General features: G+C 36.9%; 1 protein-coding gene across 3 annotated transcripts; it reads left to right on the top strand.

Annotated features, from left to right (window-relative positions):
- The first annotated feature begins 67,318 nt into the window (after positions 1-67,318).
- RNF145 (ring finger protein 145) lies at positions 67,319-143,505 on the top strand. 3 transcript variants are annotated; one of them, XM_077137558.1, is made up of 11 exons: positions 67,319-67,447; positions 81,110-81,325; positions 87,496-87,604; positions 116,820-116,911; positions 121,011-121,246; positions 124,057-124,232; positions 126,325-126,465; positions 128,985-129,167; positions 133,368-133,515; positions 139,473-139,829; positions 141,889-143,505. In XM_077137558.1, exons 2-11 carry the CDS (start codon positions 81,142-81,144, stop codon positions 142,267-142,269), a joined length of 2,007 nt encoding a protein of 668 aa, XP_076993673.1. In that variant the 5' UTR covers positions 67,319-67,447; positions 81,110-81,141; the 3' UTR covers positions 142,270-143,505. The 3 variants fall into 3 exon arrangements, with proteins under 3 accessions (XP_076993673.1, XP_076993672.1, XP_076993671.1); XM_077137557.1 differs by lacking the exon at positions 67,319-67,447 and adding an exon at positions 67,482-67,656; XM_077137556.1 differs by lacking the exon at positions 67,319-67,447 and adding an exon at positions 68,779-68,991.
- Positions 143,506-144,179: the final 674 nt, after the last annotated feature.

Raw genomic sequence — 144,179 nt, 5'->3', positions numbered from 1 at the left:
CCAGTGGCGAGTCTCGGATCAGCGAGTTCCCCAAGCCGCGGCGGCCAGCGGCCGGCCCCCCTGCCCCACAGGTGGCTGCCCAGAGGGAGAGGAGGGAGTTTCCGAAAGTGGCAGGGACTTGGTCCAACCAAACACCAATAGTGGCATGAATAAAGGAGCCACAACATCTTTTGCTGGTGGGACCCGCAGACAGACAAGCGCCACATACTGGGCAGGATAAAAAAAAACAGAGCCCAGAGACTTCACAGGAAAATCTTTCAACCTGCTGGGTCTCACACTAGGGAAATCTGATTAAATATCCAGACGCCAGCAAAAAATAACAAATCACACCAGAAAAATTGAAGATATGCACCAGTCAAGGAACAAACCAATAGTTCAAATGAGATACAGGAGCTGAGACAACTAATTCTGAATATACGAACAGAAATGGAAAACCTCTTCAAAAACCAAATCAATAAATTGAGGGAGGACATGAAGAGGGCAAGGGATGAACAAAAAGAAGAAATGGAAAGTCTGAAAAAACAAATCACAGAACTTATGGGAATGAAAGATACAGTAGAAAACATGAAAAAAACAATGGTTACCTACAATGGTAGATTTAAAGAGACAGAGGCTAGAATTTGTTAACTGGAGGATGGAACATCTGAAATCCAAAAAGAAACAGAAACTATAGGGAAAAGAATGGAAAAATTTGAGCAGGGGCTCAGGGAATTGAATGATAATATGAAGCATACAAATATATGTGTTGTGGGTGTCCCAGAAGGAGAAGAGAAGGGAAAAGGAGGAGAAAAACTAATGGAAGAAATTATCACTGAAAATTTCCCAACTCTTAGGAAAGACCTAAAATTACAGATCCAAGAACTGCAGCGCATCCCAAAGAGATTAGACCCAAATAGGCGTTCTCCAAGACACTTACTAGTTAGAATGTCAGAGGTCAAAGAGAAAGAGAGGATCTTGAAAGCAGCAAGAGAAAAACAATCCATCACATACAAGGGAAACCCAATAAGACTATGTGTAGATTTCTCAGCAGAAACCATGGAAGCTAGAAGACAGTGGGATGATATATTTAAAATACTAAAAGAGAAAAACTGCCAACCAAGACTCCTATATCCAGCAAAATTATCCTACAAAAATGAGGGAGAAATTAAAACATTCTCAGACAAAAAGTCACTGAGAGAATTTGTGACAAAGAGACCAGCTCTGCAAGAAATACTAAAGGAAGCACTAGAGTCAGAGATGAAAAGACAGAAGAGAGAGGTGTGGAGAAGAGTGTAGAAAGAAGAAAAATCAGATGTGATATATATAATACAAAAGGCAAAATGGTAGAGGAAAGTATTACCCAAACAGTAATAACACTAAATGTTAATGGACTGAATTCCCCAATCAAAAGACATAGACTGGCAGAATGGATTAAAAAACAGGATCCTTCTATATGCTGTCTACAGGAAACACGTCTTAGACCCAAAGATAAATATAGGTTGAAAGTGAAAGGTTGGGAAAAGATATTTCATGCAAATAACAACCAGAAAAGAGCAGGAGTAGCTATACTAAAATCCAACAAATTAGACTTCAAATGTAAAACAGTTAAAAGAGACAAAGAAGGATACTATCTACTAATAAAAGGAACAATTAAACAAGAAGACATAACAATCATAAAAATTTACGCACCAAATCAGAATGCCCTAAAATACGTGAGGAATACACTACAAATACTGAAAAGGGAAATAGACACATCTGCCATAATAGTTGGAGACTTCAATTCCCCACTCTCATCAATGGACAGAACATCTAGACAGAGGATCAATAAAGAAGCAGAGAATTTGAATATTACAATAAATGAGCTAGACTTAACAGACATTTATAGGACATTACACCCCACAACAGCAGGATACACCTTTTTCTCAAGTGCTCATGGATCATTCTCAAAGATAGACCATATGCTGGGTCACAAAGCAAGTCTCAACAAATTCAAAAAGCTTGAAATTATACACAACACTTTCTTGGATCATAAAGGAATGAAGTTGGAAATCAATAATAGGCAGAGTGCCAGAAAATTCACAAATACGTGGAGGCTCAACAACACACTCTTAAACAACGAGTGGGTCAAGGAAGAAATTACAAGAAAAATTAGTAAATATCTCAAGGTGAATGAAAATTAAAACACAACATATCAAAACCTATGGGATGCAGCAAAGGCAGTGCTAAGAGGGAAATTTATTGCCCTAAATGCCTATATCAGAAAAAGAAGAAAGGGCAAAAATTCAGGAATTAACTGTCCACTTGGAAGAACTGGAGAAAGAACAGCAAATTAACCCCAAAGTAAGCAAAAGGAAAGAAATAACAAAGATTAGAGCAGAAATAAATGAAATTGAGAACATGAAAACAATAGAGAAAATCAATAAGACCAGAAGTTGGTTCTATGAGAAAATCAACAAGATTGATGGGCCCTTAGCAAGACTGACAAAAAGAAGAAGAGAGAGGACGCGAATAAATAGGATCAGAAATGGAAGAGGAGACATAACCGCTGACCTCACAGAAATAAAGGAGGTTTATAACAGGATACTATGAACAACTTTATGCTAATAAATACAACAAGGTAGATGAAATGGACAAGATCCTAGAAAGGCATGGACAACCAACTTTGACTCAAGAAGAAATAGATGACCTCAACAAACCAATCACAAGTAAAGAAATTGAATCAGTCATTCAAAAGCTTCCCAAAAAGAAAAGTCCAGGACCAGACGACTTCACATGTGAATTCTACCAAACATTTCAGAAAGAATTAGTACCAACCCTGCTCAAACTCTTCAAAAAAATTGAAGTGGAGGGAAAGCTACCTAATTCATTCTATGAGGCCAACATCACCCTCATACCAAAACCAGGCAATGATATTACAAAAAAAGAAAACTACAGACCAATCTCTCTAATGAATATAGATGCAAAAATCCTCAACAAAATTCTAGCAAATCGAATTCAGCAACACATTAAAAGAATTATACATCATGACCAAGTAGGATTCATCCCAGGTATGCAAGGATGGTTCAACATAAGAAAATCAATTAATGTAATACACCATATCAACAAATCAAAGCAGAAAAATCACATGATCATCTCAATTGATGCAGAGAAGGCATTTGACAAGATTCAACATCCTTTCCTGTTGAAAACACTGCAAAGGATAGGAATACAAGGGAACCTCCTTAAAATGATAAAGGGAATATATAAAAAACCCACAGCTAATCGCATCCTCAATGGGGAAAAATTGAAAACTTTCCCCCTAAGATCAGGAACAAGACAAGGATGTCCATTATAACCACTGTTATTCAACATCGTGTTGGAGGTTCTAGCCAGAGCAATTAGACAAGAAAAAGAAATACAAGGCATCAAAATTGGAAAGGAAGAAGTAAAACTATCACTGTTTGCAGATGATATGATACTATACGTTGAAAACCCGGAAAAATCCACAGCAAAACTACTAGAGCTAACAAATGAGTATAGCAAATAGCAGGTTACAAGATCAACATTCAAAAATCTGTAGCATTTCTATACACTAGCAATGAGCAAGCGGAGGGGGAAATCAAGAAATGAATTCCATTTACAATTGCAACTAAAAGAATAAAATATTAAGGAATAAATTTAACTAAAGAGACAAAAGACCTATACAAAGAAAACTACAAAAAACTGTTAAAAGAAATCACAGAAGACCTAAATAGATGGAAGGGCATACCGTGTTCATGGATTGGAAGACTAAATATAGTTAAGATGTCAATCCTACCTAAATTGATTTACAGATTCAATGCAATACCAATCAAAATCCCAACAACTTATTTTTCAGAAATAGAAAAACCAATAAGCAAATTTATCTGGAAGGGCAGGGTGCCCCGAATTGCTAAAAGTATCTTGAGGAAAAAAAATGAAGCTGAAGGTCTCATGTTGCCTGACTTTAAGGCATATTATGAAGCCACAGTGGTCAAAACAGCATGGTACTGGCATAAAGATAGATATATTGTCCAATGGAATCAAATAGAGTGCTCAGATATAGACCCTCTCATCTATGGACATCTGATCTTTGATAAGGCAGTCAAGCCAATTCACCTGGGACAGAACAGTCTCTTCAATAAATGGTGCCTAGAGAAATGGATATCCATATGCAAAAGAATGAAAGAGGACCCGTATCTCACACCCTATACAAAAGTTAACTCAAAATGGATCAAAGATCTAAACATTAGGTCTAAGACCATAAAACAGTTAGAGGAAAATGTAGAGAGATATCTTATGAATCTTACAATTGGAGGCGGTTTTATGGACCTTAAACCTAAAGCAAGAGCACTGAAGAAAGAAAGAAATAAATGGGAGCTCCTCAAAATTAAACACTTTTGTGCATCAAAGAACTTCATCAAGAAAGTAGAAAGACAGCCTACACAATGGGAGACAATATTTGGAAATGACATATCAGATAAAGTTCTAGTATCCAGAATTTATAAAGAGATTGTTCAACTCAACAACAAAAAGACAGCCAATCCAATTACAAAATGGGAAAAAGACTTGAACAGACACCTCTCAGAAGAGGAAATACAAATGGCCAAAAGGCACATGAAGAGATGCTCAATGTCCCTGGCCATTAGAGAAATGCAAATCAAAACCACAATGAGATATCATCTCACACCCACCAGAATGGCCATTATCAACAAAACAGAAAATGACAAGTGCTGGAGAGGATGTGGAGAAAGAGGCACACTTATCCACTGTTGGTGGGAATGTCAAATGGTGCAACCACTGTGGAAGGCAGTTTGGCGGTTCCTCGAAAAGCTGAATATAGAATTGTCATACGACCCAGCAATACCATTGATAGGTATCTACTCAGAGGACTTAAGGGCAAAGACACAAACGGACATTTGCACACCAATGTTTATAGCAACATTATTTACAATTGCAAAGAGATGGAAACAGCCAAAATGTCCATCAACAGACGAGTTGCTAAACAAACTGTGGTATATACATACGATGGAATATTATGCAACTTTAAGACAGACTAAACTTATGAAGCATGTAATAACATGGATGGACCTAGAAAACATTATGCTCAGTGAGAGTAGCCAAAAACTAAAGGACAAATACTGTATGGTCCCACTGATGTGAACCGACATTAGAGAATAAACTTGGAATATGTCATTGGTAACAGAGACCATCAGGAGATAGAAATAAGGTAAGATAATGGGTAATTCGAGCTGAAGGGATACAGACTGTGCAACAAAACTGGATACAAAAACTCAAAAATGGACAGCACAATACTACCTAATTGTAATGTAATTATGTTAAAACACTGAATGAAGCTGCATCTGAGGTATAGTTTTTTTTCTGTCTATTATCGTTTTATTTCTTTTTCTGTTGTCTTTCTATTTCTTTTTCTAAATCGATGCAAATGTACTAAGAAATGATGAATATACATCTATGTGATGATATTAAGAATTACTGATTGTATATGTAGAATGGAATGATTTCTAAATGCTGTGTTAGTTAATTTTTTAATTAATAAAAAAATAGATTGAAGGTGAAAGGATGGGAAAAAATGTTCTACGCCAGCTGTAACCAAAAGAAAGCAGTTGTAGCTATACTAATATCAATCAAAATAGACTTTAAATATGAAGACATCATAAGAGACAAAGAATGACATTATATATTAGTAAAAGGGAAAATTCACCAAGAAGAACATAAATGTTTATGTTCTCAATCAAGAAGCTTCCACGTATGTGAGACAAACATTAGTAAAACCGTAAGGAGTAATGGAAATTTCAACAATAATAGTAGGAGATTTCAATACACTGCTCTCCTTTATAGACAGAACAACCAGACAGAAGATCATAAAGGAAATATGGAACTTAAACAATTTGATAAATGAATTACATCTAACAGATATATATAGGTTATTACACACCAAAGCTCAAGGATATACATTCTCTAGTGCTCATGGAACATTCTCCAGGATAGATCATATCCTGGGACACAAAACAGATCTTTATATATTTAAAAACATTGAAATTATTCAAAGCACTTTCTCTAATCACAATAGAATGAAGCTAGAAACCAATAACCATCAAAGAACAAGAACTTTCACAAACACATGGAGATTAAATTACACAGTCTTAAACAACCAGTGGATCAAAGAAGAAATTGCTAGAAAAACTGGTAGCTATTTGGAGACAAATGAAAATTAGAACACAACATATCAGAACTTATGGGAAGTGGCAAAGGTTGTTCTGAGAAATGCCTACATTAAAAAAAAGAAAGAAGAGAAAAAATTAAGGATCTAACTGCTCACCTGGAGAAACTTGAGAAAGAATAGTAAACTAACCCCAAAGCAAATAGAAGAGAAATAACAAAGATTGTAGCAGAGTTAAATGATGGGAGACAAAAGAACAGTAGAAAGGATCAATCAAACCAAAAGTTGTTTCTTTGAGAAAATCTATAAATCAGTGCAACATTAGCAAGACTGAAAAGAGAGAGAGAGAGAGAGAGAGAGAGGATGCAAATAAAACAAGATCAGAAATAAGAGGGGGCCATTACCACAGACCCTGAAGAAATAAAAAAAAAAAAGAGGATACTATAAACAACTATATGCCAACAAACTAGACAACTTAGACAAAATGGACAAATTCCTGGAAATACGCAGACAAGCTACACTGACTCAGGAAGAAATAGAAGATCTCAAAAAAAAACAATTGCAAGTAAAGAGATTCAATCAACCATCAAAAATCTTCCTACAAAGAAAAGTCCAGGGCCAGATGGCTTCACAGGGGAATTTTATCAAACATTCCAAAAAGAACACCAATCCTGCTCAAACTTTTCCAAAAAATTGAAGAAAAAGGAATACTATCTAACTCATTTATTAAATTAACATCACTTTAATGCTAAAATGGGGTAAAGATGCTACAAGAAAGAAAAATACAGACCAAACTCCCTAATGAACATAGATACAAAAACTCTCAAAAAATATTGGCAAATTGAACCCAACAACACAGTAAAAGAATTATACACCATTACCAAGTGGGGTTTATACTAGGAATGCAAGGATGGTTCAACACAAGAAAATCAAGTAATGTAATATAGCACATTAGCAAAACAAAAGGGAAAATCACATGATCAACTCAATTGATGCTGAAAAAGCCTTTAACAAAATACAATATCCTTTTCTGATAAAAATACGTCAAAACGTAGGAATCAAAGGTAACTTCCTCAATATGATAAAGCGCATATATGAAAAACCCATAGCCAGCATCAATGGAGAAAGACTGAAAGCTTTCCCCCTAAGAATGGGAACAAGGCAAAGATGCCCTCTGTCACCACTGTTATTCACCATTGTGATAGATGTTCTAGCTAGAGCAATCAGACAGGAAAAAGAAATAAAAGGCATTTAAATTAGAAAGGAAAAAGTAAAACTTTCACTATTGCAGATGACATGATATTTTATTTGGAAAATCCAGAGAAATCTACAACAAAGTTACTTGGACTGATAAAAAATTCAGCAAGGTGGTGGGAGGTAAAATTGATATGCAATAATCAGTAATATTTCTATACACAAGGAATGACCAAATGAGGAGTCAATTAAGGAAAAAATTCATTCAAATAGCAACTAAATGAATCAACTATCTAGGAATAAACTTAACTAGGGATGTAAAGGACTTGTACACTGAAAACTACATAACATTGCTAAAAGAAGTCAAAGAAGATCTAAATGGGTGGAAAGACATTCCCTGCTCATGGATAGGAAGGTTAGATATGGTTAAGATGTCAATTCTACCCAAACTGATCTACAGATCAATGCAGTACCAATCAAAATTCCAACAATATACTTTGGAGACTTGTAAAAGCTAGTTACCAAATTCATCTGGAAGGGAAAGAGACCCTGAATAGCTAAAAGCATCCTTAAAAAAAAAAGTAGGAGGATTAACACTTCCTGATTTTAAAACTTGTTTTAAAGTCACAGTGGTCAAAACAATCTGGTACTGGCACAAAGATACAAGTATTGTTCAATGCAATTGAATCGAGAGTGCAGAAATAGACCACCAAATCCATGGTCAATTGATCTTCAACAAGGTCCCCAACTCCAGTGAACTGAGACAAAATAGTCCTTTCAATAAGTAAGCATGGGAGAACTGGGTATCAATAGCCAAAAGAATGAAAGAGGACCCTTACTTTATACCCTATACAAAAATTAACTGAAAATGGATCAAATACCTAAATAGAAGAACTAGTAGCATAAAGCTTCTAGAAGAAAATGTAGGGAAACATCTTCAAGACATAGTAATAGGAGGTAGCTTCCTAAACTTTCAAAGCACAAGCAACAAAATAAAAAATAGATAAATGGGAACTCCTCAAAATCAAATGCTTTGGTACCTCAAAAGACTTTGTCAAAAAAATGAGGGAGGAGCCAACTCAATGAGAGAACATGTTCGGAAATCACACAGCAGATAAAGGTTTGATATCCTGTATACATAAAGAAATCATACAACTCAACAACAAAAGAACAAGCAACCCAATTTTAAAGTGGGCTAAATATATACATAGGCAGATTTCTGAAGAACAAATTCAGATGGTTAAATAGCACATGAAGAGATGCTCATTCTCATTAGCTATAAGGGAAATGCAGATCAAGACTACAATGAGATACCACCTCACATCTATAAGAATGGTTGCTATTCAACAAACAGGAAACTACAAATGTTGGAGAGGATGTGGAGAAATTGAGACACTTATGCACTGCTGGTGGAAATGTATAATAGCATTGATGCTACGGAAGACAGTCTGGTGGTTCCTCAGAAAACCAAGTGTTGAGTTGCCTTATGACCTGGCAATACCACTGCTTGGTATATACCCAGAAGAGCTGAAAGCAGTAACACAAAGATTTGCACACTGATATTCATAGCAACACTATTCACAATCACCAAAAAAGTGAAAATGATACAAGTGTCCGTCAACAGCTTAACAAAATGCGGTACATACATATGATAGAATACGAACCACATGACAAGATGGATGAGCCTCGAGGACATAATGCTGAGCAAAATAAGCCAGACACAAAAGAGTAGATGCTGTATGATTCCACTTTTATTACCATGGTAGGGTAAAACCAGAGACTTGTGATACTGAATTTAGGGGACCTAGAGATACACAGAAGCTTGAGATGGGTGAACAGTTAGCTAATGAGATTGAACTTAACTGTAAGTGAACAGATAAGAAGTGAAGGCAGTTCACTAATGGGTCTGTAAGTAATATTACCTTACTGAAGGTGAACATGATTGAAAGGAGTTGTATAATATCATGTATCCCACTGATTAACACTACAAATATAAATAAGTTCTTGCATGAACTACTGCAAAGCTATGAATCTTGGACAAAGAATGTATAATTTGGGGGCATGGAGTGGAAATGTTATTGCTATGTTTAACAGGAAAACATCAACAGTACTGCATCAATACCAGGGGTACATAAAGGGGAGGGGGCAAGACTTAGGGGGAAGTTTGGATTTTCTATTTGGTGAGCATATGTTTATTGGCTATCTTCCTCTTCAGAACAATGAAATTATCTAAAATTGATGATCTGTTGACTTTGGTCACTATACATGAGGCTGAGCAGATGGAGGTGGCTGAAAGATGCACAGACTGAGAAGTAGGTTGGCAAATGATGGTGAATACACATGATCAAATATTGTGTTGCTACAAAGAAGAATGAAGTTTTGAGACATACAATGATGTGAACGAACATGTGAGGCATTTGGTGAGGCAAAATAAGCCAGAAGCAAAAGAGCAAATATTGTATGATCTCATTTAGAAAATACTTATAAGAAAACTGGGTCCTAGACTGTAAGTTCTTATAGTAGTCATATTTAGTCTAGTAATTGTTTTATTTCTGGATTTTGAAGTGTTGTTTTATATATGTTCAACCTGGTATTTAGGGATAAGAATGAAGCTGATCTGGTCAGGATTAAGGTAATTCAGAATACAGGAGGAAGGAAGACATTGCCTGTATTTCAGAAATCACATACTCTTGAAACCAAAGGAAGAAAGGTTTATTTACTCCAGAACTTAAATTTTCAGTAGCTCATAATCTAACTCAACCTGTTTGGAGAGATCATTTAAACAGTCCAAACACAAGGAGCCCAGAATAAGAATGAGAGCCTTTAATCCTGTATAGCTTAATGAAATGCCTAGATATATCCCAGAGTATATTAAGCAGATAGTCAAAAAGTATTGGCAGAGTCCCTTGAGGGATGGGAGAAACAATATGGAACTATTAAGCTTTACTATTGGGGAAACCCCTGATGCTGTGTCAAATCAATAAACCAAGCCTTGATCTTGAGGCTGGCTCTTGTGAAGCTTATGTATGTAGCAGAGAAGCTTAGCTTATGTTCTAGTTAGCTAGCTGCCAGAATGCAATGTACCAGAAATGGAATGACTTTTAAAAGGGGGAATATAATGAGTTGCTAGTTTACAGTTCTAAGGCTGAGAAAATGTCCCAATTAAAACAAGTCTATAGAAATGTCCAATCTAAGGCATCCAGGGAAAGATACCTTGGTTCAAGAAGGATGATGAAGTTCAGGGTTTCTCTCTCAAGTGGGAGGGCACATGGCGAACACAGTCAGGGCTTCTCTCTCAGCTGGAAAGACACATAGCAAACATGGCATCATCTGCTAGCTTTCTCTCCTGGCTTGTGGTTTCATGAAGCTCCCCGGGAGGCGTTTTCCTTTTTCATCTCCAATGGTTACTGGCTGGTGGACTCTCTGCTTCGTGGTGCTGCAGCATTCTCTGTTCTCTCTGAATCTCCCATTCTCCAAAATGCTTCCTCTTTTATAGGACTCCAGTAAACCAATTAGGACCCACCCAAGTGGGTGGAGACATGTTGTCACCTAATCCAGTTTAACAACTACTCTTGACTAAATCACATCATCCAGGGAGATTATCTGATTACAGTTTCAAACATACAGTATTGAATAAGGATTAATCTACCTTTATGAAATGGGATTTTGATTAAAACATGGCTTTTCTAGGGGGCATACATCCGTTCAAGCCAGCACAGCTTATCTATGGGTATGCCTAAGAGTCACCTCTGTAGACCTCTTTTGTCACTCAGATGTGGCCTCTCCCTCTCTAAGCCCAATTCTGCAAGTGAAATCATTGCCCTTCCTGCTATGTGGGACATGATATTCCAGGGATGAAAGTCTCCCTACTGGTGTAGTAGGTGACCGCCAGAGATGAGTGTGGCCCTTGCTCCAGGGGATCAACAATGCCATCCTAACCAAAAGGGAGAAAAGAAGTGTAACAATAAGGTGTCAGTGGCTGAGAGAGTTCAAATAGAGTTGAGAGGCTACTCTGGAGGTCACTCTTACACAAGCTTCAGTTAGACATTGCTATTATCATAACCATCATAACTTGCCAAACACAAAGCAAAACCATTCCAGCAATCCTAATGAATACCTAGGGCATTATATAAGATTCTACAAAGATCCCATGCACTAAGGCAACTTTACAGAAACCTTCAACCTCCAGATGTGTCCCTAGACCAGATAAATCCTGAAATGCAGAGAAGCCAGCCTTCACAAAACATCAACTAGTTCCATCCCCCTATCCGATATTATTGACAGTTCCTTCCAACATGAAAAAGTTAGAATGGGAATAGCCCAAATACCCTAAAGAATTGAGGGGTCAAAGGTCATGGTGGAGTTATACAGAGAATGTAGGGTTTAACAAATGAATGTGAGTCCTGAATCAGTATATTGACATTTCTTTTAGTCACCAGTACCTAGAGCAGCTAGAAATAAAAACCTAAAATTGTGAAGTTGTAATCCATGCCAAACTCTGAAATCACCAGCAGCCTGTCTTCAGAAAGAAGGTATCATCTTTTTGGGACTTGATTTTGACATTTCCATGCCCTCAAAACTGTAAAGTTGTAAGCTAATAAATCTCCATTGTTAAAAGCTAGCCCATTTCTGGTATATTGCATTTCATCAGCTTTAACAAACTAAAACACTTCCATTAATGCCTACATTCATATGTATTTGATTTTGTGTGTTGTACCTTATTGAGTTTCTTCTCATTTCTATCTGGATATTTTTTCCATCTATTTAAATGGGATTAAAATTTAACATCCTAAATATGTAATAATCATATTCATTTTGTTACAACTTAATAGCATGCAATATACTTTTCTTATATTCCTCAGTCCCTCCCCCACTTGCTTTTGTACTTGTTACCACTTATATCTTTGTACATTGTATTTCCAAATACATAGATTTATCATTACCTTTTATGCATTTTCACTGTAGCCCATGTAAGAAGTAAGAAGTGGAGTTAATACCAAACAATACACTATATTAATACTGGCATTTATAACTATCCCATACATCTTTATTTTCTTTATGTCAGTTTGAACCACTCTCTCTAGTATCCTTTCCTTTCAGTCTGATGAGCTATCTTTAGCATTGCTTTTAGGGCAGGTCTAGTGGTGATGAACTTCCTCAGCTTTTATCTGGGAATGTCTTACTCTGTCCCTCATTTTTTAAAGAAAGTCTTACTGGATATAAAATTCTTGATTGGCAGTTGTTTCCTTTCAGCACTTTCAGTACTTCAACCCACTGCCTTCTTGCCTCCGTGGTTTCTGATGAGAAATTGGCACTCAATCTAATTGGGACTCCCTTGTACCTAACCTATTGCTTTTCTCTTGCCACTTTCAGAACCCCCTCCTTGTCCTTTGCATTTGATAATGTGATCAATATATGGTGTATATTTTCTTCGTGTTTATCCTGTTTGGTGTTCTCTGGTCTTCTTGCTGATGCATATTCCCATCTCTTGCTATGTTTGGGGTTGTCATTATTTCTTTGATTATTCCTTCTGCCCCTTTAGCTCTTCTTCTGGGATCCCAAAATGTGTATATTGATATGCTAGATGGTGTCCCAGAAGTCTCTTAGGCTATTTCCACTTTTAATATTTCTTTTTTCTTTCCACCCCTCAGCTTGTCTCATTTCAGATGTCTTCTCTTCAAGTTCACTGATTCCTTCTTCTGCCAGACCTTCCGGGAATTTTAAATTTTGGTTATTGTAGTCTTCAATCCCAGTAGTTCTGGATGGTTCCTTTTTAAAAATTCTACCTCTTTACTAAGATTCTCATATTGCTCATTCATTGTTTTCCTGATATCCTTTAGTCCTTTTCTGTATTTTACTTCACCTTCTTGAGCATTTTTAAGATCATTTTTAAAGGCTTTTTCCATGAAGTACAATTTTATTGCATTTTGTACAATTGTTTCACTTCCAGGAAAAAGCTTCCTGTCCTCTGTTCCTTCTCTTGAAATATTAAATGTTCTGTTTGTTTTTGTGCAGAATTTTCTCCTCTACCTCTGATTTGTTTAAATTCTCTCCCTCTTTCAGTGCCTCCTTTTCCTTACACGTTTCATTACTGGGACCTGTCCGGTCTTACAGATGCTCACCCACCACCTGTTTTTCCCTGTGAGGATTTTTTTTTTTTGCCTCTCATTTCTTCCCTATTAAGGAATCCCTCCCTAGGGACACAAAGGGGTCAATCCAGAAAGTTGGGTCAATCCAGAAAGGTCCATTTTGTGTTTCAATGGCCCAGCAGGCAGAGACTAGATGTGTGTGTGCACCTCTTGCTCACAGTCCTGCCAAGTTCTTTCTTTTCGTTTTGTCTGGGGGTCCTTTCGTACCTCACAGTCCTCAGCAGCTTGTGCTCTACTCTGGGTCTCTGTGGATTGGATCCCTGTGCCTGGATATGTATGGGTTTCTGACCCACTGCTCTGAGTGCTCTATAGTCTGCATCCACAGCAGAAGGGACCCATGTTGGGCTTCTTCTGCAGACGCCCAAGCAGTGAGGAGTGGGCAGAAGGGGTCTGGACTGGTGGGTCAGGGAGGGGAATCTCCTACCTGTTCCTTAGAAATTATTTCTTTTTCCTTGATTCAGCATTTCTGAAGTCATTCTCCCATCTCTATTGTCCTCCAGAGTTCTAAGCTAATGGAATTTGTCCTTTTATTAGTTGATTATGAGTGGACACTTTTCCAGGGGATGTCTTACATCACCATGTCGATAATGTCACTCCTTCTGATTCACTTGCATTTATTCTTCTCTCATGTAAAACAAGTCCGGTGGTAGGCAATCCAGCAATTCCACTATATGCCCTAGATAGAGATCCTTGAACAGATGCACCAGGAAATATGTATGAATAAGTTCACAACAACATAACATAAAAAAAAACACCTTATTATGCATGTTGCTATGCATGACTGTCACCCATTATAAAAAAAAAAAAAAAAAACACCTTAAATGCTCATGAATTGGACAGTGGAAAAATAAATTGGTATGTGTGTCAATAATGGAATAAATACAACACTAAAATTTAAAAATCTAAAGCTACATCAAAATGTATAAATCCTCTTTAAAAAACCATAAAGTTGAGTGAAAAACCAGTTACAGAAGAACTCATATTGTATGGTTTCGTTTATATAACATTCAAAAATTGACAAAACTGAGCAATGTTCTATTTAGGGATGCAGATATATGTGATTAAAGCACAAAGAAAATCAAGAGAATGATTGATTAATAACAAATTCAGAGCAATGATTTCATCTGGGAAGGAGAAAGTTGTATGGTACCAGGAATGAGCACAGAGATTGCTCCAAAGCCATTGGTAATGTTCCCTTCTTTAGCTGGGAGGTGACACATGCCTCCTTTTTTCCCCCAAATTCCAATACTTATCATACTTCTCCCACTGCTCTCTTCTGGAACCCCATCTCTGGTATGTCACTTTCTTCCTCAAAAATCTTCAGCGACTTCAGATGACCTAAAAAGGAGTCCAAATGCTCTGGTATGGCATTCATTAGCTGTATTAATCAATGTCCAGTCAGGAAAAGAAAATGCCAGGTGGTTTAACAGAAGGAATTTAATATGGAGAACTAATTATAGAAGTGCTGACAGAGCTGAAAATGAAAACATGATGCATCCCAGGAATTGACAACTGCAGGAAGTCCCCACACTATTTGGAAACAAAGAATATGGTCTCATTGGAGTGCAAGAGCCCATGTACCTGGGAGGATATGTTTTCTGGTTTGCTAGCTGCTGGAATGCAATATACCAGAAACGGAATGGCTTTTAAAGGGGGAATTTGATAACTTGCAAGTTTACAGTTCTAAGGCCAAGATAATGTCCTAATTACAACAAGTCTATAGAAATGTCCAATCAAAGGTGTCCAGAGAAAGATACCTTGGTTCAAGAAGGCTGATGAAGTTCAGGGTCTCTATTTCTTCTGAGAAGGCACATGGTGAACACAGTCATGGTTTCTCTCTTGGCTGGAAGGGCACATGGCGAGCAAGGAATCATCTGCTAGCTTTCTCTCCTGGCTTCCTGTTCATGAAGCTCCCCGGGAGGCATTTTCCTTCTTCATCTCCAAAGGTCGCTGGCTTGTGGGCTCTCATGGCTATGTCGTTCTTCTCTGGCTCTCTCTGAATCGCTCTCATTCTCCAAATTGTTTCCTCTTTTATAGGACTCCATAAACTTCTCAAGACCCACCTAAATGGATGCAGACATGTTGTCATCTAATCCAGCTTAACAACCACTCTTGATTAAATCACATCTCCAGGGATATTATCTGATTACAGTTTCAAACATACAGTATTGAATAGGGATTATTCTGCCTTTACAAAATGGGATTTAGATTAAAACATGGCTTTTCTAGGGGACATACATCCTTTCAAGCCAGCACAAAATGGAACTTAGAAGAGGAACCACCTGAGGGCTGTGGTAGGCAGATTTGGCAGGCAGAGCTGGAGCCATGCTAGGGGCTGCCCAGTAGGAGGTGGGCCATGGAGAAGAGACAGCCATTATCAGATAGGCTGCCCAAAGCAGTGAAGGGGGGCGGAGGGAGAAATATTCTGCCTTCTCCCCTCCCCCTGCCTTCCAGTCTGCTATCTGTGGACCTGTTTGCCAAACCTAATCAGAAGCCAGAACTGGGCAAAGTAGACTGGAAAATGCAGTCCACCAGAGTCAGAACCCTGGGATACAGAGATGAGTAGAGACAGGCAGGAAATTAATGAGAGTGTGATGGTTTAGAGGCTTCATGGATCAAAGCTAATCTATTCCTGTGGGTGTAAAGCTGTTGTGGCTGGGACTTTTTGATTAGGTTATTTCAGTTGAGGCATGCCCCAGATGGGTCTTAATCCTCTTATTGGAGTCCTATATAAACAGGATGAAACAGAAAAAAGCCACAGAAGCTGAGAGAGAAACACAGAAGCCTAGAGAGAAAGCCACAGAAGCTCAGAAAGAAAGCCACCAAAGCAAGCTGAAAGCAATGACGCCCAGAAGAGAAGGGAGAGATCAACAGAGGCCACCATGTGCCTTGTCATCTGACAGAGGAGTTCAGGTATCGTCTTGATGATTCCTTGATTTGTTTATATGCACAACCTCTAAATTGTTTGTAAACTAATATATACTCATTGTTAAAATTATGGTATATGCATTTTGGCAGTTTTAGAAAACTAAAACAGAGAGCAAAAGGCCAATGCCAGGCACAAGCCGTATCCCACACCTGGCATTAATTTATCTTACCTTCTCCATCATCCACCTCTCCTTGCCCCTTGGTGTCTCCAGCCATGCCAGGTTATTGGACATTTCCAGCCACTCTCTTCACGTTCCCATTCTCTGGTCCTCTTTGTAAACCCTTCCCCTCAGTCTGGAACACTTCCTCGTCTCCCTTGACGTCTTACTCATCTTTCAAGGATTAATTCATGTCCTCTTATCCCTGAAGCCTTTATTCCCAGTCATATTTGTGAACTTACTTGCCAACAATTCTTTATATACTGTGATTCTTAGTTTCCTGTCCTTGAGCCTCTTTTTATTTCATGTTACTGGATGATTTTAGTGGATGACTTCAACAATTTCCATGACTTTCAACTTCTTCTTATGTGGTAATGACTCATAAATTTTTGTCTTACTAAAATTCCAGACCTATATATATAGCTACTGATTAGACATTGCCACTTGCATGTTCCATAAATGTCTCAGACTCAGTGTGTATAAACTGTAAGTTATCACCCTTTAAATTCCCCTCCTGGCATATATTTCTCCTATATTCCACTCAGTTGCCCATGGCCAATATTTAAAAATCGTCCGTAGGTACTTCACTCCCCTTATCCCTTCTTCAATTACATCACACTGAGCCCTGTCAGTGCCATGTTAGTTGTATATTTCAAAGATGTACCCTAAAAATTTAGCAACATATATTAAAATTCTTAACGATATACATAAGCCTGGACCAGGAATTCTTTACTTCTAGTAATTAATCCCACAGAAATAATTACACAAGTGAGCAGTAGAGTTTATACAAGTGTATTGACAACAGCCATGGCTATAATTGCACAACAGGTAAAACAACCTAAATGTCTTACACTGGGAGAAAAATTACTTATGGTATATTTAAACAGTGGAATGCCAGCCAGCTTTAAAAAATCATTATGTATAAAGCTTGAAAAAGAAAGAGCAAAATAGTCACAGTTTCATTAATTAGCTTACAGGGGGCTACAAAAGAGTATACATATATTATTGGGTCATCTTTTGCATCTTGCATTTATATATGCATAAGGAAAAAGTCTGAAGGATATCTATCAACATTTTTACAATGGTAACATTTCAGGTAGTTTACATTTTACTCCTTTTGCTTATCCTTATTCCCATATATGATGTTGTTTCAAAAGTAATCTGTATAAGTGTTCCTAATTTTCCATTTTCAACTTCATACAGAGGTTGCTGCCTTTGTCTGATTATATTCTCTATCCTTCCTTTCCTTGGGAGGGATGAAGGAAGAAGAGGAAGAATCCTTCCAAATGTGCCAATTTGGAAGGATTTATGTACCCTAGAAAAGCCATATTTTAATCCTAATCAATCTTGTGGGAGCCACCATTTCTCTTAATCCCTATTCAGCATTATAAATTGGAAATTTCATTAGGTTATCTCCATGGAGATGTGACTCAACCAATTGCGGGTATTAAATTTGACTAGATGGAGATGTGTCTTCACCCATTCTATGTGAGTCTGGATTAGTTTGCTGGAATACTATAAAAGAGGAGATTCTGAGAGAACAGAGAATAACAACAGAGCCATATATATGTGGCCACAGCAGAGCCAAGCAGAGCCACGAGGCCAAGAGAACCACAGGGTCCACCACCCAGTCACCTTTGGAGATGAAGAAGGAGAACATCCCCCCTGGGAGCTGCAGGAAGCAGGAAGCCAGGAGAGAAAGCTAGCAGGCTGTCGCCATTTTTGCCATGTGCCCTTCCAGCTGAGAGAGAAACCCTGAACCTCATCGGCCTTCCTAAACCAAGGAAGGTATCTTTCCCTGGATGCCTTTGATCAGACTTTTTTATAGACTTACTTAGTTTCGAGATTTTCACAGCCTTAAAGTTATAAACTAGCAACTTATTAAATTCCCCTTTTTAAAAGCTGTTCTGTTTCTGATACATTGCATTCTGGCAACTGGCAAACTAGAATAAGGAGGAAAAGAAAGAAGAGAAGGAAAGGGCAGCAAAATTGATTTATTAGAGAGCTAGATAGGAAGAATAGGGAATTTATAAAGCAAAATATCATCAGTGTCAACCGTAGGAGAAATTTTTGTGGAGTGGAATTGTTAATGAAAGGCTCTAGTGCTGTATAGGGTGTAAGAGAACTGTGGTAAAGAGAAAAGGGCATAGCAAGAGTGTTCCTGGGAGTTATAAATGGCATCCCTTCAAAGTTTTTCTACCAGTACAAGTTAAACCTTGAGCTTTCATTTTGTATTATTTTTAGCTATTTCACCTGTGCTTCTCTGGATTCAACTTCACACAGAGACAAGATCCAGTGAGTTCAGGATTTATAGAGTTTATGTTATGTTTTCTACAATAAACACATGAATTTCAGTTAATAAACCAAAAAATGTTCATTAACTGAAACGTTTAAAAAGTGCGTAGTTTAACTAAAAGTAACTAGAAATGTTACTTTACTTTTTTATAACTGAACTTTATTTGCATTTTTTGCTATTTTCCCACCCAGTGGCAGAAACTTAGCCCTAGGTAATGTGAATTTTGTGCTTGACATAACATATTTTTAAACATTTTTTACTGTGAAATATAACACATGTACGAACAAGCAATACATTTCAAAGTACACTGTGACAAGTAGTTATAGAACAGGTTTCAGAGTTTGGTATGGATTATAGTTCCACAATTTTAGGTTTTTCTTCTAGTTGCTCCACGAAACTGAAGACTAAAAGAAATATCAATAAAATGATTCAGTAGTCATACTCACTTGTTAAATCCTAACTTCTCTGTTATAACTCCTCCTTCACCTTCTCCCAATCTTTAGGGGTATTTGGGATATACCCATTCTTACTTTTTCAGTAAGAATGTCCCCCTGAGTTTCAGGACTTACCTGGCCTAGGAACCTATCTGGAGGTTGTAGGTTCTGGAAAGTAATCTTAGAGCGTGAAACTTTTGTAGAATTCTCAAGAAAGCATTTAAATGGAGGTAAGCGTGGGCAGAAACTTAGGTAATGTTCCAGAGATGTGTCCCTGGAACAATGTGGGACACATTTCAGCCTCAGCTCTTGGGACAATGGCATCTTCTAATAGGTGCTACATCTCATCTGGTCTTAGTCATCTGTCCACACTCAGCTTCCTACCTTTCCTGGTTTCATGAGCCTCTTTGCTGAGCCTGTGCAGTTCTTGAGAAAAGGGAAATGGTTATTAGTTGTCTGAAACACACTGGGCCATGTCCATTTTAGGGTCCTACCCCATTGGGTTATGGTTAAACTCTGGGGTCTAGTCATCCCCAGTGGAAACCGGGTAGCTTTCTGATAGGTAGCTATCAGATGAGATTTTGTTTTTCCCAAAATTTTCTAAGGTTTCTACCATTGCTTTGCGTCCGTTCACTTCTCTACACACATACCATGGATTTTGTCTTTTTTACTTCAGATATTTAATTTGTTTGCCTTACTTCCAATTCTCTCCCTCTCCTTGGTCCTGGGAAATTTTGTTCTCTCCAGATTCTTCCTAGGTGTCAGAGCATTCTTCACTGTCTCCTTCTTCTACTTACTCTATTATCTGCCCATGAAATATTCAGCTTCCTAGCATTCCTCCTTCTTAGCAATCCACCTTCGGCCCACTGATTTTCTTAGTTTTCCCAGGTTGCCTAATCTGCTTCAAAGGATTTAATAACCATTTCTGTGGTGACAATTCCTAAACATACATCTCCACTTCAAAATCCTATGTCCAGTTACTTTCTATCGCCTCTTGATCTTCCACGAGCTGATAAAAACTCACTGTGTTCCAAACTCTTCTGAAAACCTGTTCTTTCTCTTAGATTCTCTTTCTAAGTTGGCAAGTATATTTTCACACTGCTAAATTGATTAGGAAAAACTGCTTGTTGCTTGGAGATTATCTGATGGAGGCATTCAGTCTGTCTGGGGTGGAGAGCAGAGACGTAGGGAAAGATTTCTCTCACATAGATATTTCTGCAGCTGGTGTCACTATATCTCACATCTCGGGAATCTGATGTTGTCATTTCCTTGCCCTACACCTTCAGGAAAAACGTGCAGTGGTGTACCAAGGCAGGTGGCCCAGTGGGCCTATCTGCCCTGACAGAGAAGATATTTTATTGTTAATACAATTTAGAATTGTTGGCAATTTAGCCATTTTATTATTATTTTCATATACTCTACAGATAGTGTATCCTTTTTTTGCCTGTCCCCAGGGTGGACCACTCCCATTGCCCTCCTCCTTGGCATGCCACTGAAAGCTTGGAGTTTTCTATAATCTGGCTCCTGAGTCTGCCTCCAACCTCCTCTCTTTTTCCCTACCTGCCTTCTAGGTAAGGATCTAATATAGAATCGCTCATCCATTTCTCATTTCTGTGCCTCTTCTCATGCTCTCCCCTCACCCTAGAAATCCCTCCACCCCATACACCCACTTCACCTGGTTTACCCCTTGTTATGGTTTGTCAAAGCTGCTGGAATATAGTATACCAGAAAGGGGGGGTGCCTTTACAATGGGGATTTATTAGTTTACAAATTTACAGTTCTAAGGCCATGAAATGTCCCAGTGGAGACATCAACAGGACAATCCTTCTCTGAAGAAAGGCCCCTGGCATTTGGGACTCCTCTGTCAAATAGCAAAGCACATGACCAGTGTCCACAAGTTCTTCACTCCCAGGTTTTGTTGCTTTCAGCTTTTGATTCCAATGGTTTCCTCTCTGAGTTTCTGTGGGCCCTCTCCTAGCATCTCCAGGGATTTTCTCTAAGCTCTCCCCAAACTTCTAGGTGTTTCTCTCTGAGCTCTTTGCTTTTTCTATCATTTATCCTCTTATAAAGGACTCTAGTAAAGGATTAAGACCCACCTTGAATTGGGTGGGTCACAGCTCATTTGAAATAACCTAATCAAAAGGTTCCATCTACAATAGGTTTGCACCCTCAGGAATGGATTAAAAGAACACGGCTTTAGAGGGGTGGGCAAGATGATGGCATAGTGAGGTATGGAATTTAATTCATCCACCAGAGCAGCTAGGAAATAGCCAGGAACTGTATGGAACAAACACTGGGGGGATTTCAGCTACTGGACATACATCATACATCAGTCAGGAATGGGTGGAATGGCGATATTCACAGAGAACTGTAAGTCTCTTTAAGCCACAGAGGCTGGTGTCCCTCCTTCAATGGGTTCAGCAAGTTGGTTCCCCAAGGGGAAAGGAAACAGACTTTACTAGTAGCAAGAAATAAGCTCAACCAATCTCCAATTATGGAAATAATCAACAAATTCTGACTACTGAAAACAGTCCCCAAGCACAGATAAATATGGGTTAAGCAGTAAAGAAACCAGGAGTTTTCACTCTAATGGAGGGGGGTAGGGCTGACAGGTAAAAAAAAAAAAAACAAAGCAAAAGAAAAAACAGAGGCTTTTTGAGTTGGATAGCAAAAAATACTGCAAACGGGCTGGATCCCAAGAAAAGGGGGCACATAAAGCCTGGGGACACATAGAGCCATGTACCCTCTCCAGCTCTTGATGGGTAAACCCTGGGAGATGGGGTTTAGCTCTGAAAAGGCTTTTTTTTTTTTTTTTAACTTCTTAGCAGTTCATTAGATAGAATTGCAAGCACACTCAGACTTCAGCACTGCCCCAGGAAAAGGCAAAATTAAGGCATGTTTGAAAGACAAAGTAAATATGTGGATGGGAACAAATTCCTAAAGGCTGTATCCTCCCCAAGAAAAGGAGAACAGGGGCACAGCTCAAGTGAAGGCCCTCCTTCAGGGAATTCAGGGCCCAGGGTTGGAAAACAGAAGGAATCAAAGTGCACCTTATTACCTCAGCTTCAGTCTCAACCACATACCTGGCAGGAGCATGGCTGTGGTAATTAAAGGCACTGCATCCCTTTACATTGATGAGAAGCTGAGAGCAGACAAGTGCCACATACTGGGCAGGACAGGAAAAGCACAGCACCTAAAGGCTTCATAAGATAATCCGACAACCTGCTGGGTCTCAAGCTCATGAAAACTTGATACTAGCTACTCATTTCTCCTGAGACATGGGCCTCTTTGGTCTGGGAAAATCTGACTGGGGTTGATAATATCTGAGGAGACTACCCTGAAAAAAAAAGGGCTCTATATAGGCAGGACAAGAAACAGAAAAAGCAAGAACTGAAAAATTCTGATCAGTTAAACAGAATCTGTGCTAGAGTTCTAGAATAAGTTGAACTGAATGCAAAGAACAGGTAGATGAAAAAGACATACAGCAAGAAAACCCTCAGTAAAAGAGTGAAAACAACTTCCAGAATTAACTAAGTAAGGAAATCAAATGCCAAGATGCCAGCAATAAATAAGGAGTCATACTAGGAAAATGAAAGATATGGCCCAGTCAATGGAACAAACAAGTATTTCAAATGAGATACAGGAGTTGAGACAACTAGTTCAAGATGTTCAAACAGACATGCAAAATTTCATCAAAGATCAAATCAATGAGTTGAGGGAGGATATAAGGAAGACATTGGGTGAACATAAAGAAGAACTCAAAAGTTTGTAAAAACAAATTATAGAACTGATGGGAATAAAAGGAACAATAGAATAGATGAAAGAAACAATGGAGACCTGCAACACTAGATTTGAAGAGGCAGAAGAAAAGATTAGTGAATGAGAGGATAGGACATCTGAAATCCAACACACACACACACACACACACACACACACACACACGCACGGAAATATAGGGAAAATAATGGAAAAATATGAGCAGGGTCTCAGGGAATTGAATGACAACACAAAGTGCATGAATATATGTTTTATGGGTGTCCCAGAAGGAGAAGAGAAGGGAAAGGGGGCAGAAAACCTAATGGAGGAAAGTATCACTGAAAATTTCTCATCTTTAATGAAAGACATAAAATTACAGATCCAAGATGTGCAATGTGCCCCAAATAGAGCTACCGAATAGACCTATCAAAATAGACTTACTCCAAGACACTTACTAATCAGATTGTCAAAGGTCAAAGACAAAGAGAGAATTTTGAAAGCACCAACAGAAAAGCAATCCATCACATACAAGGGAAACTCAATAGGACCATGCGTGGATTTCTTAGCAGAAACAATGTAGGTGTGAAGACAATGGTGTGGTAAAGTTAAGATTCTGAAAGAGATAAACTGCCAACCAAGAATTCTATAACCAGTAAAACTATCCTTCAACAAATAAGGAGGAGATTAAAATATTTTCAGACAGTCACTGAGAGAATCTGTGACTAAGAGACCAGCTCCCTAAGAAATACTAAATGGAGTACTACAGGAAGATAGAAAAGGGCAGGAGAGAAAGGTCTGGAGAAAAGTGTAGAAATGAGGATGATTAGTAAAGGCAAAGAAAACTGAATATGACAATAGAACCCTAGAGACAAAATGGTAGAAGAAAGTACTGCCTTCACAATAAAAACATTAAATGTTAATGTCTTAAAATCCCAAATCAAAAGACATAAACTGACAGAATTTTTAAAAATTAAAAAAACAGGAGACTCACTTTAGACTGTCTACAGGGACTCATTTTAGACCCAAGGACAAAAATAGGTTGAAAGTAAAAGGTTGGGAAAAGATATTTCATGCAAACAACAACCAAAAAAGAGCAGAGGTATAGTATAGTATATAGATATACTAGTATCCAACAAATTATACTTCAAATGTAAAATAATTAAAAGAGAAAAAGAAGGACACTATGTATTAATAAAAAGAACAATTCAACAAGAAGACATAACAATCATAAATATATGAGGCAAATACTGAAGGGAGAAGTAGAAACCTGTACCATAATAGTGGGAGACTTCAATTCCCTGCTTTCATTAATGAATAGAACATCTAGACAGAGGATTAATGAGAAAACAGATAATTTGAATAATACAATAAATGAACTAGATTTAACAGACACTTACAGAGCATTGCACTCCCACAGCAGCAGGATATACCTTTCACTCAGGTGATCATGGATGATTCTCCAGGATAGACCATATGGTGGGTCACAAAGCACATCTCAATGCCTTCCAAAAGATTGAAATTATACCAAACCCTATCTCAGTAGAATGAAGTTGGAAATCAATAACGGGCAGAGGCCTAGAAAACTCACAAATATATAGAGGTTGAACAACATACTCTTAAACAACCAGGGTGTCAAGGAAGAAATTACAAGAGAAATCAGTAAATATCTCAAGGCAAATGAAAATGAAAGCACAGCATATCAAAATTTGTGGGATGCATTAAAGGCAGTGCTAAGAGGGAAATTTATTGTCTGAAGTGACTATATCAAAAAAAAAAGAAAGAACAAAAAAATGAGGAATTATCTGTTCACTTGGAAGAACTAGAGAAAAACAACTAACTAACCCAAAGCAAACAAAAGAAAAGAAATAATGAAGATTAGAGCATAAATAAATGAAATTGAGAATATGAAAACAATCAAGAAAAATAACAAAACCACAAGTTGGTTCTTTCTTTGAGAAAATCAATAAAATTGATGGACCCTTAGCTAAGTTGACAAAAAAAGGAAAGAAGATACAAATAAATAAAATCAGAAATGGAAGAGGACACATAACTACTGACCCCACAGAAATAAAAGAGATAATGAGAGAATACTATGAGCAACTACATGCTAATAAGCTAGATAACATAGATGAAATGGGCACTTCCTAGAAAGGCTTGAACAACCAAGATTGACTCAAGAAGAAATAGATGACCTCAACAAACCAATCACAAGTGAAGAGATTGAATCAGTCATTGAGAAGCTCCCAAAAAAGAAAATTCCAGGACCAGATGGCTTCACGTATGAATTCTGCCAAGCATTCAAGAAAGAATTACTACCAATCCTGTTCAAACTCTTCAAAAAAATTGAATAGGAGGGATGGCTACCTAACTCATTGTATGAAGCCAACATACAAAGTCAGACAAAGATACTACAGGAAAAGAAAAGTACAGACCAATCTCTCTAATGACTATAGATGCAAAAATCCTCAACAAAATTCTTGCAAATCAAATCTAGCAGCACATTAAAAGAATTATATATCAGACCAAGTGGGATTTATTCCAGGAATGCAAGGATGGTTCAACATAAGAAAATCAATTAATGTAATATACCATATCAACAAATCAAGGCAGAAAACCACATGATCATCTCGATTAATGCAGAATTTTGTATTTGACAAAATCCAACATCCTTTCTTGATGAAAACACTTCAAAGGATAGGAATACAAGAGAACTTCCCCAACATGATAAAGGGAATATATGAAAAACCCGCAGCTAACATCATCCTCAATGGGGAAAGACTGAAAGCTTTCCCCCTAAGATCAGGAGAAAAAAATCTTAGGGGGATGTCCACTGTCACCATTGTTATTCAATATTTTGCAGGAGGTTCTGGCCAGAGGAATTAGGCAAGAAAAAGAAATAAAACGTATCCAAATAGGAAGGGAATAAATAAAACTCTTACTGTTTGCAGATTATATGATACTATATGTTGAAGATCCTGAAAAATCTACAGCAAAGCTACTTGAGTTAACAAATGAGTATAACAACGTGGCAGGATACAAGATCAGCTACCCAAAAATCAGTAGTGTTTTTGTACAGTAGTAATGAGCAATCTGAGGAGGAAATCAAGAAAAAAATTCCATTTGCAGTAGCCAACCAAAAGAATAAGATATTTAGGGATGAATTTAACTAAGAATACAAAAGACCTACACACAGAAAACTATAAGAAATCGCTACAAGAAATCATGGGAGACCTAAATGAATGGAAGAGCACATTGTGTTCATGGATTGGAAGATTGAATATAGTTAAGATGTCAATTCTACCCAAATTGATTTATAGATTCAATATAATACCAATTAAAATCCCAAAAACTTACTTTGCAGTGATAGAAAAACCAATACCCAAATTTATTTGGAAGGGCAGTGTGACTGCCCCAAGTAACTAAAAATATCTCAAGAAAGAAAAATGAATTGGGAGGTCTCATACTACCTGACTTTAAAGCATATTGCTAAGCTACATTGGTCAAAAGAGTATGGTACTGGCATAAAGATAGATATACTGACCAACAGAATAAAATAGAATGTTCAGATATAGACGCTCTCATCTATGGACAATTGATCTTTGTTAAGACAGTCAAATCAATGCACCTGGGACAGAGCAGCCTCTTCAATAAATGGTGCTTGGAGAACTGGATATTCATATGCAAAAGAATGAAAGAGGCTCCATATCTCACACTTATACAAAAATTAGCTCAAAACAGATCAAAGACCTAAACATAAGAGCTAAGACCATAGAACTTTCAGAAGAAACTGAGGAAAATAGCTCATAAAACTTGTAATAGGAGGTGGTTTCCTACATATTACACCCAAAGCATGAGCATTGAAGAAAGAAATAGATAAATGCAACTCCTCAAAATTAAATACTTTTGTACATTAAAGAACTTTGTCAAGAAAGTAAAAAGGAAGCCTACGCAATGGGAGACAATCTTTAGAGACAACATATCAGATAAGCATTTTGTATCCAACTCAACAAGAAAAAGACAAACAACCCACTTAAAAATGGGCAAAAGACATAACAGACGTTTTCCAGAAGAAGAAATACAAATGGCTAAAACGAATGTGAAAAGATGCTCAACTTCATTGGCTATTAGGGAAATGCAAATCAAAACTACAATGAGATATTATCTGACACCCACTAGAATAGCCATTATAAAAAAAATAAAAACAAAGACAAAACCAGAAAATGACAAGTGCTGGAGAGAATGTAGAGAAAGAGGCACATTTATCCACTATTGGCGGGAGCATAAGATGGTACAACTGCTCTGTAAAGCAGTTTGGTAGTTAGTCAGGAAGCTAAGTATAGAATTGCTATATGATCCAGCAGTCCCATTGCCAGGTATCTGTTCAGAGGACATGAGGGCAGGGACACAAATGGACATTTGTACACCAATATTTATTGTCCTGACCCGCAGGACAGTCAACGGGGTTCGCCACCTGCTGAGGGAAGAATGGCTATGGGACAGAGAGACGCAAGAAGGACAGCAAGACAGGATTCTGATCAAGCTGCAAATTTTATTAACCAAGCCAGGTGTATATACACCGGCTTGGGGAGGGAGTAGGGTATGTAGGGCATTATGATAGGAGGGAGTTCGCGCCGGCGGCGGGGAGGACTGGTTAGATAATTGGTGGGGAATTCGCGCCGGCGGGAAGGTCCCGGCGGGAACCTATTTCCGTGAAGAACCTTGTTGTACTATATAGATGCCATTGCATTAGCCGGGGTGGCCATGTTGGCTCAATCGCTATCTTAGGTTAGCCTCTGGTCCCCAACAATTTATAGCAGCGTTATTTACATCTGCCAAGAGATGGAAACAGCCAAATGTTCATCAACAGATAGTGGCTAAACTAGCAATGATATATACACACAATGGAATATTACACAGCTGTAAGACAGAATTAAGTCATGAAACATGTAACAACATAGATGGACCTTGAGGACATTATGCTGAGTGAAATAAGCCAGAAACAAAAGGACAAATACTCTATGGTCTCACTAATATGAACTAACATTAATGAGTGATTTGGGAGGATTTAAGTTAAGAATGCAGGTTATGAAACCAGAAGGAAAGATAGAGGATTAAGATTGAGATGATATAATTTAGGAATGCCTAGAGTGTACAATGATGGTCATTAAATGTACAAATCAAAAAATGTTTTTGCATGAGAAGAACAAAGGAATGTCAGCATTGCAGAGAGTTGAAAATAGATGGAATATAGGAAAAAGTTCAATCAATGTAAGCTAGGGTCTGTAGTTAACAGCAATATTGTAATATGCGTCCACTGAATGTATCAAAGGTATTATGCCAAAACTAAATGTCAAAAGGTGGGGTATTGGGATTGAGGTATGGATTATTTGTGAAAGAAAAGGAAATGTCTACAGATAGAGTATGGTGATGAAGGCCTGTCAATACACTTAGACTGGATTGTATGATGTGTGAATAAAACTATTTAAAAATGAACAGAGAGAAACAAGTGCGAGAGGTAATGTGGAGAAAGAGATGTATCTATTCACTGTTGGTAGGGAAACAGAGATCCCTTGGAGAGCAGTGTGGTGGTTCCACAGGAGGCTAGGGGTGGGTTTGCAATATGATCCTGAAACCCCATTGCTCAGTGTCTACCTGGAGGAACTGAGTGTGGGGACAGGAATGGACATTTGCACACTGGTGTTTCTGGCAGCAGTGTTTGTGTTTCACAATGATTGGAGGTGGTCTAAGGGTACAATGACTGAGGAATGGAAGGGGGTACTATGGTTTATACATATGATGGACTACTGGGCAACTGCAAGAAGGAATGAAGTTGTGAGGCATGCAACTAGATGAATGAACCTTAGGACAGTATGTTGAATGAAATGTCAGGAACAAAAAGGCAAATATTATCTTGCCCCAGTCATATAGAATAGCTATTATACAAAGATTCAGTGAACTAAAGTTGAGAGCACGGGATATCAGGTTGGGGCATATTGTAAAGGATCCTAGATTATAAGCTTTTACAGCAGTTACATATATTCAGGAGGTGTAAATGTTAATTCTAAATTCTGAGACACTGAGCTGTTTTATATAACATGGTCTTTCCCAGAAACTTCGGGTATTTATGTGACACCTGAGATGCAGAGTTAGCACTCTGAAGCTATGAAAGTCAGCAGTACCCCACACAGCAACTGCCTAAAAAGTTGAAGAAGTAGTCAGACATTGAGTAGAGATATGAATGAAGCTGATCTGGATAGGACTACAGTATATTGAAGACCGGGTAAAAGATGATATCCATATTTTAAAACTTCAACTTCTATGTGAGACTAAAGGGAAAGATGTTTATTTGGTGCAAAATTTATATTTTGGGTAGCGCATTTCCTAACTTAACTTGTATGGTTATTTCAGTTGAACACCATAAATACATGGAATCTTGAATAGAGCATGGAATTTTTTGCTGTGTCCAGGTTAGTATGATGATCAATAAATCCCAAAGTGATTTGGACAGTGAATAAAAAAGTATTTGCAAAGTCCCCTTGGGGGGATAGGGAGAAAGGGGGAAATATTCAACTTCCCCATTTGGAAAACTTGTCATATTCCCACCAGCAATGGGGACAACCAAATCAATAGGCCAAGCAAAATCTCGGGATTTGCCCCTATGAAACTTATTCTTACAAAGGATGGGCTAAGCTTACTTAAAATTAGGCCTATGAGTCACCCCCAGAGAACCTCTTTTGTTGCTCATATGTGACCTCCCTCTCTAAGCTGACATGAAAAGTGAACTCACTGCCCTTCCCCCTGCCCCCATACAGGACATGACTCCCAGGGGTGTAAATCTCCCTGGCAATGTGGGACAGAAATCCCGTAATGAGCCAGGACCCGGCATCAAGGGATTGAGAAAACTTTCTCAACCAAAAGGGGGAAGAGAGAAATGAGGCAAAATAAAGTGCCAGTGGATGAGAGATTTCAAACAGAGTTGAGAGGTTATCCTGGAGGTTATTCTTACACATTATACAGATATCCCCTTTTTAGTGTATGATGTATTGGAGTGGCTAAAGGGAATACCTGAAGCTGTTGAACTGTGTTCTGGTAGCCTTGATTCTTGAGGATGATTGTATAACTATAAAGCTTTTACAATGTGATCATGTGATTAGGAGAAAAAAAAAAGGATATGGCCTTTTCTGGGGTACATAACAGCTTCAAACCAGCACACCTCTACTCTTTCTTTAAGATTCAGCTTAAGTGTCACTTCTTCCAGGAAGCTGCTTCTTCTCACCCAAGGCTGAGTTCATGTGACCCTCCTTAGATTTCCATACCATCTTCTAAATACAGAATTCTTCCATTGGCCACACTGTACTGTAATCCATCTATTCATGGCTCTTCCTCCCCAATTACTGGGTGCAAAACCAAGGTAGTTGTATTCATTTTCATACCTTCAGGGCTTAGGGAAGTACACGTCAGATAGTACTAGTTTAAAAAAGATTTGCCAAAATGATGAAAAAAAGATGAAATCATCATTCAGTTTTTAATTTTTATATTGATTAAGGATTAACACCATTTAGTGATTATGAAATGTTAGGTCCATGAACTTATGATAAAGATTGTTTAGCATTATTCTTGGGACATAAACTTATAAACTCTACAGAACACTCATTTTCATGGAAAAAAATATTTAGAGCATGACTTTGGTGTCTCCTTTTACTTTCTTTCCTGGTGCTCTTTAGAAACCATTATACAGAGCTCAGTCTCCGCACATGGTGCATTCGTTCTGCAACCATCACAAGGCAGAAGATATTTTAAGTTGCAATGGCCATTTTTCTCCAGCTCTCTGCAGAATTTTTGTTTCAGCAAGACGGTTGTGCTTACTGAGTAGGAGTTTGGGATTCAGTTATTATTCCATTCATTTAACTCCACCAGTAAATGGTGATTGAATTCAGCACTTTGAGCCACAATAAACTGGAGCTCAAAAAGGTACCTGAAATCTATGACAGCTAAAACAGATACATTTAAAACACACATGATAGGAAACCAAATTGTAAAATGTTTTCTCTGTAATCTTCATCAAGGCAGTGCAGTCTGGGAACGAATCCTTATTCCAGGGAAGAAAATAGGATCGGCATCTCTTTACATCTCTGCCATTTTCAAACCACCACCAAGTCTTATAACTTCTTTCTTCCCAGTATCTTTAGAACTACTCCTTTCTTTTCATTTTTTACTATAACAACCTTATAAATGCCCCATCACTTCATATCTTGCTTAGTGATTCTTTAAACAATATTCTAACACTGAAATATCAAAAAAAAAAAAACTAGAAGCAGTGATGTGGTGGTAAATATTTCACAACCAGCTGTCTGGAGAAGAAGCCCTGTTTATAATGCTTGCTGATTTCTATGGTGTAAAGACTCCCACCACGCAGATGTCAAGCTACCAACTTGACAAAGTGAATGAGAAGTTGGGAAGAGGTCTGCACACTCAGCTGTCTTGAGCTGGTATAAGCTGGTGAACATTGGCTTTAGCACACTCCTGGCTGAAAGATTAATTCTCCTCAAGCACTGTTTATATCAAGCCAGCCCAAATTCAGGAATCTACCTTGGCCTGTACTGGCTACCATAGAAACAACATATATCCTTCTGTCTACTTTGTCACCACAAATACTACCATAGTCTACTTGATTGGTGACTGCATTAGCCACCTAAATGATCTCCCTGCTTCCACTCACCCTGTTTTAGTTTCTGAGGCTGCTTAAAGCAGGCATCATGAAATGGGTTGGCTTAAACAATGGGACTTTATTAGCTTACTATCTTGAGGTCAGGAAAGTGTTCAAATCAAGTCATCATCAGGTGCTGCTTTCTTCCCAGAGACTGGCTACCAGTGAGCCATGACTTCCTGCCACATGGCAAGGTACACTGAGGCCTCTGCTGATTTCTCCCTTGTCTTCCAGGTTTTGTTGATTTCAGCTTCTTGCTTCTGTGACTTTCTCTCTGTCTGAATTTCATTCTGTTTGTAGAGGACTCCAGTGATAGGGTTAAGACCCAGCCTGAATGACATGGGTCACACCTTAAAATGAAAAAGCTTCATCAAAAGGTCTACTTACAGTGGGTTTACAGCCACAATAATGGATTAAATTTATAGAAAATATTTTAACATTTTTTATTGCAAAATAACACATATAAAAAAGCAATACTTTTCAAAGTATATTTTAACAATTAGTTATAGAACAGATTTAGAAGTTTGGTATGGGTTACAGTTCTACAATTTCAGGTTTTTACTTATAGCTATTCCAGGACACTGGAGACTAAAAAGAAATATCAATATAATGATTCAGTAGTCATACTCATTTGTTGAACCCTAATTTTTCTATTATAACTCCTCCTTCTCCTTTGATACTTCTCCCAATCTTTAGGGATATTTGGATTATGCCCATTCTATTTTCAAGTTGAAAAGAGGTGTCAATAATATGGGATAGAGCAATGGAATTGGTTGATATTCTTGGAGAGAACGGCACCTCTCAGTTTCAGAACTTATCTGGCCTAGGAACCATCTGAAGGTTTTAGGTTTCTGAAAAGTAAACTTAGTGTGTGCAACTTTTGTAGGATCTCAGATAGACCCCTGGGTGTTCTTTAGGGTTGACAGAAATGATGTTGGTTAGGGGTTGGCAAACCTTGGCAATTAGTATCTAGCTGAAGCTTGCATAAGAGTAGCCTCCAAAATAGCCTCTTGACTCTATTGGAACTCTCTTAGCCACTGATACCTTATTTTGTTACATTTTGTTTCAGGAAGGCATTTTCCATCCCATGGAGCCAGGGCCAGGCCCATCCTAGGAGTCATGTCCCACGTTGCCAGGGAGACGTCACTTCCCATGTAGTGGGGAGAGAAATTATTTTACCTGCAGAGTTGAGCTTAGAAAGAGAGAGGCCATATCTAAGCAACAAAAGAAGGAATGGATTAAATTTAAGAATATGCTTTTTATGTTCAAACCATACCTCCCTAACAATCCTCCACACAGCACCTAGAGTGATCTTTGAAAAATCGTAATTAGACCATATCACCTACAGGGTGGCAATGTTGCATGACACAACTGACTATGCCAGTGGTGCCCCCTAGAGTGGTACAGTGCCCTCCCTGCATAGTCAGCCACTCTCAGCACCCTTGGCCTCTACTTAAAATTCTTCAGTGGTTATCATACAAACCATAGTACAGCCTATGAGGGTCTGCATGATCTGCCCAAGCTTCCTCACCAGCCCCATCTGTACTGCTCTCTCTCTCTGACTCACTTCTCTACAACTCAACTGGACCTCCTTCAGTTGCTCTACACACCAAGCTCTTTCCATGGTCCCACCTGGAACACAGTTCTCCTTGCTCTTCCATGGCTAACTCCTCTTCCTTAAGTGTCTGTTCATAAAACACTTCCTCAGTGAAGATTTCTCTGAACCCCTGATCTAAATTATATCCTCTACATTTGTTTCTTTCAAGGCACCATATTGTTTTCCTTCATGAAAACTATAAGTACTGACAGTAGAAGCTTTTTGGAGGTACTGATGACAGTTTTTGTACCCAGAAAAGATTACCTATGATTACTTTGGTTTTAGAAGTTAGATTCTATTTAAGGTTATGAGATCAATAAACTATTCTTCCTTAAGCTTTTAAATTTGAAATTAAAAAATCACCTTGTTCCATTTATAAATATAGAAGGCTTTAACAATCCCTTTTGCTTGATCACTTTTGATTAATATTTGAAGGTATTTAACAAACTTGATTTTAGTTCTTTAAACATTTCAAACTACATTTATATATTTAATATATTTGATTTTCTTTTTTAAGTCTTCAATAGTCTAACAAAAAGAATTTTAACTTTTGAATCTAATACATTAAATCATAAATACATTGAATATTAGGTTCTCTTAAATGTCCCAATATCTTATCTTAAGTTTAGTAAACTTTTCTTATATGCTGAACTTCAAATTGAATCTAATTGATTTTTTAATTCTATGGTATAAATTAAATCAATAGCAATTCACTGCTTTGATAATATACTAAATTCTCCTAAACATTACTAAATTTTAAATAGCAAGGATACCCCACTATTCCTCAACTTACCACAAATACATGAATGCAATAGATTTGAATTAGTCAGTTGTCATTTATTCCGTTATCTTTACTCTCCATTCTAAATCTTCATTGAATAAAATGGGCAAGTGAATCAGACAATTATACCATGCTAAACAATTTAAGGTTATCTTTGAGGAGGGGAATGCTGAGGACACAAGCAGACCCATGATTTGACTGGGACTCAGGAGTTTGGTTTTCCCGACACACGGAGGCCTATTTGTGTTTATTAAAACAGAGATTCCATAAGCAGAAAGGCCCTTAGTTTTAGTTGAATTTGAATCTGTAACCCATCGTACAAGTTGCGTCACTTCTAGATAGGATTCATTTAATCTCTTAACAATTTAATTTAATTCCAAATTATATTTTTATTCTTCCTAGTAGGCAGGTACAGCTCATATATATATTTAAATGGATCCAATTGGATTCCACATATCTCTTGTAGTTTTGCACAGCTCTTCTTATTACACTGAGATTACTTTTAAAGACAAGAGTAGAGCTCAGTCCACAAACAGGTTTGCAAAACTTTTATTATTTTTTTAAACTTTATTACAGAAGTTGTGAAGTTGTGAATTTACAGAAGAATCATGGATAAGATACAGGATTCCCATATGACACCCTATTATTAACACCATGATTTGGTGTGGTACATTAAAATGATAAAAATACATATTTTTAATTGTATTATTAACTACAGTCCATGGTTTAACTTAGAGTTCACTGTTTCTGTTGTACTGTTCCAATGATTTTTTTTTAATTTTTTTATTCTACTGCCATGTTTATTACCTAATATTTCTCCTTTTAACTGCATTCAAACTTATAATTCAGTGCTGCTAATTATGTTCATAATGTTGTGTAACCATCACCACTATCCATTACCAAAACTTGCTTGTTGGCCCAAATAGAAACTTTGTGCATTTTAAGCCTTAATTCCCTATTTCCTACCCCCACCCCATCCCCTGATAACCTATATTTTAGATTCTGGCTCTAGGGGCTGGCTTGTCCTAATTCTTTCATATCAGTGAGAGCACACAATAGTTGTCCTGTATATATACCTTATTTCACTCAGTATGATGTCCTGAAGTTTCATCCATGTTTTGTCACATTTATCAGGACTTCATTCCTTTTTTCAGCTGAATAATGTTCCATTGTGTGTATATAGTTGATCCATTCATCAATTGGGAGACACGTGGGTTGTTTGCATCTTTTTGATAATTATAGCTAATTCTGCTATGAACATGGGTGTGCATTCAAGTCCCTGCTTACAATTCCTTTGGGTACATCCCTAGATGTAGGACTGTTTGGTCGTATGATAATTCTATATGTTACTTTCTGAGGAACTGCCAAACTGTTTTCTACAGAGGCTACACCACTTTATGTTCACTCCAGCTATGAATGAGTATTCTTATTTCTCCACATCCTCTCCAACACTTGTAATTTTCATTTGTTAAATAGTAGCCATTCTAGTAGGTGTGAAATGGTATCTCAGTGTGGTTTTGATTGCATTTCCCATTAGGATTTTGAGCATCTTTTCATGCACCTTTTGGCCACATGTTTATCTTCTCTGAAGAGATGTCTATTCAAGATTTTGCCCATTTGGGGGGATATGTGTTTTTATTGTTGAGCTTAAGGATTTCTTTATATATTCTGGTAATTAAACCCTTATCATGTAGGTGGTTTCAAAATATATTCTCCTGTTGTGTAGACTGTCATTTTACTTTCATGATAAAGTCCTTTAAGTTTCAAAAGTTTTAAATTTTCATGAGAACCTAATTATCCATTTTTCTTTTGTTTCTGCTTGTGCTTTGGGTGTAATTTCTAAGAAGCCATGACCTAACACAAGGTCATGAAATGGTTCCTTACACCTTCTTCAAGTTTTATAGTTCTGTGACCACCCTAGATCACGAAGAGTGGATTTTTGTATCCCTTTCTGGAATCAGCAAGCTAAGCCAGGGGCTGGGTCCCATTGTGGCCTACTGTGAGAGAGGGGGGAAGGGTGCAAGTAACCACAGAGAAAGCAATTTACTGTAATTTACCAGTCTCTTCCTCTAGCTCTTCTCTAAATGCTGCACAGTGTTCTCCTAAACTCCAGAGTTTTGAAATAGTTGTTTGGACAGTTCCTGCCTGTTTCATATTTGTTCTGTGGAGGGAATAACTCCTGGAGTTTCCTAAACCACTATTTTCCCATAATCCTCATCTCATTATTTTTATATAATGCAATTTATAATTTGAACCCCTGCTCAATCAGGAATTGGAAACAATATTAGAATCAATATAACTCTCTCTCTCTTTTACATGTAGTTTCATCTAGGTTGCAGGAAGCTTACTGAGTGCCAGGAGTTTGGGGGAAGGCACCCATCCAAGCTGAACAAGTCCCTTATCCCTTCAGTTTTAACAGTTGACCTCTGTTGCCTGCCCTTCTCTCTTACCTATGGGGTCCTCCAGATCCAGTACTCTGCCTTGGCTTTAAATTTTGCTAATCTTTGGGCCAGGAAGCCTTGTTCTGACATGGCAAGGTTTCTCCCAAAATACTGTTCATGCAAGACATTTCATTCTGCCCTTCCTGAAAACTGGTATTTTGAAACTCAGGAGCCAAAGCAAGATTCCTGTTATATATTGAATTCAGCTGAGTCATCCTGTTCTGCGTTATTACATGCAGATTACTGAAATGATTGAATGGGTAAGAGCCATAGAAGAACAAATAATAACGGGACAACAGACACATTGATTCATGTTTCCAGAATATTAACTCAGCACACACTTTGACAGTTCTTATTGTTTTCCTTACATTTTTGTTAAAATATATAAAATAGAGGGTGCACAGGTAGTTCAGTGGTTAGAATGCTGTTCTAGTTTGCTAGCTGCCAGAATGCAACACACCAGAGATGGATTGGTTTCAATAATAGGGGATTTATTTAGTTAATGTATAGCTCTTTAGAGGAAAGGCAGGCAACTTTCAACTGAGGTTCTTTCTAACATGGGAAGACACAGGGCGATCTCTGCTGGCCTTCAATCCAGGCCTCTGTGTTCCAACAACTCTCCCCTGGGTGATTCCTTTCTGCATCTCCAAAGGCCTGGGCTGAGATGTGAGTGCTGAGATGAGGTATGCTGAGCTGCTTGGGCTGTGCTACGTTGAGCTCTCTCATTTAAGCACCAGCCAATTAACTCAAACATCATTCATTGCAGCAGGCACGCCTCCTAGTCTACTGCAGATGTAATCAGCAACAGATGAGGTTCACATGCCATTGGCTCATGTCCATAGCAATAGAACTAGGCATGTCCACCTAGCTAAGTTGACACCTGAATCTAACTACCACAAATGCCCACCTTTCATGCGGGAGACATTCAATTCCTGGAGCATGCACACCCCCCTCCAAAAAAATAAGTATACATATGTATATATATTTATTGCTATTATATATATATAATATATATATTATATATATATAATAGCAATAAATTTCAAAGTACATCTTAACAATTAGTTATAGAACAGATTTTAAAATTTGGTATGGCTTAGAATTACACAATTTCAGGTTTTCCCTTAAGCTGGTCCCAGACACTGGAGACTAAAAGAAAATATCAATTTAATAATTCAGTAATCATACTCATTTGTATGAGTATGTATGTTCTCCTTTGATCCTTCTCCTAATCTTTAGGGATATTTGGGTTATGTCCATTCCATTTTCATGTTGAAAAGGGTTGTTGACAGTATGGGATAGGGTATGAGACTGGTTGATGTTCTCGGAGAGACTTACACCTCTGGGTTTCAGGTTTTATCTGGCCTAGGAACCATCTGAAAGTTTTAGATTTCTGAAAAGTAAACTTAATGTGCACAACTTTTGTAGGATCTCAGATAGAGGCCTGGGTATTTTTTAGGGTTAACAGGAATAATGTTAGTTGGGGTGTAAAGGAAAGATAAATTTGTAGAGACTGTTCTGTTCAACTGATGTTGCCATTGAGTGACCTTAGTAATAAATTGTCGAAAGGTGTACTCCAGCTGGGAGGACTGGCTCTCCTCCTAGAAGGAGACATACTTTGATAAAGATTACTAGGTCCTAAGAGGCTCCTCTCAGTCCCTTGCCAGTTCCCAGAGGACCAAACTGGGCCCAGTCACATAAGCTAATTGGAATTCGGCCACTATTGCGTAAAGATACAATATAAGCTGTAAGCAAGCAATTAGAAAAAAAGAAGGAGGAAAATCTCATGAGAGAGAGAGAGAGAGAAAGAGGGAGAATCTTATCGAAGAGGAAAGGAGGATGCTTTGCTAGGGGCTTGTCTAGTGGGACCCTGAAAATGCTGTCTTTGGGATTCCCCAGCATTCTCTGTGGGTGTTGATGCTGTCCTGCCTGGTGATGTAACTATGTCTCATTTTTAACAACCTTTTAATTACTTTCCTAATAAATTCTATTTTTATATCACTGAAGTGTATGTTGTCCATGAATCTGAGCCTATAAATTAAGTGATCACAATATCATGTTGCCTTTCGTGCAATGTGGGGTTTGGCAAACCAAGCAATTAGCAATATCTAGCTGAAGTTTGCATAAGAGTTGCCTCCAGAATAGCCTCTTTACTCTATTTGAACTCTCTTAGTCACTGATACCTTATTTTGATACATTTCATTTCACCCTTTTGGTCAGGAAGGCATTGTTGATCCCATGGTGCCAGGGTCAGGTTCCTCCTTGGGAATCATGTTCCACATTGCCAGGGAGACTCACACCCTTGGAAGTTATGGCCAACGTAGCAAGGAGGAAAATGATTTTACTTGGAGAGTTGGACTTACAGAGAGAAAGGCCACATTTTGAGCAACAAAAGAGGTTCTCTGAAAGTAACTACTAGGCATAATTATAGGTAGGCTTAGATTCTCCATTAGAGATCAAGGGCTTGGCCTCTTGACTTGGGAATCCCTAGCATTTGCGAGAGTATCAGGGTTTCCCCAGGTAGAAAAGTTTAATAGTTCCATGTTTTTTTCTCCAGCCCCTCAGGGACTTTTCCAGTACTTTTTAATTATCTGCCCAACATACTTTGGGAGGTATCCAGGTACTACATTAAGTTATGCAGAATTACAAGCCCTAGTTTCCATTCTGAGCTGCATGTGTTTGGGTTGTTTAGATGAACTATCCAGACAGGTTGAGTTAGATTGTGTGCTATAGAAACTTTAGGTTTTGGGGAAAATAAAGCTCTCTTCCTTTGGTCTCATATAGTAGATGAAGTTCAAAGATGCAGACTGTCATCCTTTACCCTGTATTCTGATTTACCTTATCCCCAATCAGATTGGCATCAATCTTATTTCTAAATGAAGCCAGATCTCTTTTTCCGTTTCCTTAACAGGTGTTGTATTTATCAATGCTGACTTTCAGTGCTGCAGAACTCCAACTGCGAGTCTTAGGTATCACACAGGTACCCAGAACTCCAGGTAAATACCTGGTTATGCATATATATCACAGCATCTCAGAATCTTGAAATAACACTTAAAGTTCAAGAATAAATATGACTCCTATAAAAGCTTACAATGTGGGCCTGAATTTTCTTATAAATATTTTTCTAAAAGAGGCAATACAATATTTGTCCTTTTGTTTCTTGCTTATTTTGAACAACATAATGTCCTCAAGTGTCATTCACCTCTTTGCATGTCTCATGACTTCATCCCTTTCTATAGCCACACAATAGTCCAACATATGTATACACCACAGTTCAGCTTTCTGCTTCTCAATCATTGTACCCTTTGGCCACCACCATCCATTGGGCATCATGGATAAACAATCCATGTCTCACAGTATTCTCACTTAGTTGTACAATCATCATCGCTCTCAATTTTGGACAATTTTCATTGCTCCAAAGGGAAAAATAATAGATAAGCCTACCCTCACTGAAGAGAAAATCCCAAACTCCCCTTAACTCCTGACCTTCCCTGCCCCCCCCCCCCCCAAATTATTTACTCTGGTACTGTGGTACTGGTGATGTCTTCCTGCTAAAGAGAGGCCTAGCATGTGATCGTAGATTTCTCCCATACCCCTCTATTATTGACACCTTATATAGGATTCAGACCTTTGAAGTGGTTCATGCAAAAATTTCTATTTGTAGTATTAATCAGTGAGATACATGGCTCTATACAACTCCTCTCAATTATATTCACCCTCGGTATGGCAATATTACTTATAGAGCCACTAATGAACTACCATCACTTCTATCAATTCCCATGTATTTAAGTTACATATTAAGTAACCATTTGTCTATCTCTAGCTTCTGCATATTTCTAAGACCACTACATTCTACATTATAAGCCTCTGAGTTTACCTTTACCAGGGTCATGTTAGCAAAATCATACAGTATTTATCCTTTTGTGTCTAGCTTATTTCACTCAGCATTATATCATGTTGTCATATGTCTCAGGACCTCATTTCGTCTTGCTGTTGCAGAATATTCCATTGGGGCAACTCAATATTTAGTTTTCTGCGGAACCACCAAACTGTCTCCCACAGCAACTGTACCATTTTACATTTCCACCAACAGTGAGTAAGTATTCCAATTTCTCCACATCCTCTGCAACATTTGTGGTTTCCTGATTATTTAATGGCAGCTATTCTTATAGGTGTGAGATGATAGCTTATTGTAGTTTTGATTTGTATTTCCCTTATAGCTAATGAAGATGAGCATCTCTTCATGTGTTTTTTAGTCATTTGTATTTGCTGTTTGGAAAAATTTCTATTCATGTCTTTTGCTTATTTTATAAACGGGTTGCTTGTTTTTTTGTTGTTGAGTTGTATGATTCCTTTATATATACTGGATATCTAACCCATATCCAATATGTGGTTTCCAAATATTTTCCCCCATTAAGTTAGCTTCTCTTCACCTTTTGGACAAAACCCTTTGAAACACAGAAGCATTTGATTTTGAGGCATTCCCATTTATCTATTTTTCTTTTGTTGCTTGTGCTTTGGGTGTAAATTTTAAGAAGCTACCTCCTATTACTAGGCCTTGAAAATGTTTTCCTAAATTTTCTTCTGTAAGTTTTATAGTACTGGCTCTTGTATTTAGGTCTTTGATGCACTTTGAGTTAATTTTTTGTAAAAGATGTAAGATAGGGGTCCTCTTTTGTTCTTTTGGCTATTGATACTGAGTTCTTCTAGGCCCATTTATTGAAAAGACTATTCTGTCCCAGTTAAGTGGATTTAGGGGCCTTGTCAAAGCTCAGTTGACCATAGATTTAGTGGTCTATTTCGCATACCTAATTCAATTCCATTGATCAATGTGTCTGTCTTTGCACCAGTAGCATCCTGTTTTGACCACTGTGGCTTTATAATAAGCTTCAAAATCAGAAAGTGTTAGTCCTCCCATTTCATTCTTTTTTTAGAATTTTTTTGGCTATTCGAGGTCTCTTTCCCTTCCAAATAAATTTGATAACTAGCTTTTCCAAGCCTTCAAAATAGGTTGTTGGAATTTTGATTGGTATTGCGTTGAATCTGTAGATCAATTTTGGTAGAATTGACATCTTAGCAATATTTAACCTTCCTACCCATAAGCACAGAATGTCTTTCCACCTAGTTAGATTTTCTTTGATTTCACTTAGCAATGTTTTGTAGTTTTCTGTGTATAGGTCCTTTATGTCCCTGGCTAAGTTTATTCCTAAATCCTTGATTCTTTTAATTGCTATCTTGAATGGAATTTTTTATTTAATTGTCTCCTCAGTTAGCTCATTACTTGTGTATAGAAACATACTGATTTGGCCTTGCATCCTACCACTTTGCTGAGATTGTTTATTAGCTTAAGTAGCTTTGTCATAGATTTCTCAGGATTTTCCAAGTATAGGATCATGTTATCTGCATTAATGAAGATTTTACTACTGCCTTTCATATTTGGGTGACTTTTATTTCTTTTTCTTGCCTGATTGCTCTAATTAGAACTTTCTAGCACAATGTTGAATAATAGTACTGAGAGTGGGCATCTTTGTCTCATTCCTGATCTTAGGGAAATGTTTTCAGTTTCTTACCATTAAGTATGATGCAGGCTGTGGGATTTTTATATATGCCCTTTATCATATTGAGGACATTTCCCTTGATTTCTACCTTTTGAAGTGTTTTTATCTGAAAAGGATGCTGAATTTTGTCAAATTCTTTTTCAGCATCAATTGAGATGATCATGTGGTTTTTCCCTTTTGATTTGTCAATGTGTTGCATCACACTGATTGATTTTCTTGTGTTGAACCATACTTGCATGCCTGGTATAAACCCCACTTTTACATAATTAAAAGAATTATAAAATTCTTTTAATTAAAAATAATTATGAAATTATACATTATTAATTGTACATTAAAAGAATTATACAATTATACAAAATAATTGTATAATTTTTTCAATGTGTTGTATGATTCAATTTGCAAATATTTCATTGAGAATTTTTACATCTATAATCATTAGGGTGATTGGCCTGTAATTTTCTTGTCACATTCTTATCTGGTTTTGGTATTTAAAGTGACTTTAGTTGCAAGAAATGAGTTAGGTAGTGTTCCTTTCTCCTCAATTTTTTTTAAAAGAGTTTAAGCAGGATTGGTTTTAGTTCTTTTTGTAATATTTGGTAAAATTCCCCTTTGAAGGAAGATTTCTGATGACTGATTGAATATCATTACTTGTGGTTGATTTGTTGAGATCTTCTATGTCTTCTCCAGTCAATGTAGCTTATTCATATATTTCTAGGAATTTGTTAATTTCATTTAAGTTGTCTAGTTTTTTGGTATATAGCTGTTCATAAAATCCTCTTATGAATTTTTTTTATTTCTTCAGGGTCTGTGGTAATGATTTCCCTCTCATTTCTGATTTTGTTTATTTGCATCCTCTCTCTTTTTCCTTTGTCATCCTAGCTAGAGGTCTGTTTTAGTCTAGTAAAGCTGTTGGAATGCAATGTACTAAAAATGGGTCAGCTTTTTTAAAGGGAATTTATTAAGTTACAAGTTTACAATTCTAAAGCCATTAAAATGTCCAAACTAAGGCACCCAGAGAAAGATACTTTGACTCAAAAAAGGCAAATGGTTTCTCTGGCCTCATCCCCTTCTTCCCTTCAGCTAGACTAGCTGGTTGGAGTAGAATGGCAACTAGTTTTAATTTTTATTTATTAAGCATTTGAGATTTTGGTTTTAAAGCCAGAATTACAGCTAGCACCTGACATTTCAGCAGAAGGACCATTTCAGACCAAAATATACTGTTAATGTTTTTTTTTAATTAAATTATATTAAAGATTAAGTAAAACATGAAAAATATAAAATAAAAAAGACAAATGCTGCAGAATACCTCTGTTAGCTGGGAAGGCACATGGCAATGTCTGCTAGCTTTCTCTCCTGCCTTCTCATCTCAAATGGCTTCCCCAGGGACCTTTCTTTCTAAATCTCCAAAGGTCTCTCTCTGTATTGGCTCTGATGCTTTTTCCAAAATGGTTCCCTTTTAATGGACTTCAGGTAAGTGACCCCACCTTGAAGTGGGTGGAGGCAAATCTCCATAGAAAATACCTAATCAAAGGTCCCACCCACAAGTGTGTGGATAATATTTTCATGGAAACAACTGAATCTAAAAGATACCACCCAATAATATTGAATCAGGATAAAAGAACATGGCTTTTCTGGGGTACACAACAGTTTCAAACCAACACAGGGTCCATTAATTTCACTGATTTTCTCAAAGAACCAACTTTTGGTTTTATTTATTCTTTCTATTGTTTTTTTCTCTAATTCATTTATTTCTGTTTTAATCTTTGTTATCTTTGCTATTTCTTTTCTTCTTTTGGTTTGGGGTTAGTTTCCTTTTCTTTCTCTAGTTCCTCCAGGTGAGCAGTTAAGTCCTTGATTTTTGCTTTTCAATCTTTTTTAATATGGGCACTTAGGGCAATAGATTTTCCTCTTAGCACTGCCTTTGCCACATCCCATAAATTCTAATATGTTGTATTTTCATTTTCGTTCATCTTCAGATATTTACCTATTTCTCTTACAATTTCTTCCTTGACCCACTGATTATTTAAGGGGGTGTAATTTAATCTCCATATATTTGTGAAAGTTCTTTTGTGATTATTGATTTCCAGCTCCGTACCATTGTGGACAGAGAAAGTGCTTTGAATAATTTCAATTTTTTAAATTTATTAAGACCTATTTAGTGCCTCAGCATATGATCTATCCTGGAGAATGTTCCATGAGCACTAGAGAAGAATGTATATCCTGGTGTTTGGGGGCTTTACAGCCTGGTTTCTCCTCACAGCTTATAGTGAAATGCGACCGGAAAGAGATAAGCTGAGAACTGAACTCTTGGGTACAAAGAAATCAGAAATTAATGTTTTAGAGAATTCTGGGACTTCAGGAAGGGAGACCCCAGAGAACAGTGCCCCACGTGAGGATTTGGCCAAATGTGGCATCAGTCAGCCTTCTCAGAGAAAGCCAGGCTTGGACATAGAGTTATCCAGGACGGATTTGTGGAAACTCTTTATGTCTGATGGGCATGATCCAAGGCTACTGCATAGAAAGCCAATGAGAGTGCTGTGGGACCTGTATAAACAGAGCCGCTGCCAGTCTGGACTGGGGGGTTCAGAGAAGGGACACAAAAATAACTTCCGAGGCAAAACCATGGAGGCTGAGATCTGAAGTCAAGAAGCCTTGGCCCAGGAGAGTGGACCCACCCAAGCCCACGGAGAGGGTGAATTTGCCCCAAAGGTAGAGGATTGGCCTTCCACCTCATTGCAGTGGAAGAGTCATGCTACCTCAGGCCTTGGAGATGGTGAAGCACATTCCTTGGAGTTTGGGGACAGCCTGGCTGCCACCACAAGGAGGGGTTAAGCATGTGCCCTGGAGATGGCAGAGAGCCCAGGTATAGCCCCAATGCTTGGAGAGGGTGGAGCTGAGAAAAAGGTGGTCTCCCCAATGTCCCCCAAGGCTGTATTTGGAGAGAGGCAGGCCTCTGTGTAGGCCCTTGGAAAGAGTAAGACTGTCACTTTCTAAAACTCCAAAGATAAATGACTCTCAGACTTTGAAATCTAATGGACTTTGCCCTGCAGGTTTTCAAAAATATGGGTCTTGTGACCTCTGTGTTCCTTCCTCCCTATGGAAGTGCCTATATGTATCCCATGACTATTCCTCCTTTGTATGTTAGCAGCAAATAACTTGTTATGAGTTTTCAAAGGTCCAGAGACAGAGGAGAATTTGCCTGAGCACAGACCACACTTGTAATTAACTTTAATGAGACTTTGTACTGGTTTTAACCTTGTGTTGTATTTGTAATGCTACTGAAATGGTTTAAGGTTCTCTGATATTGTTATGGAATGAATGTATTTTGTATATGGGGAAAACATGTCTTTTTTAGGGTCCAGAGGGTGGAATGTGCTGGTTTGAAATGATGTCTGTACCCTAGAAAAGCCATGTTTTAATCCTAATCCCATTTTATAAAGGCAGCCATTTCTTCTAATCCCTATTCAGTACTGTATGCTCGAAACTGTAATTAGATCATCTCCCTTGAGATGTAATTCAATCAAGAGTGGTTGTTAAACTGGATTGGGGCACATGTGTCTTCACCCATTCAGGTGGGTCTTGATTGGTTTACTAGAGTACTATAAAAGAGGAAACATGTTGGAGAATGAAGGAGATTCTGAGAGAGCAGAGAATGACATAGCCACGAGAAGCAGAGTCCACCAGCCAGCGACCTTTGGAGATAAAGAAGGAAAATGCCTCCCGGGGAGCTTCATGAAATAGGAAGCCAGGAGAGAAAGCTAGCAGATGACAGCATGTTTGCCATGTGCCCTTCCAGCTGAGAGAGAAACCCTGACTGTGTTTGCCATGTGCCTTCTCACTTGATAGACAGAACTTGAGCTTCATCGGCCTTCTTGAACCAAGCTATCTTTCTCTGGATGCCTTACATTGGACATTTCTATAGACTTGCTTTAATTGGGACATTTTCTCGGCCTTAGAACTGTCAACTAGCAATTTATTAAATTCTCCTTTTAAGAGCCATTTCATTTTTGGTATACTGCATTCCAGCAGCTAGCAAACTAGAACAGAGACCCATAGCAATTTCAGCCAGGGCCACTGGTCTTGGTGTGTGCTGAAAGTCAACCCACCCTGGTGCTGGGGGATGGGCAGTGTACACCTTGGCAGAGAATCTGCTTGTGGACCTAATGATTCTGGTGGTCACCAGGATTAGGGATGACCTTGGGCTGTGGAACTGAGTATTTCAACTGCCTTTGCCCTCAGCCAACCTAGAAAAGTCTGGCAGCTCACTCACTTTCTCCTCTGTGCCTCTCCACCTATGCATGTTTAAAGGCTCCAGGCCTCTGTGGGGAAAAGGAAGTGAGAGTGGGACTTGACGAGTCTCTTTCACCAGCCAATTGTCAGACCAGCTGCACTTTGTATCTCTCCCTCCTCCCAAACAGAAGGCACCCAACTCTCTGCCACAAACCAGATGCCCACAGTGTCCTGTCTCAGGGATCGAAGGCAAGCACTGTGCACTGGCTGGAAGTTCTCTTTGCACAGGCAAACCAAGTCTTCTGGCTTCTGGGTCCCCCACAGTAGTTCCTGGCTGCAAAGTTGAGAGAGAAATCTCTCAACCTTGCTGTGGAGGCTGGCCTCACTCCTTCGGATCCCACTCTTTCCTGTATGCTACTGCTTGCCCAAGGTGGTTTCGTATCCATGCACACTAACGATATTCTCTCCATTCCAATTTCTCTGCTTTTTCATGCAGGATCTCCCTAAATCGTGTCAAAGTCCCTCTCTGGTCACTTGCATCCTGAAATAGCTGTCTCAGTCATTTTTCTGTCACTTGTTTCTGTATTAATGTTTAAGAATATTATTATTTAATATCAATTTTCCATGATACTGTAAGAATCACGAGGACAGGGATTATATTTCTCTTATTCAACATTGTATAAAAAGCATTAAGAGGGTGCATGGGTGGTTCAGTGGTAGCATGCTCACCTTTCTTGCGGGAGACCCAGGGTTAATTTCCAGACAATGCACCTGAAAACAAACAAACAAACAAACAAACAAACAGAAAAGCATTAAGAACTTTGCCTAGCTTTAAAACAAGGCCACACCTCACTCTTTCTAAATCCAACTCTGCGACCCCTACATGGGACATGACGTCCAGGATTGAAAGTCTCCCTGGCGGCATGGGAGATGACTCCCATGGATGAATCGGCCCTGGCACCATGGGATCAACAATTCCATCCTGACCAAAAGAGGGGAAAGAAGTGTAACTAATAAAGTATCAGTGGCAGAGAGAGTTCAAATAGAGTTGAGAGGCTACTCTGGAGGTGGCTCTTATGCAAGCTTCAGGTAGACCCTACTACCTATCATAACTTGCCAACCCCCAACCAGGACCATTCAGCCAATCCTGAAGAACACCTAGGGCAATATATAAGATTCCACAAGGGTTCCATGCACTAGAGTAAGTTTCCAGAAACCTACAACCTCCAGATGGGTCTCTGGACCAGATAAGTCCTGAAACCTAGAGGGCCCAGCCTCTTCAGAACATCAGATAGTTCTATTTCCCTACCCCATATTAGTGACAGATCCTTACAATATTAAAAAGTTAGAATTGCCATAGCCCAAACACACCTAAAGAGAGGGATGGAAAAATCAAAGATGATATTGAAGTTATACAGTGAAGATAAGATTTAACAAATGAATATGAATACTGAATCATTAAATTGTTATCTCTTTTAAGTCTTCAGTATCTTAGAGCAGCTAGAAGTAAAGACCTAAAATTGTGGAATTGTAACCCATGTCAAACTCTGAAATATGTTCTACAACTGATTTGTGGTGCTGTGTTTTGAAATTTATTGCTTTTTTGTATATATGTTATTTTTCACACACACACACACACACAAAAGTCGATTGTGATGAAAAAAATATTTAAGCCTTTTAACCTCCTATATTCTGGAGTAGCTAGAAGGAAAAATCTGAGAGGATCATAAGGTAGCCCATGACAAACTCTGGGATCTGTCCTGTAACTACTTGTTGAAGAGTGCTTTGAAAACTACTGCTTTTTTATTTATTTGCTTTGTATATATGTTATACTATACAATAAAAAAGTTAAAAAAATTAAAAATGAAAAAAGAAGATTATGAGTATGAAAAAATATTCAAGTTCTGTTTTCTTCTAAAAATAAATTCCAGTTTTAAATCTATGAAGTAAAAAAACGGAACAAATAAATAAACAAAAAAAAGCTAGGCCACATAAGTAGTCCACCTATTTACTTGGGTCACAAGTGGCTTAAAGTTAGGAAATGTGCATTCAATTTCTATTTCATTAATATAATTTAGCAACTAACAGATTCTGTGGATACATTTCAATAAATATTGACTGACAATTAGCATCTTTAGTAACTTTGAATAGTTTAGTTGTAAATGTGATAAGCCAAAATAAAAGCAATGACGATAAAAATAATAATAGTTAATGCTGTTTTCCTTGTGCCAGGCATTGTTCCAAGGAATATATATATGCATATGTATGTATATGCATTTATGTATATATATATGTATATATATTCATCACATCTGTTCATCACAAAAGTTATGAGGTAGGTACTATTAAATGGGAAAGTAGGTACAGAAAGAATGGGTAAATTTCCCAAGGTCACTGAGCTAGGAAGTAACAGAATAGGATTTGAATCCAATTGGAGTAACTCCACACTCCCCTCTCTTAACCACCCCTTGTACTTCCTACCTAAGAGAAGGCTTTTTTTTTTTCACACCCAGCTCTAATGTCTATAACCTAAAGCAAACTTACTCAATTTGTGGAACTCTGCACAGACCTCAAAGAGAGTTTAAAAGGAAGATTCCAAAAGTGTTACTCTTCCTTAGGTTAACATAGTTATTTCAGGTAAAGTAATAGCAATTTATGCATTTCCAAAAAGAACAATGTGTTTTGAGTTTTAGACTCAGAAATGCGGATCTGTGAACAATCTTATTATCTCTTCTGACTCAGCCAATTTAGCCTGAAGCAGGATATAGAGTAGTAAAGGACATATGCAATAAACCAGACAGGTCTAGGTTAAATATAAGCTCTGTTCATCATTAGAAGTGACCCTGTGCAAGTAACTGAACCTCTCTACAACTTAGTTCATTTATTTTTAGAATGTACATAGTTATGCTACCCACCTCATTGGTAGTGTTTGTGAGGCTTAAATGTGATAATTCATGTAAATCACCTAGTAGAGGACATAGAACACAGTGAATGCCCAGGAAACATTATTCTCCTGCATAAACTCCTTATGTCACTCCGTACCCTGTCAGATAATGTTGAAATTCCTTAGCATGGCTTGGAAGGTCTTTTTTTTAACTCCTGAACAGGCCCCAGCTAACCTCCTGCTTTTGTCCTTCCCAATAAAGCTGAGATCCAGTCGTATTTGTGTTGCTTGTAGTTTCTTGAATGTACTTCACAATCTGGAGTAATTAGCAAGACTCACGATGTAATCAAAACACAGCCAGATTTTGTTACCTACTATACTTTAACGTTTTTTTAGCAGAAGGGGTAATTATACCCTACTCTCTGATGGAAACTTGGACAGATACTAAGACTTCTTAACTAAAGGGCTGTCCTACTTGCTATAAGCTACAAATTGCAGTCTTGATTTGGTAATTAGAATGTAGCCAGGCAAGATTTTAATTCAATGCCTTAATCTCAACTCAGAAGGAAAGAATTCTCTCCATATGTAGAGGGCTGTGGTTGACTTCTGCTCTCTCTCCCCACTCTCTCCTAATGTACCAGCAGTTGCATCTGATTCCACTTGGGTGGAAGCCATCCGAGGCAGGGGAGGTAAGGGATTGGGCATTCCTTACTCTTTTGTTTGATCCAATTGTTATCTGGTTTTAAGTTCTTTGGATCTGACAAGTGGCTAAACTTGATTCTTTCTCTCCTGGTGCATACCTCTTTTAAAAAAATAGTTGTTTTTTCTTTATTAGAGAAGTTGTGGTTTTACAGAACAATCATGCATAAAACACAAGATTCATATATTCCACTCTTTATTGACCCTTTGTAGTGCTGTGGAATATTTGTTACAATTGATGATAGCCTATTTTTATAATTGTACTATTTACTATAATCCATAGTTTAATTTAGGGTTCACAGTTTGTCTAGTGTAGTTCCATAGATTTAAAAATTTTTTTTCTTATTCTATTACTATATATACAATAACATTTCTATTTTAAATTATATACCGATATATATTTCAGTGTTGTTAATTACATTCACCATGTTGTGCTACCATCACCATACCCATTACCAGAACGTTTCATTCATTCCAGATGGGAACCTGGTTCATTTTTTTTTAACTTTTATTTAGCTTGGCTTAATTTTTTTTAACTTTTTTTTATTGCATAGTATAACATACATACAAAGCAAAGAAATAAAAAAGCAATAGTTTTCAAAGCACTCTTCAACAAGTGGTTATTGGACAGATCCTAGAGTTTGTCATGGGCTTCCATACAATCCTCTCATATTTTTCTTCTAGCTGCTCCAGAATATAGGAGGCTAGAGGGCTTAAATATTTTTTTATCATCATAATCGACATTTTTTCCTTCTTTTTTGTGAAAAATAACATATATACAAAAACACTATACATGTCAAAACATAGCACCACAATTAGTTGTAGCACATATTTCAGACTTTGATATGGAGAACCCAGTACATTTTAAACCTTAATTTCCCATTCCCTAACACCACCCTCTTTCCGGATTAATATCTAAATTTCTAGATTCTGACTCTGGGTTTTCTTATTCTTATTCTTTCATATTAGTGGAATTATACTTATTTGTCATGTTGTGTCTGGCTGATTTCATTCACATGAACTCATCAAGGTTCATTCATGTTGTCACATACATGACGACTTCATTCTTTCTTATAGCTGAGTAGTTTGATGTGTAAATACCACATTTTGTTTATCCATTCATCAGTTAATCGATATCTGGGTTGCTTATATCATTTGGCAATTGTGGATAATGCCACTATGAACATTGGTATGCAAATATCTGTTGGAATCCTTGCTTTCAATTCCTTTGCATCTATACCTAGCAGTGGGATTGCCAAATCATATGGTTATTCCATACTTAGCCTTCTGAGGAATTCCCAAACTCTCTTCCATAGTGGCTGCACCATTTTACATTCCTATCAGCAATGAATGAGTGTTTCTTTTTCTCCACATCCTATTCAACCCTTTTTATTTTCTGTTTTTAATAGCAGCCATTCTAATGAGTGTGAAATAGTATTTCATTGTGGTTTTAATTTGCATTTCTCTGATGACAAATGATGTTGAGCATCTTTTCATGTGTGTTTTGGCCATTTGAATACCTCTTTTGGAGAGAAATCTACTCAAGACTTTTGCTATTTTTTAATTAGGTTGTTTGTCTCTTTGTTGTTAAATTGAATGATTTATTTGTAATAGATGGGTCATGTTTTTATTATCCATTCTGCCAATCTCTGCCTTTTGATGGCTCAATTTAATCCATTTACATTTAAAGTCACTATTGATAAAACAGGGTTTTCTTCTGCCATTTTGTTATTTTGTTATCTAGCCTTTCTAAGCCCTATACCTTTTTGTTCCTTACATCCATTAATGCCTACTTTTATATTTATTTGATTTATGTGTTCCTCCATATTAAGTTCTTTCTCTTTTCTAATTCAATATATTTTTCATCTATTTTCCTTGTGCTAGCCATAAGGTAATACTTTAACATCCTATATATAACAATCATATTTGGTTTCACACCAATATAACTTCAATAGCATACACACATACATTTCCTATACCCTTTTTATCCCACCACCTTTTTAATGTACTTGTTACAAACTACAACTTTGTATATTGCATGTCCAGAACCATACATATATATTCTTCATTTTTATGCATTTGCTTTTAGCCCCTGTAGGAAATAAAAAGTGAAGTTTTATACCAAACAATATACTACAATAATGCTGGCATTTATAGTTACCCAAATGGTTACCTTTACCACAGTTTTATCTTTCTTTCTGCTGCTTTGAATCCCTATCTCATGTCTTTTCCTTTCAACCTGATAAACTACCTTCAGAATTGCTTGTAGTACAGATCTAGTGGTGATGAACTCCCTCGGCTTTTGCTAATCTGGTTATGTCTGTGGCTCTCCTTCATTTTTGAAAGAAAGTCTTGCTGTATATAAAATTCTTGGTTGGCAGTTGTTGTTGTTTTTTCAGCCTTTTTTTTAGTATTCCAACCCATGGTGTTTTTGCCTCCATGATTTCTGATGAAAAATTGGTACTCAATCTAATTGGGACTCCCTGTACATAACACATTGCTGTTCTCTTACAGCTTTCAGAACTTCTTCCTTGTCCTTTGCATTTGATAGTTATGATCAGTATATGATGGTGTATTTTTCATTCATGTTCATCCTGTTTGATGTTCTCTGGATATTTTGAATATGCATGTTCATGCATTTTGCTAATTTTAGGATTGTCATTATTTCTTTGACTATCTTATCTGCCTCTTTCTCTCTTTCTTCTCCTCTGAGACTCCCATAATATGTACATTGATATCTTTGAGGATTTCCCAGAGGTCTTTTAGGCTATTTTCACTTTTAATCATTCTTTCTTCTTTCTGCACCTCAAACCTCACTCGTTTCAAGTGTCTTGTCTTTGAGTTCACTGATTTTTCTTTCAGCTCTAATCTGCTTTTGAAACCTCCCTGGGAATTTTTCATTTCATTTATTGTTGTCTTCAACTCCAGTAGTTCCATTTAGTTCCTTTTTAATATGTCTCTTTACTAATATTCTCATATGGCTCATTCATTGTTTTCCTGATATTTTTTAGTTAATTCTCTGTAGTTTCCTTCATTGCCTTAAGGACTTTTGAAATTATTTTTTAAACCGTCTTTATTGTATAATATAACATCTTTACAAAGCAAAGAAAGAAAACAGCAATAATTTTCAAAGCACTCTTCAGCAGGTAGTTACAGAACAACTCCTAGAGTTGGTCATGGGCTACCATTCCATCATCTCAGATTTTTCCTTCCAGCTCCTCCAGAACACTAAAGGCTAGAGAGAATATATATATATATATATTATCATCACAAACAACTTTTTTGTGAAAAATAGCATATATACAAAAAAGCAATTAATTTCAAAGCACATCGCAACAATTAGGTGTAGAACAGATTTCAGGGTTTGACATGGGTTAAAATTCCACAGTTTCAGATTTTGACTTCTAGTTGCTCTAAGATACTGGAGACTAAAAGAAATATCAAAATACTGATCCAGGGTGGGCCATGGTGGCTCAGCAGGTAAGAATGCTTGCCTGCCATGCCCAAGGACCCGGGTTTGATTCCCGGTGCCTGCCCATGTTTAAAAAAAAAAAAATACTGATCCAGCACTCATATTCATTTGTTAAGCCCTACCTTCTCTGTATAACTCCACCATCACCTTTGTTCTTTCTCTCACTCTTTAGGGGTATTTGGGTTATGGCCATTCTAACTTTTTCATGTTGGAAGAGGCTGTCAATAATATGGGATAGGGGGATGGAACTTGATGCTCTAGAGAGGCTGACCCCTTCTGCATTTCAGGACTTTTCTGGTCCAGGGACCCATCTGGAGGTTGTAGGTTTCTAGAAAATTACTATATGTATGGAACCTTTGTAGAATCTTACATGTTGCCCTAGGTGTTCTTTAGGATTGGCTGGAATGGTTTTGGTTAGTACAAGTTATGATAGGTAACAATGTCTAACTGAAGCTTGTGGAAGAGTGACTTCCAGAGTAGACTCTTGACTCTATTTAAACTCACTCCGCTACTGATATCTTATTTGTTACACTTCTTTCCCCCCTTTTGGTCAAGATGGCATTGTTAATCTCATGGTGCCAGAACCAGACTCACCCCTGGGAGTCATCTCCCATGCCACCAGGGAGACTCTCACCCCTGGATGTCATGTCCCACGTAGAGGGGGAGGGCAACGACTTCACTTGCAGAGTTGGGCTTAGAGAGAGTGAGGTCATATCTGAACAGCAAAAGATTTGTTGGAGTGCTGAATCAGTATTTTGATATTTCTTTTAGTACACACTGTCCTCCAGAAGTAACTCTTAGGCATACTTATAGATAGGCTAAGCTTTTCAGCTACCTACATAAGCTTCACAGGAGCAAGCCTCCTTGAGGACTTATTTTTTTATTTTGCATGGGCAGGCACTGGGAATCAAACCCAGGTCTCAGTCATGGCAGGTGAGAATTCTGCCACTGAGTCACTGTCATGCCACCTCTTGAGGACTTTTAATATCATTTTTATAGTGTTTTTTTTTCAGTATGCTTAAATTCACTTCTCTTTTTTAGTGTTGTCCATATTTTTATCCTCTTGTTGGATGGAACATCATTTCCTGTTTCTTTCTTTTTTTTTTTAGTTTCTACCTTGTTACACACTGTACATTTTAATATTTTAAAATGTTAACTCTGGGACTTATTCCCTGATATGTGTGTTTCTTGATTTTGTGATCAGCTGATGATAAGGCAGAGATTTTCTAGAGCTTCTGCCCTCCTATCAGGAAGGTCTGCCCAAGGTAAATGCATTATGCAGGATTTTCCCTGTCTTTATTGGCCTGTGTCTTGACCTAGGGTTTAGTTTGTTATTTGTTTTGGGGTTCCTCTGTTTACTGCAGTTTTGTTGTCTCTATAGTTTCTTACAGTCCTTTTGTTGTCTCATACTACTTTTGCCTGGAGGGCAAATTCTAGGAAGAGAGCACAAAATAGAAGACTATCCCAAGTCAGTCTTACCCAGCCAAAACAGGGCCAGGGACCCAGGAAGGGGCACAGTTTCTACAGTGCCCTGGTGAGGGGATCAGGAAGATGCCTGGAGCCTCCTTCATGGTTCCCCAAAGTTAAGCTCTCCTGCCTTGCTCAGCAAATGCAGCCCTTCAACTAATTGTCCCCTGCAACCTGTGAAAGTGTAGCATCTTTAAGTCTCCTCTGCCACATTCTTTGTCTAGGGTGGGTTGAAATAATGGTTATCCTCAGAGCCAGCCCGCTAGCAATCTGATGTCACTATTCAAAGGCTATGATCAGTGATCAGCTGTGCCCATCCCTGGTCTTAGGGAAGATGATTTTTTAATGTCCCTTTTTGTCATCAGTGAGCCAACCAGGGGCTGGACCTCTTGGTGCCTTGGTATGAGAGTGGCAGTAGCTGCCATGTGGGGAGAGCTATTTATTGTTCTTTGCTGTAATTTATCACCCTCTTCCACCTGCTCTTCCCTGGATATTGTACAGTGCTCCCCTGGCCTGTGGTGTTTCAAAACAGTTGTTTCCAAGAGCTCCTGCCTGTTTAATAGTCGTTCTGGGAGAAGTGTCCTGGTGCTCCCTATTCCTCCATCTTCCCGCAATCCTCCCTTCGTATCACTTTTAAACAAGTTTTTTAAATAACAGTTATTAAATGGAGTTACAGCAGAGAACTTGGTGAAAAGGGGAGCATGGCCTGTATTCTCTGGGCCCTCCAGCCCTGGGCCAGTTGGTGAACTGGGGGTACAGGGGTGGCCTGTGTTCCCTGCCTTGTGAAAATCCCATACTGTGGCTGTCCTCTGGCCCAGCTGAAGCCCTGAGGCAGTGGTGGAAACTTTCTATCCCCATCTCCCAAGATGTCCTGATGGTGGCAGTGGCCTCTCCAAGCCTGGACCCAGCTGGCTTCATGGTTTCCCTGCCCAAACCTGCCAGGTGATAGGCATGGGAAGAGAAGAATGGCAACTTCTCAAATGCTGTGGAGGACCATTAAGGGACTTGTGGGCCCAGAAGATGGGTCTGCATGGACTCTAGCTTGGTCACCTCTTCGGGCCATGGAGCCGTGCACATCCTGGATCTGGCATGACTGCTCCATCCCAGTTGGAGGAAATGCTGCCTTGTCACGACAATGATAGACACATCCTTAAACGGGCCTGGAAGGTGAGCAGAAACCCTGGACGATGATGGGTGGAATGGTTAGTGGGCCTTTGGGTGGTTAGTCTTGGTTCTACCAGATCTTGCTTGGAAGAGAGAAATAGTAGAATAACGTGCCACATTTGACCAATAAGAAGTGCCCATCACCCTTTGGAAAGATTTATTTTCCCTGTGTAGAAGGCCTGTATATGAAAAAGCTGCTCTCCCCTTTACCCCCAACCTTTTGAAAGAAAACTTTTGCCACATCTAGGCTTTCTAGATGTAAAGAAGTTGACAATGTAGGATAAAGTAAAGTTAGAAAATTGCATGTTTTATAATGCTCATTTGTTAAAAAAAAATCGTAGAAATGTCTTCTAGTAGTGACTTGGAAATGGAATTTAGACTGCCTCTGGAAGTGACACTGGGAGTGGCACACAACCCTGCTTGTTCTGTGGGTTTGAGAACAAGGAGCAGAAGGCTGAAAAGAGGAAGAGAAGAAGGTTCTATGCCTGACTGGTCATATTTAGAAGATATTTTCATAGTATAACCATTGTTCTGTGTGTGCATTTTATTCCCCGCTATTCTAGGTATAGTTGACATTGCTAGGTGCTTTTTTGAAATATCTCCTCTTCCTAGATGTTCTGAAGTGTCTGACATGTTAAAAATAGATGTAGTAAAACAATATATTTTATAAATATATTTTGGTGAGATTCATTGGGTTTTTTGGAATGGCCAGACCACCTCTCTGAGCAGTACACATTTTGTTCACTGGTTTGGGGGAGGAGGTAGAGGGAAGTGCAAAGAGATCGATGCCAGTGTGTTTATAACAAGGCAAGAGTAACCATGGTCCCTATGTTTGCGCATTTGGTTTTACTTTGCTGTGTATATCGTGCATATAACGGACAAACCTCCTAATTTACATCTAGTCTTCTAGACGTTAAAGACGTTGCCAGTGTCTGACAAAAATAGAGTTAGTACAGTAATACATTTTGTGTTAAAATCCCTAGGAAAGGTTGTCTTCTCTTATTTTGAGCATTATAGTTCACAGAGCTAGTAGAGGAGGGATAAAAGTGAAGGGTTCTAGACCAGAATGTTCATATTTAGAAGACACTTTCAGATTATAACTGTTGTTAAATGTGTGCAGTTATTCAAGACTTCTCTGTATACAGTGGGCAAACTAAGTCCTTATTTGAAACTTTCTTTTCTGTTCATATGTTTAGAAGTGCCTGACATGTATTAAAAGTAGAGTTAGTAAAATATTACTTTGTAAATACTGTTTTGCTCAAACTCATATGGAATTTGGAACTGGGATTGTTAAATCACCTCTGTGAGCAGCAGACTGCTGTCTATATAGGCTTTCAGTGGTTTGAAGGTGGGAGGGAAGCAGTTGCAAAAGGTAATATGCTAGTATGTTCAGAAAAAAAAATTTTCTGTATATTATATGCATTTTGTCTGACATATATAGTGTATATAATGGACAAATGAGTTTTAATTTTGAAACATCTTGTCTTCAGATATTAAAGAGGTTGCCAGTGTATGACAAAGTGGAGTTAAAAATTTAGTGTGTTTTGTATACTCTGTTGAAATTCATAGACAGGCTGTCTTCTGTAAATGATTTTCGGAAATGAAATTGTAAAACCACATCTAAGTGATTCATGTGTCTGTAGTTCATCCACTGGGTTTGTGGCGAAGAGAAGGAATTTTGAGAAATGAAGGGCTCTAGACCAGAATAATTCCATTTAGAAGGCACTTTTCAGATATAACCATTGCTATGTGTGTGTCTTTTACTCAACACTACTGTGTATATAGTGAAACATTTAAGTCCATATTTGAAATGTCTAGGCTTTCTAGATGCTTCATTGTGTCTGATGTATGTTAAAAGTAGAAGTAGTAAAATAACACATTTTATAAATAATGTTTTGTTCAAGTTCATATGAAGTATGTTTTGGAAATGGAATGGTCAAACCAAGTGTATTAGTCAGGGTTCTCTATGGAAACAGAACCAACGGAGATAATCTGTAAATATTATGACTTTTTATAGAAGTGTCTCATGCAACTGTAGGAATGTACATGTCCAAATCTGTAGGGCAGGCTGCAAGCTGGCAACTCCGATGAAGGTTTTCAATAAATTCCCCAGGAGAAGCTTGCTGGCTGAAGTAGAGATGAAAATTCTCTCTTCTGAGTGCTGAATTCATCACTTCTCCTTTTAAAGCCTTCAACTGATTGAATTAAATGTCATTGCTGAAGACACTCAGCTGATTGTAGATGTAATCAGTGATAAATGCAATCAACTTACTAGTGATTTAAATCCATGAAATATCCTCACAGTTAAAAGCTAGGCTGGTGCTTGCTTGACCAGAAAACTGAGCACCATTACCTAGCCAAGTTGAGGCATAAGCCTCATACGTCAAACACTACACCACCTCTGGAGCAGTACACCTGCTTGTGCTGCTTCAGGGAGGAGGGATAAGGAAGTGCTAAGAGCTTTTTGCCAGTAAGTCCATAGTTGGGCAAGATAAACCATCATTGTATATGTTCTGTGTATTTTGTTTTATTTTACTGTGTGTATAATGTATATATGGATAAATGAGCCCTAATTTTATATCATTTAGTCTTTCTAGATGTTGAAGAAGTTGCGGGTGTATGGCAGAATAGAATTAGGAAAGTAATACATTTTGTATATTTTATGTTAAAATTCATAGGGAAGACCTTGTTCTGAAAGCAATGGAATTTTACTTGTGGACGGTAAGTTGTTAAAATGCCGTCTAAGCATTGCAGATGCAACTGCTGGGTTGAAAAGAGGTGAGAAGGGAAAGGATTGTAGGCCAGAATGCTCCTATTTAGAAGACGCTTTCAGATTATATCCTTTATTACATGTGCATGGTTTATTCAAGGCTGCTTGTGTGTATCATGGAGAAACTTAAGTGCTTATTTGGAACATCTAGTCTTCCTAGATGCTTAGAAGTACAAAGGTGTGTTAAAAATAGAGAGTGTAAATAACACTTCAAAATTTTTTTCTGTTAATAAGTAGAAATGACTGTATTTGGAGAATGGCATTCTAAGGAGGTGTCTTGGAGCAGTATGCTGATGGGAGGGCTAGGGAAGGAAGTGCAGAGGGAAGGGCATATTTTCTGACCATGGCTCTATATAGGCATTTTAGCTAGTGGGTATTAAAGGACATGTCCTAATGTCCTCATGTCCATCTTTGAATTGGTAGAAGAGGAAGAAAAAGAAATGCAAAAGGAACAGCTCTTTGCTAGTATCTCTATATCTAGAAGATGGTTTTAGATTATAACCATGGTTCTGTATGCATTTTTATAAAAGACTTTTTATTACAGATAAGATTCAATCTTTATCTCACAACATTGACAGTTTTTAGATATCTTGAAGTGACACTGTATGGTAAAAATCAGAGCTAGTGAATTATCTAATTCATAAATATGTTTTCTATTAATAGAAAAGAAACATCTCTGACGTGGAATTGTTAAACCACCTCTGAGCAGTGTGCCTCCAGGACTTGTTCATTCTGCAGCTGGTCAGAAGGAAGTACAAGGGGAGAGACGTATGCAAATGTGTTCATATTTCCATTTTGATGTAACCATTTTATGTGTACCATGTTCGTGGCTGTACCATAGGAACACATTGTTAAATAATTCAATGGAAATATACCTTCTTGCTAATACTTCAATATAGCAATTCAATACAATGAATTCTCTTAGCTGAATTATACTTATTGTACTCTTGCTTTATGTCTCATTTTAAATTGAGCAAAAGGGAATGCAGTTTTTGTAACTCTACCAATATCTATAGAGGCCTGTTGCCATTTTTGTCTTTTATGAGATTTTTGTCCCCAACAAAGGCAGGAATACATATCCCCACCCCCCTCCCCACCCCCGATTGAGTTGGCGCCATGTATTCTTGGTTATCACAAAACTCACAATACTTTTGGGGATATCACAATACCTTGGGATTTTGAATTGGTAAATATTCATGAAAAAGTGTGATCCATTCTGTGTGATCTCAACCACGTAAAAATGTATGCTCAGTTGTGTATATACACATAAAAGACTTAGAAGTACATGTCAAACGGTAAACTGCTCGAGATTCTGGATGACTTGTGTGTTCTTTGCTTCTTGCGCTTTACAGTTTTTTATACTGCACAGTTAGCTTAAAAGTTTGAAAGAAAAAAATGTTATTTTAAAAACCCATTTAAGTAAGATTACTTGGAACCTCAGGTAAGACATGAGATTTTGCAAAAAAAAAAAAAAAAAACCTATTTAAAAAAAACGATAATATTGCTGTGCAACAGCAAGAGATGTAATAATGGAAGACAAGCCACTATATTACTCATTCTTTCATCCCTCCAGGAAATTTTCCCATGCAGCAATATAGAAGGGGGCCCTGACTTGCAAAGCACAGATGTTGCTTCCACATTGATTAGAAGTTATTTTGTAGAGTCTAAACTATCAGCACTGTTCTGCTACTATTGCAGTTGGTTGGAACTATCCTACTTGTTATGCCTGAATGATTGTGGTAGGAAGGTAGTGGCATTCCATGGGTTGCTTGTAGATTCTTAATTCTGGCATCTATGACCTGGATGGATGCACCTGTTCTAGGTGATCATGTGACTTCTGCCATCCTAAGGAATCAGGATTTTACCCCCAGCTTCTTACTCTCAGGTTCCTCTGCCCTTCTATTTAGTCCTATTGAACAAAACCCCAGACAACTCAGGCCAATCTCTTCCGTTTGGGAAACACACGCAACCCTTGCTTGCTTTGACAAACAGTGCTGACTCATCCCAAGGCAGCCACTTCAAACTCTAACAGTGCTGACTCATCCCAAGGCAGCCACTTCTATTCCGTGGCCTCTTCATAAATCCTATTTCTGCTCATACTTTTATTCTACTTATTAACCTTGATCTATCTAAAGGGGTCCAAGAATCCTGGAACAAGTTTGCCCACATTCTGTCTGTAAATTCTGCCCATGGGGATGTTTGCCTTACACCCATGATGGTATCCAAATCTAATGTTTTGATACCTCATTGGCACTGAGGCAGGAAGTATCCTGAGTTAACATCCTGAAATGTGTTTTTGCTCATTCTTATCTTTTTTTGCTTCACTCTTTATTCACCTAGCAGACTCCTTCCTTTCCATCCTTCAACACTTAGAAGGCCTACCCCATCCCCATCCCAGAGAATGGGTTAATTTCCCTCTGTTTGTATTTACATGGTAACATTTGTCCACCCATCTCAAAACCACCCATTATACTTTGCATTACCGTAATTTATGTCTATGCTTCACCCAAGAGACTGGAAGTCTTGGGGACAGGAACTCTTGAGATTTACTGTTATATTCCTAGAGCCTAAGATAAAATTTAAATTACCCTTTAAAGTAGTATCTAATATCTAGGAATTAATGTAATAAAAGATGTATAAGACCCTCATGTGGAAAACTAAAAATCTCAGTAGGACTGTTTGAGGAACTTGACAAGGTGATTCCAAAATTGATAAAGAAAAGCATATATAATTGACAAGGGGCTTATGTCCAGAATATATGAAGTATTACAAATCAAAAAACAAAAGACAAACAACCCAGTAGCAAATTGGGTAAGAGACTTGGGCAATTCACAAAAGAGGAAATGTGAAAGGTGAACAAACATATGAGAAGTGCTCAAATCTGTTAGTAATTAGGGAAATGCAAGTCAAAACAACATTAGAAGGGCTAAAATGAGAGGACAATATCAATTGTAGCCTGGAATACAGAGCAACAGGAATTCTCATACATTGCAGCTGTGAGTGCACACTGGTACAAATACCTTGAACACAAGTTGGAGCTATACATGAAAGTTGAAGAAGTGTAGAATTTGTGGCCTAGCAGTTTTCCTTAAGAGAAATGTGTGTGCATGTACGTGAGGAAACAAGTTCAGGAATGTTGATAGCAGTATGATTCATAACAGCCCCAAACTGGAATTTTTGTGTTTATGAGCTCCAGTGTTCATAAACTGTAGAATGAATAAATAAATTGTATTGTGTTTGTTCAATGGCATACAATACTGCTATGAGAATGAATTAACGGTAGCTTTGCACAAAAAACATCTTCATAGTGACAAGCGAATCAAAAGAATTGCATACTTTGGCACTCTTCATTAGAAGTAGTAGTAACTGCAAACCAAACTGGCTTAAGTGAAATGGTAATTTATTGGTTGATGTAATTAAAGAGTAGGGGAGTGGCTGTGTTGGCTTCAGATGAGGTTTGGATACACTGTGACCAGGTCCTGATTTCTTTTTATCTTAGTTTCTCTTCCTTGTGTTGTTTAGTTTGCAGGTTGACTCTTTTCCTTTTCCATCCGAGATGGCTGCCAGTACTCCCTGGGATTATAGGCTTTCTTTCTTAAACCTAGCACCAAAGAGAAAGTTTCCTCTCTCAAAAGTTCAATAAACCCCCTGGCACTGACTCTTGCCCTGACTGGTCTGATTGTTGGGTCCTGAGTCCTTCCCTGGACTGATCATTATGGCCAGAAAGATAATACAATGGCTCATCAGTTGTAAATTCCACCTAAACCACATAGTTGAAGAATTCAGGGCACAAGAGAAAGAGGAAAAGGAGAATAATAGACATTGTGGAGGCAATTTACAAATGTCTATGATAAAGTCATTTTATTTAGTTAAATGTCATCATGCTTGAAAGGTAACACAATTTTGCTCTACTGCTTTTTGCAGGCTTAATCAGAACTAAGACAAAGAAAGTTGCTGGCTAGGATAGGTACATGAGCTGAGTTTCAATCTGTAAACAACAACACAGTTTTTCTGCTGATGCTAAAGATTCAAAACAGTAACATGTGTTCATAATGATTAAATGCAAGGCTGGTTTTAAGATGTAATAGCCACCACAATGAGTGGAACTTGTTTGGATCTTAAATGGAATAAAACAACAATTCAGCTATCTATAGAAGATATTTTGGGGAGAACTGGGTGTAGTTTAATACTGGCTCAAGAGTAAATGATTCAGGGAGTAATAATCCATTTTCTTAGATGTGTTATTGGTATTGTGGTAATGTTGGAGAATGTTCTTATTTTTAGAAGAGGTAGGCTGGAGTATTTAGGAGGGTAGTGTGTTGATGTCCACAGCTTAGTTACAAATTGCTTAGTAAAAAATGCACACACATCTAGAGAATCTGAACAACTGTGGAATGCAGGTGGTGAATATATGGATGGGTGATCATAATTTTTTTAAATATGTATATATGAAATTCTTCAAAATAAAAAGTTAGAGAAATAAAAAATATTTTGGGGGAAATCTGAAAAATCAACGCAGACATAAAGCTCAGTTGTTTACATGTTTTCCCCTCCTATTTTTGCAGATAGTGGTTAGAAGTAGAAATAAATGCCACAGAAAAAAATGCATTTATGAAATTCATAAATTTATTGACTATCAGAAATGCCCAGAATTGGCAAACCTATAGAGGCAGAAAGTAGATTAGTGGTTATCTAGGGCTGAAGGAAAAAGGGGAATGGCTGTGAATTGACATGAATTTTTTTGGGGGGGGAGGTACTGATGAAAATGTTCTAAAATCTTTTATTGTGATGGCTGAACTCTCTGAACCTACCCCCAAAAATGGATTGTACACTTTAAGTGGGTAGACTGTATGTGTGGATTTTATCTCAATGAAGCTGATCTCTCTCTCTCCATGATAACATACACATTTATCCATACATATAAATATATATGTTTATATATATGTTATATATATATATCCCTCTGCTGCACCATGTTGCCTAACAAAACTATAGTTTTCTTTTAGAGCGGGCTTTTAAATAAAACCATAGTTGGTAGCCAGGTTGAATGTTCCTCTATATAATTTAAAGTCTTTCTTTGCAAGATGCAATAATGATGTATTCAAGAAAGCGATTTTTGAATTGAATAGAGGAAACCACAAAGCGCCCAGAAAATATTAAGAATGAATAAAGTGAGTAAATGGAAGCACACAAAAATTCTTCTTTCCCCAATATTCCCAATGTTGCCTATGCAAATTCTTTGAACATTTTGGTTCCATTATGTGAAATCTGCTATATGAGATCTTGTCTCTAGATCTAGAAAGCAGTGCATAATAAACTGAAAGCTATCAATAATCTGCAGAATTATTTGAATTAAAGGACTATTTCTATGTGATTATTATCAATAGTTTTATAACAGAGTACTATAGCCTTTTGGAATGGCTGGAACTGTAACACAGATGCACTTTTTAAACTTTGTGTTGACTTCGGATACCTTTAGAGAACAGGAAGATAACCTTTAGAATCTTAAATGATCTGCCACTCTTCATTTCTTTCCTTCTTCCACCCTAGGCTAATTCCTTTTATGGCCAACCGCTGGCATTTGGACATTGCTTGAGCTTGTTCTCCGTACTTACAATAAGTTTTTCCACCTGCTTTTACTGATTTGGGTTTGAAGGGAAGGTGGGTTTCGGTGCTTCTAGAAAGTACTCTACATTGTGATTACTTTCTCTGATTTGAGTGCCTCTTGCTAATACCGCCCCCCCCCATTCCTTTTGCTTTGCTTTTTTTTTAACAAGCAAGGAACATTTTATTGTATGTGTGTATTCTCAAAAACAAAATACCACAAAAACAGAACCCACAACAAGAGCAAAGAACCCACAAATGAGCAAAGAATAAAGTTTTTTAGCCTCTCTGCGATACTTAGGGCTCCATTTTTTATAGAAACAAAGCTAGTACAAGAACAAAATGTACTAATTAGCATTACCTTTTGATTCCCCAGTCAAAAAACGCTATAAAGAAAATACTTTCAATTGTATTCTAATATAAATTTGTTGCACAATTAAACTTCATCTTACACAGAGTATTGTAAACTGCAGAAAATAGAACAGACATTCAATAATCTGCTCACATTTAACAATTAGGCAATAGACACTTGAATAAAGACAGTATGTACTACTTATTTATTAAAACACATTTACAATGTCTTTGCTGTTCTTTTTGATTTGGTGATTACCTACATCTGGCAAGGAGGTGCTTTTCCAAAACAGGATTAGCAGCAACCTAGTAGCAATAACCCTTTCATTATCAGAACCATTTTCTTTACTTGTTTTGAACTTCAGCATCAGTAATAAAGGCAGCTGCTGTAAAATTCAAAGGTGAAAAGGGCATGTGACTTTTTTCTGCTTTTACAAGTTCAGAGCTCTTATGGAGAAGGTTGTAGAGCTTTGAAGCCATCTTTTTTTTTTCTTTAAAAGAAGAAAGGTTAGAGCAGAGATATGCCTCTCCTTCATTTAAACACACACAGCACACACACACACACATGAACATTCACACATCTGGTAAAAATATTAATGCAATGTTTTCAAGACTCTTTCAAATCACCTCATGGATCCAATTAGAATTTAGTGCTATATAGATTATGGTTTTTTGGTAATGTTTCTGGCCTATGTTTTCTTGACTGAGTCAGTAGTAAAGTTGTTAAAACAGGGAAGAAACCAAGGGATAGGTCCTTGCTATCTTGGGCAGCTTCCTTTCCAGTCACTAGTCATGTGACCTCTGCAATTTCTTACTTAACCAGGTTATACGCCTCCTTGGTATGTGGCAGGGTTAATGATTATTCTAAAGTAGTCTAAGGCACCTGGATGAAAGGTGGTTATACAGAGTATGAACACAATTCCCGGAAATTTTAAAAATTTGATTGCAACAGAGCTATCAGACACTCTAGCGGGAAGGAAATTACTCTGAATCTGACTGACACCTCCAGGGATTAGTTTTTTTGTTTTTGCCTGGGCAGGCACCAGGAATCAAACTGGGGTCTACTGGCACGGCATTAGAAAGCTCAGCCTGCTGAGCCACAGTGGCCCGCCTAGGGATTACATTTTTTAAAGGTAGAGTTTGCACTTAACAATTTTAACAAGACATAAAGGTTACTCAGAATTGGGAATTTACCACTTAAAAGTGCAGAGACCAGAAACTGGAATTTCCAAGGAAAGCCCCAAACACAGGAATCTAGCTGGCAGTACTTTATCTTGTACAGGCAGAAAGCAAGTCTTCAGCAAATTTCATAATAATCAGTATAGTTGCCGCATCTTACCCTCTACTGAGTGTGTATCTTCTGTGTATCTAGGCGTTGGCAAAAATCAAGGTCAGACTGGTTTTTAGTGTGCACTGCCTGTCCAGGAAGAAACCAAAGAAGAGAAAGCAACGAATAGGGCAAGGGGTTTTATGGAAGGTCACAGTACATAGGACCGTAGAAAAACTGGGAATAACTAGTCCAGCCAAAGCCCAACAACTAGCAACATCCTTGACATTTCAATTAAAATAAGTGACCAGGCAGAATCAAGGGCTTTCTCTTACCTTGGGGAAACGAGGGAGGGTGCAGTGGTGTGCCCAGACCCTAACTGTTTTCTAATGTTGGCCCAAGAGGAAAGGCAGACACCATGAACTGGGTTCAAACCTTAATTCTCTGTGTGTGTGTGTGAGGTAAGAAATATTTATTTTCCCTGTGAGGACACTGAGAGTCACAAAAAGGTTAAAATTTTTCTCAAGATCAGGTAACTAATAAATTTCAACCTCTGAAAGTCTTTCTCCAGAGCTCACACCCTTTTCCAGTATATTATACTGCTTGTTAATGTTTTCTAAAGTATCTCACTGGAAGAAGGATGAATTAATTTAACTTCCTACTACATTAAAATTCTTCGAACCAAATCAAGATGTCGGCATTTTTAAAGATACTCAGCTCAAATTAATTTGCTTACTCACTTATTCACTCACTTATTCAAAGAGGTTTATTGAGCGCCTACTGGGCTAGGCACTGCTGAGCCACCAGGCACGGCTCTTGACGCCTTGGAGTTCACACTTCGAAGTCTAATTACTGAGCGAGGTTAAAAAAAAATTCTCGCGTCATTTCTTCTGCGATTGCACGGGGAGAGGACCTGCCGCCCTCCCAAATTCCCCCACGTGGTCCCCGCAAGTGAGTGTGGGTGTAAGCGCGTGCGGCCTGTGGTGTTCGGTGAGTGTGAGAGAGCACGTGTGTCAAAATAGCGGGTGTCACAGAGCGCGTGCATGTGTCGGCGTGACGCGCGTCCCCACAGCCGCCGGAGCTCCGCAGCGTGGGCCGGGAGAAGCGCGTGCATGCGGTCCACGTACCAGAGGCCGCACGAGAACTATCCCGCAGGCGCGATTGTGAGTGAGCGCGCGCGCGCGCAGATCGGGGAGGAAGGCGCGGGCCGGCAGCGGCGCGCGCAGGCGCAGAGCGCGGGAGCCGGGTCGCGGCAGCCGCAGAGCGCCGGGGGCGGGAGGAGTGAGCGTAGGAGGCCATGGTTGCTGCTGCCGCCGCTGCCCGCTGCTGAGGGACTCGGCCCGCGAGCGCCCGCCGCCGCGGAAGATGGTGACCGCACGGGTAGGTCCGCTGCCTCCGCCGCTGCCACCGCCTCCCGAGACGCAGCAACCAAGGCCCGGCGCTGAGGAGCCACCGCTGTGAGCCGCCCCTCCCGGACCCCGCCGCCGCCGCCCGAAGAGAACCGGAGGGCAGGCAGGAGAGCAGGCAGGGGAGGAGCCCGCCCGTCCGCTGGCAGCGCCGCCAGGCAGGGAGGGAGACCGCAGCCCGAGGTGACCGTACCTCCTGCCCTGCCGCCGGACCGGCCCCTTCCAATCCCAGCGCTACCCTGGCCACTTCCCGTATCTTCTGTCCCCTGTTCCGTCCCCTCCCCCATCCCGTCGCCAGCTCTTTCCTCCTCTCCGGCTCGCCTCCTCTTTCGGGCCTCCTCCCTTCTCTCACCAGTTTCCGCGGGGTCCACCTCCCCTCTGCCCGCAGCAACCCCTCCCTGTCAGGCTTATTGCCCCTTCCTCTAGCACAGAGGCCTCGCCCGCTGCCTCCCCAGTCTCAGTCGCTCCGCTCTCTCAAGGGCCTGGAAATCTCCCACCACCCCCGCATTCCTCAGATGCCCTTACTCAGGGGCTCTCCTCCATCGCCTCCCCAGCTCCCCATGTTAAAGGCCTTTTCCCAGCCCAAGCCCCTCTGTGAATTGTCCTTTTCCCAGCTCCTTTCCTCCAGTTACTATTTCTAACTTTGCCTTTTCTACATCTTTGTTTACTTTGCTTCTTAAGCTTTCCTCCCTTTAGCCCTTTGCCTTTTACCTTCCGTGGTCCATGCAGCCCTGCTCTCAGCCTCCTTCCTTCTGTGCTGTTTGATTTTTTTTTTTTTTTTTTTTTTGGAGGGGGGTTGAGGAGCCGCTTGCAAAGCCGTTCTTCGAATAATTACTCTGCATACCCTTCCTCCATCAGTCCCTTATTATAGTAAGAGGGCCCCTCATCTCTTCCTTTTTGTCCCCCTTTTTCTCTCCCATTTGCCGTCTCTTTTGTCCTACCCCTCCAGTTCTTCTTTCCCTACCCAAGGACCCCCGAGACCCCTGCTTTCCCTTCAGAAATGAGTTCCCTTTTGAACGGGGTTGATGAACTTCCCCCTAACCTATCTTCGAAACCTTTTTTCAGTGTGGCCAGCACCCTTAGCAGAACTGGAGGGGAGCTCTCTGGGCCTCTTTTCTGGCAGAGTTGTTGTGGCTGAACGTAATCCCTTCTCCCCGCGGCGCAACGGCCGGGCGGCGGCGGCGGCTGCTGTTGCTGCTGCTGCGCGGCTTGCTTTGCAGCGAGCTGGGTTGAGGTTACTATAGTTCAAACGCTTCTGAGATCAGCAGGCGTGGGGGGAGGAGGTGCGGAGAGAGAGAAAGGGGGCTTTGCAGTGAGACGGCATCAAAGATTAATGGATGGCTTTGCATCGCTGGGTGCAGTAAACAGGAAACTAGTCTGAAAGGAAAGACGAGGACTGTGTGTCTTTTTATTTTTTTAAATACGGACTGTGCAGTTCTCTTGAATCTTGAATCATGCCCAAAAGGATGAGCTGTCGGTGTTGGAGTCGTGACCCAGGCTGAGAGTCCAGTGGCAGAGGTAGCACTGTTTTTATTAACTCTGTCTGGCTCCTTAAATTGAAAGATAGCCCTTGTATTCAGAGAAACCCTAGAATTGCTTTGTTTATGTGGAAATCAAGTACATTCAAAGTTAGTTAGCAACGAGTGGAGTGGGGAGGACCTGCTATATTTAAAACTAGTGCCAATGCTTATGTAAGACGTGCTTTCTCTTTCTGGGTGTCTTCCGTTTTGGGGTGAGTTTAACTTTAACGATTTAAGGTGCTACCTTTGTCCACTTAGGTTTTCGGTATTTGCCATCCTAGCAAAATAGACACCCAGAAAATCTCTATTAAGATTGGTTTTAGCTGATAAAAATTTTTCTTAACTGATTGAAACAAAGAAAGGAGATTAATACTGAATGAATAAGGGTTTTGACTTCTCTTTTAGTGAAGGGAAGAAAGATATAGAAACTTGAAGCCCTACATTATCTAAATTAGTTTTGTACTGAATAATTTTTAAATGGATTGTGTAGTATTCTTAATTTTGCTTTGCCTTTTTAGAAGGGCGTTTATCTTTTTTCTTTTCCATTTTTTATTTATCTTAGTTCTTTAGCGGAGACCAGCTGTGACTAAAATTTTACATTTTTCTTATTGTCCAGAATGATTTGTTTGATTTCTTCACATTCAAAGCCAGAATCCTCTGTTTACAGGAAAATGTAGAATGAGGTCCCCTATGTCTCCTAAGCTACATATAGGAATGGTGAACTCTGCAACATTATACTTAAACATGACATTACTGTGTCTGTACGTATAAATTGCGGTTTCCCAGTCTGGGAATGTCATCTAATGACGTCGTTGAGTTCCTATCCTTGATTAGTGTTTGTTGAGCCTTTTGGAAAGAAATCATCCTAAAGTTTGGGTTACGTTTAGTTCATGTTACTTGAACAGCTGTCATGCTTAGTTATTACTTCCTTATTTCTTTTCACACTTCAAGGAGGAAATTTATAAATCTTTCCTGAAAGATAAAAAGTATATAGGGTTAACAGGGCAAGGAGTAGTTAATGTATTTGGTTTTTGTTGTGTCAAGGCTTTCAAATTTTCCTTCCCTTCAGCTCTTCTCCTTATTTCTAGGATTATTTGGTACTGTTTGATTTTAAGAGAATTTTGAGCTCCCTTTAACTTTAGTTTAGAATGTGTTCGTTAGTTCTGTCCAACTAAAAAAATCTGTTCAAAAGGTGAATTAGGCTTGAAACAAATACCGTAAATGTATAATAATCTCTTTATCTCAGTAAAGAAGGCTGAGTGATTTGGCAGGAGGTATGGGTGATTTCAGGTATTCGTTTAGTGTGTGGTGCTAGAATGTCATATATATATATAATTTATTTGTGATAACACCATATCATGTGCCACTTCTACTTTAGATAGGTTGGAAACTATAGGCCTTTGAAAAAAAATGTAACTTTTTAGATTTGATTTTCCATGGGTTAAATTTGCTTCTTCTATGTCTTTGTATATGGCCAGCTTGTTAGTGACTTGTTAAAATATTATTCACATTCGGAAATAAATGACACATTTAGTGAGAATGGATTTGTCATTTTTTCTGACAAATGCATATTTTATTTTATACCTTGACTTTTAAAAATTCAGACATTTGAGTCTTGAGTTTACTATGCAGTGGAGTTAGGACTGCATTTCTTCTTGGATATTCCTCTGTATTGGCAGGTTTAGGAACTCAATATTTTCTTTTTATCCTTCTTATATTTGTAAGGCAAGAGGAATGATGGTGATTAAGAGGCAACAGGTACCATTCTGCTAGTGGACTTCTTTTGTAATAGAGATGATCCTTACTCTAAGAATTTCCTGGCAGTTTAGATCTTGATTTCTAAGGTAGAATTGGTTATTTCGTTAGTTTAGGTTTTTTTTTTTTTTTTTTTTTTTTTTTTACTCCTTTAAGAACAGTAAGTGGTGAAAGTGGGTACATTAAAAGCAGAGGAAGGCTCTTCGAGTCAGATTAAGTATGGACTGTTAAGTATTAACTCAGTAATAGCACTTTATTTTTGTTACCTAGGAAACAGAAGTAGTAAGATCTATTGGATTCTAAAATATGGAAGAATAGTTAACTTTGCACTACAGTACAAAGCAAATATTTACAAATGTTCTAAGTGACATTATCATCTCTGTATATGGTTATTTTCCCGTATGACTGGTGGTTTGTGAGAAAAAATTTATTGTTCATGTACTTTAAAAAAAAACTCCCAAGTGTGTGTTATCAGTTTGATCACCAGAGTAAGGGGTTATTTCATGTTTTCTCTTTTATTAAGTCATCTAGATGGCTTGGGTTTGTTACACTTTTTACTGATTTATTTTTTAAGCTTTCCCATGCTCCCCATGAGGAAATAATGTATGTATATTCTAGAAATTTGGGCAAATACCAGCAAATAGAAGAATGGAATAAAAATCACTTCTAGATATGCTATGAGAAGGATGTTAATGTGAATGTTTTGGTGTATTTCTGCCCAGAATTATTTTTTTTCCTAAATAATATGGGCATTGAGATATTTAGTTTAGGTTCCTGAATGGTATAACTTGTAATAAATATTGATTAGAGACTTCATTTTTCAGTGTTTTATCCCCCCTTAGGACGTAGGTATTAGCCTCTTTCTCTATCTATCTATCTATCTATCTATCTATCTATAGATATATGAAAATTCTTAAAATCTTGTGCATATAAAATAATCAGAATTAGAGTATTTATAAAAGGTTATTTCTGCGTTATTAGTAAAAAAAACACACTCACGGGTCATGGGAATGATTGATACATGATGGTTGAAAACTTGTATTAATGGTGTGCCAAGTTGAGTGGCCTTCAACTTTTTAACTGATGTAGGAAGCTATGAAACTTGGAGGGTAAGATGGAAACATTGACAAACACTTAACTGTAGCACTATAATTTTCTTCAGAAATAAATGTTCTCATTTGTCCTGTAATGTCTGAAAATACTGCCAAAGCTAGAAATGTGTTTAGCTTTCTCAGCAAATTTCTTAAAAGGATGTTGTCATAGCCAACAATCCAGAACTATCATTATTCTTAAAATTGATCTTTACCTGCTTTTGTTTGCCCTATTCCCTTTGCTGTAACTCCTTGAATTAATTTGCAGCTTTATCATATAAAGCAGTATTGTGTTTTAGTTATCATTTTAAATAGAAGATGATTCAGGAGAGCCTGATAACTGCTCTTCATTTCCTTCCTTTTTTTCTTCATTCTCCTACTACTATCAACTTCTAAGCAAAGACAGGACTTACAATATAGACTTAATGCCTGGCTTCTTCCATGTGCAGCAGGTGTGTATCAGGGGAAGAATTTAAGGAGTATTATTTTCCTACTTTGAAGGCAGGCTTTCAAAATTTGAGATTAAAAATTTGAAGAATGATTCAAGGAAACAGTATGGCAAAGAATCAACATGTGTATGTTATATGTTGTACCTACATCATTAGTGCTCTGGATTGTTAATTTGGTACTTCAGATTTGGTTGTAGGTGAATAAAGAGAAGGATAGACCATGAGATGCTGCAAATTAAATATGTAATTATCAAATTTTTATTGAATAATTTAGTCTTTTTCATATAGTGAATATTTAAAATTTATCCTCTTTTTTAAAGAGCTACCAAAATCTCAGATAATTTTACAGGAATGAAATTTTCTTTTCAAGTTAATTGGGAAAAGGTGACAAATAATTAGCATTTTGCATTAGTGTGGTACATTTGTTGCAAATTATTAAGCAATATTATAAGTATAGTAACTAAAGTCCATAGTTTCCATTAGGGTTGACTCATGTTGTACAGTTCCATGGTTGCTGTATTTTTTTTTTTTAATTTTGTACCAAATAAACATTTTTTGCTTTAGTCTCACACATAAGTTAAAGTTTTAAAATATTAATTACCGTCTATTTTCAACACCCTGCATTATTGTCATTCCTTTGTTCTTCCTCATGCAAAACATTTTTAAATTTATACATTTAGTCACTATCGTTATACGCTCTAGGCATTCCTAGATTATATACCATCTCAGTCTTTATCATCTGTCTTTCCTTCTGATTTCATTTGTGCCCCCAGGCGGCCTCCTTCTATCATTCTCACATTCAGCTTCATTCAGTGTTATGACATTATTGTATTACAGTTAGGTAGTATTGTGCTATCCTTTTCTGAATTTTTACAGTCATTCCTGTTGCACGATCTGTATCCATTCAGTTCCACTTACCCAGTATCTACCCTATTTCTATCTCCTGATGACCTCTGTTCTTAATTGAAATTATCCAAGTTCATTCATTAATGTTAGTTCTTCTCAGTGAGGCCATACAGTATTTGTCCTTTTGTTTCTGGCTAATCTCACTCAGCATAATGTCCTTAAGGTCCATCCATGTTGTTACATACTTCATAACTTTATTCTGTTTTACAGCTGCATAATATTCCATCTTATGTATATACCACAGGTTGTTCAGCCACTCATCTGTTGATGGACGTTTGGACTGTTTCCATCTCTTGGCAATTATAAATAATGCTGTTAGAAACATTGGTGTGTGAATGTCCATTTGTGTCTTTGCCCTCATGTCCACTGAGTAGATACCTAGCAATGGTGTTGCCGGGTCATATGCCAGTTGTGGTAGTTAGATTCAGTTGCCAACATGGCCTGGTGAAGGCACCTACTTCTGTTGCTGTGGACATGAGCCAATGGTATGTGAACCTCATCTGTTGCTGATTATATCTGCATTTGGATAGAAGGTGTGCCTGTTGCAATGAATATTTGACTTAATTGGCTGGTGCTTAAATGAGAGAGCTCAAGGTAGCACAGCCCAAGCAGCTCAGTATACCTCATCTCAGCACTCGCAGCTCAGCCCAGGGTTTTGGAGGTGCAGAAAGAAATCACCCTGGGGAAAGTTGTTGGAACCCAGAGGCCTGGAGAGAAGGCCAACAGAGACCACCCTGTGCCTTCCCACTAAGAAAGAACCTCAGTTGAAAGTTAGCTGCCATTTCTCTGAAGGACTATTGAAATACATCCCCCTTTTTAAAAAGCCAGTCTGTCTCTGATGTGTTGCATTCTGGCAGCTAGCAAACTAGAACAGCAGTTCTATACTTAGCTTCCTGAGGACCCACCAAACTGCCTTCCACAGCGGTTGTACCATTTGACATTCCCAGCAACAGTGGTTAAGTGTGCCGCTTTCTCCACATCCTCTCCAGTGCTTATTGTTTGTTTTATTGATAATGGCAATTCTGGTGGGTGTGAGATGATATCTCATTGTGGTTTTGATTTGCATTTCACTAATAGCCGGGAAAATTGAACATCTTTTCATGTGCCTTTTGGCTATTTGTATTTCCTCTTCTGAGAAGTGTCTGTTAAAGTCTTTTGCCCATTTTTTAATTGGATTGTCTGTCTTTTTGTTGTTGAATTGAACAGTCTTTGTATATTCTGGATACTAGACCTTTATCTGATATATCATTTCCAAATATTGTCTCCCATTGTGTAGGCTGTCTTTTTACTTTCTTGACAGAGTTCTTTGATGCAGAAAAGTGTTTAATTTTGAGGAGTTCCCATTTATTTCTTTGCTTGTGCTTTGGGTGTAAGTTCTAGGAAACTTCAGTGCTCATGCTTTGGGGTATAAGGTCTAGGAAACTGCCTCTTATTGTAAGATTTATAAGATATTTCCCTACATTTTCTTCTAACACTTTTATGGTCTTAGATCTAATGTTTAAGTTTTTGATCCATTTTGAGTTAATTTTAGTATAGGGTGTGAAATATGGATCCCCTTTCATTCTTTTGCATGTGCATGTCCAGTTCTCCAGGCACCATTTATTGAAGAGACTGCTCTGTCCCTGGTGAGTTGGCTTGACTGCCTTATTAAAGATCAGTTGTCCATAGATCAGAGAGTCTATATCTGAACACTGTTCAATTCCATAGGTCAGTATATCTATCTTTATGCCAGTACTATGCTGTTTTGACCACTGTAGCTTCGTAATATGCCTTGAAGTCAGGTAGTGTGAGAGCTCCGATTTAATTTTTCTTTCTCAGGATACTTTTAACTATTTGGGGCACCCTGCCCTTCCAGATAAATTTGGTTATTGGTTTTTCTATTTCTGAAAAGTCAGTTTTTTGGATTTTAATTGGTATTGTGTTGAATCTGTAAATCAATTTAGGTAGAATTGACATCTTAACTATATTTAGTCTTCCCATCCATGAACATGGTATGCCCTTCCATTTCTTTAGGTCTTCTGTGATTTCTTTCGACAATTTCTTGTAGTTTTTTTGTATAGGTCTTTTGTATTTTTAGTCAAGTTTATTCCTAAATATTTTATTCTTTTGGTTGCAATTGTAAATGGGATTTTTTTCTTGATTTCCCCCTCAGATTGCTCGTTACTAGTGTATAGAAACACTACAGATTTTTGAGTGTTGACCTTGTAACCTGCCACTTTGCTGTACTCATTTATTAGCTCTAGTAGTTTTGCTGTGGATTTATAGGGGTTTTTGATATATGGTATCATCTCATCTGCAAACAGTAAGAGTTTTACTTTTTCCTTTCCAAGTTTGATGCCTTGTATTTCTTTTTCTTGTCGAATTTACGACACATTGTTGAATAACAGTGGTGATAGTGGACATCCTTGTCTTGTTCTTGACCTTAGGAGGAAAGCTTTCAGTTTTTCCCTGTTGAGGATGATGTTAGCTGTGGTTTTTCATATATTCCCTTTATCATGTTGAGGAAGTTCCCTTCTATTCCTATCCTTTGAAGTGTTTTCAACAGGAAAAGATGTTGTATTTTGTCAAGTGCCTTTTCTGCATCAATCGAAATGATCATGTGTTTTTTCTGCTTTGATGTGTTGATATGGTGTATTACATTAATTGATTTTCTTATGTTGAACTATCCTTGCATATCTAGGATGAATCCTACTTGGTTATGGTATATAATTATTTTAAGATGCTGTTGGATTCGATTTGCAAGAATTTTGTTGAGGATTTTTGCATCTATATTCCTGAGAGAGATTGGTCTGTAGTTTTCTTTTTTTGTAGTATCTTTGTCTGGCTTTGGTATGAGGGTGATGTTGGCTTCCTAGAATGAGTTAGGTAGCTTTCTCTCCTCTTCAATTTTTTTGAAGAGTTTGAGCAAGATTGGTACTAATTCTTTCTGAAATGCTTGGTGGAATTCACATGTGAAGCCGTCTGGTCCTGGACTTTTCTTTTTGGGAAGTTTCTTAATGACTAATTCAATTTCTTTACTTGTTATTGGTTTGTTGAGGTCTTCTATTTCTTCTTGAGTCATTGTTGGTTGTTCATGCCTTTCTAGGAAGTTGTCCATTTCATCTACATTGTCGAGTTTATTAGCATAAAGTTGTTCATAGTATCCTCTCATTACCTCCTTTATTTCTGTGGAGTCAGCGGTTATGTCTCCTCTTCTATTTCTGATTTGTTTTATTTGCATCTTCACTCTTCTTTTTGTCAACCTCGCTAAGGGTCCATCAATCTTACTGATTTTCTCATAGATACCAACTTCTGGGTTTGTTGATTTTCTCGATTGTTTTCATGTTCTCAATTTCATTTATTTTTGCTCTAATCTTCATTATTTCATTCCTTTTGCTTGCTTTGGGGTTAGTTTGCTGTTCTTTCTTTAGTTCTTTCAAGTGAACAGTTAATTCCTCGATTTTTCCTCTTCCTTCTTTTTTGATACAGGCATTTAGGGCAATAAATTTCCCTCTTAGCACTGCTTTGCACATCCCATAGATTTTGATATGTTGTGTTTTCCTTTTCATTTGCCTCTAGATATTTACTGATTTCTCTTCTAATTTCTTCCTTGACCCACTGGCTGTTTAAGAGGGTGTTGTTGAGCCTCCATGTATTTGTGAATTTTCTGACCCTCTGCGTATTACTGATTTCCAACTTCATTCCTTTATGATCTGAGAAAGCGTTTTGTATGATTTCAATCTTTTAAAATTTATTGTGACTTGCTTTGTGACTTGGCATATGGTCTATCTTTGAGAATGATCCATGAGCACTTGAGAAAAAAGGTGTATCTTGCTGTTGTGGGGTGTAATGGTCAATAAATGTCTAAGTCTAGTTCATTTATTGTCTTATTCAAATTCTCTGTTTCTTTATAGATCCTCTGCCTAGATGTTCTGTCCATTGATGAGAGTAATAAATTGAAGTCTCCAACTATTATAGTAGATGTGTCTATTTCTCTTGTCAGTGTTTGCCTCATGCATTTTGGAGCATACGGTAGATGTGTCTATTTCTCTTTTCAGTGTTTGCCTCATGTATTTTGGAGCATTCTGGCCCAGTGCATAAATATTTATGATTGTTATATCTTCTTGTTGAATTGTTCCTTTTATTAATACAGTGTCTTTCTTTGTCTCTTTAACTGTTTTACATTTGAAGTCTAATTTGTTGGATATTAGTATAGCTACTCCTGCTCTTTTCTGATTGTTATTTGCTTGAAGTATCTTTTCCCAACCTTTCACTTTCAATCTATTTTTATCCTTGGGTCTAAGATGCATTTCCTGTAGACAGCATATAGATGGGTCCCATTTTTTAATACATTCTGCCAGTCTATGTCTTCTGATTGGGGAGTTTAGTCCATTAACATTTAATGTTATTACTGTATGGGCAGTACTTTCTTCTGCCATTTTGTCTTTTGGATTTTGTATGTCATATCTAACTTTCCTTCTTTTTACCTTTACTCTTAGTCTTCCTTTCTACATTCTTCTCCACACCTTTCTCTGACGTTTTCTACCTGTCTCTAGTGCTCCCTTTAGTATTTCTTGAAGAGCTGGTCTTGGTCACAAATTCTCTCAGTGATTTTTTTCTGAAAATGTTTTAATTTTTCCCTCATTTTTGAAGGACAGTTTTGCTGAATATAGAATTCTAGTTGGCAATTTTTCACTTTTATTAGTTTAAATATATCATCCCACTGTCTTCTCACCTCCTTGGTTTCTGCTGAGAAATCTAAGCATAGTCTTATTGGGCTTCCCTTGTATGTGATGGACTGCTTTTCTCTTGCTGCTTTCAATATTCTCTCTTTCTCTTTGACATCTGATATTCTGATTAGTAAGTGACTTGGAGTATGTCTATTTGGATCTATTCTGTTTGGTGTACGCTGTGCTTCTTGGATCTGTAATTTTAAATTTTTCATAAGAGTTGAAAAATTTTCAGTGGTAATTTCCTCCATTAGTTTTCCTCCTCCTTGTCCTTTCTTTTCTCCATCTGGGACACCCAGAACACATATTCATGCACTTCATGTTGTCATTTAGTTCCCGTAGTCCCTGCCCATATTTTTCCGTTCTTTTCCCTGTATTTTCTTTTGCTTGTCGGATTTCAGATGTTCCGTCCTCCAGTTCACTAATCCTATCATCTGCCTCTTGAAATCTGACATTGTAGGTTTCCATTGTTTTTTTCATCTCTTCTACTGTGCCTTTTGTTCCCATAAGTTCTGTGATTTATTTTTTCAGACTTTTGATTTCCTCTTTTTGTTCATTCCTTGCTTTCTTTAAATCCTCCCTCAGTTCACTAATTTAATTTTTGATGAGATTTTCCATGTCTGTTCAAACATCTGGATTAATTGTGTCAACTCCTGTATCTCATTTGAATTGTTGGTTTGTTCCTTTGACTGGGCCATATCTTCAATTTTCCTAGTGTGAGTCGTCATTTTTGGCTGGCATCTAGGCATTTAATTGCCTTAATTAGTTTATTCTGGAGATTGTTTTCACTTTTTTTACCTAGGATTTTCTTGCTCGATGAATTTGTTGATCTACCTGTTCATTGACATTCAGTTCAGCTTATTCTGGACCTCTAGCTTGGGTTTTGTTAACAGATCAGAATTTTTCAGTTCTTGATTTCTTGTTTCTTGCCCTGTCTATATGGTGTCTTCTTTTTTTTTATCCCCTTAGGAGCATCTATTTTGGTATTATAGACCCCAGTCAGATTTTCCCAGACTAAACTGGCCTCCTGTTAGGAGGAAAGAGTCACCTGCATCACTTTTCCCTGAGGGTGAGACCCAGCAGAATGAACGGCTTTCCTATGAAGTCTCTGGATTCTCTGTTTTTTCTATCCTGTCCAGTGTGTGGGGCTTTTCTGCTTGTGGGTCCCCCCAGCATAAGTGATGCAGTAACTTCAGCAGACTGTCCCTGCTGGGGTCATGGTGGTGACAGAGGAGAGGTTGTAGGCTGGCTTTAATTGCTTCACTTTTCCAGACTGTGGGGTCTGAACTCCTTGAGGGAGGGGTTCCACCCCAGCTGGGTCCCACTCCTCTCCTGGGGAAGGCACAGGCTCCAGACAAACATGCAGACAAGCTTAATTCTGCCTGTGCCTGGGGCAGTGGAGCCTGAAAAGCCCTGCAGCTGTATCCAAAGAGCAGTCAAACGCTAGAAACACAGCCACCAAAACGAAAGACAAAAATTCTTTAAAGAGCAGGACGCCTGTTTCTCAGGTTTGCCAATCAAGTGTTTAAGTTGGTATGTTGTTCTGTGTATCACCAGGTCCTGTGTGGCCCCTCCTTTCACTTCAGGGCCCAGACCTTTTTAAATCCAAAAAAATGTCTGTTTTTCTTTTCTTTTTTTTCCTTTTCCGTCAGCCTTGCCCCCTCTGTGCTGGGGCAAAAACCAGCGACCTCCACTTTTACTCGAGCTGAGGGCTTATTTTTAGTAGTCAGAATTTGTTAATTAATTCTACAATTGGAGTTTGGTTGTGCTCAGCCCATGTTGCTGGTAAAGTCTCTTTCCTTTCCCCTCTGAGAAGCAGCCTGTTGGGGAGGGGTGCCGGCTGCTGCGGCTTGGGGAACTCACAGTCCTGGGTGGGCTTGCAGCTGGTCCAGACTGGGGTACACTGTGTGTTCAGTCACTGACATGGCCCCAGCAGTTGTTCTGTACTGTTCCTGGCTATTTATTAGCTGCTCTGGAGGACGAGCTAAATCGCACACTTCACTAAGCCGCCATCTTGGCCTCTTAAAAACTTTATATAGTGGTAACATATTTCCCATTTTAACCACTTTTAAATTATAATTTAGTGCTAAATATGTTCAAAACCGAATATTCTTAGAGGGTGTTCATTGCTGAGTGTCTAGATTTGGAAATAGTGGGCTTTTTAAAAGTGAGTTTTGTGACTTGAACATTTAATCAGAATTATAAGACTAGGTAAACCCAAAAGTGTCAGTATGCAAAATACTGTACCAAGCTCATTTCAAGAATATCTAAAGATAGCAGATGTGGCTAAGGGGTTTTATACATTCTAACATTGTTATTATGCAGTATATGTTATATAGTATGTCTGTTGTACTTAAAGTCTGGAAACTCAGTACCTGGCATTAGGCCAGATTACATTTTAGGTTAAAGACACTGTCCTCTACAGAACTATTCTCTACACCAGTTTGGTTGTCCCCATGGCCACCTGCCCTTTTTTTTTTTTGGCTTGGGCAGGCTTTGGAATTGGGTCTCCAGCATGGCAGGTGAGAATTCTGCCACTGCGCCATTGTTGCACTGCCCCCACCTGCACTTTTAATCAGCGGTTTATAAATTCTACCATCCCCTGACTCACAGAACTCACTGAAAGTGCTGTACTCAATATTTTATAATGTTACTATAGTAAAAGGATACAAATAAGAAGAGTCAAAAGAAGAAATGTTTAAAGTGAGGTCTGGAAAGGTCTCAAATGCAAACTTCTTCTCCAAGTTGATGTGTGTTATCAATTGTGGAAACTCACCTTAAGTATCAGTTATCCCATTTATATGGGGTTTCATTTCCTAGGCTGGGATCACTGCCCACAATCACTGCCCATGTAGTTGAACTCAATTTTCCGTCCCTTTCCCCTCTCAGAGGTTGGGATTGATCTGATGTTGCTCAAACCCCCAACTCCCTAATCATGTGTTGGTCTTTCTGATGTAAGTGATTCCTCTCTGTCATCTTGCTAACATATGAACTATCATGGTAGTTCTGGGTTCACTGCAAATAACAAAAGACACTCCCATCATTGGAAATCCCAAAGATTTAAAGATTTTGAGGTTCCCCACCCCCAGGTGCAAGGACAAAGGCCAGATCCCTTTTTGGAGGCCAAATTCATTACTATACAATGTGACAATACATTAGCTATTTGTGTTGACTTATGCTTATATGTTGTATTTCCTGAATTTTAGGCCTGCTGCAAGAAAACAAAACAGAACAAAACATGGCTGCGAAAGAGAAACTGGAGGCAGTGTTAAATGTGGCCCTGAGGGTGCCAAGCATCATGCTATTGGATGTCCTGTACAGATGGGATGTCAGCTCCTTTTTCCAGCAGATCCAAAGAAGTAGCCTCAGTAATAACCTTCTTTTCCAGTATAAGTATTTGGCTCTTAATATGCATTATGTGGGTAAGTAGTATACACCACATTTTCTAACCTTACAATGAGCATTCTGATTTATTTTATCTTTGTGTAGTTTTTTTTTTTTTTATTTAAAGAGGCTCTCTTGGGGGTGACTCTTAGGCCTAAATTTTAAGTAGACTTGACCTATCCTTTGTGGGGTTAAGTTTCATGGGCTCAGCCTATAGCTTTGGTTGTCCACACTGCTTGTGAGAAGCTTGTGTACTTTTGAATTTGGGTAAAATGAGTTTCAGTCACATTGAAGTGATCATGATACATTCATTGCTGAATGTTTGTGAATCTTGTTTATAGTCTTTATCTTACCATTGCCTGTAAATTATTAGGGCAGTAATGATTTATTGCTGAATGAAACTAGAAGGCAGACAAAAACATTTTAGATTTTAATACAGTGAAATGTAAATAATGAGAATTGCTTTTCCAGAACTTGGCCATTCTAATTTGTCATTGTTTTTAGTTTTGGTAGTCATTCACAAAGTATATTTAAATATAATGTTCTTTATTGTTCCTTGAGACAAATTTTCTCTGGTAAATAATATACACTATTCTGAATCTTGGTGTCTTTTTTTTTTTTTAACTTAATGTATCATGAAATAAACCTTTGTATTGTTTTTTAACATTGATACTTGGTGTTCTGTGAAATACTAGATTCTGATCTAATGTTGAGGCCTTATTCCCCCCCTGCCCCCATTGTTTTACAGCTGCATAGTATCCATGTACCATAATTTATTGAACCAATTACCCCTTTGGTAAACATGAAGGTAGTTTCAGTGTTCTATTATTTCATACAACCTTATTCTAAATAACCTTGTATAACCATAATTTCAGTAGGTGCAAATACTACTCTGGGATAAATAAGTAGAAGGGAAATTGCTGGGTTAAAGTGTATATACATTTGTAATGTTGATAGTTATTGCTCTCTATAGGGTTTTAGCATTTTGTACAAATAATTTTTGAAAGACCTGTAGTCCCACATCCTTGTTAAAACAGTGTGTTAAACTTTTATATTTTGGCTACTGTAAAAAGTGAAATATAAAAACCTCAGTGTAATTTTTTTCCAGGTTGGAGTATTACTGCCAATAATCCTTTATTAACAAGTATATTTGAACTTTAGAAATGGAAGGGATTTAATCATTTTTTTTTAATGGGGGAAGAAAAGTCTTTTTCATTAAACACACCTTTTTTCTTTTTTTAATGAAGTTTTATTGCAATGTATTCACACACCATACAGTCTATCCAGAGTATATCATCGATGTCAGTGCAGTTTTGATTTGCACTTCTTTTATATAAATGAAGTTGAACTTACATGTTTAAGAAGAGTTTGTATTTCCACTTCTAAAAGCTGTTGGTTCATGTCCGTGCCTACTTTTCTATGAGATTGTTAGCCTTTTTCTTATCAATTTTGGAAGTTTGGTATATATTAGGGAAATTAGTCCTTTGTGATAAGTTGGAAGTGTTTTTTCCAGTTTCGTTTTGCTTATGATTTTTTTGACATGCAGTAATTTTTTTTTTAATTAACATGGTTGGATTTATTTTCTTATAGTAGCTTTAGAATTTAGAGTCTTAGAGTTAGAAAAGTCTGCCTTATTCTTGAGTTTATAAAGAATTCATCATGTTTTATTATATTATGTGGTTTCATTTTCTGTGTTAAATCTTTGCTTCATTTAGAATTTATCTGCATGTATAGTATGTTATAATCTTAATTTTTTCTAGATGACTACCCAGTAGTCTCCACATATTTATTACATGGTTTACTTCATCTCTTCATAACTGATTATTATATACTGAATTTTCACATTTATTTTGCTCCATTTCTAGATTTTTTTTTTTCTGTTCTCTTAGTTTGTCTGCCTATTTGTAGACCAGTAGCACAGTCTTATTTATTGAGGATTTAGGTTATATTTTATTATACAGTAGGGTTAGTCCTTTCATTGTTCTTTTTTTCCTCCCTCAGAGTTTGTCTGTTACTGTTTACTTTTTCATATGAATTTAGAATTATCTAGACTGGTTGATTCCAAAAACAAAACAAACATCCCTGTTGATCTTTTTATTGAAATTGCATTGTTATTAAAATTTTAAGATAGGATGAAAAAATAGCTTAAGGATAGTCATTTAAGAGGATTTTACATGTTAAAGATTTCTTTTGAGGTCTTCTGGAGTATTTTAAAGTTTTTTGGAAATTTGTTAAGTTCATTCTTAGGTAATTTCTTAGGAATTTGGTCTTTTTTACTACTATTGTAAGTTGATTGTACTTTATATGGTCTGATTGTTATTAAAGAGCTTAAGAATAAAGTATAGGAGTGGTAAAGTTTGTGTTTATAGAATGTAATTGTACCTTCAGCTTTGAGACATTCTGTTTGTTCTGCCTGAGAACAGCAAAATGGCTGTCCACATATAAAACTGGTTGGATGTTGATTGTAGGACTGTTTTGCGGCAGGATAGGCTATGTAAAGGGAAATAAAATAATATTAGAAAGGTAGGGCAGGGTCATTTGTGAAGAACCCTGAATACACATGGGTATTTTGCTTTATTTGGTAGGTATAGGTGGGCTTATGAAGGCGTTAGAGCAGTTGAGCTACATCTTAAAGATTAATTAGGCAGTAGTGTGTAGGATGATGAATTGGGGAAGGGAAAAACTGGAGCTGAGAAAACCAGTCAGGATTTTAGATGAGAGGTATAATGAGAGCCAGAACTAGGGTGGTAAAAGTTGGAAAGGAAAGAGTGGATGTAACAGTCATTTCTGTTGAAACCGCATGCACTAAAATCCCTGAAGTGTTAAACTCGGGCTTCATTTGATTGCTCATTCTGTGGACCTTTCTGTGTTTATGAAGCTGTTGCCCATTCCTTTCTTGATTTTTTCTCCTGACTCTCTGATCATTCCTTCAGACTCTTGATGTTTGTTCTTTAGAACGCAAATGTTAATAATGCCCTGAATTTGGATTTAAGTTTTCATCTCTTTGTTTGGGTGATCTCACATAGTTTGGCCATAATCTGTATCTCCACACTTTTCAGTTTTTGGACCATGTTAATTTATGATTCCATGGCACCCAGTTCAGACCGCCACCATAGCACTAAGTACTATACTGCACTTTAAGAGTCCATATGTTTGTCTGTTGTCTTCAGTATTCCTAGCACCAAGCTAGTTCCTGATACTGAATGAGTGAATTTCTAAATGCCTATTTTACATCTCCACCTGAATATCTTACATACACTTCAGTTTGATATCAATCAATGAACTCATCACTGTGTTATCTCACCTCAAACCTTCTCTCTTCCTTCTGTATTTCTTATATTATTTAATATTAATAACAAAGCTCTATCCTTTGTTATTTAAACAGAACTGTTTTCATTTCTTTGTTCCCAACCACTCACTTATATATCATCATTAAGACTTATATAATTGTACATCATGTAGCTGACTGACCCCATCAACTTAATACGCAAAGCTACTGCTTTAATCCAGGCCCTCTTATTTCCATACTACAGTAACTTTAAATACCTAAAATTGCTTTTTAGGAGAAATTCTTGCATTTTGTACAGAGACTCATCAATGTTGTTATAAGCAGATCATCATTTTTAAATGCTACTGGTTTTTTAATTTATAAATTACTGTGGGTTAGCTTTATCATCATTAATTCAGTTTGTGGGCTGTTTGGTTAATCCTGTAGAGTGAATAATGATGCATTTTTATCAGCAGTATTTTTGGCTTGTATTTTTCCCATAATTAGATTGCACATACATATAATTCAGATGATTCATACTGCTTTTGTTTTAGCATAAGTATTTATAATCCCTTAAAAGTCTTCTTTGTATAATATATTTTACTAGTATCACCGAGTTACTTTTCTACTGGAGTATGAGAATGGGGGCATAAGGGAGCTGTAGGATTTTCGTGTTTTTTTTTAATTATTATTATTTTTCTTTTTTACCTCACTCAAATGAGTCCTTGAAGAATTTGAGAGCATTAACCCAGAGGGCAAAGTCTAAACTCCATAGGATTATGTACAGGGCTTTATATTGAAGCTTTAGCCATCAGTTCGATCTACCCATTTCATTTGTACCAACTTCTAGTCTATAAAATTTACTCACCCCTAAAAATGTCACTTTTTGTTTTTTGCTTTTATAAATTTTGTACCTCCTATTCTCTTTTCCTGGAATGTTTTTTTTAGGCTGGCAAATGGATTCCATTTGCCTTTTGAGATTCAGATCAAGCTTAATCACTTGTTTGTACCACCATAGCCCTTGTAATGTTTATCAGTAGTATTAATATTTTCTTTTCTCTATGTTTATCTTTTTGCTACACTGTGATTTCTTCACTTTATTCTTTGTATCTTCCATGCCTAGAAATATGTATGGCTTATACTTGACATTTAATAATGTTGGTTTAATGACTGGATAATTGAGAGAATGAATAAATGAATATGTTCTATCTAGATGATTTAACAATCTATTTTATAATAAGATACATGCAGGGAAAGGTAAGAATGTTCTGCAAATGTTAAAATAGAGTAGATTGAGTAGAGTAGATCAATGAAAGGGAGTGGTAAGGGATATAGAAAAAAGATGGGGGGAACCAAGGTTAAAATATATTGGGTAGATCGAAATACTAGTGGTCAAGGAGAGGGAGGGGTAAGGGGTATGGTGTGTATGAGTTTTTTTCTTTTTTCGTTTTATTTATTTTTCTGGAGTGATGCAAATGTTCTAAAAAATTATCATGGTGATGAATATACTATTATGTGATGATATTGTGAGCCACTGATGGTACACTATGTATGGAATGTTTGTATGTTAAGAATGTTCGTATTTGTATGTTGTTTTGGTTTGTCAATAAAAAATGTTCGGGGAAGGAACCATGGTAGTTACATTAAAAGACAGAATTGAAGGAGAGGTTTCATGCAGTAGGCTGATTAGAAAATCCTTCAGCTACAAAATACTTACTAAATATAGTAAAACATCCTTTTAAATGCCTCTAAGGTCATTTGAGATAGGGAGTAACAAAAAAAATATGGGGGAAATTATGTTTTAAAAAGTAAAGACAAGTAGACTTGTCCATGGAATTGAGGAGCTAGGTTAACATGAGAGACTTAAAGAAGAAGAATTAGCGGGAATTACTTATAATGGAATAAAGATGACTCTGGTTTGAAGTTAGCGTGAATGGGATTTAGTAGTGGGAAGAGAATGAACTAGCTTGCTGAGAGGAGGAGGGAGTTCAGTTTACTTGTCAAGTATAAAAACATTTAAGTGGAATATATCTCCGGCACCGTGAGGTAAGGGAGATGTACTTAGCATAAGAAATGAGTATGTATTTTTGTTTATATAGTAGGCGCTCAATAACTATTGGTTGATAACATACATTTGGAAGGGAATATTTGAAGCAGCAAAATAGATTCTCTGAGCTTGATACTTTGTGGAAGAAAAGCAGAAGTTCAGGGACCAAATTTCCTGTGTCCATTAGAGAAGGTGAAAACAAAGTGGAGGGGAGAAGTCAGAGAATAGAAGGAGGTCCTTATTACGGAAGCTAAAGAATAAGAGCATTTTGAGGGTAGTACTGTAGATGCTAGGACAAGCAGGATGTCTAGATTTTATATGTAGGTAATTGTTGACTTCCAAGTTTCTTTACAGTAGAAGGAATAAAGCTAGATTGTGGAACGTAAAATAAAGAAATAGGTGGTTAGGAAATAGAAGCAATGGGTACAGATGGGTTGAAACATTTTGCAGTGAAATGAAAAAAGTAGGTAAAAGATACAGGAGAAATTAAGATTAAGAGAAGTCTGAGTCAGATGGAAGGGGCAGTCCTAGGAACATTAAGAGAACCAATTCTTCCTGAGGAAACTAGAAAGAATGAGAGAATTGGTGTAGAATGCATGGGTAGAAATCGAAAGGTAGATTAAAGGGGTCATGTTGCGCCTTTGTGTGATGTATTTGATTATAAAAATAGAAGAATCCATACAAAAGAAGTGAAAAATGCTTGATATTTTCAACAAAACCATCCAGTGATATTAATATGATAAGCTTACTTTGGTTGTAAAGTAAAAAAACTCAGAGGTTGTTAAAACTGATAAAACAGAAATAATTTACTTCATACTTGCTGTTAGAGTATAATTAATTGGGAAAGAAAATTAGAATCATATTTTATTTATATTTTTTAATTTCTGCCACAGGTTACATCTTAAGTGTTGTGTTACTAACTTTGCCCAGGCAGCATCTGGTTCAGCTTTATTTATATTTTTTGACTGCTCTTCTCCTCTATGCTGGACATCAAATCTCCAGGTAAGAATGTGATCTCCTTTTTGACCTCTATGGCTGAATTTAAAGTTTATCTTTACCAATAAAATACTTTTCATGAGCGCTTTTCAAAAGGTAAAGTTTTCCTTCGTAAGTATCTAAAACAGTTTTTTTTTTTTAATTTTGTTTTTAATATACCAGTTGTGGGTTTATAGAAAGTACAGAGTTCCATATCCCCTGCCCCTGCATTTTCTGTATTAGCATTATGCATTAATGTGGTACCTTTTTTAAAATTGATAAAACAATATTATTATAATTATATTAACTACAGTCTGTAGTTGACATTAGGGTTCTCTCTTTATGCCATTTGGTTCTATGGGGCTTTAAAAAAATTTGTATTCTAGTAAAAATATATACAACCTAAACTTTCCCATTTTAGCCACTTTCATGTATACAATTCATTGGTGTTAATTGCATTCACAATGTTGTGCTAGCATCACAAAAATTTTGTGATACCATCCATTATCAAAACATTTTTAACTCCCCAGTAGAAACTCTGTACTAATTACTCATTATCTTCTCATTCCCCACCCCCTTCCCTGCTCCTCCTGCTAATTTCTATTTTAATTCCTTAGTATGAATTTACATATTCTGATTATTTCATATTAGTCATTTAATGTTTGTCCTTTTGTGTCTGGCTTATTTGACTAAACAGTACGTCTTCAGGGTTCATCCATGTTGTCACATTTATCAGAACTTTGTTCCTTTTTACTGTTGAATAATATTCCATAGGATGTAGATCCTCATTTTGTTTATCCATTTTCCAGTGATGGACACTTGGGTTGCTTCCATCTTTTGGCAATTGTGAATAATGTTGTCATGAACATTAGTGTGAAAATATTTGTTTGAATTTCTGCTTTCACTTATTTTGGGTTTGTACCTAGAAGTAGGATTGTCAGGTCATGTGGTAATTTTATGTTTAACTTTCTGTGGATCTGCCAAACTGTTTTCTGCAGTGGCTATACCATTTTACAATCCCACCAACAGTGTTCAAGGATTGCAATTTCTCCACATCCCTGTCAACACTTGTTATTTTCTGTCTTTTTAATTGTGTGGTCCTAATGGATATAAGGTGGTATCTAATTGTGGTTTTTATTTGCATTTCATTGTGATTAACGATTCTGAGCATCTTTCATGTGCTTATTACCCATTTGTATATATTGTTTGGCCAAATGTTTGTTCAGGTCCTTTGACCATTTTTTAATTGGGTTATTTGTCTTTTTGTTGTTGAATTGCAGGAATTCTTTATATATTCTGGGTATTAAACCCTTATTAGTGTATGGTTTCCAAAAGTTTTCTCCCATTTTGTGCCTCATTGTTTCACTTTTTTGACAATTTTTTTGCACGAAATTTTTTAATTTTGATGAAGTTCTACTTATCTGTTTCTTTTGTTGCTTGTGCTCTGGTGTAAATTCTAAGAAACCATTGCCTAACACAAGGTCCTGAATATGGTTTCCTTTGTATTACTTCAAGGAGTTTTATAGTTTTAATTTTTACATTTAGGTTGTAGACTGATTCTGAGTTGACTTTTGTAGATGGTGTGAGTTGTAGGGGTCCACATTCATTCTTTTTCATATGGCTGTCCAGTTTTCCCACCACCCGTTTGTTGAATACAGTATTATTTCCCCATTGAGTACACTTGGCACCCTTGTCAAAATTCAGTTAGCCGTAGGTATGAGGGTTTATTTCTGAACTCTGTTTGTTTCCGTTGGTGTATGTGTGTCCTTGTGCCATTGCCATTACCATGCTGGTTTTGTTTTGTTTTTCCATGAATGCCTTTATTTTATTATTCATCTACCCATAACATTGATAGAGGGAGTGTCTGTCATGATTTTTACAATCACATGGTCACATGATAAAAGATACACAGTTGTACAATCATGTCAAAGATCAGTGTTACTGTATTACAGTTGAACAGTTTTGGGTATTTCCTTCTGACTATTCTGATACACTAGAACCTAAAAAGAATTATCTGTATAGTGAATCAATAGTCATAATCATTTGTGTAAATCCTAATTTCTCAGATATCCCAACTCCCTCTCATTTGCTCATTCTCTCAGTCTTCAGAGTTATCTGGGCAGTAACAATTTTAACTTCTTCCTGCTGGAAGAGGGTATTGACTTTATGGGGTAGAGGAATGAAGTTGGTTGATATTCTTGGAAAGACTGCATATGTTTGGGTTTCAGGACTTATCTGGTGTAGGAACCACTGGAGGGCTTAAGTATCTGTGAGAAACTTACCAAGTAAAACATTTATAGAGTCTTACAGAGTCCAGGGTATTCTTTAGAGCTTTCAGAAATACTGTTGGTTTGGGGCTTGGCATACTGTGGCAATTTGTAGCATCTGGCTGAAGCTTGGATGAGAGTAACGTCCAGATGACCTCTCGACTCTAGCCACTGAAACTTTATGTTGTTTCATTTCTTTTCCCCCTTTTGGTCAAGAGGACATTCTCAATCCCACAATGCCAGTTCCAGGCTCATCCCTGGTACTCATGGCCCATGTTGCCAGGGAGACTTATGCTCCCGGGAGTTATGTCCTCCATATGGGGGAGGGAAATGAGTTTATTTGCAGAGTTGGTTTAAAAAGAAAGCCACATCTGAGCAACAAAAGAGGTTCTCTGGGTTTGCCTCTTAGGCATAGTCATAAGTAGGCTTAGATTCACCATTGCCAAAATAAGTTTCATATGGGCAGGCCTCAAAATTTAGGGTGTGGCTTAATAAATTTGAAGTCCTTAATGCTTCAGAGAATATTAGGAATTCCTCTGGTGGGAAAGTTTAATAGTTCCACATTTTTTACCTCCAATTCCTCAAGGGGACTTTGTAAATACTTTTTAAATTTCTTCCTCAAATACTCAGGAATGTATCAGGGTATTACATTAACCTGTACAGAAGAACAAGATCTTATTCCCTATTCTGCGTTCCATGTAACTAGGTTGCTTAAATACTGACCAGAGAGATTCCATTAGATAGTGTACTATAGAACATATAAATTTTGGACAAAATTAATATCTCTTCCTTTCGTTGTACACAGAAGTTGGAGTTTTAAAATACACATAATATCATCCTTTAACCTGTATTCTGATTTACCTTAGTCATAGCCAGATCTGCTTCATTCATATCTCTAATTGAAGTCTTATCTTTTTCAGCTTCAGTAAAGGTTGCTGTATGGAGTAATGCTGACTTTCAAAGTTGCAAAACTCTAACTCTGAGTCCCAAATGTCACACAGATACCCAGAGTTCCAGGGAACTACCAGGTTATACACAAGAGCACAGCATCTCAGAATTTATAAATAACAGTTAAAGCTCAGGAATAAATGTGATTGCAGTAAGAGCTTACAGTCTAGCAGCCTTTATTGAACATTGTGTACCGTTTAATCATTGATTGCCCAATCCCTGCCCACTTTCTATCTCCTGATAACCCATGCTATCAAATTGAGAGTTTGCTCATTATAATTCGTTTATATTAGTGAGACCATACAATACTTATCTTTTCACTTCTGACTTATATCCTCAATGTTCATTCATCTCTTTGCATGCATTATGACTTCAATCCTTGCTGTAGCCATACAATATTCCATTGTATGTATATACCATAGGTCACCCTTCTCTTCATCAGTCGCTGTACCCTTAGGCTACTTGTACCCATTGGCAGTCATGAATAATGCCATCATGAACACCAGTGTGCAAATACCTATTCATGTCCCTGCTTTCAGTTCTCCCAAGGCTGTACCTAATAACAGGGTTACACAGGATCATATAGCAACCCTATACTTAATCCCCTGTGGAATCACCACATGGCCCTCTAGAGGGGCTATACCATTCTGTTTCCCTACTCACAGTGAATAGGTACATCTCCCTCTCTATATCTTCTCTGGTACTTGTATTTCTGTTTATTTTTCAAACAGTTTTACTCATACACTATATAATCCATCCTACATGTACATTTCTTCTGCAAAGTAAAAAGAAGAGAAAGAAAAAAAAGGAGCAACCACAACACAAAGGAAAATCCTGTACCCTTCCCTTATATCCCCCTCTTATTGATATTTAGATTTGCTATATTGCCTGTTACACTTAATGAAAAAATATTATGTGTTAACTCTAAACCTAGTTTGGATTAATTGTATTTTTCCACTTACCATCTCATTTAAAGAAATATTATTATTGAGAATATCCACACATGTACAGTCCAACCATATTATATAATCAGTGGCTCACAGTATCATCACAAAGTTGTGTATTCTTCACCATGATCATTTTTAGAACATCACTCCAGGAAAAGAAATAAAAAGAAAAAAAGAACTCATGCATCCCATACCCCTTACCCCTTTGTGCTGGTTTGAAAGGATGTACGTATCCTAGAAAAGCCATGTTTTAATCCTAATCCCATTTTGTAAAGGCAGCCGTTTCTTCTAATCCTCATTTAGTACTGTATGTACTAAATGTGCTTAATTAGATTATGTGTGCTTAATTAGTTTATGTCCATGGAGATGTGACTCAATCAAGAGTAGTTGTTAAACTGGATTAGGTAGAAACATGTCTCCACCCATCCGAGGTATGGTCTTGATTAGTTTACTGGAATCCTATAAAAAAGGAAACATTTTGGAGAAAATAGGAGATTCTGAGAGAGCAGAACAATATAGCCATGAGAAACAGAGAGCTCACCAGCCAGTGACCTTTGGAGTTGAAGAAGGAAGATTCCTCCGAGGGAGTTTCATGAAACAGGAAGCCAGGAGGGAAAGCTACATGCCTTTCCAGGTGAGAGAGAAACCTTGACTGTGTTTGCCATGTGCCTTCTCACTTGAGAGAGAAACCCTGAACTTCATTGACTTCTTGAACCAAGGTATCTTTGCCTGGATGCCTTAAATTAGACATGTCTATAGACTTAATTGGGACATTTTCACGGCCTTAGAACTGTAAACTAGCAACTTATTAAATTCCGCCTTTTAAAAGCCATTCCGTTTCTGGTATATTGCCTTCCGGCATCTAGCAAACTAGAACACACTTCTTCTCATTGACTCACAGTATTTCAGTTTACCCAATTTTTACCCTTTATCACCCCCCATTTTTATTTTTTAATCCTTTTTTTAAACACATCTGTCCATACACAGACCATCCCATTTTAAGCACTTTGCAATGGTGACATTCATTTGTTCTCCCTCAGGTTAATACTTTCTTATATTTGTATATTTAATCACCATCATTGTCCACTCTAGATTTTGCTGAGTTATACAGTCCCAGTTTATATCCTCTGTCTTTCCTTCTGGTGTTATAAATGCCTGTTTGCCTTCCTCTGAACCATACTCACAATCAGCTTTGTTCATTAGACATTCAATATTGTGCTATCCATTTGTGAATCTTTACAGTTTTGTTAAACATTCTATACTCCTTCAGCATCACATGCCCAATCTCTACCCTCTTTCTATCTCCTGATAACCTGTGTTCTCAACTTTAACTGTCAGAGCTTGCTCACTATAGTTAGTTCATATTAGTGAGACCATATGGTATTTGTCTTTTTGTTTCTAGCATATTTCATTCAACATAATGTCCTCAAGTTTCTTCCGCAGTGTTCCATGTATATATCACAGTTTATTTATCCACTTATCCATTGATGGACGTTTGGTCTGTTTCCATCTGTTGGCACTTGTGAATATTGGTGCTAAAAACATTAGTATGCAAATGTCCGCTCATATCCCTGCTTTCAGTTCTTCTGAGAGTATACCTAGTAATGAGATTTCTGGATCATATGGCAGTTCTCTCCTCAGTTACTTGAGCAGCTGCTAAACTGCCTTCCAGAGTGGCTGCAACATTCTACATTCCCACCAAGAGTGAGTATACCTGTTTCTCCACGTACTCTCTTGAACTTGTAGTTTTGTTTTAGTTTTTTGTTTTTTGTTTTTTTGTTTTTTTTTGATGGTGGTCATTCTAGTAAGTGTGAGATTGTATCTCATAGTGGTTTTTATTTTCATTTCCCTAATAGCTAGAGAAGTTGAGCATCTTTTCATATGCTGTTGAGCCCTTTGTATTTCCTCTTTGGAAAAATATCGATCCATGCCTTTTGCCTATTTTTCAATTGGGTTGTTTGTCTATTTTTTTGTTGAGTTGTAGTATCTTTTTATGTATTTGGGATATTACACCCTTATCCGATATGTGGTTTCAATATATTGAAACCACAGTCTTGCATTGAATAGGCTATTGTTTTACTTTCCTAATAAAGTTCCTTGATATGCAAAAGTATTCAGTTTTGAAGAGATCCCATTTATCTATTTCTTCTTTAATTGCTTCCACTTTGGGTGTAAGGTCTAGGAAACCACCTCCTACTACAAGATCTTTAAGATATTTCCCTACATTTTCTTCTAAAAGTTTTATAGGATCTTAGCTCTAATGTTTGAGTTATCTTTGTATAAGGTGTGAGATATGGGTCCTCTTAAATTATTTTGGAGATGAATATCCAGTTCTCCAAATACCATATGTTGAAGAGGTGCAGTGTTAGTTGAGTGGACTTGACTGTCTTGTCAAAAATCAATTGTCCATATGTGAGAGGGTCTGTTTCTCAACACTCAAATTGATTCCATTGGTCAGTATACCTTTATGCCAACACCATGCTGTTTTGACCACTGTAGCTTCGTTTTTCTTTCTCAATATATTTTCAGCTATTTGGGGTACCCTGCCCTTCCAAATATATTTGATTATTGGTTCTTCTATTACTATAAAGTAAGTTGTTGGAATTTTGATTAGTATTGCATTGAATCTATAAATCAGCTTGGATAGAATTGACATCTTAACTATATTTAGTCTCCCAATCCATGAGCAAATTTGTCCTTCTATTTATTTAGTTCTTCCTTGATTTCTTTTTTGCAGTGTTTTGTAGTTTTGTGCATAGTGGTCTTTTTTTATGTCCTTGATTAAATTTATTCCTAAATATTTGATTCTTCTGGTTATTGCAGATGGATTTTTTTTCTTGATTTCCTCTTCAGTTTGCTCATTACAAGTGTATAGAAACACAGCTGACTTTTTTTTTTAACTTTTTTATTGTGTAGTATTAAATATATACAAAGCAAAGAAATAAAAGAACAATAGTTTTCAAAGCACTCTTCAATAAGTAGTTACAGGACAGATCCCAGAGTGGGCTACCATATGATCCTCTGAGATTTTTCCTGCTAGTTGCTCCAGAATATAGGAGACTAGAGAGGGCTTAAATATTTTTTTATCATTACAATCAACTTTTTTCCCTTCTTTTTTTTTTTTTAAGAAAAATAATGTATGTATGCAAAAAGCTATAAATTTCAAAGCACAGCACCACAATTAGTTGTAGAACGTTTTTCAGAGTTTGACATAGGGGTTACAATTTCACAATTTTAGGTTTTTACTTCTAACTGCTCTAAATACTAGAGACAAAAAGAGATCAGTTTAATGATTCAGCATTCATATTCATTTGTTAAATCTTATCTTCTCTGTATAACACCATTATCACCTTTGATCTTTCCATCCCTCTCTTTAGGGGTGTTTAGGCTATGGCATTTCTAAATTTTTGTTATTGGAAGGGTCTGTCACTAATATGGGGTAGGGAGATGGAACTCTCTAATGTTCTGGAGAGGCTGGGCTAAGTTTCAGGACTTATCTGGACCAGGGACCCATCTGGAGGTTGTCAGTTTCTGGAAAGTTACTTTAGTGAGTGGAACCCTTGTGGAATCTTATATATTGCCCTAGGTGTTCTTTAGGATTGGCTGGAATGGTCCTGGTTGGGGGTTGGCAGGTTATGATAGGTAGCATCCATTGTGTTTTTCATTTGTTTTATAGTGCCTTTCATTCCCATAAGTTCTGCCATTTGTTTTGGCAAGCTTTCGAGTTCTTGGCTGTGGTTGCCCAGTGTCTTCCTTATATCCTTTATCTCTTTTGCCATAATTTCCTTCAACTCATTGATTTGATTTAGAAGATTTGTTGAACATATTTAATTAGTTATTTCAACTCCTGCATCTCATTTGAAGTGTTTATTCCTTTTTCTGGGCTGTATCTTCCTGCTTACTAGTATGGCTCATGATCCTTTGCTGATGTCTAGGCATCAGATTTTCCCGATTGGTTTATTTTGGAGGTCGTTTTCTCTTTGGTCTACGGTTTTCTTAATGGTTGACTTTGTTCTCTAACTAGACCACTAGCATAGCTTCTGTTTAATCAGAATTTTTCAGCTATTTTTCTGATTCTTGCTCTGCCTATTTGGAAGTTTTTGAAATTGCCCATTTTTTGTACAATTGTTTCATCCCCAGGAAAAATCTCTCTCCTCTCTTCCCTCTTCCTTCTCAGTCAGTGTTGATCTACTGTTTGTTTGGTTTGTTTTTTTCCCACTGTATGTTTTAAACACTTCTTTCTTTACCTCTAGCAGCTTTTACCTGGAGTTCTGACTCTAGAGGAGGGTCTTCCAGATAGGAACAACCCCAGTCACATTTCACGAGATAAGACAGGCCTAGAACTAACATACTGTTTTGATTATGGTAGTTTTGTTAAGTTTTTAAATCCAGAGGAAGATCCAGATGTGTGAGTCCTCTAACTTCATTTTCTTTTTCAAGATGGCTTTAGCTATTTGGGACATCTTAACCCTTCCATATGAATTTAATCATTGTCTTCCATTTCTGCAAGGAAAGTTGTTGATTTTTGATTGGTATTGAGTTGTATCTGTAAATCACTTTGTTCAAGTGTCCTGGTTCAGTCCTTTAGGCAGCTACCACTTGCTAGATTTTCGCTGACATACAGGCACCCCATTATACACACGCAGGTTACCTTGCTCCCTCTGGAACAGTGCCAGGTACCTGCAATGAGAGCACAGTCTGGCTTCACACATGTCAGGAGGTGGATATGGAAAGGTCCAGCAAAGCCACCATTAGCTTTTCATGCTGTTTTTAAGCTTTGTTTTCTTGATTTGGTGCTTGTGCAGTTTCTACCACCCTCTGTTTTCTAGAGCTCTCAGGAAGATGGTTCTGCCAGTTTTTGATAGTTCAAAGATTCTGTGAGGAAATGGAACCATGAAGCATCTTATACCACCGTCTCAGTGGACTGGAAATCTAGAGCTACATTTTCTTTTTTTTGGACTTAAATTTTAAGACATAGGTCTGCCCATGAATATGAGCTTCCTACTTTGGAACATAATGTTAAAATAAGGTGAACCAAAAGTAGCACTATAAATATAATGGCACAATACCTATATTGGGGGAATATAACTCCCTTTGAAACTCAGATTTCCTTATTTTTTAAAAATTGTATTTGTTAAAAATATACTCTGAATTCTGATAAGAAAGTCAGTTACATATGTAAGAAATTTAATTTTGTAATAAGAGGTTTGAATAACAGAATTTAGTGTAGACTTGAAATTTAATCTTAGAAATAGCATTTCATTTTTACATTATTAGAATTGAATAGTTAACTTTTAAAAACTCATATTTTTCTGATTATGAACTAATACGTTGTAGATAATTTTTGGAATGTATAGAAAATTTAAAGGTAGTGACAGTCACCTGAAATTATACCATCCAGAGATAGATCTCAATATTCTGTTTCTTTTGGTTTTTTTAGATATTCCAGTTCTCACTACTTCAGTGGTATAAGGAATCAAATAACTTGTATTAACTGTAAACAGTTTCTGGTTGTTGGCCTCTTATTGAAGCAGAGCCTCCATCCTCCTTAATGTGTTTCGTTCAGTTATTTCTGAAAGTCCCTATGTTTTCCCAGAAACTCAGTCTTCTTACCCTCATCTCTTCTGTATCTGCTTAGTTCATTTCCTCTGCTCAAAATGGTTCCTGGAGATTGGTTTCTTTCTCTTTAATTTCTGCCACTGTTCTTGCCTAGGGTGTCTTCTGATGTCAAAGTTGCAAAATTTGGAGATGCCAAAATAGGGCTGCATTTTTTTGTAATTCTTACAATGTTAAAATCACGCTGTGTGTAACTCAAAAGTGGAGGCAGTAACCCTCCTGATTTTGTATTACCCAGAAGTATGTCACTGTCTTATACTCACTTCTTTATGGAAACAATTTAAGCATCTCTTCATACAGTTGAGACCAGAAGTATAGAAGCCAGTACTAACGCAGACAACATGATGTCCTTTCCAGCATAGTATTATTAGCCCAAAAACTCTTACACAATCTGTTCTTGTCTCCTTACCCAGACACCTTTGAATCTCAGCTCAAGCTTGAAGTGGATACACTTCCCCATCTTTATGTATTCATTTTAAAACAGAAATCATATCTTTGCAGTAAAATATATTGGTCTGGGTATGGGCTCTGGAGTCATCGTTTTTGTCTGTAAATGAGTGTCTGAGAACCTGAGAGGCATTCAGTTAGATTTGGATGGATGAGTGAATGTTGGATCAAAACTGAGATTTCAGGTTCCTTACCTACTGGTTCTGTACCCTTGAGCACACTTATCTTTCTGAGCTGTATTTTCTTACCTGTAAAATGGGGATAATATAGTGCTTTTTGAAGATTCAATAAAGTAAAGGATGTAAAGCTGTTAGAACAATTTCTGACAAAGTTAGTGTTCGGTGAGTTTTAACGTCCTTAGGTCATATCACTATTATGCAGCAGTGTCTTGTCTGATGGCTTTGTTATTAGTCTTCATCAATAGTGGTTCATAGTGTAGCTACATAAAGGCAGCTTTTTAGAGTTGATAGGAATTCAATACTCATCAGGAAAGTTTTATTGGAGACAGAGCTTTTAAAATTGTTGCCTCTTCATTTTTTCTTTTTAACAGTTACTACAATTCTGGTTGAAAAATGTGAACCTATTCTTTCCTCCATAGTTTTTCAGTTTCCGTACAGTTTTGTGGTGTAGCGATAGCTGAAACCATGTGGCTTTATTTTTATGTATACTACTAATATTCAGGCTTTTCTCTCTAGAAAGTGACAACAAATTCTGTTGTCTGTAAGGAAAAAGGGAACCCTAATAATGCCTAGCCATTCTTCCTGTGGCAGTTTCAATGTTTAATATATGAGGAGGTTTTTTCCTAATGTTGAAAATTTGTTTTTATTACTAAAAAATCTAACTTGTTTTAAACAATAAAAACAATTGTATATAGGGATAAGGAAGACAATGTCTGTATTTTAAAACTGCACATACTCTTTGAGACCAATAGAAGAAAGGTTTATTTGATCTGAAACTGAAATTTTTTGTAGTGTATAATCTAATTCAACCTATCTGTATAGCTCATTTGAACAATTGAAACACTGGAAGCACAGAATAAGAGATAGATCCTTTAATCCTGTATAGATTATTGTAATGCCTGGAAACATCCTAGAGTGTATTAAGCAGATAATAAAAAATTATTGGCAAAGTCCACCGAGGGAGGGGAGAAGGGCTTTGGAATTATTAAACCTTACCATCAGGAAATTCCCTGATACTGTGTCAAACTTTAGGGATACCCAAATCAATAGGCCCTGCCCTCGATCACGAGGCCTACTCCTGTGAAGCTTATGTAGGTAGCAAAGCTCAGCTTACCTGTAGGCATGCCTAAGAGTTACTTCTGGAGGGCCTCTGTTGTTGCTCAAATGTGGCCTCAATCTCTCTAAGCCCAGCTCTGCAAGTGAAATCATTGTCCTCCCCCCCCTACATAAGCCATGACATCCAGGGGTGAAAGTCTCCCTGGCGACGTGAGAGATGACTCCCAGGGATGAATCCAGACCTGGCACCATGGGATCAACAATTCCATCTTGACTGAAAGGGGGAAAAGAAGTGTAATTAATAAAGTATCAGTGACAGAGAGAGTTCAAATAGAGTCAAGAGGTTGCTCTTAAACACAAGCTTCAGACAAGGTTCAGATGGATCTTACTACCTATCATAACCTTCCAACCCCCGACCAGGACCATTCCAGCCAATGCAAAAGAACACCTAGGGCAATATATAAGATTCCACAAGGATCCAAGGCGCTAGAGTAGCTTTCCAGAAACCAACAATCTCCAGATGGGTCCCTGGTCCCAGATAAGTCCTGAAACCTAGCCCCGCCTCTCCAGAACATCAGATTGTTCCATCTCCCTACCCCATATTAGTGACAGACCCTTCCAATAACAAAAATTTAGAATTGCCATAGTCCAGCAACCCCTATAGAGAAGTATGGAAAGATCAAAGGTGATGGTGGAATTATACCTAGAAGATAGGACTTAACAAATGAATATGAATGCTGAATCATTAAATTGATATTTCTTTTAGTCTCCAGTACTTTAGAACAGCTAGAAGTAAACACGTAAAATTGTGAAATTGTAACCCGTGTCAAACTCTGAAATATGCTCTACAACTAATTATGGTGCTGTGCTTTGAAATTTGTAACTTTTTTGAATATATGTTATTGTTCACACACAAAAAAGTCAATTGTGATGATAAAGTATTTAAGCCCTCTAGCCTCCTATATTCTGGAGCAGCTAGAAGGAAAAATACTAGAGGATCGTTTGTAGCCCATGACATACTCTGAGATCTGTCCTGTAACCCCTTGTTGAAGACTGCTTTGTAAACTATTGCTTTTTTGTTTCTTTACTTTGTATATATATTATACTATACAATTTTTTTAAAAGTTAAAAAAATAATAGGGAAAAATGAGCAGGAGAGAGTGAGGTTTGTGAAAACTTTATATTCTGTGTTCAATTTTCTGGAAATCTAAAATTGCTCTAAAAATAAAGCCTCTTAATTACAAAAAAATCTAAAAACATTTGTAATACAGTTTTACACTGTGCAATAAACACTTCCCATTCTTTATATCATTTTGATCCTTATTACAACTTTTTTGGGGGATTTACAGATTTAAAAACTGAAATGGGTAAACCCTACAAAAGGACAGATCCTAGGTTTTAACTTAAATCTAGGTTTTCTGATTCCTAATTTAGTCTTCTTAGGGAGATGGTATAGTTAGTGGAAAGAAAATTAGTTTTAGAATGAGACTGGCTGTGAAATCGTTTTCTTACTTGGTAAATATTTTATCTTGGCAAGTTACTTCTTTGAAACTATAAAGTAAGAATATTTTATGGGGCTTGTTTTGATATCAGATTAACAAGTTTTAAGATTTTACATATTTCACTATTCTCTTTCTTATAATTTATACTTGATAGTACTGTTGCACAAACGGTTAGCAAAGATGTGCTGTCTTTGAATTATTCGTATATTCAATATTTAATGAATATTGAGGTTTGAATATGTCACATTTATAAAATATTGAGGTTGAAGCTTTTAGTTTTTTTTTGAAAGTATGTTTGGGATTTCATGTGTCAGCTTTATAGCCAAGTATCTTTTTTAAATAACAGCCTTATTGAGATATAATACATATAACATTTAGAACATAGAGTTCATTGGTTTTTTTTTTATTAATTAAAAAAAATTAACTAGCACAACATTTGGAAATCATTCCATTCTACATATGCAATCAGTAATTCTTAATATCATCACATAGATGTATGATCATCATTTCTTAGTACATATGCATCGATTTAGAAAAAGAAATAGCAAGACAACAGAAAAAGAAATAAAATGATAATGTAGAGAAAAAAATAAAAAATACAAAAATATATAAGAAAAAACAACAACTATAGCTCAGATGCAGCTTCATTCAGTGTTTTAACATAATTACATTACAATTAGGTAGTATTGTGCTGTCCATTTTTTTTTTTTTTTTTTTTTAGAAATCATACCATTCTACATATGCAATCAGTAATTCTTAACATCATCACATAGATGCATGATCATCGTTTCTTAGTACATATGCAGCAGTTTAGAAGAACTAGCAATATAACCGAAAAAGATACAGAATGTTAATATAGAGAAAAAAAATAAAAGTAATAATAGTAAGAACAAAACAAAACAAAACAAAAACCTATAGCTCGGATGCAGCTTCATTCAGTGTTTTAACATGATTACTTTACAATTAGGTATTATTATGCTGTCCATTTTTGAGTTTTTGTATCTAATCCTATTGCACAGTCTGTATCCCATCAGCTCCAATTACCCATTATCTTACCCTGTTTCTAACTCCTTCTGAACTCTGTTACCAATGACATATTCCAAGTTTATTCTCGAGTGTCGATTCACATCATTGGGACCATACAGTATTTGTTTTTTAGTTTTTGGCTAGACTCACTCAGCATAATGTTCTCTAGGTCCATCCATGTTATTACATGCTTCATAAGTTTATCCTGCCTTAAAGCTGCATAATATTCCATCGTATGTATATACCACAGTTTGTTTAGCCACTCTTCTGTTGCTGGACATTTTGGCTGTTTCCATCTCTTTGGAATTGTAAATAACGCTGCTATAAACATTGGTGTGCAAATGTCCGTTTGAGTTTTTGCCCTTAATTCCTTTGAGTAGATTCCCAGCAATGGTATTGCTCGGTCGTATGGCAATTCTATATTCAGCTTTTTGAGGAACCGCCAAACTGCCTTCCACAGTGGTTGCACCATTTGACATTCCCACCAACAGTGGATAAGTGTGCCTCTTTCACCGCATCCTCTCCAACACTTGCCATTTTCTGTTTTGTTGATAATGGCCATTCTGGTGGGTGTGAGATGATATCTCATTGTGGTTTTGATTGGCATTTCTCTAATGGCCAGGGACATTGAGCATCTCTTCATGTGCCTTTTGGCCATTTGTATTTCCTCTTCTGAGAGGTGTCTATTCAAGTCTTTTTCCCATTTTGTAATTGGGTTGGCTGTCTTTTTGTTGTTGAGTTGAACAATCTCATTATAAATTCTGGATACTAGACCTTTATCTGATATGTCGTTTCCAAATATTGATTCCCATTGTGTAGGCTGTCTTTCTACTTTCTTGATGAAGTTCTTTGATGCACAAAAGTGTTTAATTTTGAGGAGTTCCCATTTATTTATTTCCTTCTTCAGTGCTCTTGCTTTAGGTTTACGGTCCATAAAACTGCCTCCAGTTGTAAGATTCATAAGATATCTCCCTACATTTTCCTCTAACTGTTTTATGGTCTTAGACCTAATGTTTATATCTTTGATCCATTTTGAGTTAACTTTTGTGTAGGGTGTGAGATATGGGTCTTCTTTCATTCTTTTGCATATGGATATCCAGTTCTCTAGGCACCATTTGTTGAAGAGACTGTTCTGTCCCAGGTGAGTTGGCTTGACTGCCTTATCAAAGATCAAATGTCCATAGATGAGAGGGTCTATATTTGAGCACTCTGTTCGATTCCATTGGTCGATATATCTATCTTTATGCCAATACCATGCTGTTTTGACCACTGTGGCTTCATAATATGCCTTAAAGTCAGGCAGTGCAAGACCTCCAGCCTCGTTTTTTTTCCTCAAGATGTTTTTAGCAATTCGGGGCACCCTGCCCTTCCAGATAAATTTGCTTATTGGTTTTTCTATTTCTGAAAAATAAGTTGTTGGGATTTTGACTGGAATTGCATTGAATCTGTAAATCAATTTAGGTAGGATTGACATCTTAACTATATTTGGTCTTCCAATCCATGAACACGGTATGCCCTTCCATCTATTTAGGTCTTCTGTGATTTCTTTTAGCAGTTTTTTGTAGTTTTCTTTATATAGGTTTTTTGTCTTTTTAGTTAAATTTATTCCTAGGTATTTTATTCTTTTAGTTGCAGTTGTAAATGGGATTCGTTTCTTGATTTCCCCCTCCGCTTGTTCATTGCTAGTGTATAGAAATGCTACAGATTTTTGAATGTTGATCTTGTAACCTGCTACTTTGCTGTACTCATTTATTAGCTCTAGTAGTTTTGTTGTGGATTTTTCCGGGTTTTCGACGTATAGTATCATATCGTCTGCAAACAGTGATAGTTTTACTTCTTCCTTTCCTATTTTGATGCTTTGTATTTCTTTTTCTTGTCTAATTGCTCTGGCTAGAACTTCCAACACAATGTTGAATAATAGTGGTGATAGTGGACATCCTTGTCTTGTTCCTGATCTTAGGGGGAAAGTTTTCAATTTTCCCCATTGAGGATGATATTAGCTGTGGGTTTTTCATATCATATATTCTCTCTATCATTTTAAGGAAGTTCCCTTGTATTCCTATCCTTTGAAGTGTTTTCAACAGGAAAGGATGTTGAATCTTGTCAAATGCCTTCTCTGCATCAATTGAGATGATCATGTGATTTTTCTGCTTTGATTTGTTGATATGGTGTATTACATTAATTGATTTTCTTATGTTGAACCATCCTTGCATACCTGGGATGAATCCTACTTGGTCATGATGTATAATTCTTTTAATGTGTTGTTGGATATGATTTGCTAGAATTTTATTGAGGATTTTTGCATCTATATTCATTAGAGAGATTGGCCTGTAGTTTTCTTTTTTTGTAATATCTTTGCCTGGTTTTGGTATGAGGGGGATGTTGGCTTCATAGAATGAATTAGGTAGTTTTCCCTCCGCTTCGATTTTTTTGAAGAGTTTGAGAAGAGTTGGTACTAATTCTTTCTGGAATGTTTGATAGAATTCAGATGTGAAGCCGTCTGGTCCTGGACTTTTCTTTTTAGGAAGCTTTTGAATGACTGATTCAATTTCTTTACTTGTGATTGGTTTGTTGAGGTCATCTATGTCTTCTTGAGTCAAAGTTGGTTGTTCATGTCTTTCCAGGAACCCGTCCATTTCCTCTAAATTGTTGTATTTATTAGCGTAAAGTTGTTCATAGTATCGTGTTATTACCTCCTTTATTTCTGTGAGGTCAGTAATTATGTCTCCTCTTCCATTTCTGATCTTATTTATTTGCATCCTCTCTCTTTTTCTTTTTGTCAATCTTGCTAAGGGCCCATCAATCTTACTGATTTTCTCATAGAACCAACTTCTGGCCTTATTGATTTTCTCTATTGTTTTCATGTTTTCAATTTCATTTATTTCTTTCCTTTTGCTTGCTTTGGGATTAGTTTGCTTTTCTTTCTCCAGTTCTTCCAAGTGGATGGTTAATTCCTGCATTTTTGCCTTTTCTTCTTTTCTGATATAGGCATTTAGGGCAATAAATTTCCCTCTTAGCACTACCTTTGCTGCGTCCCATAAGTTTTGATATGTTGTGTTTTCATTTTCATTCACCTCAAGGTATTTGCTAATTTCTCTAGCAATTTCTTCTTTGACCCACTCGTTGTTTAGGAGTGTGTTGTTAAGCCTCCACGTATTTGTGAATTTTCTGGCACTCCGCCTATTATTGATTTCCAACTTCATTCCTTTATGATCCGAGAAAGTGTTGTGTATGATTTCAATATTTTTAAATTTGTTAAGACTTGCTTTGTGACCCAGCATATAGTCTATCTTTGAGAATGATCCATGAGCACTTGAGAAAAAGGTGTATCCTGCTGTTGTGGGATGTAATGTCCTATAAATGTCTGTTAAGTCTAGCTCATTTATAGTAATATTCAGATTCTCTATTTCTTTATTGATCCTCTGTCTAGATGTTCTGTCCATTGATGAGAGTGGTGAGTTGAAGTCTCCAACTATTATGGTATATGAGTCTATTTCCCTTTTCAGTGTTTGCAGTGTATTCCTCACATATTTTGGGGCATTCTGGTTCGGTGCGTAAATATTTATGATTGTTATGTCTTCTTGTTTAATTGTTCCTTTTATTAGTATATAGTGTCCTTCTTTGTCTCTTTTAACTGCTTTACATTTGAAGTCTAATTTGTTGGATATTAGTGTAGCCACTCCTGCTCTTTTCTGGTTGTTATTTGCATGAAATATCTTTTCCCAACCTTTCACTTTCAACCGATGTTTATCTTTGGGTCTAAGATGTGTTTCCTGTAGACAGCATATAGAAGGATCCTGTTTTTTAATCCATTCTGCCAATCTATGTCTTTTGATTGGGGAATTCAGTCCATTTGCATTTAGTGTTATTACTGTTTGGATAATATTTTCCTCTAACATTTTGCCTTTTGTATTATATATATCATATCTGATTTTCCTTCTTTCTACACTCTTCTCCATACCTCTCTCTTCTGTCTTTTTGTATCTGACTGTAGTGCTCCCTTTAGTATTTCCTGCAGAGCTGGTCTCTTGGTCACAAATTCTCTCAGTGACTTTTTTTCTGAGAATGTTTTAATTTCTCCCTCATTTTTGAAGGATAATTTTGCTGGATATAGGAGTCTTGGTTGGCAGTTTTTCTCTTTTAGTATTTTAAATATATCATCCCACTGTCTTCTAGCTTCCGTGGTTTCTGCTGAGAAATGTACACATAGTCTTATTGGGTTTCCCTTGTATGTGATGGATTGTTTTTCTCTTGCTGCTTTCAAGATCCTCTCTTTCTCTTTGACCTCTGACATTCTAACTAGTAAGTGTCTTGGGGAACGCCTATTTGGGTCTAATCTCTTTGGGGTGCGCTGCACTTCTTGGATCTGTAATTTTAGGTCTTTCCTAAGAGTTGGGAAATTTTCAGTGATAATTTCTTCCATTAGTTTTTCTCCTCCTTTTCCCTTCTCTTCTCCTTCTGGGACACCCATAACACGTATATTTGTGCAGTTCATATTGTCCTGGAGTTCCCTGATACCCTGTTCAAATTTTTCCATTCTTTTCCGGATAGTTTCTGTTTCTTTTTGGAATTCAGATGTTCCATCCTCCAAATCACTAATTCTATCTTCTGTCTCTTTAAATCTATCATTGTAGGTATCCATTGTTTTTTCCATCTTTTCTACTTTATTCTTCACTTCCATAAGTTCTGTGATTTGTTTTTTCAGTTTTTCTGTTTCTTCTTTATGTTCAGCCCATGTCCTCTTCATGTCCTCCCTCAATTTATCGATTTCATTTTTGAAGAAGTTTTCCATTTCTGTTTGTATATTCAGCATTAGTTGTCTCAGTTCTTGTATCTCATTTGAACTATTGGTTTGTTCCTTTGACTGGGCCATATTCTCAATCTTCTGAGCGTGGACAGTTATCTTCTGCTGCTGGCGTCTGGGCATTTAGTCAGATTTCCCTGGGTGTCGGACCCAACAAGGTTGTAAGATTTTTCTGTGAAATCTCTGGGTTCTGTTTTTCTTATCCTGCCCAGTAGGTGGCGCTCGTGGCACACGTTTGTCTGCGGGCCCCACCAATAAAAGGTACTGTGGGACCTTTAACTTTGGAAAACTCTCGCCGTCCGGGAGGTTTGCTAGCCAAAGCGGCTTGGAAGAGTGCCAGCCGGCCCGGGGTCCGTACGCGGGGAGGGTCGCTGGCTGCCGCAGCCCGGGAAAGTGCCCGTCCGAATTTCCTAGTCGGCCCGGGGCGCCAAGCTTGGCGGAAGGGCGCCAGCCGCAGCGGCCCACCCGGGAGAGTGCACGTTCCCAGGGAGTCACGGGTTTGGAAGGGGCCCCCACCCCCGTCACCGTTCTCCGCGGCCTGGGGATTTCCGATCCAATTTTCTCAGTTGGTCCGGGGGGCTGCGCGTGGTGTGGGCGCCAGCCGCCACTGTTTGAGGGGACCGCCTGTCCAATTCTCCCAGCCGGCCCGGGGAGGGGGAAGGGAGTGACTCCGGCCGCTTGCCGCCCCGCCCGGTGAAGCCCGCGTCCCTTGGCGATCTCACCAGAGCGGGTTCTCTCAGCCAGCCAGTCGTTCCAGGATGGGGTACACTGTCTTTTTTGTCTCTGTCGTGACTTTGGGAGCTGTTCTGTATCGTTTCTTCTCCCCTAGTAGCTGTCCTGGAGGAGAAACTAAGATCCGCACATCTTACTAAGCCGCCATCTTCTCCGGAAGTCCATTGTTTTTTAATGTATTCACAGAATTGGGCAGCCATTGCCCCAGTTGATTTTAGAATATTTTCATCATTACAGAGCTAAACCCCATATCCATCAATGTTACGTTTTGCACTATCCCATCCCCACTGCCTAGACACCAATCTGTTTTCTCTCTGTGGATTTGCCTGTTCTAGACATTTCATAAAAATGAAACTGTAACGTATTGTCCTTTGTGACTGACTTCTTAGCATGATGTTTTCAAGGTTCATTCATGTTGTGGCATGTATCAAAGCTTTTATAGCCAAATAATATTCCATTGCATAAACATTTTATTTATTCATTAGTCAGTGGACATTTGGGTTGTTTCCACTTTTGGGCTGTTCATAATGCTGCTATGTACATTTATTTCTAGTTTTTATGTGGCATATGTTTTCATTTCTCTTGGGTATATATTCCAAAGCGGAGTTCCTAGATCTAAGTTTAACCTTTTGAGTAACTGCTAGATTTCCAAAGTGTAGTCACACCATTATATATTATACATTTCCACGCTTAGTGTATGAGAATTCTTATTTTTCTACATCCCCACCAACGCTTGTCTTTTTTATTATAACCGTACTACTGAATGTGGAATAATATTTCATTGTGGTTTTGATTTGTATTTCCTTGATGGCTGATTATATCAAGCATTTCTTCATGTTCTCATTGACTATTTAGATATCTTCTGAATCATTTGCCTGCTTTTAAATTAGGTTGTCTTTTTATTATTGGGTTTAGGAATTCTTTATACATTCTAGATACAGATTGCTTATCAAATAAATGATTTGCAAAGCTTGTTCCCATTTTTTAAGCTGTCTTTTCAATTAAAAAAAAAATTTTTATTGTGGTAACATACACTATAAATTCCCCATTTTAAATATACAATTCAGTGGTGTTATTTGCATTCACCATGGTGTCTTTTTACTTCTTTGGTAGTATCCTTTGCTGCACAAATTTTTAAATTTTAATGAAGTCCAGTTTATATCTTTTTTTCTTTTTATGCTTGTGCTTTCAATGTCATGTCTACGAAATCATTGCTCAATCTCAGGTCACATAGTGAGTCCTGTTTTCTTCTAAGAGTTTTAAATAGTTTTGGTTCTTGACGTTTAGATCTTTGATCCATTTTGAACTAATTTTTGTGTATCATGTGAGATAGGTGTCCAACTTCATGTTTTTGTCAAGTGCCTAGCACCATTTGTTAAAAGACTATTGTTCTTTCCCCATTAACCAATCTTCGCACCCTTGTCAAAAATCAGTTGACCCTAAATGTGAAGGTTTATTTCTAGATTCTCGGTTGATCTATATGTCTAGCCTTATGCCAGCATCATAGTGTTTTGGTTACAGTAACTTTGTAATAAATTTGAAATTGGGAATTTTTACTCCAAATTACCTTTTTGCTGGACACTTACTTAGTATTTGTCTTACTTTATATTCCTCATGCTTTAGCTCTGTTTCTTAAAAGGGAACTTAGTTCCAAGTCTCACTTGAATCTATGTTAATTGTAGTTTTTTTTAAATTCAATGTTATAAATGGTAAGAATATATATTTTTATTATATATATTTTTTATTATTAGTGTCACAAGTTTTTAATACTGCTCAGAGTTTTTGTATGGAAATCTTTTACAGAAAGTTTTTAATCCTGCTAATCATTGTGTTCTTAGGTTTGCAACTTGACACAGTGTAGTTCTATCAAGGCAGAGTGTAGTATGGACCTGAGGAGGAGAATCAATATTTGTATAGCTTTAATGATTAATTTGGTATTTCAAAAACTGACTGTTGAAAAATATTTGCAAATATTAACTTTTTAAATAGAAAATTCTATTTAAAATTCTTGAAAAGCTGCATCTGTGTTCCCATAATTCAAGAAATCACACAATGAAGCTGATTATCCTTAAATGAATAAAAGCTTGCTTAAAATATGTCTGTTTTAATTTGCAAGCTGCCAGAATGTGATATACCAGAAATGGAATGGCTTTTAAAAAAGGGAATTTATTAAGTTGCAAGTTTACGGTTCTGAGCCTCTGAAAATGTCCAGATTAAAGAAAGGCTATAGAAATGTCCAAGCTAAGACATTCAGGGAAAGATACCTTGGTTCAAGAAGGCCAGTGACATTCAGAGTTTCTTTCTCAACTAGAAAGGCACATGGTGAACATGGAAATGTCTGCTAGCTTTCTCTCCGAGCTTCTTGTTTCAGGAAGCTCCCCTGGGAGCGTTTTCCTTCTTCATCTTCAAAGGTCTGTGACTGTGTGGGCTCTGTGGCTCCCATAGCTCTGTAGCTTTTTCCAGTGTTTCCTCTTTTAAAGAATTCCAGTAAACTAATTAAGATTCACCTAGAATGGGTGGAGTCACATCTCACTCTAATCAAAGGTTAAAACCCACAGTTGGGTGTATCACATCTCTGTGGATGTTATCTAATCAAGCTTCCAATCTACAGTGCTGAATAGGAATTAAAACAGCTGCCTCCACAAGATAGATCAGGATTAAAACATGGCTTTTCTAGGGTACATTAATCATTAATTTGGAGTTTCAAATACTGACTATTGAAAGACATTTGCAAATATTAACTTTTTAAATAGAAAACTCCTTAACCTCGTGAAAAGCTGGATTTCTGTGTTCCCATAATTTCAGAAATTACATAACGAAGCTGACTGTCCTTAAATAAATAAAATTTTACTTAAAATATGTCCATAGAAAGAACATTGTTTACATTTCAAAAGAATTAAACATTAAAAAATCCAGTCAGTGTAGTATAAACATTTACTATTGATATTCTAATTGATTTCATTAGAATTTGATAAATGTCACTTTCTTTAACTCTTAAAATTACTAAATTATGCTTTTCATTTTGAGTAATGAAAGGAATGTATTTAGTACCAATCCTGCTTTAATGTTGAGACCACCCAGAACAACGCAAGAAAAGGATAGTGCTGCAGACTGATGTGACCACTGTGAGTGGTTCACAGCCACAGTTGTGTTTTTTCTCTAAAAGTTTTAAGCTCAAATATTCTAAAATCCATTATTTTATTGTCGGATTTCTGAACCAATACATCAGTTTTTATCTGTGTGACCTGAATTAAGAGCCCTAATAGAACTGTTTCAAAAGATGAAAGTAATACTCTTTCCACTCTGACTCTTGAACATGTAAGTATGGTTTCAAACGTATATCACTTCCAAAAGTTACTTATGTGTAAAATTCAGATAGCTGGCTTTCCATCTTATGAAAGCTTGTAGAATTCAAAACTACAGATCAGGGTTTCTTAGCCTTGAGAATATTAGCATTTGAGACCAGATAAGTCTTTGTCGTGGGGCCTAACCTGTGTACTATAGGGTATTAGCAGCACCACTGCCTCTACCCATTAGATTCCACTGGTACCCTCTCCCCACCGTTATGTCAACCAAAAAAAAAAAAATCTCCAGACATTGGCAGGTGTTATTCCCTAGGGGACAAGATTATCCTTTGTTGAGAACCACTGCCATAGATGAGAAGAAATTGTTAAAGTGAATTTTATCATTCATATATTAAACTTTTGACAGAAATAAAGTTGATATATTTCAGAGTTTGACAAGTTTTCTTCTTCTGAATATTATCAGACCCAAATACTAAATAAGGGGCCAGAAGGTAGATGAAGAAAGAGGTGGGATAGTTAAATTTCAGTAATTAAACAGGTATTGTATTTGAATATCTCAATATCTAGGATCTCTAACATTGAGTAGTGCTTTCTGTTTGCGCATATTGAAAAGATAACGTAGAAGGCTTGCCCTTCATTCTGTGTAATAATACTTTAGCTTTCTTAGGAATTTTAACTTGTTTGGAAACTTCAGGTAAGTGGCTAGAATGTACAGATTGTTCCTAGGTTATCAAGTGACTGAGTCAGATTTATTGGATAAAAGGCATTTATAAGTAAAAGGTCTTTAATTAGTTGGTGAAGTAGTCCACGCCAAGGTTTTTGTTGTTTCAGTTGTTTAATTTTCAGCAAGCATTTTTAAATGGCAGGCCATTCTTGTGGCCGTTTTCATACATTTTACACATTTCTTATGTCCCAGACAGTTTCAGTCAAAGGAGTAGTGACTATCAGAGGTGACTATATAACTTGATTTTCAAAGAGTTTAGCTTATTAGGATTGATTATCAGCATTTCACAAATTGCACGAATGTAAAGAGGTTTTAGGAAGGCAAAGATTTAATCATTTATTATTAATAATCATTAAAGATTTAATTTAAGTGGCAGGAATTCTTGTTTCTGACAATCTCTGCATTTTACCATGTAAGTTTTCTAAATTGAAACTTCATAATATTCGCCTTGAACATCTCATCTGTTTTAGTTTTAAAATAGTTATAACATTTTGTTTAAAATTCGAATTTCAGGGTTCTTGCCTCAGATTAACTAATTTTTGGCTTAAAATGATGCATAGCCCTTTGGTAATTCCTTGTTTGGATCCTTCTTAATTTTTTTTTTATTGAGTCTTATATTTTAATTGTGAATGACCCATTCTTTGGCATCTGATTAACTAAAGATTGTCATTGCCAGCATGAGACACCCTGAAGTTGTACATTTCTAAGATACAGAGATCTTCATTCACATTGATCCTTACTTTAGTTCTCTACAATTGGGGAGGCAGTGTCCAGATCCTCCTTTCAGAAGGGACAGCTCAGTAGTGGCTAGTAAGCTCCATGAAAGTCCTGCTTGTGTCTGGCAGTGTGAGCTCACCTGGTCCAGAGTTGGCTTTCTGTAGGCTGTGGTGTGGAGACTCTCTGGGACTGGTTGCCTTTATTTGAGGTAGGGCTTATTGGAGAATTAGCAATGTTTTGTTTTTGCTATTATGATCCTCATTGTTAGAATATTCATTACGCTTTTATTTAGTGCCCATATACCCACCCCACTAAGCAATAACTCTCCCTTCTCCTCTTACCCCTATCTCCTAGTAAAAATCTACTTTCTGTCTCTATGAATTTGCTATTACTAGATTTTTCATATATATTAAGTCATACTGTATTTGTCCTTATGTGCCTTGCTTATATCATCAGCATAATGTCTTAAAGGTTCACCCATGTTGTTGCATGTATCAGAACTTCATACCTTTTTACAGCGGAATATTATTCGGTTGTGTATGTACACCAAATTTTGTTTATCCATTCATCTGTTGTTGGACATTTGAATTGTTTCCAGCTTTTAGCTATTGTGAGTAATGTTGCTGTGATATTGGTGTGCAAGAATCCATGTAAGTCCCTGTTTCAGTTTCTTTGGGTGTATACCTAAGAATAGAATTGTCAGGTCATATGGTAACTCTATGTTTAACTCTTTGAGGAATTGCCATATACTGTTCACAGTGACTACACCTTTTTACATCACCACGGACAGTGCACAAGGGTTCTGATTTCTCCATATCTTTTACAACACTTGTTATTTCCACTTTTTAACATTCTTAGCCATCCTAGTGAGTTTGGGTCTGGAGAACTATCTTGAGAGAATAGTTGAGTGGAGGAGAAGATCTAAGGTCTTAAGGAATTTCAGTAACTGAATGACTAATACCAAGAATTTGGTTGGACTGTAGTAGGGGAGAGTACATGTTAAGGAGAGAGTTATTCCTAGGGTCCCAGAGCAGGATATAAAAAGAGAGCTCATGGGAGGAAACTGCTTAACGTTGGGATGTTCGCATGACCTGAAGGTTGATCATTTATTCTCTGGAGTGCAGACCTCCCTTGATGTCCTGTAATCTTAAATTACAGAATAATGAAGAATACAGAGAGAGTGAAAAAGAATTAAAAGGAAAATCATGAAAAATATCAGAAAGTTAAGAGAAGAGTTGAGAATACAAAGGTATGGGGTAGGATAAAAGGAAAGGAAATAGTTAAATTAAAACCTTTTATAATAACTCTGTAAGAATGAAAGGTAAAATGATACTTAAAATACAAGAAATAAAAGGCTAGGTAAAAGCTAAATGAAAAAGGAAGCACCTAGAAGTGAAAGGAATGAAAAGATAAATAACATTTATAATAGAGGTCTGAACGTAAAAATAAAATCCTTTAAAAAACTTTGAAAGCCTTCACAGCATCCTATATTTTTTCTTGCAGTACTTACCACAAATGTAATTAAATATTGTTAGGGTAACTGTGTCTCCCCTCCTTATTTGTAAGCTTCATGATGGAGGGATTGTGTCTATCTTGTTTACTCCAGTATTCACAGAGCCTACCAGATTGCTAGCAACATATTATATACATAATAAAATCTTTTTGAGGGGAATAAAGGACAGAAAAATGTTAACTTTCTTTAGGAGTTTTTTTATGTGCAATCAGAACTTATGGTAAGAGACGAAAGAAAGAGAAAGAAAGTTGAAGGAGCCCTTGAAATAATAGAGAACAATGTATGAATGTCTTAGCAGTACAAAATTCCAGAATAATGTTGAGTTGCTGAGTTATACTTTAAAACAGTAATAATATGACAGAACCAAATGGGAAGAAAAATATGACAGGAAATCCACCTCTGTAATCTGTACCGTTATCCACTAACTGAGATGGCCCCTTGGGGCTGAGGTCCTTTTTGGGCACCTTTTGACTTTTCCCTTTGGAAATAAAGCTCTTTTAGCTGCTCCTCTATACCCCCTCCCCTTATGTTTTTATAACATAAAATTTGCCGTTTTAACCATTTTCAAGTGTATAGTTCACTGGTATTATTTTTAATTGTGTTACCATCATTGCCTTCAACTACTAAAGCTGTTTTCATCACCTGAAACAGAAATCTTTACCTGTTAAGCAGTAACTGCCCATTTCTGCTTCCCCTTAAATTAGGTAACCTCTAATCTACTTCTGTCTCTGAATTTATTCTTAATATTTCATTTAAGTAGAATCATACTGTCTTCAGGGTTCCCCCATGTTGTTGCATGTATTAGAACTTCATTCTTTTTTATGGCTGTCTCCCTTTTACATTGAGGTGAAATTTACATAACATAAAATTAACCATTATCACTATGAACTATTCGTGGCATTTAGTACATCACAGTGTTGTGCAACCACTGCCTCTATCTAATTCCAAAATATTTCCAACACTCTGAAATATAGCATGTAATCATTAAGCAGTTAATTCCCATTTTCCTAAGTTCCCAACAATCACCTGTCTGTTTTCTGTCTCTGTGTGTTGACTCTGGCCCTCTTTTTAACTGCATCTGTTGGAAAGGGATATGCTTTGACCAAAAAGAAATTACTGGACTTTAGGGGCCTAGGTAGTACTGGTACTCAGAGTTATATCTCTTTAAAGCACAAATTTATTTCTTTAATGGTATCTTCAAAGACTCTGTAAGTATAAATGGTATTTATATTTGTGTATGTTTTCTTTTAAACTTTAAAATTCTTTGATGCTTTAGCTTTCTGTCCTAAAATTATATAAAAATTACATTAGTGGTTACCTGTGGTAGCCAGATAATTATATACAGATTGCCCCTGTAGCATTTGTTTCTCTTTACATTAAAACAGGGTTTTTCAGCCTGTGTCAAAATGACATGAGTATCAATATGAACTAAAATACAGTGAGCAAACTAATGGAGTTAATATCTAGAATATAGGTTATCAGAGAAATAGAATGAGGGTAGAGAAAGGGGAGCTGATATTTAATTTGTACAGAATTTTTAATAAGGTTAATTGTAAATGTTTAGAAATGGATAGGGATGATGGCAGCACATTTTTGTGAGTATAATTAACAGCACTGAATCGTATTTAATTTGTGATTGTAGCTGAAAGGGGAAGTTTTGGGTTGTGTATGTCACTAGAAGAAAAGCTAGAGGGAAGGAAGTGGGACCGTATAAGATAGTGAACCCTGTTACAGCCGATGAAAGTGGTTAATAGTACAAATGTTAGGAATGTTCTTCCATGAACTAAAATAAAGGAATTATTAATAGGGTGAAATACAGGGGAAAATACCCCTAATGCAAACTGAAAGTTACTGGTCTGTTTTAATATTCTTCCATCAATTGCAATAAAGTTACCATATGAATGTTAGGTGTCAATAATAGGGGGTTAGAATGGGTAGGAAATTTTTTTGGGGGGGGGAGCAAAATGTTCTAAAATTGATTGTAGTGATGAAAGCACAACTCTATAATTAAAATGAGAGCCATTGATTGTACATGTTGGATGGATTGTATGGTGTGTGAATAAAACAGTTTAAAAAATAGGTGACATGGGTGTCATTTTGGTCCAAATACTTCTTTATTGTGGGGATTATCCTGTGTATTGTAGAATGTTTAGCAACATCCTTGGCCTCTACTCACTAGATGCAAGTAGCATCCCTCTTCTCCAGTTGTGACAACCAAAAATGTCTCTAGACAATGCTAGATACTCTCTGGAAGAGAGAATCTCCCCTGGTTGAAAGCCAGTGCATTAAATCATTCCTTTTGAGAATTTGTTTTTTTCTTTCATTAGAAAGAATATAAATACATCATGTGTTAGAAATATAAGTGATAGAGGATAATTGCTAAATCACCCATGGAACTTAGTTCATACTAATTTTTATAATTGTTCCTAAAACTGTTTGCATTCCAGTAACAATTTTATTTTGGTTTTTAATTTTGATACTTTCTTAGATGATTATGTAAGGGCTAGTCCTTGTTTGGCTGTTCTATGACAAAAAAAAATTGTCTAGGCAGAAGTGGATTTATGGAAAAACTAAATACAGCAATATGAGTTTGTTTAGAAATATTAAAAATTGTTTCAAACTGTTTTAAAGTTCTATGAGTGAGGCATTCAACAGTTGAAAAAAGAGAAAGACTTTATGTACACAAATTTATTTTCTTCAATCTCATAAGTGTCTTTCAGTGTTACTGTTCCCTTCTGTGTTTCTCACAAATTCCCTTGAAAAGCTGTTTTCTCAGAGTACAAAGACACTCTGGTTACAACTTAAATTATTTCTCAGTTATCACATGTAAAATGAATGAAATTTAAAAAGGAATCTTTGATCTAAAATTTGTTTCAAAATAAATATATAGCCTACTTAAATATTATAATTCTCATCATAGACTCCCTGTACAGTTGAAAATGACCATTTTTAAAGATTGTCTTTCTGTAAGTTAATTTTCTAACTAGTTTGTGATTTTTACCTGTGTACAGTGAAATATAACTGAAGACACAACTCTGGGAAAAGCAGGTCTGGGGATATGGTAATGGAGGAAAGTCCGAAGAGGGGAATTTAGTGTAAAATTAGTATTATCAATTAGTTCATTAGTGGTGTTGAGAGTTAGCATCTCACTTGGCTTTTTTTTTGGTCAGAAAATATTTTTAAAGGCCATTGGAAGAGAATCTCTCAAAATAGAGGTTTGGCTGCCTTCTCTGCAGAGGAAAATTCAGTTTCAGTAAATTCTCTCTTTCCATAGCATGGACGGAGATGAAGGCCAATTCTTATTTAATTCTTTATCCCTAAGTTCTTCCAATGTATAGATGTGGAATTAGATGTTCCTAACATAATGTACTTTCGTAGGAATATTGCACTTTAGCTGCTTTTCTTCTCCCCATGTGCTAGGAATGTCTCTAATGCTTTCTTTTCATTTTACGTATTTAGGGACTATGTTAGGAGTGAACTGGAGTCTGCCTATGAAGGACCAATGTATTTAGAACCTCTCTCCATGAATCGGTTTACCACAGCCTTAATAGGTAGGTATTCTAGAAGAGTTAAAGGTATAGATAGAAAATAACCAGTCTGTAAAATTGTTGTGTCCTTATTTGAGAAAAATTGGAAACTCAGCTATTCATGGTAACTTTTCCAAATGTAGCCATTGTTGAGTGTTGTAGTTTCTTAGTCTTTTTTCCCTGTTCATAATGTTTCTTATTTTACACATTTATAATCACATTATACATAGCCCATAGTTGGTTGGTTGTTTTTTTGTTTTGGTTTTTTTTAGAGATTATCTTAAGTTTTTGGAAAGTTTAATTTTTAAATAAAGCCAATTTTTTACTTGGTAAAATTAAAATAAAATGTATAATATCTTAAATTTATTGTTGTGGAAAGCCATCACCCCAGCAGTGAGGTAAAAATAAAATTTCCAGAAATATCATGGGTGATGTCCCAGGCAATTATAGAAAAAGAAGTAAGAGAAAATCTGTTTTATAACTCTTAAATTCACCTATGTTAGAGGGTATTAAAAATCTGGCATTGGATATTGAAGGAGAATTTTATCAGAGAGAGCTATTTTCTCAAAAGTGCTTCCCCATTCCTTCATGATTAGAGAGTTCAGTAGTGAACCACTTGGAAAACTTGGAACATCTCCTCTGGCCCGAAGGTTACTGTGGACAAGTGTCTGACTCAGTCCTGAAAAGCTAAAGTTTTACCATACAGAACCAGTCACATGTGTCTATTGAGAACTTCCTAAGTGTCTAGTTCAAATTAAGGTATGCTCTGAGTATAAAATACATACCCAATTTCAAAGACTTAGTACAAAAAAAAAATGTCTCTTATAGAGTTTTTGTTTTTTTTTTTTTACATATTTGGGGCAAATGGGTTAAATAAAAGTTGTTTACTAGAAAATTTTTAATTTCATAGATGGCTCATATTATAGTTCTACTCTGATCTAAAAGGCTGGCATTAGGCTGAGTGGGTGTTGAGTTTCTGACTGTGCAGTGAAAATGCCTTGTAGGATTCTTTTGTATCTTTCATTTGTGGAGGAGAAGGATGTGAGTTTTCTGTGGACTAGATGAGATCCCCAAGAGTGTCTATAGGATTTTAAGTCCTGTCCAAGGGGGCCCCTTAGAGGAATAAAACAATCCTAACAGGGACTGAATTTCCAGATTCCCGGGAGCAGAGGAAAGAACCAAAAACAGCCAGAGAAGGGTACATGCAAGCTTCAAGGGTACTGTAAGTGAGAGATCTACAGTGATTGGAACAATCTCAAAAAAGCCTATAAAAGTGCCCAGGAGAGAGGAAGTCAATACCCTAAGTCCTAAGAGCACCACCATCAGATCATCATAAGAGTACAGGTCAAGTAAGAATTTTCCTCCTTCCTTCCTCTCCGCCTTCCCCAATCTTGGGTAAGCCAGGGAAAAAGAGGACAAGTCCTACTGCAACGTCTCCACTCTTTTTTCCAATTTCAGGCTTCCTGCCTATATCCCTATAGCAGGCCTGAACTAGAGTAAGGAAGAGCCTCAACTCTAAATCAGTTTTAAAATTTTTATTATTATTAGATGGACATTTTTATCCTAAGGGAGACTAGAAAAGTTATGGGACTTGCTTTAGATTTTGTCTAGGAGCAGGAGGAGAACTAATCTCCATAGAATGGATTTTAAAAGACAGCAGCAACTCAGCCTGTCTGGATAGCTCATTTGAACAACTGAAACACAGGGAGCCCAGAATAAGATTGAGGGTATTTAATCCTGTATAGCTTAATGTAATACCTGGATACATCCTAGAATATATTAAGTAGGATAATAAAAAAGTATTGGCAAAGTCCCTTGAGGGATGGGAGAAAAAATATGGAACTATTAAACTTTATCACCAGTGAATCCCCTGAAACTGTTTCAAACATTAGGGACACCCAAATCAATAAGCTAAGCTCTTGATCTTGAGGCTTACCCATTTGAAGCTTATGTAGGTAGCGGAGAAGCTTAGCCTACATGGATATGCCTAATAATTACTTCTGGAGGACCTCTTTTGTTGCTCATATGTGGCCTCGCTCCCTCTAAGCCCAACTCGGTAAGTGAAATCATTGCCCACCCCCCTACATGGGACATGACATCCAAAGGTGAAAGTCTCCCTGGCAGCATGGGAGATAACTCCCAGAGATGAATCCAGCCCTGGCACCATGGTATCAACAATTCCATCCTTACCAAAAGGGGGAAAAGAAGTATAATTAATACGGTATCAGTGGCTCAGAGAGTTCAAAAGAATCGAGAGACTACTCTGGAGGTCACTCTTCCACAAGCTTCAGTTAGACATTGCTACTTGTCATAACTTGCCAAACCCCAACCAAAACTGTTCAGTAGCCAATCCTAAAGAATACCTAGGGCAATATATAAGATTCTACAAAGGTTTCAATAATTCTACTAAGAATTTAGCCTATGGAAATTTTAGGAAATGTAATTCAAGTAGTTTTTTTTTACAACACTTGTAAGCCTCCAAGCTTATTCATACAAAGCATTGTATAATTATGAACTATTTAGAAACAGCCAAAGAGTGATGTTACATCACATACATTCAACATAATATACCACACAACCATTAAAACTATGTATATTTATTTATTAATGTGAGAAGATATGTAGTGTTAAATGACAAAAGCTGGTAACACTATGATGCCCTTTATATGAAACATTTGTGTATATTCATGTGCATAGGAAAAAATTAGGAAGCATGCTGTTCTAGTTTGCTTGCTGGCAGAATGCAATATACCAGAAACAGAATGGCTTTTAAAAAGGGGAATTTAATAAGATGCAAGGTTTACAGTTCCAAGGAAGAAAATGCCCCAATTAAAACAAGTCTATAGAAATGTCCAATCTAAAGCATCCAGGGAAAGATACCTTGGTTCAAGAAGGCTGATGATATACAGCATTTTTCTCTCAGCTGGAAGGGCACATGGCAAACCTGGTGGCATCCGCTGGCTTTCTCTCCAGGCCTCTTGCTTCATGAAGCTCCCCAGGAGGCGTTTTCCTTTTTTATCTCCAAAAATCACTGAGTAGTGGACTGTCTGCTTTATGGTTCTGCGGCATTCTCAAAAAAGCACTCTCTTAAAAAATATCTCCTCTTTTATAGGATCCTGACTAACCAAGACCCACGTAGAATGATGGAGACACATCTCCATCTAATTAAGCTTAATATCCACAATTGATTGAATTATATCTCCTGGAGATAACCTAATCAGATTTCCAGCCTATTGTGCTGATAGGGATTAGAAGAAACTTTGCTCCCACAGGATTGATTGGGATTAAAACATGGCTTTTGTATGGTAGAGAAATCCTTTCAAACCAGCACAGGTGCAAATAATATGAACAGCCAACTTTTATTGAACACTTAGTAAACTTCAGACACAAAGCTAAGGTTTTACATGCAGCGCTTCTTTTAAACGACCCCAGTTGTTAACAGTGGTACCTTTGTGTAATGGGATTATAGAGACTGAATTTTTCCTTTTCTTCAAATTTCTTTTCTGTAATAATCATGTGCAGTTCCTTGTGAGAAGAATTTGTTATTTTAACTTTGCAGAGTTTAAGTTTCAGGATTGAGTCATTTAGAAAATTGCTGTATGGCCCTGTAAAAGAAACTAATGATGGAAATCCTCAGAGCAAATGTTGTTGGAATATGATCTTGAACAAGTAATCATATCTCTCTTAGATTTTATGCTTTCACTATATACTTGAACAGTTAAATCTTTTTACATCTTTTGGAAAAGAAGCTTTATATAACAACAGATATAAGCATTTGTAACTGCATTATTATAATCCTTATTGACTTTCTTTAAAACTTTCTCTGTATTACACAGGCCACCTGGAATATAATGAAAATTAGTGGGGATTTATGCTGCTTTTTAAATAATCAGTCCTAGGGAATTGTTATGCAAAATTGATAGACTAGATGAGTATGTAATTATAGGTAGATGAAGTGAAATTTGGCTTAAAATAATACTATCCAATTGATCTACTTAGACTTCTTCAAAAGCAGGCCTTGCTGATTTACAGTAAAGTCTTCATCTTACAGTGCTTTTTGCTTGTTTTCATTTCGAGGGTACTAAATGCTCATAATTTGAGTGCATTCTTCTGTCCCTTTTAGGTCAGTTGGTGGTGTGTACTTTATGCTCCTGTGTCATGAAAACAAAGCAGATTTGGCTCTTTTCAGCACACATGCTTCCTCTGCTAGCAAGACTCTGCCTTGTTCCCCTGGAGACTATTGTTATCATCAACAAATTCGCTATGATTTTTACTGCATTGGAAGTTCTCTATTTTCTTGGGTCTAATCTTTTAGTACCTTATAACCTCGCTAAGTCTGCATACAGAGAATTGGTTCAGGTAAGACTGACAACCAGGTGCAAGTAGATAAAATACTTTATAAGTAACAAGTACATTAAAGGTTTAGTGGGTTTTTTTGTTTGTTTGTTTTTAGGTGTGTGGTCCGGGAATTGAACCTGGGTCTCCTGCTTGAAAGGCGAGCATTCTACCACTGAACCACCCTTGTACCCTAGTTTGTTTTTATTTCACAATCATAGTCATGGTAACATCCTGTGTTACAATTTCAAAGTATAGTTGTTTTCAACCCAGTTAGAAGCATCTGAGATTCTGTATTACGAAGTTCTGTTGAGAAGTGGTCAAGTGAAGGGATTCTCTAGAGGCATCTAGAGACATCAAGAACATCTTGATGCTGTTTTCTAGATGTGTATGTAACCTTTGGATATTCACTTAACCTCACTCATCTGTAAAATGGAGCTAATAATAGCAATTGTATCTTCCTCATAGGGTTGCTATGAAATTTGAATCAGTTAGTGTGTGGGAAGCCCCTAGTGCAATGCCAGACAGATCATAAATGTCCAGTATGTGTTAAAAATGTGATAAAGAATTGAAAACCTAGAAGTCAGATCCTAACTTTTCTTTTGGTTATAGTCTTAGTATGAGTACTTTTCCTTCCCTATGCTTGCCTAATTTACTTAAGCCAAAAATTAAATAGTTCTGGACTTTAGTATTATGGATTTCATTTAGATACAGTACTTGAACTGGCTTTGCCAGCATAGTATGCTTCTTAGAGTCCAGTTTCCTTCCTCCTTTTTTTTTTCAGTCTTTGCTCTAAAACAGATTACTTTCAGACGTAAGCAATAGAGATCTGAGAGAAATATTCCCACTAATTTCATTAATAATTACATTTCAGTATATAAAATCTTAAAACTGACATGGATGTAAAAAGATTGTTAAAATGAGCATTCTCCTCTACCTTTTGGCCTCTGTATATGATACAGTATTAAGGTACAGGAAGCTCTCAGATTAACCAAACTGATACTACTAAGGGAAGCAATCCCTTGTTGCTCCAGAAGATCTTCCAGAAAAATCTCCCTAAGGTCTTGGCCTTAGCCTGATTCTATTTTCTTCATCTTACGCAGCAATTCACTTGGCTGGTTTTCCAGGAAGTAGGTCTTCCCAAAAAGAGGAGGTTATTTTTACACTCTTGAGTGAAGAGTTCCTTTACAAAGAAAAGGCTGTAGTTGTTTTCAAAGTAAGGATGACAGATTAAATTTAAGATGTATATTTTTTCTTTGAATTTAATCTTTTGGCTCTATCTCAGTTTGTGATGGACAGTAATATTCATAAATATTTATTGAATTTAAATGATTAATAACCGTAAGGAAAATTCCTTTGTCATTTTTCAGTTGTTATGTTTACCTCTTGGTTATTATAGATTCATGTATCAGTGGATGCAGTGGTTGAAAATAAATCATAGATCATACAATTATGTGACCTGAAAAGAACTGGATAGAAGAGTGGTCTGTTGCTTTAATGAAAAGGAGGACAAGTACTCCCCACCTCCCAGTGATCAGTATGCTCCTAATAATTTTGTAGCTAGTTGGGCAATTCTCTTTTTCTTTTAACATTTTTTTATTGGGGGTGGAAACAAGAGGTTAATTGTGAATAAATTGTTCCCAAGTTTTTGCTTTACAGGTGAAAATTTTAAAATTGTGAATAACTTGCAGGTCAACGTATTTTAACTTAAAGCTTAAAAGATCTCTGATATTTATTATCTCCGTAGGCATAGATATTAATTAGGAATCTGAAAATAAAACTTCTTTCTGACTTAGTCAGAAAAGAAATTTGAGTTGATTGAAATATTCTGGTATCACATATTCCAGCAAGACCAAGCTGGCTGCTTAGTTTAGAGTTTTGTAGGCTCCTTGGCAGAACCTTGTTGTGTTACTAGGGTTTGGTCCCTGGCTTAGTAACTCCAGAAACTTGGTTACATCTATGCCCTTGGATTTCATCAGATTCTGGAATTGATTCCTGCTAGTCAGTTTTATAAGAGATTGATATAAACTAGACAGCTTATTTATTAATTTATAATAGATTAATAAGCCTTTTTTAGAGATACCCTTTTCCTGGTGTTAATGCACTTGGCAAACCAAATATCTGAGAGTCATTGCTTGATAAGCACATGAGCAAGGAGAAATGATTTTTCTGGGGAAGAAGACTTGTTAACTGTCTTTGCCCTGCATAGAGTAAACCTCTCCAGTGATTAAATTTTGTCTTCCTTTAAATCTCTTTCTCATCTGTGACATTCCTGAATAAATCCTGAAAAAGTCTTCATTTTTACATTTCTCATTTTCTAGCCCCTTAAGCAGCCTCATATCATTCATGCTGGTCCTGATGATTATGACTAGATACGGGTGTTTATCAAACTCCTCAAACTACATTTGAGGACATATTAGATTTTGCTCATAAGTGACCGAGCGTTACGGTTCATTATGTGTCGCACTTACTAATTCTACTCTGAATGTGACCTTATCCCTAAACTATTAGGACAATTTGGAGTTGTAATCATATGAGTGTTTTTCAGGTGTTAATAATAAAATAGAATCAGGGTGCACAGGGTGGTGGTGGTAGAATGCCCGCCTTCCATGCAGGGGTCCCGGGTTTGATTTCTGGACCATGCACCTAAAAAAATAAATTAAAATAAAATCAGTAAGTTTTATTATGTGCTATTTATTATGTATAGAGCTAAATTTAAAGGAATTTAGCTGAATTTCCGTTGAAATACTGTACACTAAATTCTTTTAAGTGTGTTTGAAGAGATAGAAAGTGTTTTCATATATAAAGTGATTTAATCTTATTTTCTTGTTTAGGTAGTGGAGGTGTATGGCCTTCTAGCTTTGGGAATGTCCCTGTGGAATCAACTGGTAGTTCCTGTTCTTTTCATGGTTTTCTGGCTTGTCTTATTTGCTCTTCAGATTTACTCCTATTTTAGTACTCGAGATCAGCCTGCATCACGTGAAAGGCTTCTTTTCCTTTTTCTGACAAGGTAATTAACATGAGCATATGCTACTATATATATAACCACAGAAAGATAAAATTTTGATCTACAACTAATAAATTTTGAAAATTTTTCCTATCGGTCACATTACACTAATTTATTTAGTAACATAGGATTTTCTTTCAGGTCTAGCAGTGCAGGGAGGTGCTAATATTACAGTAGTATATTTAACTGCGGTATGACCAAAGGTATAGCAAATGATTTGTGGAAAGATAATAACAAATTTTAATAATAGTTTTTCATTTATATTATTGGGTAAATAAGGTAAAGATATGTTATTAAAATAACTATCATTTATTGAGTATTTAATATGTACCAGATATACTACTAAACACTTTGCCTTCGCTTAATCTTTTTTGGGGAGAGGTACATGGTCTGGTAATTGAACCCGGGTCTCCCGTATGCCGTATGCTTAATCTTTACAACAACCCTGAGGGTAGTAAGTGCTTTTGTGCCCTGAGTTATGTTTGTAACTTCCCTTTCCGAAGAACAGCTTATGTACCAAACAAGGATCACAAGTTTATTTCTACTAAACAAACCATCCAAAAAGCACATACAAACTGAAAAAGAAAAAAAGGATTTTTCCATCCAGAAAATAGAATTATAATTAACAAATGTCTTTTTATTGAAGATAGAGGAGAAAAAACGTTTCATACATTTCCCAAACTTTCATTTCCCGAAAGGTAGATTGTTGAAGTCTTTTGTTTTCTTCAGTATGCCATCTTTTGAAAATTGCATCACATTCTTTTCTGAAGTTTAAAGAAAAAGAATGTGCTCCTCTTAAATTTAATTAAAGCCTATTCTTTGGGTGTAAAAGACTTATCTAAATAATAGTGACAAGAATAGAGAAATGGTATGGATCTTCAATACATTTTTCAAACTTTTCCAATGAGAATGGAGTAAAAGTTTAGTACTGTTTTCAGCTATGATTATCATAGTTATATGTTATGAGACAATTTGTTTGTTTAAACATTTTGGTTTTAATGTTTTGTTTTTGTAATTGTTTTGTGAGAAGAATGTTAGCCAATTTAGAAGTTAGACTTGTGAGAATGTAATTAAACTATTTATTCTTTTAGTTATTGTCCACCATAATTGATGGATATTTTGGATCCTTAAAGAAAACCAGATATATTTTCTTTTCATCATAGGATGCTTTCACATAGAGAGCAATTTACAAGCAAGTGTATGGGAAGGATAACTGTAGCAGAAGCATAGTACTGCATGGTAAAAGAATAGACATTGAGTTGCCTGAATAAATGCCTTATTTATGATAATGAAATTCTTAGGAAATCTAAAACAAGGTATATAGCACTTTGAGCATTTTAATATTTTCATTGTAAAAGCATTTCAGAGCTCTAGTGTAAGGTTTTTCAGTTCTCCTTATAGGTAGTATTCAAGGCAAGTTTTATTAAATAAATATTAAAGTTATTTTTAAATGGTCTAGGGCTGTAATCTCTGACATGCTTTTGAAATAATCCATAATAAAATACATTTCTCTAAATCTAAATTAATTTAAGAAAATTTCCAAATAAGAGTATGTAAGATACTTTTGTAGTTGGAGGAGTTGGGGACTAGTAAGTCAGCATAGACCCTAACCCCTGGGAGTCTTGTCCTTAGGGAGTTTTAGACCAGTAGCCATATGGCTAGTACAATCTGAACAATTTTAGTAGCAAACTTTCTTTCGTAGGAACAGTGGACAACTGCACATTTCCTTTGAACTTAGTAGCATAGCTGATTATGTTTCTTAATGTTTGAACATGATTTAAGCTCTTTAGAATTTTACTGCAGTTGAAGGAAATGATATATAATTAAGAAGAACAAGAAGGAATACCTTTTCTCAGATATGGTGCCATGTACTGCATATTTGCCAAAGAGAAAGAAAAAATGCAGGTTTCAATAATTATAAGAAGAACAAATTTAAATTATTGATGACATAACTGAGTGATTTCATCTTAAATTTTATATTGGGGTATTTTAATTATTGAAGATCAGATTAAGCTTGGCAGTTATTTAAAGGCTTACAGTGTTTTTGTTCTAAATGGGAAGTTTATGTCTGTTAACTTTTCCCCCTTTTCCCCAGTATTGCTGAATGTTGCAGCACTCCTTATTCCCTGTTGGGTTTGGTCTTCACGGTGTCTTTTGTTGCCTTGGGTGTTCTGACGCTCTGCAAGTTCTACTTGCAGGGTTATCGTGCTTTCATGAATGATCCTGCCATGAATCGGTGAGTTCTTTAAGTGAGAAAGATGTCTAGGAATTTCAGTCTTATAGATAAGTTGAAGTAATAATGATGAATTTCTTTGGTTGATGAATTTAGAAGAAATGGAATTCTGAGAGGTTTTGATTTTTTTTTTCTAAATGGTTGTAGCACTTGGATAAAAATACTATGAAGAAATCCCATCTAAAAAAGTACTTTTATTGTGTGAACACTTGCACTTTCCTTCCCTAGATTTATTGAAGAGATTTTTGATATCTTGCTTTTTGCTTTCTGAAGTGTCCTACTAAAATCAGATTTCTATATTTGATGCTTTCTTAAAGATCTTTTTTTCATTTTTAAACATATCTTTAATACTGATTCAAGTTTCAAAGAAAGCATTAATGAGAATGCAGAATGGTTAATGTAGTTACTAAATAAATAAGACCATGCATTAGGAAACCCTGTTATTTTAATACAGAAGTATAATGTCTACATTTATATAGGTAACCTCTTACACTTACTAAATTTTTATATTGAGTATTTCAGTATTAGTAGATGGTGAGTACCTTACAAATCAAGAAAGCCTTTTCTTTAATATTAGGTTTTATATGAAAAAAGAAAAACAATTATGATCAGAACTTTCCTGACAGTCTCAGCTAACATCTTTAAAATGGGGGGAAAAAGGAGAGGAGGGGGCACTAAGAAAAATAACTTGTAAGTTTAGAAAATGCATAGAATTCCAAAGATTTAAAATGAAAAGTGATAGCATCTTTCCTGTACTTCCCAAAGATATTATTTTAAAGTTTCTTATATGGAAATCCACATTTTTGTTGTTAAGTTCCACAAACTGTACACTTTATTCTACACTTTATATTTTCACTTCATATGTATTGGAGGTTTTTGTTTTAGTTTGATGTGTTCTGTATGTCAGCACATACAAATACATCTCATTCTTTTCAATAAAGGCATAGTATTCCATAGTATGGATATATCTTTTTTTTTCTTATTTTTACTTGCTATTAAAAAGTAATATTGCTGTGAGTGTCTTTGTACATGCTATTTTTTTCTTTCATTTAATTAGGAAAGTTTCGAACCAAGAAAGTTGAGAGATGAAATGTATCCCCATGTATCCGTCACCCATCTCCAGCAATATACACTCACACCCAGTGTCCTACCATCTCCACCCACACTGTTCTCTCCCACCACCCACAGCTGCAGCTATTTGAAACAAATCCAGATTCTATCCATACATTTTATTTGTAAAGATTGCATTCATACTACAATGAAATGATCATTCCTGATAAAAGAATTCCTTGATACCCTGTTGGTGTCCATAATTACACTGATTTTATATATATATATATATATATATATATAGTTTTTTTTTTCTCAACTCAAAATCCAAATAAGGTCCATATACTGCAGTTGGTTAATAAATTACTAAAGTCTCTTAATAGTCAGGTCCCCTACTATCTCCCTGCTTTTTCCTTTGCATTGTTGAAAGTACCAGGTCAGGTATTCTACAGTTTGTCATATAACATATTTCCACTATTCACTATATTTTCTCATAACAGCTTGACAACTTTTGTAATATATCCATAGGGGGAATTATTGCCAATAGGGTTATTAAGTGAATGGGATGTACATTTCAAATTTATTAGCAATTTTTTTTCCAAAATGTTCTGTTTCTACGTCAGCGTTAGTGTGCTCATTTTCCTTTGTATCTCTGTCAATACTTGATAGCCTTAGTCTGTGTAAGATTGACTAATCTTGGTAGAGCTTAAAATTGAGACTGTCCTTTGCTTATTTCCCATTTATTTGTGAGAAAATTCAGGAAAAGTCAGGCCAGTAGGATAAAAAGTCTTACTACTTTTTGCATGGTATATTTTCGATAAGAAAGAATTTTTTAAAATACTTATATTTATCGCTCTCTTCCTTTGTGTCTTCTGGGTCTCTTGGTCTACTTAAAGAGACCTTTCCCCCTCCAAGATTGTGAAGACATTCACCTAGGATTTTCTTTGTTGTCTCTATGATTTTATCTTTTATAGAAGATATGTGTATGTATCCTGATATAAATAGGTTAATTCATCAGATAGCTAAGAAAGGCAGATGTGTCTGGCTCATTGCCAAAATCTGGTGGGAAAACCTTTGTTTTAGAAGTAGCTTTTCTCTCTCTCTCTCTCTCTCTTTTTTTGCATGGGGCAGGCATCAGGAATTGAACCTGGGTCTCCGACATGGCAGGCGAGAACTCTGCCACTGTGCCACCATTGCCTGCCCTCCCCCTCTTTTTATACTGCAAAATAACAGCTATTATGCTTTGCACATGTAGTCATGTAATGCATATGTCCATATATTATGTTATTATATTAATGTTGCATAGTAATAGGAAGTTAATATACTGATCAGTTTCTTTGATTCTGAATTAAGTGAGAATAGATTCATAAATGTGTAACAGCAGTCTAACTAGATTTTGGATTATTTTCTCTCAAAATTAAATGAAATCCTGATTATTGTATTTCTTTTCTCTGAAAATGTATGTTTTTTAGGGGCATGACAGAAGGAGTTACGCTGTTGATCCTGGCCGTGCAGACTGGTCTGATAGAGCTACAGGTTGTTCACCGGGCATTCCTGCTCAGTATTATCCTTTTCATTGTGGTAGCTTCTATCCTACAGTCTATGTTAGAGATTGCAGATCCTATTGTTTTGGCACTGGGAGCATCTAGAGACAAGTAAGAAACCTTTGTAATATTCTTTGTGAATTTATTGTCTGAAGATTTAGAAAATCGAATCAGAACGTAGATGGTAACTGTATTAACTTAGAATAATTCAACAGGTTTACATTTTTATTTTTTCTATATGAGATGTTCAATTGTTGGACTTTTCTAATTGTTTTTTCCTCTCTCGATTCCTATAGCTAAAAGTCACATCAAAGGCCATGTAATTACATGTCAACTTATTTTTTCTTTGGAAAGTTTGATATTTTAAAATTCATCAGTTTTGAAAATAAGAACACAGAGCATATAATTCCACCATCACTTTTGATCGTTCTCCCACTCTTTAGGGGTGTTTGGGCTATGCCCATTCTAACTTTTCATGTTGGAAGAGGCTGTTGATAATATGGGATGGGGGAATGGAACTAGTTGATGTTCTGGAAAGGCTGGCCCCTCTAGGTTTCAGGACTTATCTGGTCCAGGGACCCATCTGGAGGTTATAGGTTTCTGGATAATTATCCCAGTACATAGAACCTTTGCAGAATCTTATGTAATGCCCTAGGTGTTCTTTATGATTGGCAGGAATGGTTGGGGGTTGGCAACCACTGTTACGATAGGTAACAGTGTCTAAATGAAGCTCGCGAAAGAGAGACCTCCACTGACTCTATTTGAACTCTCTCAGCCACTGATACCTTAATTAGTTACACTTCTTTTCCCCCTTCTGGTCAGGATGGCATTGTTGATCCCATGGTGCCAGGGCCAGGTTTCATCTGTGGGAGTCATCTCCCATGAATCACCTTTTTTTTTTCTTTCTTTTATTCATTAGGCAGGCTTTTTAAGAAACAAGTTGGGGTGAGTGTAACATTTGTTTTGTAGTGTTGAAGAAACCTTGTTGGAACGAGGTCTCAGTGTCGTTTTTTTCTGTTTTTTGCTTTTAAGTTTAAGTTCCTTTAAATAAGGAATATGTGTATATATACACATACCTATGTCAAAATCAGATATATATGAATGTATTTTTTTAATTCTAAATTTAACTGTTGACATATTGTATAAACTTTTCTATATGTAAGAAGTATATATGTATTTAAATGTGTGTATGTGTATATATGTAAATATATACATATTTTATATAAATGCATCAAAGCCTAATTGATTTTGAAAAATTTATTTTGGGTTTTAAGGGAAATAAATCACCCTGTTAAAGAAAATCACCGTCCTACATAGTACACTTATTATTACACCAGTTCCTTTTTGCTGCTCTTTCTTTTTTAAAAAAAGAAAAGTTATTTGTTTATGCTTTTAATCTTAAAGCAGAGCTACTGATAGTTAATATTTGTCCCTTAGTACTTAGGTTTAATTTTTGCTATAGTAAATTCATTCTATAAATGGTGTCACACAGTAGAGCATTGAACTTTTGTGTGTGACTGATTTTTCACTTTTTTTTTTTTACATGAGCAGGCACCAGGAATAGAACTTGGGTGTCCGGCATGGCAGGCAAGAAGTCTGCCTGCTGAGCCACCGTGGCCTGCCGTGTTTATTCCCCATCTCAGTTGTAATTAAAAGTTGGAAAGATGATGTATAGTACTTTTTGTCTCCTCTAGATACTTTGCATGGATTTGACAGCATATCAAGCATGCTGATATTTAAAAACATTTTTAGTTTGATTGAAGCCATGAGGTTCAAACTATTTTGGTTGAAATCCGAATTTCCTCAGAATGATTTTGAATCTGTGTTCATGTTTTATATGAAATCATTAAATAATAATTTTAAGTCTCAATATTCAGTTTTCATAAATTGAGTTGTTTTGTTTTCCAAAGGGGAAAGTACTGTTTTGGGTCATGCTGGTTTCTTTTAGATTAGTGACCGTTATATTTTTAAAATTATCCCAACATTGCTTCTCTGTACTAAGGAAATGAAAGTATCTTTTTTCTTTTAACCCTTGTAGAGATGATAAGACCCTCTTACATTCATTTCCTTATAATGGGGGTAGGTAAGACAAATAGCTTTATGAGTAAAAACTTGAGGGAAAAAAATCACACCTTTTTTTCCATTGTGTGAAAACATTTTTCAAAGTTCTGCTTAAAGTACCTGCTAGAGAGAGTTTTTTAAAAATAAGTATTTATCTTTTAGAAGGTAGTATCTGATCTGTCTTAAATTGGGATATATTTTAAGAATGATCTTTTAGAATGTTACAGGATTTGAAGAGGTACACAAAAGAAAAAAAATAGGTTCAGAGGCCAAGTTTTTTTTACCTATATCCCAAACCATTGGGCTCTTTTCCTCTTGCCATATCTAGAGACCTTCTCCTTATATGTATTTTACTCTTGGTAACAAGGTAGGGCCTGGGTAATATTAGAAACTTGAGCCTAGGTCTGACAAATCTCTTCATTTCTTGGGTGACTTAAGAGAATAAAGTTATGTATTTAACTGTTCCCCTGTGAAATAACCATGGTAACTTCTGTTCCACTTTCATCAGGGATATTTGCACATGGGTGGCTAGTGGGTAGATAAGAAAAGGAAATGATAGATGAAAAATAATTTGAAAAATATCAAGCAGAAACAAATTTGCAAGTTTTATTTGGCACCTATTTCTTTTCTTTTTAATATTTTTATTATAAACAACATACAAACATTCTTGACATGGTTACATTCAGTGACTCACAGTATCATCACATAGTTTGTCGTGTATTCACCACCGTGATCATTTTGTTGAACATTTGCATCTCTCCAGCAAAAGAAAGAAAAAACTCATACATGCCATTGATCGCTAGTATTTCAGTCTATTCAATTTTTTTAACCTTTGTTCCCCCTATTATTTTCTTTTCCATATTTTTTATTCATCTGTCCATACCATAGATAAAAGGAACATTAGAGACAAGGTTTTCACAATCACACAGTCACACTGTGAAAGCTATTTCATTATACAATCATCTTCAAGAAGAGTGGCTACTGGAACACAGCTCTACAGTTTCAGGCACTTCCCTCTAGCCACTCTAATACACCATAAACTAAAAAGGGGTATCTGTATAGTGCATAAGAATAACCTCCAGGGTAACCTCTTGACTCTGAAATCTCTCAGCCACTGACACTTTATTTTGTCTCATTTCTCTCTGACCTCTTTAGGTTGAGAAGGTTTTCTCAATCCCTTGATTCTGAGTCACAGCTCATTCTAAGATTTCTGTCCTATGTTGCCAGGGAGGTTTACACCCTTAGGAGTCATATCCCATGTAGAGAGGGGGAAGGTGGTGAGTTCGCTTGCCATGTTGGCTGAGAGAGAGAGAGAGAGGCCACATCTGAGCAACAAAAGGTTCTCTGGGGGTGGCACCTATTTCAAGCAAGCCTTTGTGCTTAGAACTTTCTTTGAGGCTTATGGAAAAAGTTATGGTCCCTTTTCAAGAATTTAAATTTGAGGGATAAGACATGTATACAGAATAATTGAAATACTACTGTTCAGTGTATAATTGGTTTGTGCAGATGTTAACGATTCTGAGAGGGCAGGTGGTTCCTGGATGAATGATTTGCATTACTTCCATAAATTTATTTGTTTAGCTCGATCAAGCCTAGAGTAGGATGGAAGCATTTCCAGTGGGATGCAAGAATATTTATGTCTTGCTGTGGAGATAGTTAATTGACCAGCTTGGCTTATAGAAACAGTGTTGACAAGTTTGGAATGCTAAATTGGAGCCAGAATGTGGAGGGCCTTGAATGCCAAGCTAGGAAATTTAGAGAGGTGTTGGTCATTTTACAAAAGCAGAACTTTAAAAAGGTTAATTTGGCTGGCAGCATTCAGGTTAGATCGGGCACTAGGGGGAGGCATACTAACCAGTAGGTTCTTAGAATACAAATGTTCTTATTTTCCCCCCTTCACCCTCAACAGATGTGAGAATTAGAATACCTGCTCATCAGAAAGCCATTCCTCTTAGTAATACTGTAGTAAGTGCAGCAGAGATTTTCATTACAGGGTGGGACTGTTTGGAAAGGATGTGATGTAACTTGAAAAAGACCCAAAATTATTCTTAATCCCTCCTTGTCCTATCTGGGAAAATTACTATTAAAATTATTAAAGTTTAAGGCTATAAAGTCAGTGACTGACATGGAGAACGTGCTCAGTAAAATATCTGGGAAATTTATTTATAGTACAATAACTCTTTGTTGCTGATAGAATTGTTGTGCTATTAGATGGCAGACACTTTAAAAGAATAATTTTTCTTTCTCTAGGAGTTTATGGAAACACTTCCGTGCTGTGAGCCTTTGTTTATTTTTATTGGTATTCCCTGCTTATATGGCTTATATGATTTGCCAGTTTTTCCACATGGATTTTTGGCTTCTTATCATCATCTCCAGCAGCATCCTCACCTCTCTTCAGGTAAGCCCAGGATTAATTTTATGTTTCTGATTTTCTTATTTTCCTTTTGGAAGAAGAATTAAACATTTTTAAGATTAATGATTATAATTTGCCAATTCAGGTGATTGCTTCCCTATCTTGCTTGCAAGAACATTTTACATTTATTTGAGTGTAGGAGTTAGAAAGCAATTATTAGCATTCTAGGTCTGTCTATGAGGCTGCGCTTTCTTATTAATGTAATTAAACTTTTTAAGTTTCTTTCAAAATGATATAATGTAGAACTGTCATGTATTAATAATTAATTTTAAAGTATTAAAAAATTTTAGAGCCTTTTCTTCAGTGCCTTAATATTTCTTTATGCCCACTTGACAATATCACTAGTTTTTAAAAAATGGTTGTTTAGTACTGTGTAGTTTAATTTCCACATAGTTATAAAAATTTCCAATTTGTTCTGTTACTGACTTTTAGCTTTATTCCAGTGTGTCTGAGAAGATACTTTGTATGATTTCAGTGTTTTAAAATTGATTAAGGGTTTGATTTGTGGTCTAATGCGTAGTCTGTCCTGAAAAATGTTCCATGTGCGCTTGAGAGGAATATATATTCTGTACTGATAGAGTGTGTTATATATGTACATTAAATTTAATTGGTTAACAGTGTTGTTCCAGTCCTCTGTTTCTTTTTTGGTCTTCTGATTGGATGTTATATCATTTACGGCATGGTAAATTGAAGTCTCCAACTGTTATTGTAGAACTGTCTGTTTCTTCCTTTATTTCTGTCCATTTTTGCTTCTTAGATTTTGGGGCTGTTATGAAACATACATATATTTATAATCATTATAGCTTCTTAGTGGACTGAATTTTTTTCTCAATATGTAATACTGTTTTTTGTTTTTTGCAGTCTTTTTTTGACTTAAAGTCTATTTCATCTGACAGTAATGTAGCCACTCTGGCCCTCTTGATTATTGTTTTGTGTGGGGTCTCTTCTTATACCCTTTTACTTTCAACCTTTTTGTGTCTTTGTTTCTTATAGACACAAGGAATAGCTGGATCATATTTTCATCCAGTCTACCAATTTTTGCCTTTTAATAGGGGAGTTTAATTCAGTGGCATTTATGGTAATAACTGAGAAGGAAGGATTTAATTCTGTCATGCTGTTGTTTCTTTGTATGTTTTTTGTTCCTCAATTATTCCATTACTGCCTTTTGTGTATTTTATTGCTTTTTTTGTAGTGTACTATTTTAATTCACTTCCTTTTTTCCTTTTCTCTATATTTTTTACTTATTTTCTTAGTGGTTACCTTTGTAATTAAGATTAACATGTTAAACGGATAATAACTTAGTCCTACTAGTATCAACCTAGTTTCATAATGTGCAAGCCTCTTTACTCCTGTAATCTCAGTAGTATACAAACTCTCTCCTCCTGTGCATCTCTGTCCTTTCCTCTGTATGTTGTTATTGTCCCAGATTACATCTTTATACATTGTACACCCATTAACATGATGAACAGACCACAGCAGCCGAACCTGATACCAATAAGCCTCACCAGGAGCCCTAGTACAGTCCCCCCTGCTGCCTACGATGGGGTTGGGATATGGGGATGGTAGCCACTGCACAGAAGGTGAAATTCACCAATATTTATCCTAGTTTACCATTCTCTTCTTCCAGCTCTTCCCTGGATACTCTGCAGTATTCCACTAGACACCAGAGTTTGAAAATAATTGATCCAGATAATTTTTGCCAGTTTAGTAGTTGCAGTTGATATCCCCATGTTCATAGTTTCTTGGTGTGTATAACTATAGCAACTGCATACACATTTTATTGCCCTAGAAATGATGTTTATTTTAACATAAAGGTGGATCTTTTCTGCCTTATCAGTAAGAGGTGAGAGAAAATATAGCCCTGGCGAAAAGATTTACAAGTTCCTCTTACAAGTAAAAGTGCTTTGAAAGTTGAGGAATAGGAAGAACTATGAAATTAGGAAATTGAGATCTAATGGATGGGTTTTAGTGGCCTAGGGAATAAGGGGAAAGGTTGAGTCAGAAATCTGGTATCTAATCACAGGGTCAGTTTAGGAGAATTACGTCTTAAGGTGTGGCTTTCTGGTACCCAATACTTGGATTTTTAAGATCACCCACATTTTAGTTACTTTTTAGATATTAAATATGGCATCTTAAAAGTACCAAGCATGTGTTATTTATTGTTTAAAATTTATGGAAAAGGCTTTTTAGTGACTGTATGTATGTTTCTTTTTCAATTAATTTTTTTTTTATTAGAGAAGAACACTCATGCATAAAATACGGTATTTCCATATACCACCCCACCACCAACACTTGCATTGGCATGGGAAATTTGTTACAATTGATAACAGTTTTTTGGTAATCCTATTTTTATAACGGTAGTTACATTTATTACAGTTGATAAAAGAATTTTGAGTTAGTGCTGTAACTATTGTCCGTAGTTTACATAGGGGTATTTCTCCCCTATTTCCAAACTTCTTTTTTTTTTGCATGCATGCATGCATGCATGTTTTTATTTTATTACTCATCTGCCCATACACTGGATAAAGGGAGTGTCAGTCACAAGGTTTTTACAGTTACACAGTCATGCAGTAAAAGCTATATAGTTACACAATCATTATCAAAGATCAAGGCTAGTGGATTACAGTTCAATAATTTCAGGTATTTCCTTCTGGTTATTCTAATACACTAGAAACTAAAATATATATATAATGAGTCAGTATTCATAATCACTTTTAAAATCCTAATTTCTGAGTTACAACTCCTTAATCTCATTTGATCATTTTCTCAATCTTAAGGGGTATCTGGGCAATGATCATTTTAATTTCTACTTGCTGGAAAGGGTTGTGAACTTTATGGGGTAAAAGAATGAAACTTGAAGAGAGTAGTACCTCTGGGTTTCAGGGCTTAACTGACATAGGGAGAATCTGGAGACCTTAATTTTCTGTAAAAACAAATTTACTAGGTGAAACTTTTATAGAGTCTTTGATAGAGCCCAGGGTATTCTTTAGGGTTTTCAGGAGTACTGTTGGTTGGGGCTTGGCACATACTGTGGCAATTTGTAACATCTGGCTGAAGCTTGCATAAGAGTCACTTCTAGAATGACCTCTCAATTCTCTTTGAAATCTCTTAGCCACTGAAACTTTATGTTGTTTCATTTCTTTTCCCCCTTTAGTCAAGAAGGCATTCTCAGTCCTACAATGCCAGTTCCAGGCTCATCCCTAGGAGTCATGGCCCACTTTGCCAGAGAGTCCCAAACCCCCAGGAGTCATGTCCCACATAGGGAAGAGGGTAGTGAGTTCATTTGCAGATTTGATTTAAAGAGAGAGGCCACATCTGTGCAACAGGAGATTCTCTGGGAGTGACTCTTAGGCATAAGTATAAGTAGGCTTAGATTTGCCACTGCAAAAATAAATTTTATAAGGGGAAGCCTCAAGATCGAGGGCTTGGCTTATTAAATTGGAAGTCCCTAATGTTTGTGAGAATATCAGAAATATCCTAGGTGGGGAAGTTTAATTGTTCCACATTTTTTCCCCAGTTCCTCAACGGGACTTTGCAAATACTTTATTTTCTGCCCAAAATATTCTGAAATGCATCAGAGCATTACATTAACCTGTATAGAATATCAAGATCTCATTCCCTATTCCAGGTTCCATGTAATTAGGTGGTTTAAATGGACTGACTAGAAAAGTTCCATTAGATAGTATGGTACAGAAAACGTAAGTTTTGGACGAAATAAACATCTATTCCTTTGGTGTCACACTGAAGTTGTAGTTTTAAAATACAAACAGTATCATTCTTTAATCTATATTCTGATGGACCTTAGTCCTAACCAGATATGCTTCATTCCTATCTCTAATTGAAGTCTGATCTCTTTTCCAGCTTCTATAACAGTTGCTGTATAGAGTAATGCTGACTTTCAGAGCTGCAGAGCTCTAATTCTGTGTCTCAGGTCACACAGATAACCCAAAGTTCCCGGAAACTGCCAAAATATACACAAATTACACAGCATACCAGAATTTAAAAGTAACAGTTAGAGCTCAGGAATAGTGTGGCTGCTGTAAGAGTTTATAATCTATCTAGGAACTTCTATAATGAGCCTTACTGGGCATTCTTTACTCCTTCATCATTGATTGCCCAGTCCCTGCCCACCTTCTATCCCCCTATACTTTCTAATTCAGTTCTCAGAATTTGCTCATTGTAGTTAGTAACAATGAGACCATACAATATTTGTTCTTTCATTTCTGGCTTACTTCATTCAACATAGTGTCCTCAAGGTTCATTCATCTAGTTGCATGACTCACAGCTTCATTCCTTTCTGTAGCTGCTCAATGTTTCATTGTGTGTTTACACCATAGTTTGCCCTTCCATTTATTAGTCAGTATACCCTTAGGCCACTTCAGTCCACTGGCAATCGGGAATAATGCTGCCGTAAACACCCATATGCAAATGTCTATTCATGTACCTGCTTTCAGTTCTTCCAAGTATATACCTAATAACAGGATTGCAGGATTCAGTGGCTCCTGGTATAATCATATAGTTGTGCATTCATCGCTGCAATCTGTATAAGAACATTTCTGTTTCTTCCACAAAGAAGAGGAAAAAAGAAGGAAAGAAAGAAGAAAGGAGAAAAAACAACAAAAATCCCATACTCCTCCCTTATTCCCCCTCTTATTGACATTTAGCTTTGGTATATTGCTTTTCTTAGAATTAATGAAAGAACATTACAATATTACTGTTAACGTTAGACACTAGTTTGCATTGATTGTATTCCCCCCACCCGCCATACCATCCCTCAACACCTTGCAGTGTTGATATTCGTTTTCCCTCATGTGAAAACTTTGTTTGTACATTTAGTCATCATCATTGTCCACTCTAGATTTCACTAAGTTATACGGTCCCAGTTTTTGTCCTCTATCTTTCCTTCTGGTGTCATACCTACTCCTAGCCTTCCTCTTTCAACCATATTCGCACTCACCTTCATTCAGTGTACTTACAATATTTTACTGCCATCACACAGTATTGTGCTATCCATTTCTAAGTCTTTCCAGTCAGTCTTTGTAAACATTCTGTATTTCTTCAGTTTCAAATGCTCAGTCTCTACCTTCTATCTCCTAATAACCCGTGTTCTTAGAGTTTGCTCACTATAGTTTGTTCATATTAGTGAGACCATACAGTATTTGTCCTTTTTGTTTCTGGCTTATTTTGCTCTATGTAAAGTCCTCAAGGTTCATCCATATTGTTGCATGCATCGTGATTTTATTCCATCTTCCAGCTGCGTAATGTTCCATCCATGTATATACCAGTTTGTTTATCCACTCTTCTGTTGTTGGACATTTGAGTTGTTTCCATCTATAGGCAGTCATGAATAATGCTGCTGTAAACATCGATGTGCAAGTGTCTTTTTGTGTCCCTGCTTTCAGTTCTTCTGAGTATATATTTAATAATGGGATTGCTGGATCAACATGGCAGTTCTATACTTAGCTTCTTGAGGAACCACCAAACTGCCTTCCAGAGCGGCTGCACCATTCTACATTCCCACCGATAGTGAATAAGTGTACCTACTTCTCCACATCCTTTCCTGCAGTTGTAGTTTTCTGGTTTTTTGGTAATGACCATTTTAATAGGTGTTAGATTATATCTCATTGTGGTTTTGATTTTCATTTCCTTAGTAGCTAGTGAAGTTGAGCATCTTTTCATATGCATTTGGGCTATTTATATTTCTTCTTCAGAAAAGTATCTATACATTATTTTGCCCATTTTTTAATTGGGTTGTTTGTCTTATTGTTGAATTGTAAGATCTCTAGGTATCATGGTTATTAAACCCTTATGTGATACATGCTTTCCAAATATTGCCTTCCATTGAGTAGGCTGCCTTTTTATTTTCCTGACAAAGCCCTGGATGTGCAGAATATTTGATGTGCAAAATATACGTGTTTTAATATGCGTACTTTTATTTTCAGGTTCTGGGAACACTTTTTATTTATGTCTTATTTATGGTTGAAGAATTTAGAAAAGAGCCAGTGGAGAACATGGATGATGTTATCTACTATGTGAATGGCACTTACCGTCTGCTGGAGTTCCTTGTGGCCCTCTGCGTGGTGGCCTATGGAGTCTCAGAGACCATCTTTGGAGAATGGACAGTGATGGGCTCAATGATCATCTTCATCCATTCCTATTATAATGTATGGCTTCGGGCCCAGCTGGGGTGGAAGAGTTTTCTTCTCCGCAGGGATGCTGTAAACAAGATTAAATCATTACCCATCGCTACTAAAGAGCAGCTTGAGAAACACAATGATATTTGTGCCATCTGTTATCAGGTAACTTGCACAGTAAGAATCCAGTTGGGCAGGGGCATATGACATGGCATATCCCTTGGGATTTTAACCACTTTAACCAAATTCAACTTAAATTTCCAGGCAGAATTATCTCCTGGGTAAAGAAATGGACAGCAGAAATTATTTAAAGACCTGATAAAATGTTTCCATTCTATTTCTAAATTAAGTTTTTAGTATGGTCCCTCAATTTCTAATTTATTGTTGTTATTTTCAACATTATTGCTCACCCATATATAAAGGAAAAACAGGTCAGGTGTTTTTTATTTTTACTCCTGAATACATACATACACACACACACACATACATTATCAAATATATACTATCAGTCAGGAGTCAGCAACTTCTGAAAAGTGGTGTGCCAAGATTCTGACTCTTTTCCTTCTAGTATTCTTGGGATACGGAAGAACTGTTTATTTACTTAACATATGTGGAAACAGTTTGTGTTTGCCATGTGTTGCTGGATTTATGAGATAGGTACAAGCCTTTGGGGCTCAGGGTGGGCGTATGGGGGTGTGGGTGGTGAACAGATGTTGTAAAGGCAATCAATTGGTGTACAGTCGAAATTGGTCTTCCTGTCATCTTTGGCACATGTGCGAAAAGTGACTGCCTTTAATATAAAAACTGAAGAAAATATTTAAATCAGCTTGGAAATACAATAAACAAAACTTGGCCTGTTTTTTTTTTTTTTTCAGAATAAGAATTTCTTTAAATAGTAAAATGTAACTACCATTTTTTTTTTTTTTTTTTTTATTATGAGTAAAGCAAACTTTGGGGTACAAGCAAAAAAAAAATTTTTTTTTCCCAGATCTCGTTTTCCCATTTTGAGATGACAAGGAGTAATGGAAGTTTCCTCTGCCAGGTTGAGCAAGTCATTCACTTAGTTCAGTGTTGTTATTTAAGTGATCTCCAGCATCTTTGTCCTAGGTAACCTCATTGTACTCAGGACAAAACACATGAAAAACAGATTTGGAGCACACAACAGCTTTTGCCACTGATATCTAAATTTTTCATCTCTGGGTTCAAGAGTCTTCTTTTTTGTATCTCCTATTGTCACATCACTTTTTTTGAGGTGCTAGACCTACCTGCTGATATCACAGAAAATAAAAGTCAAATTGCTTAGCTCCCTAGCTGGCTGCTTTTCCTTGGATGGCTTTCTGCTTTAAAGTTGATTCCCAAGTGTTACCAGTTCTTGGCAAGGAATTTCTGGGATAGCCACAGCTTCTTGTTTTAGAGTTTTAGACAAAATTTATGGCTGGTTCACCAAGATGTCTATTCCTGCAATTTTATCTTCATGTCCTCAGCCATCTCTCTACAGATGTATCTTAATACAAGAACTGTTATTACACAGTATACCAGTCCCTATTCTGATGGTTATCAAACCACGTGGGTTTCTTGTTGTAACTGTAGAGTGATGAATCCCATCTCCACATACCCTGATCCATTAGGTCTTGAGTGGCCCCAACATGTGCATTGTTTACAAGTATCCCAGGTGATTCTAATGCAAGATGAGAAACCCCGGCTTATATATACAGACCCAGTCTTGAAAACTGGATATACGTTGGCCCTAATGAAATTGCCACTTCCTTGCCAATACCTTGGTGTTTTGTGCTGTTAACAATTTTTGTTTTCTTGTAAATAATCTTATCATGGAGTAATCTGTTCAGTTGTGTTGAAGTATAACTGTGGAAAAAGTCTTGTCTCTAATATTAGATTTTTTGAGGTTATAATTAATACAGATGTCATACCATTAGAGACCTAATAATTATACTGCTGCAGTTGTATAACCCTTGGGTTTCACACTAAAATCTCTGGAAGGTAGTCTTCCTCATTTTTTACTTTTACTTCTTTTTAAAATTATTTAGCCAGTGTTCTTTTATTTGTATATGGGGATCTCTGATTGCAAGAGGCTTATTCAAATAAAAAAATGAGTTTTATTCTAAGATCGGTGCTAGAAGTTTTCTACTGTGGGGGAGTATTTGGGGTAGCACCAAAGATTTTAGATGACAGGTGTTTATAAGGTATCTTTGTTTTGCTCTTTTAGGACATGAAATCTGCTGTGATCACTCCTTGCAGTCATTTCTTCCATGCAGGATGTCTTAAGAAATGGCTCTATGTTCAGGAGACCTGCCCTTTGTGTCACTGTCACCTTAAAAACTCCTCCCAGCTTCCAGGATTGGGAACTGAGCCTGTTCCACAGCCTAATGCTGGAGCTGAGCAAAACATTGTGCTTCAGGAAGATACTGAACCCTCAGATCATGAGCATCCTGTAGGGACCAGGATACAAGAAAGCCCTAGTGACAATAATGAACATATTGCCAGCAGATCAGATAACCAGGAAGGGACTTTTGATCCTGAGGAATATCCTCTCAGTGCAAAAGATGAAGCACGTCCTGTCGAAGTCAGCCTAGAAGTAAAGAAGTAGAAATAACAGTTTGATATTCTGGAGAAGTTATTAACTCAAGGTGCAGTTCATGCTCACATTTGAGGAGTATATGAGATGATTAGGCAGGAAACTGACATTCTAAGGATCTAATCCAGGACGTACTCTCAGTGGAGACCACCTGCTTTCATTCCCTTGACATTGTGGGAGAAAATTTGCAATGTATGCTAATCAAAATGTATTTATATATTCTATGCTGATGTTTTGTTGAGGTTTGCCAAGAAAATTCATCCTCAGCAACTTCAGAAACTGCCCCAATTGTAAAAGATAGGTAAAATAGATTTGTGTTTGAAAGGGGTAACGAAAAGAGGATAAAGAGTGTAAGGACAGCATGGGAAGAAGCAGGCAGAAATGGAACAGACATTTCACTTTGGGACAGGATCATTGTTAAAAGGTATGAGTATGAGTAGTTACCGGCCCTGTTCTCTACCCCCCTTTCTCTCAATTCATTGGAACTCAGCAGGTGATTATTGAGTTTTGTACAGCACTGAAGTGAAATCAAAGATGTAAAAGCCTTGATTGTATTCAGAGATTGAAGCACGCTCATACTCCGTATGTGCTTTAGGGGAGGGGTGGGTGGGCACTTTGGGCCTTGCGGGTACATTCATGTAATCTGAGACTCCTGAACTTTATGATGGAGTCCTCACTATTTTGATGTATATGAAACTTTTGTTAATATATCGTATACTTTTTGGCTGTGTGAAGTAAACTAAAACTCTAATGAACACTTTGGAGTCCACTCTAGCTTGGGGGCCAAAGTCGGAAGGGCTTTAGGGCACTGATAAAGGCTGTAGGTGTACTTTTCAATCCTGTGTAATGTTCACTTCTTACAACTGAATCAAAACAGTGTTAAATTATGGCAATATTTGCATTTTGGGAATGAATACATAATTGTATGATCACACTCTGCAATTGCCACTTTTAAAGCTGTTAATAGATTTTTGCACCTTTTCTTTGACAAGGATGTGTCATATTTAAATTTTTACATTCATCATGGCTACAAGTAGAACTGGGGAGGGGGGAATGTCATTTTTTTATGGGAATTTTGATATGAAAAGAAACTAGTCATTTATTTATACAATAGGCTTGGCTCAAAAAGTGTTTTTCAGACTTGGTATTCCTAATGTGGGATGTGACTTATTTTATTTTTAGTAGCAAACTTGAATGTAGACTGACAGACATAGCTGAATGTCTTAATAAATTTAAATTTGAAGATAATTGGGTTTTTTTGTGATTATTATTGCATTTTATTGAAATTCTGCTCTTAGGAGGTTCTGTTCTTACCTGGCTGGGGTTGTTACATCCTTATCCTGCCCTGCGGATGTCAAAGTTCTGGGGTTAAAAAGGACTGACCAGTTTTCTGAAATCATCTGTCTGTCTCAGTGGTATCAACTTTAGTGCTGTATCAGAAGCATCTGGGTAGCTATTTTAAGAATTATTCATTACTGACCATACTTCAGATGAGCTGAATCGCATTGCCTGCAACTGTGCGTTTCAAAGCTTCCTGGGTAATTTTATCCAGGTAGCCTGACACCAGATTATACTTTCAGAAAGCAAGATTAAAATCAGTTTCTCCCAAGTGTAGTAGTTTCTTACTGACTTTTTAGAGGTCCGTGCTAGGTTGCAAATAGAACAATTGGCTCCCTCTAGTGGTAATACGGCTGTTGTCGAAGACCTAGCAGTAGTGATCTCTAATAAAACTGCTTTTCTGCCTCTGTAATTTCCAATATTAGGCTTCCTGGTGCTTTGCTTGAAGGAATAAAAATGCAATGAGGTTAGAGTCATTTTTGACATAGTTAACTTGGTTGTCCTTGAGCACAAGAGTTTTGAGTGTGAGAACTTGTTTATTTCTCTGGCCAAAGGGCTTTCTCATATAGTACCATTAGGAAATG

This window comes from Tamandua tetradactyla, chromosome 20 (assembly GCF_023851605.1).
Source record: "Tamandua tetradactyla isolate mTamTet1 chromosome 20, mTamTet1.pri, whole genome shotgun sequence".
Taxonomy (NCBI): Eukaryota; Metazoa; Chordata; class Mammalia; order Pilosa; family Myrmecophagidae; genus Tamandua; species Tamandua tetradactyla.
The sequence above is the reverse complement of the archived record's forward strand: the minus strand, read 5'-3'. Positions and strand labels throughout refer to the sequence as shown.

Excerpts from the sequence above, each read along its gene's own strand:
- RNF145 (XM_077137558.1), top strand. The coding sequence starts at position 81,142 with ATGGCTGCGAAAGAGAAACTGGAGGCAGTGTTAAATGTGGCCCTGAGG. Across the intron at positions 116,912-121,010 it reads GTTTACCACAGCCTTAATAG|GTCAGTTGGTGGTGTGTACT; the intron begins GTAGGTATTCTA and ends TGTCCCTTTTAG. Across the intron at positions 126,466-128,984 it reads AATGATCCTGCCATGAATCG|GGGCATGACAGAAGGAGTTA; the intron begins GTGAGTTCTTTA and ends TATGTTTTTTAG.